Source organism: Danio rerio, chromosome 16 (genome assembly GCF_049306965.1).
Source record: "Danio rerio strain Tuebingen ecotype United States chromosome 16, GRCz12tu, whole genome shotgun sequence".
Taxonomy (NCBI): Eukaryota; Metazoa; Chordata; class Actinopteri; order Cypriniformes; family Danionidae; genus Danio; species Danio rerio.
The window spans coordinates 50,331,176-50,453,071 of record NC_133191.1 but is presented as its reverse complement, the minus strand read 5'-3'; the positions used below and the strand labels follow the sequence as shown (position 1 = coordinate 50,453,071).

At 35.5% G+C, this 121,896-nt stretch overlaps 4 protein-coding genes across 11 annotated transcripts; 2 read left to right on the top strand and 2 right to left on the bottom strand.

The window, feature by feature from the left end:
* Nucleotides 1-515: 515 nt before the first annotated feature.
* otud7b (OTU deubiquitinase 7B) lies at nt 516-53,103 on the bottom strand. Of its 8 annotated transcripts, none has more exons than XM_005158386.6 (12): nt 52,893-53,103; nt 22,529-22,709; nt 18,025-18,195; nt 15,116-15,343; nt 14,608-14,709; nt 12,852-12,979; nt 12,281-12,387; nt 12,048-12,175; nt 10,338-10,487; nt 9,942-10,056; nt 6,173-6,257; nt 516-3,535 (listed from the first exon to the last, which is right to left on the bottom strand). In XM_005158386.6, the coding sequence occupies exons 2-12, from the start codon at nt 22,611-22,613 to the stop codon at nt 2,072-2,074; spliced, it is 2,763 nt and encodes a 920-aa protein (XP_005158443.1). In that variant the 5' UTR covers nt 22,614-22,709; nt 52,893-53,103; the 3' UTR covers nt 516-2,071.
* An 862-nt stretch (nt 53,104-53,965) lies between these two features.
* On the bottom strand, nt 53,966-61,811 carry rbm8a (RNA binding motif protein 8A). The gene is given in 6 exon segments (NM_001013345.1): nt 53,966-54,353; nt 54,509-54,645; nt 57,863-57,999; nt 60,911-60,988; nt 61,214-61,273; nt 61,724-61,811. Coding segments are annotated over 6 exon segments (525 nt in total). The 5' UTR covers nt 61,791-61,811; the 3' UTR covers nt 53,966-54,307.
* Nucleotides 61,812-66,765: 4,954 nt separating this feature from the next.
* Nucleotides 66,766-69,555, top strand: afp4 (antifreeze protein type IV). The gene is made up of 4 exons (NM_001045488.2): nt 66,766-66,796; nt 66,927-66,996; nt 69,001-69,127; nt 69,234-69,555. The coding sequence occupies exons 2-4, from the start codon at nt 66,951-66,953 to the stop codon at nt 69,451-69,453; spliced, it is 393 nt and encodes a 130-aa protein (NP_001038953.1). The 5' UTR covers nt 66,766-66,796; nt 66,927-66,950; the 3' UTR covers nt 69,454-69,555.
* A 4,516-nt stretch (nt 69,556-74,071) lies between these two features.
* On the top strand, nt 74,072-79,973 carry LOC568656 (type-4 ice-structuring protein LS-12). The gene is made up of 4 exons (NM_001386349.1): nt 74,072-74,147; nt 76,709-76,778; nt 76,999-77,125; nt 79,387-79,973. Exons 2-4 carry the CDS (start codon nt 76,733-76,735, stop codon nt 79,601-79,603), a joined length of 390 nt encoding a protein of 129 aa, NP_001373278.1. The 5' UTR covers nt 74,072-74,147; nt 76,709-76,732; the 3' UTR covers nt 79,604-79,973.
* Nucleotides 79,974-121,896: the final 41,923 nt, after the last annotated feature.

Below are 121,896 nucleotides of genomic sequence, written 5' to 3'. Positions count from 1 at the left end.
TTGTTCTTTTCTATATAATAAAAAAATGAACAGGAGTCAAAATGCTGCAACTAAACAATTTAGTTAAACCAGGGGGTGAAATCTGTAACATAAGAGGTTTAGCAGAATGTCCATGCTGCTCTTTTCTATATAATGAAAATAAATGACAGTCAAAATGCTGCAACTAAACATTCAGATAAAATCAGTGGGTAAAATTTCATAAAACAAACGAATTTGGCTTAAATAAAGTCAGAATACATGTCAAAGTGAGCTCTCAAAATCTTATTTGCATGCCTAAAAGGGTTATTTTTCTCAATTACGAGACATACAAGAACCAAATGTACTTTGTCAAGACGTCAAATTCACTTTTTTTTTTTAATCCACTGTCTTAATACTCAAGATGAGGGCAAGCTTTTCTGTGCATAATCACTTCTATTCTCACTTTTATCTACCGCATAGTGGATTTAAATGTACCATATATATTTTATGGTCCGCATTTACCTTCATTATATAGAAACCAATGACCTATTTTCTCATTTTCTTATTAAACAAGTTTGAAACGACATGCAGGAGTGAGTAAACAACAGCGTTTTTTTTTTTTTCATTTCTGCCTGACTTGAACCTCTAGCTGGCTTTATTGTCTGTTAACAGTAAAAGGATTTTAAAAGCACAAGTTTGTCATAAAATCTCGACGCGGAGTGCATCGTATAATAATTCAGATATTGAGAGATCTGCTAGCATCCCTCTACGTCCGTAAATGTCAACAACACCACTATAATCAGCACTATCAATCAAAAAAACCAAACAAAATGGAAATTCAGTTCAACAGTCCCCCGGGGGAGGACTGAACTAAGACTGAAAAGGCAACTAGGAAACAAGTGAGCTTGCGCACAACACAGTGGCATCTACAGCCGAACCCTGACCTCCGCAGTCCATTGAAGTGGAACTGCAAGCTCTGCCTCTAAAACGGAGCAAAGTGGCAGAATAGAAGCACAGCAACATAACAGTCCATTTCATTTCAAAAAAATCCACACGCGCAACCTCTGAACAATAGAAAAGTGCTTGATTAGGTGCAGCGACTGTTCTGGGGGAGAAAATGCATCTAGGGATATTACTATGTCCAGTGAACTTGAGGGATGCTGAGGTATTAACCCCAATATCATAAAGGAACACCACTGAAACTGGTGCAGCAGTAACATTTGAATCGGTTTTCAGCATCATCCCCCTTTGACCTGCGAGTACCTACTACTAATTTATTAACCAACATAACACTTCAGCATGATGTACCATTTCCCAAATAAAATTGACATCAGATTTGATCTTCCTAAACCGGGGACATGCACTTGGCTGAATTTAAAGGTTTTGCACTTTTTTTTAGATGTTCTAGAAACACTTAATAGAACATAAACAACTGGGACTTTTAATAAGGACATGTGAAGACCTCAAGCGAAACCTTTGACTGTCAAGGTTTAGCTCCGTCAGTTGAACAAGCAATAAAAAGCACCATATTAGCTCATTTAAGCCAACCAGGTATGGCTTTCCAAAGGGTGCAAGTTAAAGTACTGTAGCGTTGGGCTAATGTGAATAACACTCACTTGAAGTTAACAGTGTGTCGTTGCCTTACACTCGCAATATGGCAAGTCTTACATGGATTGCAGCTAAAATCCTACATGAAATGTCTTATTTTGTATACAAATGCAGCTGATATAAATACGCGTTTTCTGGTTGTGCTTAATGTGTATTTTAGGGTATGCGGCGTGTTTGTGTGACGCACGTTACACTCAAATGTTTATTGCCTGTACTCTACATTCTCACCACAAGGAGGAGACAAAGAGACAGGTAAGAGGATGACCACATCAAGCTAATGTGGGAGGAGCTTAAAGCTCCTGCCTATGAGCCACAGCAAATGTAACACAACAGCAGTCCCATATCCACAATGGCCATAATTTGTGGACACAGAGTCCTAATAACCTGGTTCAGAAAGGCCGATCTATTGTTTTAAAGCAAGATCCACACAAATAGGATATGATGTGGCTCACACTGTAGGCTCCAATGAGTCCATTATGAGAGGAACAGGCCAACGGTTGTCTGTTCAAAACCTGTGGATGGCTGGCTCTGTTTCCCGTCTCTTCAGTTCCTCTCTGTAGCAGTACGAGCAGTAGTTGCCTGTCTCCGGGTGGCCGTAGTAATTGCACGTAGGCGTTCGGCATTTGCTGGACTGCAGGTTGGCCAGGCCACCCGCACTTCCTAAGGAGTAATGCCTCACGGGCATCGGCCCGTTTCGACTGTCCAAAGTAGAGCGCAAGTCCCGCAATCCGTTTGTGTAGGCTCCGCTGGGTTCGCTTGGATAATCAGTTGGGTCATGCTCTTGAGGAAAAGACGTCAAGCAGGGGGTGATGATACGGGATGGGCTTCCCAAGCTGGCGGAGGGCGGGTGGTACTGAGCATGAGGCGGGCCCTGTGCTAGAGGGCAATGTCTGGGGAGAGTAGCATAAGATGGCAGGCCTGGGTAAGATGACGGTGATCCTCCTGCCAGTTGCCGTCGTGTATCCATATAACCATGATGCATATGGAGATGCTGTGTCATTGGGGAAGGAGAATGGTCAATAAAGGTGTGCCTCGGGATTGGGACCACACCAGAGTACATCACAGGACTGAAAGAGGATGATTTCAACGCATTAAAATTCGGAGGCGAGCTATCGGTAACTTCCTCTTTGCTTTCAAAACCTCTGTAGCTCAGCTCAGGTCCGTCCTTCTTCATCTGGGGTCCAGTAGTCGAGGCAAGACCTCCTGCTGCTTTCCGTTCCGCTTCCCTTCTCTGTTCCTGTTCTGCATGAAAGCGTTCCTCTGCATCGACCAGGTAGCGCTGAATCATTTCTTCTTGGAACGGCTGCCGGTTGCTGGTGGTAAGGAGCGCAGAGAAGATATACTTCCTTTCACCTTGCATAGCAGATCGAAGGATGCTAAGACTAACTTTCACATCCGAGCTGTATTTGAAAGGGTCACTTTCCGAAGAGTAGCCTCCATTTTGCCGCTCACTGGTTGAGGAGGGTGAGCCTTTCCCAGAGTCCTCGGAGCCAGTTTGAATGGAAGGAGAGCTGTCCTTACTGCCCTTACGGCCTCTCAGAGAGCCTTTCTTCTTCTCCTGACCCTCTTGTTTGCCTCCAGTTCCACTTGCATTCTTCCCTGGCATTAGGCCTCCCACATTCTTCTTCAGCTTACTGCCCAGACTCTTGCCAAAGCTTCCCAGTTTGTTGGCAACAGAGTCTGCACGCTTCTTGTCTTTGTCCTTATCCTTTTCTTTATCTTTCTTCCCCTTCTCCTTTCCTATTGTGCCGGTGGTTCCTCCTGAACTGTTGCTGGATGAGCTTGAGGAACTGGAAGATCCACCACTGGTTTTGCCTGTTGTCCCACTGGTTCCAGTAGTACTGCTGTCACCGTTGCCATTGGAACTGCTACTAACGGACTCCTTATCAGACTCTCCAGAGTCTGGTGGGGTGCGGGCATCCTCTCCTGCAGATGCTGTTGGTGACTCTGGCTGTGCCAGTGGAGCCTGCTGTGAATTTAAACAACAAAAAAGACCTGTCAGACAAGTTCTAGATCAAGAGTGTCCAAACTCGGTCCTGGAGGGCCGGTGTCCTGCATAGTTTAGCTCCAAGATCCTTCAACACACCTGCTTGGAAGTTTCTAGTATACCTAGAAAGATCTTTATTATCTGGTTCGGGTGTGTTTAATTGGGATTGAAACTAAAATATGCAGGACATTGGCCCTTCTAGACCGAAGTAGTGTTCCAAATCGCATATTTATGCACTATTCTACGCCCATGGTGCAAGTAGTGCGTTCACATTTACATTTTACATTTAGTCATTTAGCAGACGCTTTTATCCAAAGCGACTTACAAATGAGGACAAGGAAGCAATTTACACAATTAAGAGCAACAATGAATAAGTGCTATAGGCAAGTTTCAGGTCTGTAAAGTCTAAGAAGGGAAGTATTGGTAATATTAGTAATTTTTTTTTTTTTTTGGGTACAGTTAGTGTGCTATTCAGAGAGGCAATTGCAGATTAGGAAGTGAAGTGGAGACTAAATAGTTGAGTTTTTAGTCGTTTCTTGAAAGTAGCGAGTGACTCTGCTGTTCTGATGCAGTTAGGGAGTTCATTCCACCAACTGGGCAGATTGAGCGTGAGCGTGAGCGAAAGTGATTTCTTCCCTCTTTGGGATGGAACCACGAGGCGACGTTCATTCACAGATGAACACTGAAAACTCTAAAAAGAACAAGTGCACTTTAAATACCCGGATGATGGACTTATTCAACCAGTAAAATGTGTGGAATGTTGGACACTTCACGCACTCAACAACCGCAACTTTGCTCACGTAGTGGAAGGGGCAGAGCTTTCAGGCTCTTATATGGGATTTCATTATTTATTTTGGATTGTGAAATCAAAATTCCCCTATGAGAGTGATCATTCATTTCACTTTTCAAATTTGGCGACCGTAAAAACATCATCAGGGAAACGGTTTTAATTTCTGCTTAGTAAAAAAAACAAAAAAAACATTAGAGTTCCATTTGTGACGACACTACATTCAAATAAAATACTGTTGAGTGTGTAAGTGCATAAGTACCAGGCCCGTGCACAGACCTTTACAGGGGCAGGTGCTCAACACAATCGCATAGTGAAGAGCGGGAAGGGGCACCTCAGCCAATGAGGGCAGAGGGGCAGTGGCTCTAGCCACCGGGCCACCCCCCTGTGCACAGCTCTGATAAGTACATAGTGCATAGTGTGCCATTTAGGACAATGCACAGCTCTGATAAGTACATAGTGCATAAGTGCATAGTGTGCCATTTGGGACAATGCTCGAGTTTGGTCATGCCCGTTATAGATGATACTGCGATAATACAATATAAAAATGACTTAAGATTGAGATAAATTTGTATCATTTTTCAAGGAGACAAGATGATTCTTCTAAAACATAAATTAAATAAATTAATTTTAAAAAGATTTGACGCATACTCATATTTTTTTTTTTTTTTCGGCTTAGTCTGTTTAATAATCTGGGTTAGCCACAGCGGAATGAACCGCCAACTTATCCAGCACGTTTTATGCAGCGGATGCCCTTCCAGCCGCAACCCATCACAGGGAAACATCCATACTCACTCATTCACACACATACACTATGGACAATTTAGTCTACTCAATTCACTTGTACAACATGTCTTTGGACTTGTGGGGGAAACCGGAGCACCCAGAGAAAACCCACACGTACACAAGGAGAACATGCAAACTCCGATTTGATGCATACAATTGCTCAAATGTATCATTTTTTTCTGAAATAATATTATTTGCATTTTGATATTTGATTACTATTTAAAACAAATCATTTAAAAGTGAATAATTCTAGTTCAGGATCATAATAATAGTCAGTTATAATATTGGTACAATATAGTACAATAGTTTCATAGTATAATAAAAAAAAAAATACATACACACCAATATCTGAGAGTACTCATGTACAATGCACAAGTTATAAAAATTCTTATTTTTTTTAATTATAACAAACTTATTAAAAATAAAAAACATGAAAAATCACATGTGCATAAGTATTCACAGCCTTTGCTCAATACTTTGTTGATGCACCTTTGGCAGCAAGTACAGCATCAAGTCTTTTTGAATATGAGGCCACAAGCTTGGCACACCTGTCTTTGGGAATTTTTGCTCATTCCTCTTTGCAGTACCTCTCAAGCTCTATCAGGTTGAATGGGAAGCGACGGTGCACAGCCATTTTCAGATCTCTCCAGAGATGTTCAATGGGATTTAGATCTGGGCTCTGGCTGTGCCACTCAAAGACATTCCCCGAGTTGCTGTAAAGCCACCCCATTGATATTTTGACCAACAATTTTTAAAAACTTTTTCACATTGTCATAATAGGTATTAGAATGTTGAGGAAATAAAATGAATTTAATCAACAAAAACTAACATTGTAACAAAAAAAGAAAAAAAATGTGGAAAAAGTGAAGCGCTATGAATACTTTCCGGATGCACTATATATTTATAGTATCCATAGGGCACGCAGTGTACTTTTTAAACTGTCAGAGTAAATTGTTTACAAAAGATTTCACGTTGACATTTCACAATAATTTCACAATAAACCAGTTCAATTCTTGTTAGCATGTCAAACAAAGCAAGAAGCTCACCTGTACCTCACAGGGCAGAGGAAGCCAGGTGACAGTCATGTAGCAATGCAGCAGATGGAGCTTGGCCTCCAGAGATAAGGTTACACTGAAACCAAACAACAGGCAGATCAGAGCAATTCAACTCACTGCAAATGCAGAACCTAAAATGACTCACAACAGCAAAGAATTCAGGAACATTTATGAAAAGTACATAACATTGGCAAAAGACAAGATTTGAGATGAGATATTTAGGTCAAATCTACAACAGGATAACAAATGTGAAAACTGAATGAGAGGGAACTACAACCCTCAACTGTAAGAGCTTTTCTGTGTTCCATTCATAGCAAGCATTTAGGATAATCTGCATTAAAGAACGAAAGTTGCTAATCTTGAGTGTTGGCCAACAGGGCACAGTCCCAGCGGGCTCCACAGGGCTAATGCCGTCATTATGCTCAGACATTACTTAACTCTGCTCTAAATAAGTCAGAGCTGAGTCATTTGGCGCTTCATGGTCAAAATAATCAGAATACTTTGAAAACATTTTTTTTCTGAGCACAGCTACAAGCACAACACAGCAATTACAGGAATGTTCTTGGTTTAAAACAAGTGAAAATCTATGGATGGCATCTTTGACGTCTACTAAATACCAGAGAAAATAATTTAATCTCATCCCAAGTTTATATTACCGTGCAAAAAATAGCAAAACATTCTAGCGCATGTGCTACAGTAAAAATGAAAGCTACCAATTTGTGCTTTAAAACCCTCCAGGACATTTCACTTCACACTTAAAGGGATGGTTCACCCCAAACTGAAAATTCTGTCATCATTTGCTCACTTGCTTCAAATCTGTTTAAGTTTTTTTCTTCTGATGAACACAATAAAAACCTGTGACCATTGACTTCCATAGTATTTGTTTTTCCTTCTATGGAAGTCAGGTTTTCAGCATTCTTTAAAATATCTTCCTTTGAATCAACAGAGGAAAGAAACTCAAATAAGTCGGTAACAACTGAAGGGTGAAACAATGGAGTAAATGCTTGTTAATACAAATTTCTAATCAGCCAATCATATGGCAGAAACTCAATAGAACTCAATGCATTTAGGCATGTAGACATGGTCAAGACGATCTGCTGCAGTTCAAACAGAGCATCAGAATGGGGAAAAAAGGTGATTTAAGTGACTTTGAATGTAGGATGGTTGTTGGTGGCAGACGGGCTGGTCTAAGTATTTAAGAAACTGCTGATCTACTGGGATTTTCACGCACAATAATCTCTAGTGTTTACAGATAATGGTTTGAAAAAGAGAAAATATCTAGTGAGCGGCAGTTCTGTGGGCTCAAATGCCTTATTGATGCCAGAAGTCAGAGGAGAATGGCCAGACTGGTTCCAGCTGATAGAAATTCAACAGTAACTCAAATAACCACCCGATACAAATGAGGTATGCAGAAAAGCATCTCTGAATGTACAACACATTCAACCTTAAGGTGGATGGGCTACAGCAGCAGAAGACCACACCGGGTGCCACTCCTGTCAGCTAATTCGACTACAATTCACTCAGGTCACCAAAATTGGACAATAGAAGATTGGAAGTTTGGAAAAAAGTTGCCTGGTCTGATGAGTCTCGATTTCTGCTGCGACATACGGATGGTAGGGTCAGAATTTAGCATCAAGAACATAAAAGTATGAATTCAACCTGCCTTCTATCAATGGTTCAGGCTGCTGGTGGTGGTGTAATGGTGTGGAGGATATTCTCTTGGCACACTTTGGGCCCATTAGTACCAATTGAGCATCGTGTCAACGCCACAGCCTACCGGAGTATTGTTGCTGACCATGTCCATCGCTTTATGACCACAGTGTACCCATCTTTTGAGGGCTACTTCCAGCAGAATAACGCGCCATGTCATAAAGCGTGAATTATCTCAGACTGGTTTCTTAAAGCATGACAATGAGTTCACTGTACTTAAATGGCCTCCACAGTCACCAGAACTCAATCCAATAGAGCAATTTTGAAATGAGGTGGAACGTGAGATTCGCATCATGGATGTGCAGGCGACAAATCAGCAGCAACTATGTGATGCCATCATGTCAATAAGGACCAAAATCTCCAGTACCTTGTTGAATTTATGCCATGAAGGATTAAAGCAGATCTTAAGGCAAACGGGGGTCCAACCAGGTACTACTAAGGTGTACCTAATAAAGTGGCCGGTGAGTGCACATATTCTTGCTTATTCAAAAAATGCAAGTTAAAACTGTTGTCTGTTGACATCTGTTAGTATCTCACTAATGCTGTCTATTTTATGCATGAGCAGAGGCTTTCAAACTAATTAATTTCCAATTGATCAGTTAATTAAACAAGGAGAGAAGAAAGGCGCAACAGTAACTGGAGCACAGAAAGCGACAAGCACAAAAACAACAACACAAAAAAGCTGTGAAATGTTGATGTTTGTGCAACTAAAACATTACAGATCTCTTGAACCATATTGTTAGGCATACTTCAGAAGGCAAACTCATGCTACAAACCATTTTGGGTCACACATTACCAATGAAACCTTATTATAAAGAATTTGCTAACATGAACTAATAATGAACTAATAACTAATTTATTAATCAAAGATCAACTTTTAATAAAGCATTATAAACATCCAAAGTCATGCTTTTTAACATTAGTTAATGCACCGTGAGTTAACATGAACTAACAATCAACAACTGTATTTATATTAATTAACATTAACCAACAAGAACAAATACTGTAATAAATGCATTGTTCATTGTTTGTTCCTGTTAATAAAAGCATTAACTAACATTAACTAATACAACCTTATTGTAAAGTGTTGAAATTACACTACCTGACAAAAGTCTTGTCTTCAATTCAAGTTGTAAGAGCAACAAATGATAACTTGACTTCTAGTTGATCATTTGAAAAGTGGCAGAAGGTTTTTCTGATGAATCATGTTGAACTGCATTACAATCATCACAAATACAGCAGAGGACCTATTGAAAGGGGCATGGACCCAATATTCTCTAAGAAATCAGTCAAGTTTGGTGAAGGAAAAACTATGGTTTGGGGTTACATTCAATATGAGGCGTGCGAGAGATATGCAGTGGATGGCAACATCAACAGCCTGAGATATCAAGACATCTGTGCTGCCCTTTACATTACAAACCACAGGAGAAGGAAAATTCTTCAGCAGGATAGCGCTGCTCCTCATGCTTCAGCCTCCACATCAAAATTTCTGAAAGCAAAGTAGGTCAAGGTGCTCCAGGATTGGCCAGCCCAGTCACCAGACATGAACATTATTGAGCATGTCTGAGGCAAGATGAAGGAGGAGACATTGAAGATGAAACCAAAGAATCTTGATGAACTCTGGGAGTCCTGCAAGAACACTTTCTTTGCCATTACAGATGACTTTATTAATAAGTTATTTGAGTCTTGCAGAGATGTATGGATGCAGTCCTCCAGGCTCATGGGAGTCATAAACAATATTCATTCTGTTTCCACTGCTCCATGATTTTATATTCTATACTGGACATTATTTTTGTTAAGTGACAAGACTTTTGATTAAGCAAAGTCAGATCTTACTGTCCTGATTAAATCATTAATAATCAAGGCATGATCATATTTTATTTTGGTAAAATAAGTGTAATCTAGAGGCCTTTCCCTTTCATATTAGCCATCTCTAATACCAAATAATCAACTAAAAGTCAAGTTATTATTTGCTTTTCCTAAAACTTGGATAGGCGACAAGACTGGCGTAGTGTCAGGTAGTGAACAATAAAACAAATGAAATGTTTACCTTGCTAGCATCACATTGTCATTGTCATCTTTGCCCCATTCCCAGTCTGCCCCAGGATCCACAGCAAAGTGCAAAGGCAGCATCTTATGATCTGAATCTGTCAGAGGGATCACCACTGTGGAGGTTTTTAGCAAACAAAAGGTTACAAACGGTCAGTGCAATCTGAAAGAGGCTACTTTGCAGTTTATTTGGCTTATATACACACACAATGCAGTATTAAACTAAGCTGCAAATTTAGTCTTAAATGGATCATCATAAATGCTTTCTGGCAATCCTAAATTGCTGTTTTTTTTTTGTTTTGTCTTGTTTTACAAAGCTGGTTTATCAGGCAAAAATAGCACACTGCATGCACCATAAAAATGCAAGCAGATTTGTTACCTATAAAGCACCCCTCACCTTGTTCTTTGGAACTGTCTTTCTGCTCCATTGAGACCAGGGCAGAGAAATGGGCCTGGTCATATGCCAAAACCAAAGGGGAGCGGTGACACTTGTTGGCTGGTACTTCCAAAGGCAGATAAATCCCTCCGAAAGGAATTGGTGCAAAAGCTAAACAACAGACACAAAGAAAAACACTAAGACATGGATTTGTTTATGCAGCATGAAAGAAAATATTTTCCTTCGGCTTAGTCCCTTATTTATCAGGGGTCGTCACAGCGGAAGGAACTGCCAACTATTCCTGCATATGTTTTACATAGCGGATGCCCTTCTAGCTGCAATCCAGTACTGGGAAACACCCATATACTCTCACATTCACACACTCGTACACTACGGCCAATTTAGCTGATTCAATTCACCTATAGCACAGGTGTTTGGACTGTGGGGGAAAACTGGACACCCACACCAACACAGGGAGAACATACAAACTCCACACAGAAATGCCAACTGCCCAGCCGGGACTAAAACCAGTGGTCTTCTTAAAGTGAGGCGACAGTGCTAACCATTGAGCCACAGTGCCAAAAGACAATATATATGTCAAATGTAGTATTTCATGTGAACACTGAACAGTCAACTTGTATTGTTCAGTTTCGTTTCTCAGACATTTTTTATATTGTCATAATTACATATTCCTCCACATATATGTTATATTTTCTGGTGTTATATAATGATATAGAGTTTAACATGTTAAATGTACAACTTTTTGGTAATACTTTATATTAAGTCACAATTCATGTTGTTAATAAACAGTAATGAAGACTATGACTTCAAACTACTAATTAGCAGGCCTGCACGCTCATGAATATGCAGATTTCAGCAGATTTTTGACCCATCATCGAGTCTATTTATCTACTTGTATAAATGTGCGTACATTTATATTTATTACACCTTTAAAACAATTTCAGTAATGTTATTGACTAAAATGAAAATGTTCATATGATTTATTTACAATACTTTGTAAAGTTATATTTTGTCTTTTAGTAGATATATTATATGCAGGGTTCATACACATTTTTACAACTAAAATTACAGGACTTTTCCACAAATTTTCCAAAACTTTCAGGTAATTAGTCATGACAATGTTTCCAAACTACGTGAAAAAAATGCACGTTCACATTTATTACAGCATTTTAAAAACCATGTGACAATATGTGTATTTTTTATTTTATTTTATTTTTAAAAATATTTATTTATTGAGTTTTTGCATTTACAGTTTAAAGCATTACATTACCCCTACCCTACCAAAACCACGGCGTTGAGACAGACACGTCGCGCGCACCCTGTCAAACACCAAAAAACCACCACCTCGCCTGACAGCTGAGCGGGAGTCAGCAAAATAAACCGTGAAACTTTGACCAATGTGAGGAGAGTTTATTCACACGTGACTTGTTTTAGCTATTTTGGGCTGTTTCGAAACTTTGCTGTGTGAAAGCGAACCGCACCAAGAACAAAGAGCAGTGTAACAATTTTAATCCCCGTTTTGGAACAAATGAATCGATTCACAGGTGTGAAAGCACCGTAAGACTTTAAGAGCTCATGGCCTTCCTGTTAACAACAGTAAGGAAATATGCATTAGGAAGTATATATTGTTTTCATTGTTAAAAGATGAAAACAATATATAAAAGTCATGTACGAAGTAGCTCAAAATATAAATATTCAGCCATCATTTACCTTCTCCTCCAGAGTCCCGTAGCATGGTGTCAGCAACCACGACTATGGGCCTGCGGAGCACGTGAGCAAGAACGAACACATGAAACTCCTCCAGGCTCTCATACACTGGCTCCTCCTGCGATTCGGCACTGCGGGACGCAACACACATTCACAGCTTGAGCAGGACACTCCAGAGATCCTCTGTTTACATCTTCACATTAAGAGGAAAAAATAAATAAAAAAGAAACACACACCCGCTGCTGCCATTGGTGCTGTAGTGTATCCTTGGTTCGCTAGATGCCAGTTTTAACAACTCGTTCCACTCTTTCTGCCACTCTTCCTCTGTGTAAACCAGTCCCGACTGCAAAAAAAAAAAAATAAATAAATAAAAAATTTAATTAGGCTGAAAATGACATTTATATTCATAATTGGGGTCATTAAAATGTTATGTGCTTCTTTAATACCTTTAAAAATGTTATATTTTAATCATTTTACTTTGCTAATTTGATGCTCAAGAAACAGATCTTTTTACATATGATACAATGCTGACATCATTTGCTTTACTTAATACTTTCATGCAGTATTTTTGTGTTTTCAGGATTCTTCAATGAATAAAAAGAAAATTTATTTAAAACATAAACCTTTTGTAGTAGTATTAAACATTATTTTGTCGCCTTACATTTACTTAATGTGTCCTTGTTAAAAATTTTTTTCAAATATCCTGCAGTAGCGTATATTTTATGGAAGCACAATACCAAATAATACTATTATCTACTGCCTTGGGTTTTGTACAAAATAATGAATTAACAGATAAACTGATCCAACCTCTTTGTTCTGCATGGTTTGCTGCCATCTCCACCTTCGCTTTAAAGCCTCCCTTTCCTGCCCATGATCCATCAGTGCATAGAGAGACTTCCGCAGCATCAGGTCTCGATCATGGAAGCCCCACATTCCTGCATTATAGTGTTCAATATTTTCAATATAATTCCTGAATCTTAAGATTAAATCTGACATAACATCTGGTAGTGGTTTCTAGATGATCATGCATTCGTTTTGCTGTTGTTTAGGAAATAGATAGCATCTACACTAGAAAATTATGAACAGAACTCGACTGACAGAGAATCTGTTTGTGACAACATATTAGTCAGGATTCCCTCTATTTCATAAACACCAGATTCAAGGACTTTTTAAAGCACCAGTAATTTCAAAACAAGTAATTGAGTTGTAATTCACACTGCCAGCATATGTAGCGCTACAAAAGTACGTTTCAGTTAAATTTAGATTAAAATGTCAGAGTATGTTTTGAAGATGTCATTTAGTTGAGTTCAATACTGGTAATAATTTAATGCAGTTTCTGAAATATGAATAAAATGTGCATTATTCGTCATTGTTCATTTTTGGAAACACTTCACAATAAGGTTCATTAGTTAATGCATTTACTAACATGAACAACACATGTACAGCCTTTATTAATCATAATTGAACATTTACTAATGCATTATTAACATCCAAGTCCATGCTTGTGTAACGGAGGCCAGCTAGTAAGTGCTAGTCACTCCTCTGACCTCTAAAGGTGCTCTAGCGACAGACACTAGAGGCCATGGTCTTTAGCCTCCTTGGTAGAGCACCCGACTCCCATACGGAAGGTCGCCGGTTCAAAACCAGCTCTGAGCGGGTTGGGTGGTGTAGGACCGGCGGGGTTACATTGGTGCCGTGACCCGGATGGGAGTGAGGTTTAGGGGGGTGAGTGTAACGGAGGCCAGCTTGTAAGTGCTGCTCAGGTAAAACCCTCACTCCTCTGACCTCTAAAGGTGCTCTAGCGACAGTCGCTAGAAGCCATGGTCTTTAGCCTCCTTGGTAGAGCACCCGACTCCTATGCGGAAGGTCGCTGGTTCGATACCAGCTCGGAGCTGGTTGGGTGGCGTAGGATCGGCGGGGTTACATTTGTTAACATTAGTTAATGCACCATGAGTTAACATGAACTACAATCTTAACATGAACATGACATGAACTACAAACTACAATCTTGAAAGTACTTGAATTTCAGACAGGGATTCAAAGCCTGGAATATACCTACAAACAAACATAGATTCTTAAAAGTGTTTCAATTAAATTAGAAAATCATTTTGATTATGGTGTTATATAAAAAAAGAGGTCACACTTTACAATAAGGTTCATTAGTTAATGTTAACTAATACATTTACTAACATGAACAAACAATGAACAATACATCTACTACTGTATTTGTTCATGTTAGTTAATGTTAGTTAATGAAAATACAGTAGTTTACTGTATTTTCATTAACTAACATGAACAAATTTAATTCAAACACTTTTAAGAATCTATGTTTGTTCGTAGGTATATTCCAGGCCTTAAATCCATGTCTGAAATTCAAGTACTTTCAAGAAGAGTGGGAACCCCAGTTAGTCCACAGGAATAATAAATCATCTTTAGCCTGTAAGCTTTGATTTAAAATGGAACACCAACAAACTCTTAGGAAGCAGGAATGGAAGCATATAAAACACAAATCTAATCTGTTCTGTGCTGATTACTTGCAGATCAGAAGCTTTTGTTCACTTACCCAGAGAGGCTGCGTGTAACAGGCAATTCCCATCACCACTTGTGGCTAGAGGTAATAAACTTTGACAGCCTGTCCCCAAACGAGTCCACCAGTTCAACCGACCTATTAGGAGGAAAGAAATAAAAATCTTAGAACAGATGTCTAGCGTTACCGCAACAAAATCAAACTCTTTATTAATGATGAATTCAACAGCCAAAGCTAAAAACACAAATAAATAAATATTATTAGTGTCTCATAAAAAAAAAGACTTTTACTCATTATGTGTGTGAACTGTATACAGTTCTAGACTATGACAAACTCCTGCGTAGGTCACATGAAGAAGTATTTGGCACGTTGCTCCATGTAGGGCGTTTTAAATCAGTCACTTATAAGGTAATATTTTAGTCAGTATGCTAATGTAGGCAGCTAACAGAAACGCTATGTTGGAAAAATCCAGCTATAAAACTCAGAATATCAAAATATTTGGTTTATCTGTCAGAGCGGAGACCGTTGAAATGCAATGACTAACCAGCTTGCTCCAGAGCCACCATCATAGACTGCTCAATGAGATCTCTCTCGATGAAGCCGCGGAAGTCGTCTCTGTAAACGGTGAGGTCCGGCAACTGGAATGTGCAGAGCGGGGTATCCAGAAGCTGCTCGTTGGTTCCTCCTGTACTGGACACGTGCGAGCGGGCCAAGGAGACGATGGTGGAGCTGGCGTGAGAGATTCCTCTCGACAGTCTCTTCTCTGTGGCTGCTGCCATGATACATGTTCAGATTACTGAGCAGAACTAGACATTGGTGACTTATTATCTAGTCAACTTCTCTTATCATTACTCCACTCCTTTTAATTTGAAAGTCAGGTGAGTGTGGGCAAGGCTTTAAAGGTGACATCATATACAATAGTGTCATGATGAGAGTAAATTATTAACAGAAATGATGAAAAACAAGGATTGACAATTGAGGTCAAGCAGAGAGGTGTTTCAGTGCCGTTCATACTAGAGCTAAACAATATATTGTTTGAGCATCAATATCGCAATGTGTGTATCCGCAATAGGAACACTGCAAGATTAATTTTCAATTCACGGATAAATCTTTATATTTGAATACTGATTCCACAGAAAACCATAAAGCACAGTTTAACTTTTATTTGTAATTTATTATATTTTATGCAGATACACTGCAGTCTAATCTTTAATCTAAATGATTGAAATCTTCCCAAATAGAACTGTTTAAATGGTCTGATAAAAATTATATTCATATCGCAGCAAAACAAAATACAGAAATGTCAGATTTCTTCAATATCGTGCAGCCCTAGTTCATACCTTACATGATATTGGAAAAATCGCACATTGCGACAATACAATTTCACCAGAAGACAAATGCTTACGAAGTATTTTGTAATTCCGCTGTTGCTAAATCCAACTCAAAATCAACAAAAAGTCGAAAAATTTTGCAACCTTGCAAAATTCTTAACTAAATGCAAAATAATCACAAAAAACATAAATAATCTCAAAAAACATTCAGTTCCAAACCATTGAATCAAATATAAAAAATGTAAATATTTATTTCAGTTTGAAATTTATTGTTATACGTGACTTAGACATTGCATACGCAGCACACATAATGTGTTTAAGTGTCTCTCAAAAAATGAAGTCTCACCTGTGCCCTCACAATCATTACATTTCATGCAAGTGGGCAGAACTGTTTTTCAGTAAGCAGACGCGGCTGAAGCGTGATTGATTTACATGTGAAGTCAATGCAGAGACTGAATTAGACCTCCTGTGATGTGAATTGGCTTGAATTGTGCTTCAGAGTGCAAACGAAAATTTTCCAGCAAGAAGCTGGAAATTTGGTTTAAGGATGATGGCCGCTGGACGTGACCGAATTGAAGGACATTATTTGTACTTTGCACCTATAGCTGGTATTATGGTGTGTGTGATATTGATAAATATTTTTTATTGATAAACTCTTTTCCTGCAGTTAACGAGAAAAAACACTTCCCTGCCATTGATGAGTTTTACGGCAATCCATGTTTTAGGTGTATTAGGGTAGGGAGTGCAGCCCTAATGCATGCCCTGAGTGAGGTACACTCACAGATTCTCCGGTGAGAGAGATCTGAGAGAAAGTAAGATCATGGATAAAAACAAGAGTTATCCCTTTGGTTTAAATTTCGACTGTTTTAGATCTTGTCTTGACAAGAGGCCAAAATAAAGAAGCTTTATTTTTATAATTTGTGTCACTGTTTCAGGCTGCACACCTATAATAGTAGGCTACCTAATGTGGTGAATATATATATACATACATACATACATACATACATACATACGCATCTATTTCCCACAAACTTCTGGGAAATACCATCACAAAAATCTAAAAACTAGGGGGTCTTTGAATAGTTCTATTTAGAAAGGATCTGTTAATTTAATTAACTGGTCTAAATAAAATGTTATAAATAACAAACATATGTAAATTCAACAGAGTAAAGATAAAAGTCAAGTAAAAAGTGCTTTAGTTTTTTTTATGAATTCTAATGCTGAGTTCACACCAGATGCAGCACTTGCGAATAAATCACACTTTTTGATGATAAATAGACACATAAGTATTGAGTTTAATTGTTTCATTCGCACATCAAATTCGCTTCACAATAGATGCAGATTTGCATCATGGGCAGGGCTGTCTGCCTGGTGACTCTAGCTTCGATGCTAAATGGCTAACTTGGATTTTGTTGAAATACTAGCTTTGCTTTAGGAAGGCTGAAAAACAATGTAGATCCATTCGGTGCCTTGTCTGAGTCCACTAGATCCTTTCAGAGGTGCACCCAGCTCTGTGGGTTCATAAACTCCTCCAGAAATTGTACCTGGATGATGGAGCTTTCAGCTGTGCTTCAGACTGAGCCGAGCCCAGTTTAATGAACTGTTGTCCGGTGTTGCCAAGAGGATTTCCCTTCGGGACACCAACAACAGGCACTACTTCATAGTCTACAAGAGCAAGCTCATGATTGGTTAACACTGCGCGAATGTCTGCAGAAGTTTAACTCCTGCTATATCATTTGAACGAATTGAGCTGCAGGATGTCTATTTGCGTCTTTGCATTAACTTAACATGTAAATCAACACGCTTTAACTGCATTTGGTGTGAACACAGCATAACAGTGTTCAGGTACAGAAACATCATCAACAACAAAAAACTGACTATAAAATGACATGGTGTTCAATGTATAAAATCAAAAATTGAAATTGTTATTGCGAAAAAATATAATGAAAAACTTTTACTCTATTAAGGCTAAACTCAAAGTGCAATGACTTGACAAACCTCATGTATTCTAAATTGTGTGTCTGATCAAGTATTCCAACTCAACATTGCACATCCTTGGACGTGACTATTACAGATGTGCACACAGCAATATCAATGCCGAAACAATATTTTACAGTCTTACCTTGAACAGCCTCATCTTGTCGATGTAAGAGGGGCCGTCCTGTCCGTGCCATCTCCTTCTCAATGGAGGGGTACTCACTCTCCTCAACAAAGCTGCATGAGAGGCTCCCAGCATGCACTTGTCTCAGCTGCTCAAAGTCACTCAGTGCAGCTGAGAGGTCCCAATTCTTTCCTGAGAAAGGAGAGCCGTATTTAGTGTTATTACGATCAAATTTAAGCACTTTCTAGATGCATTTTCAAACTTTTTTTTAGCACTTCACAAGTTTAGCAAATTACATATTTACATATACTAGGAGTTGAATGACTTTAGATTTTTGGAAGTCGACTTATTTTACCAAAAAAAAGTTGAGTCGCCTAGTCGCTTATGACATTATTAATAAAACACAAGATGCAAATGTTTTGCAACATCCCACAACTTGCGATTCATTTGCAGTGCCTAACACGTTGCAAAAACAATGCAACATTAGCAATAACTAATTTAGTGCAAAACAAATGCATTGTCGACATTTTCATTTAGTTAATAACGCAAGATTAGCACCCGGGCTAATTTACTGCTAAATAAATGCAGTCAGCACATTGATCACTGCAGGTTCTAGGAAGAATGTAACTATAAAAGATATTTTAGTGCAGAAGTAATGCACAAGTCCTCACCACACAAATTCATCTGAAGTTACTCATAACATAGCACACGAAAGACAAAGGCTATAACGTTAAGTTATAATACACTGTCAGAGACTTGCTCAGATGCATATTTTACAGGTATGATAGTGCGTGCTAGAAAGCTGCTCAAAATCCTGCTCAAGTCAGGCATTTTTCATAGTTACTGGCACATCTTGGTTATCAGACGTCTCCTCGATGCACATCTTCACCGCATTCAACAGGGAGGATGTTTACACACACTGTGAAGTTAGTTACACGTCCGCGGCTGCGCACTTCAAGGTCATTCACAAAATATGTCCACGTTTACACTCCACAAAGGGCAACAGCCAGTAACATAACTTTTCCAGGGTTGCATAAACGAGAATGGCTAGAATATGCTCTAGGGTATTTACATGTTTGAAAATCTTTGATGTTGACAAAAGAAAAAATAATATTTAAAAAATTACTTTAAATAATCCGAGAGCAGTTTCATTTAGTGAACCACCTTAGTGTGGTAAAGCTGCCATAAAGTTCAGGTCAAAAAACACATGACCTGCGCAGAGAAACTAGTCAACATGAATTAAAAAAAGCTTCACGACGGATTAGTCAGTGCAACCACTAACATATACAGTACTGTGCAAAAGTCCTAGGCCACTAGTTTTTTCACACATACAAAAAAAAAATTTATTTCTATATTTTGCTGTAGCATTCCAGGTTAGGCTTGGGCAGTAATACGGTAATATGGTATACCGTGGGATCTAAAAATAGCAACTGTGTCAGTTACAATACCGTTATACCGTCATAAAAAACAGTGCACTTAAATAGGAGACAAGTATTGAATAATAATTATTTTTTTAAAGCCTAAAAATGTGTACGCGTGATTGTCATCACGGGACAGTGTGGAGGAGAGAGAGAGGGAGAGGGGAGGTGAGGTGGCGAGTCGCGCACCAAGTGACCTGCAGTTTGGCAGTATTTTAGGTTTTGACCGAACGAGAAGGGAGACGCAAATACGAACTAGTGGTCTGTATTTCCACTGCTGTACTGCGGGAGCAGACCAGATTTTTTTGCGGTGCAGGAATGAATTTCCAAATAAAGCACAGGAGCGGTCGGTAACTGGTGTAATTTGAAAGGGAGCAGGCGCGCAGTCTAACAATATCGCTCCCGAGCGAGCGAGCACACGTGGATGCTGTTTGTCTGTGTGTGTGTGTGAGAATGAGTGAGAGAGAGAGAGAAAGAGAGAGAGAGAGAGAAAGCGTAGTGCTGTGCGTCTCTCTCTCTCTCTTTCTGTGTGTGTGCGTGTGAATGACAGAGAGCGTCCTGCGCAGATCTCTAATACGAACAAGACAAACAGGTGACCGCGAACCTAAGGTCACATATACGGTATTCAGTTTCTAAATGGTTGATGACGCTGTCTGGGCCTTACTTCATATTTTTATATTATACACGGTAATACCAGGGTAAAATAGGGAGGAGGTTTGACGGTATCAAAATTTGGGTACCGCCCAAGCCTATGCCAGGTTAAAATATTGATTTACATTCCGAAACATTATTTTTGTCATTAATTTTAATTCTACAGTGAGAATATTGTCTGCCAACAACCAGTGCTCCATACAGAGATCTGATCCGATCATCATCCACAAACTAAATCCAGAAATCAACATCTTAAAGATGCTTCAAAAAACCTTCCTACAAATCTACAGTGCTGTTCAGTTTTAGGCACTTGTGTAAAAATGCTGTTAAATGAGGATGCTTTAGAAAATAATGCATAAATACAGTTTACTTATCAATAAACTTATGTTATCTAAATCAAATCAACATTTGGTATGACCACACTTCGCTTTTAAAACACTTTGTTCACTTGCCCATAGTTTTCAGGTCACTTTTCTAAGACTTTTGCACATCACTTTACAAACCTAATCACAATTTATCAGATACTATTTATTACCATATTCTGTTATCGTATCTCTTTCAATCCCATCTTAATTGTGTCATCTTTCATCTTAAATGTATATCATTTCAAATCACTTGCATTGTTCAGTCATAAGCCCATGCATTTTGTATTTTAAACACTCGATTAAAATTCAAGCAATTTCATAGACTTAGAGTCCATACAAACCCTTAATATTCATAAAGCGTCCAAGAAAGTGAGGCATTTTCCACAGCTGCTATTAAGAAGCATTTTTGTCAATACCCTCAAAAGTGGACAATGCTAAAAACAGGTCTAAACATTTGGAGCTCAGCTACTTTTGAGCACGTCCAGAGAAAGTGAAGGCATATCTGACTCCTACTGATACTTATTAATCATTACAACTTCTTGAAGGACACTATACAGACTTTTCCTTCTGAAATCATGTTTGGTTTGAAAGTAAAACAAAAAAAGAGCCCCCATAGTTTCTTATTAGTCTCGTTTCAAACACAAACCTACAGTATTCAGTGCACTTTTGATACTTGCTGCAATACATTTTTCACCATGTTCCAATTTTTGGTCTAAAATATTGCCTTGCAAAAGCAAATAGAACAAAAGAATTGCAACATTGTAACACTCTTAATCAGTTCCAGAAAAATGCAAATGACCTAAAAGTGTGAAAATATCCTAAGAGTTCATAGTTCCACTGCACCTCTGCTTAGGAGTGTAAATATTAACCTGTGCTGCTGCAGCGCTCGATGGCACATTCTGCTACAGGTGTTTCTGTCAATACTACTCTGCATCAACTTTCAAGCAAGCATACTGCAGAACTATATATATTTTAAAGCATTTTCTTATCTTCACTGTTGCTAGGCAACATGTACTGAAATTGTCAAGGCTTAACCTTACTGTACAAATTCATATGGAAGCTAAAGCCACAGTATTTGTTTTGCTTTTTAGCGCTCCTTGCAGTCAATCATGAAAACCTAAGCCAGGGTAGATGCAATACTGAACATGACTTAAACAAAAATTAGCAAAGTCATAACTGTCTTTTGTAATTATCCTCTATGCAAAGCTGCTTTAACACAATCTACATTGTAAAAGTGCTAAAGAAAAATAAAGATAAATTGAATTAATATTTTAGGGTATTTTGTACATTGTGACTATACTTTTGTAATTTGTACGTATACACACACACACACACACACACACACACACACACACACACACACACACACACACACACACACACACACACACACACACACACACACACACACACACACACACACACACACACACAATGTTGACAATTCTGGCAACATTTTAGCTGATTGTGCATCGTCTCTATTGAAGGTGTCAGTGTAAGCATTGTTTAAAAAAACACTACAGTATTTACTATAAATTACTATAGTATGTTGTCATGTAAGGTTTGACAACTGAAAATAGATCTGATAGCAGATAACGCAGCCTCTGTTACTTTTTACCTTTAGGATATAAACAAATAAATATCACATTCTGACTCCAATGGCTAATTAATAAATTGTTAAAATTACTATAATTAAATAATATTATCATAAGAATAATATTATTAAGAATAAAATCTGCGTTCTTTGGAAGAGTTTTGCATTTTGATGCTACTACATTAGTTATTGTCATTCTAGCATTATATAATAAGTGCCAACAACATTTTTATTGCAATATATTTTGGTGCAATATATTGTAAAACAAAAAAAATCGATTTCAGGACAGGCCTAAACCTACTATCATCATAAATATAAATAGCAACATTGTTAATAATCTCATTAATAATGGGAAATGTTCTTTAAAATAAAGTGTGACCAGTTTTGTCTATGTAACCCTTATTCATCATTCCTAAAACGCTGATGCTTCTTTCGAGTTGAAGAAAAATATATAACGTTCAGAGAGGGTAATGGGAAACGGGACGGTTTTGGCTCACCCTCCAGCAGGTCTCTGGCCAGTCCGGGTTCAGCTCCAGTAGAACGGACAAAGTCGGACAGGACTGCGTCCATATCCAAAGTCATGTGATCATGAATTTACAGTGCAGAAGGGGGCATCAGGAGAGAGAAAAAACAGGAGAGCAATTCTCCCTCACAGCAACAGCACAGTTTGGGCCACACCTGAAGGGAAACAGAGGAAAACAGAGAGAAGAGAACCTTAGTGAGGCCATGCTCAAGCACTGGCTCGGTGCATCATTACCAGAGATCTGTTGACTCCAGCAGTCACATGTCTTTCCTGTGACCTCTGCTGTGGAGCTCAGCTGAACACTTCAGTTTGCATTACAGAGTCTGCAATTCATTAGAAAGGAGGCTAGTGTGATACAATGTGTTTTAGGCACCTTTTAAAGACCAAGATTATGCTATTTCACTAACTGGAAAACAAAAAGTTCAAAAACTTATTTGGAGGAAAAAACACATACACCAAATGTGTCCAAACTCGGTCCTGGAGGGACAGTGTCCTGGAGAGTTTAGCTCCAACACTAATCAAACACACCTGAGCCAGCTAATCAAGCTCTGAAGCTGTAGTCACACTTTAGATTACTTTTCTATCTATCTATCTATCTATCTATCTATCTATCTATCTATCTATCTATCTATCTATCTATCTATCTGTCTATCTGTCTATCTGTCTATCTGTCTATCTGTCTGTCTGTCTGTCTGTCTGTCTGTCTGTCTGTCTGTCTGTCTGTCTGTCTGTCTGTCCGTCTGTCTGTCTGTCTTCGGTCCACACCTGACAGGACCGAAGACGCATGTGCGCTCCTGCACCTGTCTCATCCAATCTTATGATCTCTCCCGAAAGCTCTGTGAGTGTTCCACAAATTTATACCGGCTCCGGGATCCCCAAAACCGGGTTAAAATACCAGGAAATCATGGCAAGGCAAGTGAATGAGTAAGAGAAGAGATCGCGAGAAGCACAGTAATAATCTAAACATTTAATTTCTTAGATTAAATGAATAGAGCAGTAAAGATATCGCGAGTGCAACTCCTTCTCTCTCTCACTCTTTCTCTCATTGAGGGATCTGCTGTCAATAGTTGGAGACAAGCAATATCTGAATAGTCTTGCATATATTTAGGTCTTTTTCACAACTGATAGTTCTGTTTTTGACAATATTGCAAAGTTAGTAAAAGCGATCTGGAATTATTAGATAAATAAAACTTTATTTTTTAACATGAACATTTAAAAATATAACTTCTTGTAATATACTTATTGCAATAAACAGTGTATAGGACTATTTCCTTTTAAGGCAAGATCTTCTTTTAAGGTTCATATTTAGAGGGGAAATGTGCTTAATGCATTATAAAGCTTGAAGAATTAACATCGGTACTATCAGTCGATCACCATGACAAGAAATCGGTATTCGGTATCAGCTGCAATTCTTTCTTTCTTTCTTTCTTTCTGTCTATCCAACCATCCATCAATCCGTCTGTTTATCCAAGCATCGATCCGTATGTCCATCCATAAATCAGTCTGTCTATTTATATATCTATCCATCCATGTGGCAGTTAAAAAAAAAACTTGAAAACTTTTGTCATTATAAAGTAATTAACAGACAATGGCCAGACTGCTTAAAGCTGCGGTCACACTGCACTTTTTCCCCCCATAGACTTCCATTCATGTGCACGCGAATGCGTCAGACTGGAAACGCAAGGTCATGGGTCGAGTTTCGCAGATCACTGCATTGGAAAGTTCAAGCTTGGTGAACTCTGACCTGCGAAATCACATCACTTGACTGCCCGAGACCAATCGGGGATCAAAACATGACCTCTATGCACAGATATTTAAAACATGGACCAATCGCTCGCTTTTTTTCGCAAACTGAAACTCCAGTGTGACCGCAGCTTAAGTCAGGGGTGTCCAAACTTGGTCCTGGAATCCCAGTGTCCTGCAATTTTTTTGTTGCAACCCCAATTAAAAACACCTGAACCAGCTAATCAGGCTCTTTCTAGATGTATTAAAAACCTCTAGGCAGGTGTGGTAAGTGACGTTGGAGCTAAACTGTGCAGGACACCGGCACTCCAGGACCGAGTTTGGACACTGGCTTAAGTTATGGCAGAGCTTTTAGAAGACAGTACAAAAGTACAAATTTAAAAATAAAATCAAAAACGAATGTTAAAACAGTGTTAGTCTACAAAACTTTCTGGATGACCAATACAATTACAATCACACAGAGGTGTTAAAGGGCAATTCTTTGGATATATTAAACACTGATTCCTTGCTCCTGATCACACCTAATCACATATAAATGACAACATTCTGCATTAAAAAGTCACAGAGTTAAAAATCACCCCTCCCTGATGAAATGGTACATCCTGTCAGCGCTGCCATCACCTCCCTTAAAGCTCTGACTCAAACTTTTCAACATAATGCCCATGACTCATGATTCCTTACTGAGCCCTTCCCACCTCTACACCCAACAAAAAGCCATGCAGTTCGTGGAGCCACTGAGGACATAAAGAGACTATTCAGCGAGGGAGCTCTGGGCCTTTGACTCAATCTGGCAGCTACAGCAGAGCCACAACAGATAGACTTACAACAAAAATAGGAGAATCGGCCGAATCGGGAATATGATTAAGCATTTCTATCAGATGATTTCTAGACATGTAAAGAACTCCAGCCCAGAGCAGCTAATCAGATTAATCCAATGGGTGATGGTGAGATTACTGACTCAAAACAGTTCCTGTCAAAGTTCAAAGGAAATATAAAGTGCTAAATAAAACCCTGAATGACTCAAAAGTGTATTGCTGGTTTCACACTAACCTGACATCTTTCATAACGTTTGTTAGAGTGATTCACAGCCTGATCTAACACAACAGAGGTCTGCTGTCCCAGGACAAGGTCATAAGAGCATCTTTCAAAACACACAAATAGGGATGCAACGATTAACTGATTTCAATAGCTACGTTTTCATCCACCTATTTTTGTATTTACATTTTTGGATGGAAACAGCTGTTAACCGTGCTTTAATTTGCCACAGTTAATTAATTGTAAATTAAGATGGTTAATTAAGCGTCTCAACACCACGTTTCTGCACAAAACAAACTGCTGCAACTAAACAAAGTTACGCCAACTCTGCGCCAGTTTAAAGTTTTAAGCTTATATACCCCAAGGCTAATACCCATGCACGTACACTAGATTAACTACGGCTGAGGCGATTAACTGGCAGTTCACGTCACATCTTTTGCGCACAAGTTTGTTATTTCTTTTAGAAAGCGCAAGCGGTACAACGCGCTTACACTTTCTAAGCGCCTGGTTGAAAGAATGGCGTGAGCGCACCGCGTCACATCACAATAACTGACTGATATAAAAACAGTTTTTTTACTTATTATTTTTATTTATTTATTTATTTATTTATTTATTTATTTATTTATTCATTCATTGTTCGGTCATTTATTTGTAAAATTATTACTTATGTTTAAATGCCAAAAACATTTTACATTTATTTTTAAGTCCAAAGAGAAATGGATAATTGTTTGTTTTTATTATTATTATTATTATTATGTTCTGTATAATTTGGTTACTGAGAAGCAATAAATAACACTTTAGAAAATCACATAAAAACTCGCTTTAAAATATTTTAAACTAGTATTGCTTTAGGATTAATAAAGGCATATAAATATTGTGATAACCGTGAAACCGTGATTATTTCTCAGACTGTAATTGTACAACCAAAATATACAGATTTAAAACAGGTTTAACATCAGGACACGGGAATTTTACATTCTGTTATCTCCAACTGTAGGGCTTCCTTAGCTGCTTTATCTGCACGTTTTCAATAAATCCCATTTGACCTGAAATCCAGCAGAAAATAATATCAAAGTCTTTAGTCCAAGTAATGTCTACTTTTTCTATTATGCTAAAAATCATAAGATGATCAGTTTTCATAGATTCATGCGCTTGTAAGCAGGACATAGAATCTGTGCAAATGAAAAAACTGGCATTGTTGTTCTTTTTCTATCAGTTCCAGATCTAAAAACAGTGCACAAGCCTGTGAATAGAGCTTTGTCGGGGAATACTCTTTCTAAAATGCTCTGAACCAATCACTGCTGCAGCAGATACTCATCCATCTGATTTTGAACCATCTGTTTCCACTAGTATATTAAGTTAGTAGATTGCATCGTAAATTAATAGATTCTTTCAGATAAACATTTAGGTGGATTTACACGCTCTATGGATATCAGAGACTTATTTTACATCTTGTGAAAAGGGGAATAATAGGGGTATATACTACACATGTAATCATATTCCTTACTTTATTTAGATTTTCAGGGCAAATTTTTTATTTAAAAAAATGAAGAAAAAAAATATTCATAAAATGTAAAACCCCCTTTTTTTTTTTTTACAAAAAAAAAACAAATAAATAAATGATTACAGCTTCAACGCCAATTAAAAAATAATAATAAAAAAATGGGCGGCACAATGAATCTGTGTGGAGTTTGCATGTTCTCCCCATGTTGGGGTCAGTTTCCTCCAGCTGCTCCGGTTTCCCCCACAGTCCGAAGACATGCACTACAGGTGAATTAAACTAAATTGGTCATAGTGTATGAGTGTAAATGAAGGTGTAAGGATGTTTCCCAGTACTGGGTTGGAGCTGGAAGGGTATCCTCTGTGTAAAAAATATGCTGGATAAGTTAAGAGGTTCCTTCCGCTGTGGCAACCCCTGATGAATAAAGGGACTAAGGCGAAGGAAAATGAATGCACAGAAAGAAGCTCAGCATGGCATTTTGAAAATCCTCCCGGCATGTTTACAGTGTGTTTATTAGCAATACATCAATGTCAAATGTGTAGCATCAGTATGCAATTCAGTTCTGCCAGACACACAAAGGTGATGGATTGTAAACAAAGAACACTCAAAAGATTTTTCTACATTGGCTAGCCGGGCTTCTCTCTGTTACATAATGTGCGCTGCTGCCAACACGTGGTGCTTTAAGATAGCAGGATCATTGAAACAGAGACACACACATACACACATGCAGAGGTCAGCAGGGTTGTGTTTGCTCTGTGCAATGTACTAACTCTAGCCTTCTAACCTATATGACAGCAACTGTGTACAGGTTAAACTAAAAACAAAGATTTGCATCAGTTTATGGAAATAACACAAACGCTCGCAACCTTTGCCCCCCTATAAACAAGCATCATGGCTCAACAATAAGGTTGACTTCAGGTCAGCAAGAGAGTGTTCTGGGTCAGTTGACAGAACAGTCACTTGGCCAGTGTGGTGTTGTTTCGCATGTTCAGTGATCATGTGCTTTGGGTTTGGGATGTGTTGGGATTTCTTTGACAAACTGTGCTGCAGTAAATTGTACTGGTTTATGTACATCATTTACTAAGGCTGTGCAATTAATCCAAAATTCAATTTTGATTTTGGCTTCTTACGATTATGAAAAAGCATTAATTGAGATAAAATGATATCAAATTTGTTAAAACGTGGTGTTTAGTGATTATTCATATTAACCCTCATTTGAGTAGTAAACAAATGTGTACATGTGAAACGTGAAAGTGAAACCATTAATCAGAACCGCACTATTCTTAAAGTGACAGCACAACATTCCTGCTGCCGACTGTTTTTATTATTAATCAAACAACAAAAGGAGAAAATCACTCACAGCTCTTGACTTAAGGGCTTTTGTAGCTGTAATTATTATTATTTTTTTTTTACAGTTATGACAGTCTGTTTCATAATTTTATTCAATTGTATTTATTTCCCTTTTCTTATTTACAGGAAGCAAAATAACTGCATATATGGCTGAAGTCAAAATGAATAGCCCTCCTGAATTATTAGTGACCCTTTTACCCCAATTTCTTTTTAACGGAAAGATTTTTCTTCAACTCATTTCTAAATATAATAGTTTTAATAACGGATTTCTAATAACTGATTTCTTTTATGTTTGCTATGATGACAGTACAGATTATTTTACTGGATATTTTTCGAGATACTAGTATTCAGCTTAAAGTGACATTCAAAGGCTTGACTAGGGTAATTAGGCAAGTCATTCTATAATAGCAGTTTCTTCTACAGACATTTTAAAAAATATGTTGCTTAAGTGGGCTAATAATATTTACCTTTAAATAGGTTTCAAAATATTTAAAACAAAATAAAACAAATTATAAGAAATAGTATTATAGGAAATTCCTTGCTCTGTTAAACATAATTTGAAAAAATATTTATATATATATAGATGTATATTTTATATATAATTATCATTATTATATATAAACATCATTATATATATATTTTATATATATAATATAAAAAATTCACAAGAGGGCGAATTATTGACTTCAACTGATCGTTTTTAATAATCGTGATTGCAATTATGACCAAAATAATTGGTCATAATAATAAATAATTGATTATGATTTTTCCCATAATCGAGCATCCCTATCATCTACCTGCTGAAAACATATGAAGCTGTTCTGAAAACACACACACACACACACGCAAGCTATATTTTGGGTGGTATAATTCAGAATGGAAAAAAATAGATAAATTAAATGATTAAATAGATATATTATCTATGCATCTAATCTGAGCGAGAATGCAGCTGCTAAAATATCACTAACAATAGTTTATATAACAAAATCTTGTCAGGTATATTAAGAAGAAGAATCATTTGATGACCAACTAAAAGACTTCATTAAAAGATCACTGAATTACTAACTAATTGTCGTTTTAAATTGTTAACAAATCACATGGTTGCACTCATTTGTCGGCAAGAAGTTTTTTGTAAGAAAGCGATATTGATTACAAATATGACAATTCTTGAATATTTAAACAATTACATGTTGGAAAAAGTATGCGTTTTAATCTTTACATAATTATATCTGATATGCTGAATGACGTGTTGGTTATTGCAATGTTGTTTTTGCATTTTACTTTAAAATAATTTGTTTGTTTGCTTATTTATTGTCACATTAGCAACTTATAGCTATTTTATGACAATATTAAAATAAATAAAACATATAACATTAAAATAAAAACAACTTCATTATTCGTTAAGCCTTTAAGGTGACATGCTGACTGACTGACAAGGCTGCGCGATGCCAGCAAACACGACATAGAGATTCGCACGCTCATATTACAGAAATACGATCTCGACTCTCACAACATTTGTCATTGAAATAATGCCATAGATAGATCTGTGTAAAAGGCCTGCCACCACAGCTGGGAAAAAATCCTAAAAAAAACACTGCAATGCATATCTAATTCTTGGTCTTTCAATGGAAAAGCTACGTTCAATTTTTTTAATGAGACTGTTTTATTAAATTTTAAGTTATAATATTTTGTAAAAATGTATACAATATTTTTATTAAATTAAGCCAAATATATTTAGTTATCTAAATCTCGAGTAGGTTTAGTTGACTAAAATCTTATGAAATTTAGTCAACTAAACCTAGACTAAAACTAAAATGAGTCAGAAGACTAAAATGTGACAAATGGACCATTAGTCAAAAGACTAAGACTAAAACTAAATCAAAATTTGATGTTAAAATTAACACTGCCTGCACCGCTTGCTTTGTTTGTTAGGTTTTTTTATTTTTTTTGGTTGAACATATGATTGCTTGCAGCTATTTACTGTTTATTTACATTCTCAAAATGAGTTGTACTTCAGGTGAAATACTCTCAATTACTTCTCATAACTTTTATGAATGATTTAGAAACTTGCTTGTCATGTCATGGAGCTGGTTAAAGTCTGAAACACTGACCAGGAGAGAAGAGAGGAAAAAAAAAATCCCTACTTTTGAGCCCTGATGCATGTAACAAGACTTGACATGCCTCTCTTGATTAGCCTGTCACATCTCCTCTATATACTTTCCCATGACATGCGTGGTAATGCATGGCTACATTGGTTAAACCGAACAAGCTCATTTTCCATAATATTTACTTAGCCCACAGAAACGTATAATTCACTGACCCATTGATAACATTTAGAACAGTAAAAAACAAAAAACTAATGCTACTACAGGGTTCAACGCTAAGGATTTTTTCTACTGGTCCGATCGGGCAAGTGGTTTAGATTTTTACTTGCCCTGCCAAAATTTTCACTGGCCCCAACAAAAAAAAGGGATTTTAATAGCTATTTTTAACCACATATTTTAAACAATGTGTCAAAAATAAAGTCTGTAAATCTAGAATTTCAATACTTAAAAAACAATTGTAAATATAAGTGTTATGCAAACAAAAAGAGCAGTATGGAAAATGTGGAGGCATTTTATTGCAGTTTGAAATTATTTAATAAAAGGTGGCTGACTTGTCAAACTGACGGCAAACTATGCATAACATCACTTCATTATTATTTTGTCGTGTTGTTTCCATGTAAATGTCTACTTCCAACACGTTAGAGACAGACATTTTCGCTTAGCTTTTTAATTTGATGATGCCGCCATGTTGCTGTTTCTACGCTGTACTGGTTGTTACCAGGTTACAAAAAAAAAAAAAAATAGCACGGTCAAATCAATCAGATAAGACGAATCAGAAAGCAATATGTTGTTAACGACATTACAGAGAAGGTAGCATTTAAAGATTTAAAAGCACAAACTTAAAATGCATGCAATTGACAAATAGTCACAGACAAATTAAATGTTAGTGACAAGGCAGCACTGTCCCAATCGGGCCAGTAATGATCCGGTCTACTGTCCCAAGTGTCTCTCACGCTGGCCCTGGGCCACCGGGCAGTCCTTATTGTTGAGCCCTGTACTACTTATAAGTTACCATGCATTTGTTTTGATAGAGAATGTGTCAATACACCATAGGAGGCAAATAAATACCATTATACAATTTAAATGTGCAGTTTTGGGCTAGCCGACATGGTTAATTACACCAGAATTAGAAACTCTACAGATTTGTTTAAATGGAAGTAATAAATTCTTGCAGCAAGAAAGAACAGGGACTCTTCAGGTGGTGTTTGCCCATGCAGGGCTAATGAACTCACTATAGTGCACAACACCAGTGCAAATGAACAAGATAAAACACTAACCAGCCATCTGCTGCTTATAATCCAAATTAGTAATGTCAGACTTAACACACAAAACCTAAACTGAGAAGGCCTGAGAACCATGATATGAATACAAATGAAATACAGGCAGGGAAAAAAAATCTCCAAAGCTAAAAGGCTTCTGGGTTTCAGAGCAGATCGTCTTGACAGATGTAGAAGGAATCACTGGTGAAAAGTAAAGGAATGAACGATCCCAATGGTTTTAGAGCTGCATTAATAAGCCCAAATGACATTAAGCAACCAGCACTGTTGACAAGAAGCCTCTTGTCAATCGTAGAACTTGACTCATGGTTGTCATTCACACAACATGTCCCGACCAGGTGTGGCACGATTATTTGAGTGTCAAGTAATTTCTCCCGTTCTCACTGAATGCTGAGAAAAGCACCAATAATCACAGCCATTTGGGATATATTTCGATATTTAACACCAAGTCCTAACTACACGCGGCAAGATTCTAGCAACAAGCAATTTGCCTGTCCACACCAAACGCAACACAACAGAAACATTTAAATACCAGAGCCATCCAGAAACTCAATAAAATGGTACTGTAGAAAATATAATAATTAATACATATTAACCCTCTTTAACATTATTAAAAGTGCATGCTGAGTAACTGATGTTGTTGGTTTGTTTTAACAGTTCTAAGGGTGATTTCACACCTAGATGTTTGTTTCGAAACCTGCCGCGCTTGCCTCCTTAGCTCGGTTTGTTTGGGAATATATGAACACCGCAAAATGTGCCTGAATTTGCACCAAAACAATAAGTCCGAGGCACACATTTCCGCGTATAATGTCTTTTTCCTCATCATTATAAATTAAAATGAAGGTGTTTGAAAGCTGAATAGAATCCTGGAAAATAAAAGCAAACTCTGACCAGTGTGTGGGAAGTTTACTCACACGTGACTTGTTTTAATGATTTTGGTCCATTTAGAAACGCTGTGTAAAAGCGAACCGCACCATGAACAAAAAGCAACATTGTTACAATTTTTTATTCATATTTTGGAACAAAACAATTGATCTATAGGTGTGAAAGCATCGTTACATTAATTTTCAAACTACATGTTTGTTAGTTTTATTTTTAAGATCTGAGGTAAACGATCTGCTTCCGCTTTCAGTCTGACGATACAAGTCATGCAAAATTGTATTCAAACTATTGTTGTCACGATACTGAAATTCGATACCAATCGGTACTGAAATTTTTGAAAATGTCCCGCTAACATTTAAACGCTGTTGAGCACATTTGCATTTGTGTTCATGTGCTCAACAGAAATGACTGTGATTGGCTATGAAGGTCCTCAGTTCAGCAAATTCACCGCTGAGTGTAATCGCAGATACAGGGACACTGGAGTATTTTAAAGCTGCGATTCATCAGCGGATCTCTCGTATGTCAGCTTATAGACAAACCAGCAGATCAACATGACTCTAAAACGATCCAGTGTCCCTTTATCTGTGATTACACTGAGCGGTGAGTTTGCTGAACTGAAGACCTTCACAGTAGGGTTGGGTCAATAGATGATGCCATTGTCGATGGCCAATAGACAACACGATGCTGAGCCAGCATCGCCAATCCTTCGCCCCATCCCCATCACAAACTCTCTCGCGAAAAATACACCCTTAGGCCACATTTACACTAATACGTCTTAGCGTTAAAATGGCATTTAAGAACGAAAATGATCCACATCCACACGGTGTTTTGCCCAGCATTTAAGAACAGCCCCCTGTCCGCTGAAATGCATATCACCTGACCACACACACACAGCGCTCATCCGAGCAAGAGCAGTGCATGTCGGACAGTTTATCAAGGATGTACCGCTGGATCACGTCTCACTATAGTTGTTAAACGTGATATTCAATAAATCTCGTCTCAATCTAAAAACTCTTCTGTCTTTTGAATCTATCAGGTAACGCGTCACAGCATCAATCTTTCACTTTCACACTTGTACTTGGTAAACAAGGTGTACAACCAACAATATCAGAGATTTTCACTAAAATTACTGAACAACCTCCTGCGGAAAAGGTGATGCAACTAATCTTTATTTATTTATGATTTGTTTATGGGTAAAACAAAGACCATGCGGGTCAGGTAGTTGAAAAGGTAGGCTACAAATAATTAATTTGTCTCTGCCTATGTGGACGATGTTATTGTCCATCGTGTTGTTTCACATCAGACACCGTACAATGCCAAATTGGTCGACATTGCCCAACCCTACTTCGCAGCCAATCACAGTCATTTCTGTTGAGCACGTGAACACAAAGGTAAATCAGCACTGTTTTAGAACATGCTCAATATTGCTCAAATGTTAGTGGGGAATAGACGCTTTTAAAATGTCAGTATCGATTGCTACCAAATTCCAGTATCGTGACAACCCTAATTCAAACTCACATTAGCAGCATTTAACAGAATAAAGACACAAAAATATAAATTTGGTGTCACGGTCCTTGCTGGTTAAGACAAAAACTCCTTTTATCATAGTAAAATATACTATTTTATATTGCATTACACATTGTGTGTAGTTAGGACATGGTGTGAAGATTCTACCTTACCAATAAAACTTAAATAGCAAAAACAATTTCACTTTTCCCTCCAAAAATTCATACTCAAAAACATAACTTTTTTTTTTTATTTATTACTGTACAGCTGCAATATTGAATCTGCAAAGCTATCAAATTCTGGAGATAAAAACATTTATTTTAATATCACTTACATTTATTTAACCCCATATTAGAAACAAAAATGAATAATTCCCAAATGCATGAATCAAATAAATTTCCAAATCAATCGTATTATTTAATGAGATAGCCTAGCAAACTTAACTGCTTGGTGCGGGAGTAATCCTTTTAGTCGCTGGATGCATAGTATTGTTATGTAACATCACTGCTAGGGCTCGGAGATGCGGCAAAGAGGAGATAGAACCGGTTTGCTCTCAAAACCCAGTTTGCAACCTCTCGCTACTGCACCAATATATGCCATGAAAAGATGATGACACTAAGGCCTGGAAGTCTTTGGGGGTTTTGTAGGGATGTTTAAGGGACTGCAACACAGATATATGCTCTTCAGCTTCCTGTCCAGCTCTCATTAAAAAGTCATTCATTCAAAGCAAACCAATTGTTTAGCAGCAGCCTGGTCACTGTTCTTTGTCTAATTGCAGTTAGGAAAATGTGCTAAAGACCCAAACGCTGTCCCCTGTGACTGCTAATCAATACGTTCAAATGCATCTGCCATTTCCGGGTCATAAAGAGGAACAAAAAAAACTCAAAAGTTACTTTCCAAATATGTTTAGCCATCTCCCTTCTCTGGTCTTTATGGTGATTTGTCTTTTACTCATTAGGAAGTTTTATAATGCTAAGAGTAGGGCTGGGTGATGAAAATCTGTGTCAATATTTATTGAAGAACACGATTTTCAACAACGGTTGATAGGGATGCATTGATTATAGTTTTTGGCTGTACGATTATAGTCTATAGATAATACTATAGATTATAGTATAGTATATTATTATATGAGGAATAATCAAGGTTTCAGGGTTATCTCGATTATTATGCATTCATTTATTTATGGCTGCTCAGTAACCAAATAATACAGCACATAATAATATTAAAAAACAAACCAGTCAATTTCTCTCTTTGTGATTAAAATAAGTATTTTTTATATTTAAACAAATTTTTTTTTTTTTTTAATTACAAAAAATATATATAATTTATTTGTCTATTGCAGGGCTTGAAATGCATTTTTTTTTTACTTTGTTGAACCGGTGCTCCCAAATTCAAAAATTTAGGAACACCATAAAAAATGTAGGAGCACTACCAAAAATGAATGAGCGCGACTGAAAATTGTATATTAACGGATTTACATATTGTATTTGAAAACAATATCAACCAGGACTAACAAAAGCCAGAAACAACTAACTAATGCTTTGATGACTTATTAATATTCGTGCAATAATTGATACATGAATGTGCCCCATGCAGGTTTTTGCATCTCGTTTATATACACTTTGAACAGCAGCTACGCTAATTATTCTCTATATTCTCTATTTCCACCTGGAGATACACATCTTGATACCCTCAGAGACTAATCAGCACCACTGATGGGATCCAAGTCCACCGACGAGACGATCCCAAGGTTTCTATAATCTATGCCCGATCGTATCCTAAGCAGCTGCTGTGGTGGTCAAAGGAAGGGAGAGCATGAAACTGATTCCTGCGATGCTCTGGGGACAGACAAGTCTCGCGGATGTCCAGCTTCTCCAGAGACTGCAGCTCTGCACAAGACGTTTGGCCATAGGAGAAATGGTCGTGCCCAACTGAGCCTGGTTTCTCTACAGATTTTTTCATTCTTTACTTTTGCCAATTGGGGAAGTTTTTTCCTCGCTGCTGCCCCCAGTGGCTTGCAAGGTTCGGGATCTGTAAAGCTGTGAACCGATGGATTTGCTCTTCAGTGTTTGTACTTTTAGTAGTAATTATTAAACCACAATGAACTGAGCTAAACTGAACTTAAACACTGAAAACTGGACTGATACGGTTTCAATTTACTATGATTTTCTATGTGAAGCTGCTTTGACACAATCTACGTTGTAAAATCGCTATACAAATAAAGGTGAACTGAATTTTAACACTTATGTTTATTTTATTACAAAGAGATGTGAAATTTTGTTTAAATATTTTTGTTTTTGACTATTAAAACTATTTGCCTAAGTAATGTTGGTAAATTAAAATAAAGTAGTTAAATTACAAAAAAAAAAATCCTAATATGCCTAAATGTATTCTTAAAACATATTCAATAATTATCGATTTCGAATGATGTGAAACATGATGGAAGACAATTTTTTGCAATCTCGCTCAGTCCTAGCTGAGATGTCAAGTTTTAGCCAAGGATCATATTTTTCCCTGAAAACAAAAATTTAAAGCAATTAAGAAAAAAAGTTTTAAATACGTAAATGGTCTGCAAACTAAAGCTCTGTCAGGTATGAACTGAACTTTTCTCTAAAATCAAACATTATGGAAGTAGGTCAAACATCTGACATTACAGACATCTAGCCTGTATGAAAACATATGTAAACATCTTGGAACGCTCTGTGACTGGAGCTTCCAATGCACGTTTGAGCCCTTATCAGCAAAGCGCCGAGTTTAGAAAAGCCTGCTCTTGACTACTAAAAATAGCCACATATAATCATAGTCCAAAAAAAGCAACACAAAGTACAAAGTAAAGTCTGCAAAACAGACAGCATGAAAGGAGAAACATGAGGGCAAGAAATCTGGCAACCCCCTACACTATGATTACCACAGAACACGATGCACATTTCAGATGTGACAGAGGAATTTCACAATGAGCCCGGCTTGCACAGCAGCCAATCGCATAATGCTTCAATTCAGCAAGTCTAAGTATCAAGTACTGCAAATGAGCCCAAAATGTACATCAGTTTTTAAACGCATATAAAAACACATCATGCATGCGCTCGACAAATCAATCCATACTAAAAACATTCATCCTCCAGAAGCATCTGTGCTGTCCATCCTTCATGTACAATGTTGGTAATAAAACACACATATGCGTAAAATGTGAAGTACACTTTAGGTCAGGGTTTCTCAATCTCCAGTCCAGTATCCTGCAGATTTTAACTCTAACCCCAATCAGTCACACCTGGGCTAGCTAATCAAGCTCCTTTTCGGTCACACTGCACTTTTCTCCCCAAAGACGTATATTCACCAGCACACAAATGCATCAGACCGGAAAAAAGTTGGCAGTTCAATATGTTGGAAAAAGTTAAATCTTGGTGAACTCTGACCTGCGAAATCGCATCATATGATTGAGTGAGACCAATCGAGGATCAAATCATGACCTCTCTGGACAGAAATGTAAAACATAAACCAATCGCTCGCTCTTTTAATGTCTAATCATCTTGTTTAATCCCGCCCCTTTTCGCAGCACTGCACAACAGAATTTCGCATGCTCAAACTCTAGTGTGACTGCAGCATTACTAGGCATTTTTCCAAATGATGTTTAACAGAGCAAGGAATTTTTGCAGTATTTCCTATAATATTTTTTTATTCTTATTTGTTTAATTTGGCTAGAACAAAAGCAGGTTTGAATATTTTGAAACCTATTTTAAGGTAAATATTATTAGCCCACTTAAGTAACATATTTTTTTAAATGTCTGTAGAAGAAACTGCTGTTATAGAATGACTTGCCTAATTACCCTAGTCAAGCCTTTGAATGTCACTTTAAGATGAATACAAGTATCTCGAAAAATATCCAGTAAAATATTATGTACTGTCATCATTGCAAAGATAAAATAAATCAGTTATTAGAAATGAATTATTAAATCTATTATGTTCAGACATGGGTTGAAAAAAATCTTTCCGTTAAACAGAAATTAGGGAAAGGGTCACTAATAATTCAGGTGGGCTAATAATTCTGACTTGAACTGTATATATCAGGGGTGTCAAACTCAATTCCTGGAGGGCCGAAGCCCTGCTAAGTTTAGTTCCAACCCTGCTCCAACACACTTACCTGTAGGTTTCAAACAAGCCTGAAGGACAGAATTAGTTTGATCAGGTGTGTTTAATTAGGGTTGGAACTAAACTTTGCAGAGCTGCGGCCTCTTTGGAACTGAGTTTGACACCTGTGGTATACATGCAGTTATTTTCCTCCATTTAAGTAAGAAAAGAGAAATAAATACAATAGAATAAAAATAAGAAACAAACTGCTTTAAAGCATCTTCACTGTTAGAAAAAAATATATAATTACAGCTACAAAAGTCCTTTAGTCAATAGCAGTGAGGGATTTTCTCCTTTTGTTGTTTGATTGATGATAAAAACAGTCGGCAGCAGGAATATTGAGCGTTGTCACTTTAAGAGCAGTACCGTACTGATTAATGGTTTCATTTTTAGATGCGTTTTACTTTTCTACTAGTTTGTTTATTACACAAATGAGGGTTAATATGAATAATCACTAAACACAGCATTTTAACAAATTTGCATGTATTTCACCATTAAAGTGTTCACATGAAGATGACTTTAGATGTGTGTGCTCTGCTGTCTCTGAGGCCGAGCGTGCTCACACACAACTGCATGCAATCTCTTCTGCGCTTTTAAAAACAACGATTCAAATGTACATCAATGAATGATGCGCATCCCATCCTGCAAACGTTACATTACAGTACATGCTTTAAGTAGTTTTTACGTGAAATTGAGCTTTGCAGAGCAACAAATGTGTACAACTGGAAAGGGGGCGGTTTATGATGCAATAATCATTTTATCTCAATTAATTCTTTTTCATAATCGTTAGAAGCCAAAATCAAAATTGAATTTTCGATTAAATGCACAGCCCTAGTACGATACTTTAAATGTTGCTAAGTGGCAGTGCTTTTTAACACGTTTTAAAGAAAGTAAAATCTACCTTTATCATACAAAATAAATACCAAGAGATAAGCCTATCAGCAAACCTACACAGCATCTGCTTCAACAGTTCTTTTGGGCTAAAAATAAGAGCGCAGAACTCCATTTAAGGGTTTATAATAAAATCCATTCTGCAAAGGTCTACAGATCTTCACGCAAAAGGAAAGACGGAAATTCTGAAAAAGTCTATCTGGGCCGACCATCTCACTAGCACAATGGCAACTCAACTTCGTGGATAAGACTACTGCTGTGCTGCAAAAAAATATTATAGGATAAAAACAAAAGATAGCGACGTTTATATTTTCACTGACCCTGGCAAACAATCCACTAAAGTTTTTACAGGGCAGGGAAGTTTGCCAACCTAAATTTAACAATGTTTGGATGAAGAGTCATACTGTACTCTGTACATGATTCGGGTTTCCCCTATTCCAGACTGTTCCACATTTATGTGAATTTCACAGACACACCGAAGAAAACTAGCCGTCTGAGCATGTATAATATAAAGTGCACAATCACGTCAAGCAGCTTCTGTCATTTGAAAAACATGCCATGGGAAACTAGCAAGGACTCGTACAAAGGATGCAATTGTTACTTGATCGCTGAATTCAAGTGACTTTGTTGTTGTATTTTCTTGGTTATGCAATCTACGTTAAGTTGGCATGGTGTGGTTTGCGTTTTGAGTCGTACACATCTTTCCTGAAAGCTACATGTAATTAATGAGACATTACATAGTGTCAAGCAAAAGAAGTCTACTATGATCAGTACAAAACATTGAAGCAAGTCGAGCTTAAGTGCTTTGCGTTCAAATAAAACACTTCAAACAAACCAAGAAGTGACCTTTAATCAGAGTAAATAATATTTCTTCAGTAAACCAACGTATAACCAATGGCAACCATCCGACGAGTCTAAAGTGTGCATAACTGCAGCTCAACAAGAATTATCCACAGCCTAAGGCATCTGCTGCTCATGTGAATCTCCACGTGCTGTAAGCTCCACGGCCAGGCATCTTTACGTCAATCCTGTGATGTCACTCAAGGCAAAAGACTCCTCTTCAGCTACTCGGAGATAGGATTACGGCTGCTCTGGATCAAGACTGATGTTCAGGGCATGAGGAATGAGACATGTGATCAACACACTTTCACACCAGGCACAGGGCCCAGTGACAGCCTCAGCCCTTGTGGTTTGGGTAAACTGACGGTTGCAAGGGCAATCTTGTTTATTTGACTTTCTGGCCGATGTCTGAAACTAGCGGTTCTGCTTTTGTTGCACTGTATAATCTGTGGTGCTCTTAAGAACAGCGGTTTCTTAAAGAACACTGTGAAGTTGACGCATAGGTCTGGGCCAGCAAGGTATGCTGCTAGAGGGACTCTCCAGAGTAATGAATCAAACCGTGGGCACTGGCTGTCATCACATGGCCCTTTGGAGAAACAGAACGGTTAGTTCCAGGAAGCTCAGTGCTGCGGAAACAAAGAAGCTGAATTTTAAAGCTCCAGCTTAACGTGAAGAAATCAAACACAAGTGAGAGACTGTCTGACTAGACATGATGTGAGCAGCCAGTCACTTTTATCTAGGGTCGATACCCTTGGAGCAACCTGCTCAACCGAGTGCTTGGCACAAGGGCACAACCGTGCTACTCTGACTGACTTACCATCCAATTAAAACAGTCTATACATTTAAGAATATAAAAGTTTATAGCTATAGAACTTGAATGAATTTAACGAGCCCCTATTATGCATTATAAAAGGTCATATTTTGATTTTGGAGTTTCCAACAAAAGGCTGATATGCATGCAAGGTCAAAAAAACACTCTTATTGTCTTATAATATGCATTGATTTTTACCTAATTATCAAAACGACTCCTATTAGGATTCGTTCTGCGATTCATTTGTTTCCAAACCCCTCCTTTGTGTTAGGCTATCCTGCTGTGATTGGTCCGATGACCCAGTCTGTTGTGATTGGTCGACTGGGTTGAGAGAAACGCCCAACACTGCTATGAAGTAGCATAGTATGCGAGAGCCCAATGCAGGAAAGCAATAAAGCAATGCAGTTGAACACCAGCATATTACTCTACTCTTAACGCTAACCCTAAGTATTAAAAACGACACACATCCAGTATTACAGTTTATCGTAGTTGCTTTAGTGGAAACTGCAAAACCTAGCTGATAACCTGCAAAAGCGCGTCACTTGCTCAAAATGGATCGCACATTCCTAAAAAGCAAGCATTTATGTCCCTGAAAGTGTCATCAAGATAAAAAGTCCTGACACCATTGTTTATGATCAAGATAGTCAAATGGCTTTGTCGTGTTTTCATTATGAGTTTACTCGGGGAAATTTTTTCCAATGCAAAAAAAGTCAGATTTTGCTGACACTTCCTGAAAATGCTCAAGACAGTACTATATACTATTTGCACAGCATTTAAAAACTACAGTAAAGTTAGACATCACTGCATTTAGTGAGGTTTCCGAGCACAAGACACTGAATATGTATTTTTCACGTTTACTGCATTTGCTCTTTGAAAAAAATAATAATTTATTCACTGCATTGTGCAACAGAATAAACACACACAACAAACATAAACCTCCTTTGGGTAGAGCTGTGCACAACTGTAAACAATACTGCAGTACATGTTGGAGCTAAACCTACAACATACACAGGTCTGTAAATCATTCATCAAATTTTTTAATTTAGAAGACATTTTCAGAAAAAAAAAGATTTAAAATTATTTTATAAAATTAGCTTGACAGATTTTGACAACTAGTTCAACATTTTTGTATGTAATGACTTGATTAATGAAATGAGGACTGTCAGTTTTACATGGAATGATTATTCAGCATTCACAAGTTTAGTTCATTTTGACTGACGTGACATAAGCAAATAATAATGCTATAAAACAGTAGAGAGCTGTACGAAAGCAATAGATGCATGTCCACAAGCATTTGCAATTTGCTGGAAGGAATGAGAAACCGCTACTATGATGTACACAAATGACTAATTGTTCTGAAAAATGCATGAACTGTTGTGCAAATGTAAATAGTGTTGCGAGAAATGCACCAATGCGACTGAGAAAAAACTGTAATCCACACAGTCACAAAGTTGAACTATTTTGAAAATTGATCGTGCTGCATGTGTGTAGGACAGGCTGATGGTGGCCATAGCAAAAACAAACGGCAGGGGATCACGAGCTCACAAACACATTAAAATTGGTAAAGGAAGAAGTAAGCGTCACATTTTCAACGTTTTTTGGATGCAATATGTGCACAGCCCTTTGAAGGTTTAACCTGAGAGATACAGTACAAGCACTGATCTATAATAGATATGTGATTACAAGTCATGCGAAGCGATTACAAGTTACAACACACAATTAAATACATGTTTTGCAAACTACAGAAAGCGAGGCAACAATTTTAATCACACTTACATGTTATGATCTGGAGGAATCAGGCCAAAAGCGTTCAGGCCAAAGATCAGAACCCAATACGATTCATTTATTCTACTCTGAGTCGACCATTTCGTTAAAGAATCAATCGTTTTAAACACAGTGCACTTTCAGGTGACCCCTCAGCTGGATGTTTTCATTCACTTAGTAATGTGCTACACACTGCGTGAAAGGTCATTTACAAAAACCCATAATAGGGGCTCTTTTATAAAGTGTCCATGTTTGTTGAGGCAGATGATTGTTGTGTGAGCATTTGGGCTCAGTGGATAACACTGAAAGTGATACAGAGTCACTGCCCCACCTGCTCTCATTCACCAGCTGCTCACAGGCCCACTGGTGAGGGGACACCACTTAAATTTTCATAATTAACAACCGACACCTGCAGGTTCTTGCCTAACAACCAGCTCACAGTTTGTTCTAAATTAAAGCATAAACAAACAAAATAGGCAATTACACCTTACTTATGAAGGCTGGCTCAGTGGGTAGTACTGTCATCTCACAGCAAGAAGGTCGCTGGTTCGAGTCTCTGTGTTATCTGGCTTTCCCCACAGTGCAAACTGCAAAGACATGCGCTATAAGTGAATTGGATAAACTAAATTAGCCGTAGTGTGTGTGTGTGCGTGTGTGTGTGTGTGTGTGTGTAAATGAATGTAAGGGTGTTTCCCCGTACTGGGTTGTGGCTGAAAGGGCATCCGCTGCATAAAGCATATGATGGAATATTTGGTGGTTCATTCCGCTGTGACAACCCAAATAAGGAACTAAGCCAAATGAAAATGAATGAATGAACGAATATTAGTTATGCCAGGAACTCAATACAAGCATCAGGTAGGAATATTAACACTAGAACTACCAATGCACTGTCTTTTTTTATTTAATAACTTTGATCGAATAAAAACACATAACGGCTAACAAGTATCTTAAATGTGTGTATATTTAATTCTAACATTGTTATTTGATTAAAACTACAAAACCCAAAAGAGTTCTAGATATTTCGACTTTGGATGGCCATAATGGTCAAACTAACTGCATGGATTTTATTGTACACTACTTTTTCAAAGTGCCTTTGAATATGCGTGCCTCTGTTGCCTAGCTTATTTCTGCTAACAAAATCTTTCTGCTAGCAAAAACATAATTTTACATCAGACATATGTTCAAAAACATCACACAAACAACTTTGCTTTCCTTGAGCTACACACCTTTGAGGGCAGTCAAGGAAATTGTATACAGTTAAAGGCTTTAAAGCAAAAAAAAAAGAGATCTTATTTTTAGGATAATTACTTCAAATATGACAACGAAAAATCTCAGTAGAAGCTTTAAATGTTAATATGACATGACATAAAAACTCTTATAGTCTTATTGAACTGTCAGAGTAACAGCTATGGCTATTTTAGTAGTTATAGTATTCTGGTAGTCATTTATTCATTCATTTGGCTTAGTCCCTGATTCGTCAGGGGTCGCCACAGCGGACTGCCAACAATTCCAGCATATGTTTTATGCAGTGGATGCTCTTCCAGCCACAACCCAGTACTGGGAAACACCCATACGCACTCGCATTTACACACCACTCAGACACTACAACCAATTTGGTTAATCCAATTCACTTATAGCGCATGTCTTTGGACTGTGCACCTGAAAGAAACCCACACCAACATGAGGAGAACATGCAAACTCCACACTGAAATGCCAACTGGGACTTGAACCAGCAACCTTCTTGCAGTGAGGCGATAGTGCTAACCCCTGAGCCACTGTGCCGCCCCCAGAATTCTGGTAATTCCAGTGTTAAATGGTCACACATAAATAACAAGCATGCACAGTGTTGCAAACTGACCCAACCCATAAAACGATTATTGAACAATTCCTGACTCCACTCATGAACTATGCTAGCATGCTTATAGGCATGTTTTCATCATTAACACTCTCTAAACTGTTAAAACAAGCCAGGATCAACAAGTAATGGAGCACAGAACTCCAGAGCACAGTCCACCTCTGTTCTTCAGTTTCAGGTGTGCTGTAAATAGAGTATGACTCAGAGGAAAAAGCACTAAGATCATGTAACTTTCAACCGGTTTACTGCAAATCATACATAAAACAACACACTTTTCTAGGTATTCCATGTGGCCTTTGCGTTTCTGAGTAAAGCGTAAATCAGAGTGAAAGACGTGCGTTTCAGGCTTTTTATTTACACAATAGCAGCGTTGTGGTGGTTTTGAAAATGCTAACTTTCTGAAATGGGTTCTGAAAAGTTATTTTCTCAACGTAAATGACATACTTTTGTAAATATTTGTGTTTCTTTCGAATACTCATTTGTGTTTGGTTTAAAGACAAACAAGCATTAACAACCAAAATAACAATGCCAGATTACACAACTGTATATTTGCAGTGTTTCTTCACAAAGTGACAATTACTGACCTGTATTGCATAACACAGTATTTTTAGCTTTCATATAGATGCATGTAAACAGAGTCCGTTTTGACACAGTTTACATCTATATGAGAATCTTTTGAAAAATGCAAGAAAACGTGTGTGTGTGTGTCCGCACGAGTTGCTACACAATATTTCGTTTCGGCATCAATATTGCATTGTGCGAATCTGCAAGAGTCACATCGCAGGATATGCAATGTTAAATTGTGATTATAATGAACCATAAAACAGTTCATTACACAAGTTGTGGAGTCATGTTTAACGATAATCTAATAGTGTGCAAGATTTTTTATTTAGATGCGCTTTAAGGCCTCTGTGTGGTTTCAAGCCAATTTAAACCGTTTGGACTATGGCTGTGCGATGAATCGAAATCGAATCGCAATTTTAAATGTTGCAATTAGTTAAAATCGCAAGAGGCTGCAATATAAAATGTGTGTACAAAAATAACGAATAACATCAGTTGTACGAAAATGTATGATTTTAAAAAGGAGACGTGGCACCCAACCCCACCCTTAACCCCAACCGTCATTGGGTGATAAACAAATAAACATACTACATTGTACGAATTGGATTGTACGAATTCATACAAATTAGCCACTAAATCAAAAAGTTACAAATTGCAATAAGATTGCGTTGGGCACGCAGACATGGTATCGGTTGGCGTAAACTATGCCACAATACACGAAAAAAAACGATTGAAACTTGTGTCACGACGTCCAAAATTGTTGACACGGCTTACAGATTATTGAGCTTGAATTAAATCGTAGATCAAAATCACAATTGCCGTCCAAAAAAAAAATAATAATAATAATTAAATATTTTCCCCAAATTGCACAGCCTAAATTTGGACACAAGAAAGTTTGCAGCTTTAACAAACATTAATTGCGCTTATTTGTACAGTGAAGATTTTGCAGTGTTGCTTTGCATTTGATTATTGAATCTTTGTATCCTAATACTGCACGTCTCCAGTGAAAACCATTTATTTCATCATTATCCGTTCTATTGTTTTATTCTATGTGTTAATTCAGTTTGTTTTGTATATTTTTTTTATGGTTTTTTATTTTATGCACCTACAAAATGATCTAATAAATGTTACATCATGAATTAATAGTCATCTTGTGAGATTATACTGCAGAAAAAACAAATAATGCAATGTTAGTTTTTTCCAATATTATTAAGCATACCTAGTACTAGTCTGTTTAGTACATAGACACATGGTTTCTGCTACATTCATTCTTCCATGGCAAGGCGCCACAGCAAAATTGATCCCGCCACGGCTACATTATAACTTCTCATTCAAACATTCAGTCGTGTTTTTTTTAATAGCAGGTGATTATCACACCAAAACGTATTAAAAGGTAAATGAATTATATCAGCGCGAACTTTTCTGTAACCGTAGTAGTGCTGTGCCTTACTTGTTTAACCCTTTAAGATTACGTGCTGACGAATTTACTGACAGGTGCGTGATGCGTGAGGCCAGCAAACAAGACGTATAACTGTTTCACTTCACTTCAGGACGCATTAATATCGCTCTGTAGTTTTATTGGAGACATTCATAAATATTCCTAGCAAATCTTATAAATGTTTAAGACATACTTGTTACACAAACACACTAAATCGCACTTCAGCAGCATTTATTTGAGACCGCACAAGAAGATCTGCGCTTGAGGGGGCGTGCAAGAAGTTTTGTGCACGAGCAGAGGAAATCTGCGCGCAAGCAAAGAGATTCGCATGCTGTAGGCATTACATAAATGCGATTTCGACTTGTAATACTGTGCTCATGACATTTGTCATTAAAATAACACCACGGGAAGTTGGTCTGCCACCACAGCTGGAAAAAATCCTAGAGGAAACACTAATAGACATATTCATGCATAGTTGATCGCATTCGTGATCAACCCCCCCCGGCACACACACAAACATCCAATAATTAGTCTAAAGCACTATGAATTAAAATAACAGCCTATTAAATGTATTACATCACAATGACTAATAAATGATTTCAAGGTTAGCAGGACTACATGACAATTAAAGTATTATAAGATCTTGCTTTAAACAAACCATGAAGTTCTGGACAATGAAAAGCAGCTATAGATACACCGTTTAAACTGTAATGGGGTGTGACAGGTTTAACTCCAACTAAACTGCATTTTTCTAATCATATGATAATTGTTCATGCAGCTTTTAAGACTTCATACTAATCTAGAAAGTGCATGGCATATCATTTTTTGTTCAGTGAACATGAACTTCCAAGAAGTTAAAAGAAACTGAAGTAGAAAAGTACAACATATTACCCCTCAACAAAGGCTTAATTAACGCTAAAGAGAACAAGAAATTTAATCTAGGCAAATGCAATTATCAAACATAATGTTGCTGATGTGTGGGTCTGTGTTAAAACTATGATGACTTATAGCTACTAAGATTCTCAAGGTCTACACAGAAGAAGAAAAAAAAACAAGCCAGAACAGTCTAAATCCCCAAGACTTTGTTTGCATGTCCTACTTTCATGTTTAGGGGTGGCTGCCTTTACTGAACAACAAGCTGACAAAAGAGCTTGTAAATACAGAGCTGAATAATTCAGGGCTGAGAGTAACCGTACCCACACATTGTAAGGATTCAAACCATGGCAGCAAGTGCCCACAGCTTTCATTTTAAGCGGGGTTTGGTAATGAGCGCCCCACACTCTGATATCTGTCAAATTCCTACAGAAAGAGCGAAGAAGAAAAAAAAAAAAGTAGGACAGTTAAATTCCATACAATTTCATGTACATGTTAAAAAAACTCTGCAGCTGAGCTGAGGCGGGTACAATACCACTGCAGAACATTTCAGCTGTCATTGACTGGTTGCAGCAATGTACATATAAACTATACAAGGAATACTTTTCTTATTCATGGAGTGGCCTGTTGTTTTCCAGAATAGTAGTTTTATACTTTACATTGACTCAAGAGGTGTAATGGTACAACAAAAAATGTTAATACAAATCTCAATAAAACATATACAGCTCTGTTTTAAACTCTGAATGGGTCCACTTTAATTAGAGACTTTTCAGTTTTGTGTACAGTGGTCCCTTGCTATAACGCTGTGCACCTTTAGTGGCCTTGGGATTTTTTAGTGCAATTTGACATGCTTATTTTTTTTTTACAGCGCATTGTTTTATTCCCTGATTGGCAGTAGACCATTGTCAATCAATCTACTCTATGTCTCCTGTACAGTACAGAATGCTTTAAGCTTGCCAAATTAACATAAATTGTCAATCGGTAGGAGTGCAAGTTACAACAAGGATACAAAAGGGGTTGTAACTGTCCGCAGCTAGATCATCGAAAAGGGGGTGACAATCCAAATGTGCAGCATCACTCATTTTAGAATTGTAATTATAAGTTTATATCAGGGTCACGCACACCACTGTCTGCGATGCTCAGCTACAACTCTGTTCATATTTCTGCCAAGCCACAGAGCGCCATTTTTAATAATTTCATTTTAAATAACATGCGATGTGCGCGCCCAGTGTGTGTCCAACTGTCATGTGCGAGGCGCATCCGATGTGTGCCCCCCTTAAGGATGGAGTCTGCTTCAGCTTTGTGGATCAGTGACTACAGGAAAAAGAATAGGATGCTGGACAAGGCATGAATCAGTTTAAGTTTCTGACAGTATGATAACCTTAGATAAAAAATATCAGTTTCACAATTTTACAGTACCGTGATTACTGCTGTAAAATAAGTTTTTTATGAAAACAACAAATTTCCCCCCATTGAAAACAATATACTTTATTTTAGGAAACATTGACTGCTGTCTTCATTAGTTTAAATAACACCGATTTCTTTACAATAAATAAAAACACATCAAAAACCCTTACACATACCTCAGGAACGGTATAACAGAACATTTTGGCGGTTTTAAAACCTTGACTTTTCCAAACCACGGTAAACCTTGAAACCGGTTATCGTCCCATGCCTATGCTGGACACCAACATCATCCGCACAAAAGCTAAAAAGCTTTATGAACCTTTTGCTGACAGCGATAAATATTTGTGCCTGACAACAGGTGACACGCTGTGTGCAAAATTGCCGCAACAGATTGTTTACGTTTGCTGTGAGGAATCATTTCAGAACGTGGGATAGTGAAAGTGTCACAGGTGGATGACGTCAAACTCCGGGTGCGTTTTCTTTTGTGTTTGCACGTCTTCATTGTCGTTCAGTCTGACTTTATGACCGCTGAGATCTTACAGCAGGGGTCACCAATCTCGGTCCTGGAGGGCCGGTGTGCCTGCAGGGTTTAACTCCAACTTGCCTCAACACACCTGCCTGGAGGTTTCAAGTATATTTATTAAGACCTTGATTAGCTTGTTCAGGTGTGTTTGATTAGGGTTGGAGCTAAAATCTGCAGGACACTGGCCCTCCAGGAACAAGATTGGTGACCCCTGTCTTACAGTGTGACATGGGAGCCATGTTTCTTCCAGTCCAACATGCTACAATCATTTAAGATCATAAAAAATCTCAGTGTAAGCCAGCCATTACTTTGAGCCAAGGATTTCTAATATGTATTGTTTTAGAGTCTACAACTAGGAGTTATTAGCACTAATATTAGCGTTATGGGCTCTATAGCACCACTTATGGGCTGTTTAGCTGATTTTTGGTGAGGATGTAGTGTGCCGGAGCACTACCATCTGAACAAATTTCAGTTCTCTAGGCCTTACGGTTTGGTCTGACGATAAAACTCTGCCAAAAAAAAAATAAATAAATAATAATAATCTTAACAAAAACAACAGAATTTCAGCTCTTCGCGCTTGAACCCCTAATAATTCTTAAATTACATAGACAATAATTTTGTCTGATTTATGAGTTTAGGTGTGACTACTAAGCATAATACTGTGCCCCTCCTGTCCAATAATTGGTAGAAAAAGACATGTATAGTTACTTTGGATAATAAACAAAGTCTCGCCCTTCATATTCTGTCCATTAAAAATATGTCCATAATTGAAACAATACATAATGCTATTTTGATCGCTTATCGCTATCAAATACTACCTTAAAACATGCACTAAATTTCATTTATGTAAACTACAGTTAAAAAAGTCAATTTTACTGCTAGTCCAAACTATTTGTTTCACAAATCTCAAGTTTTTTTGGGGAACAACTTTTATGTTCAATACACTTAAGTTTGTAAAAAACAATTAAGTTAATCGATTTTACATTTTACAAAATGACACCCATTAATGTATATAATTGTGACTTTTGTGTTTTTTTCTTTACTCTCATTTGATGCCCAGGCCCTGTGGTTCATCAACTGTTGGTTTAAACACTCTAACAAAGAAAGGCATGCTTATTTGAATATTTTATCAGTCAACTGCACGACATGTGATGTAACAACCCAACCCCTTCTATGTCAATTAAAACTAAAGTTGCTAGATGGCTGATGATGCAAATTTCTTAACAGTGCTGTTCCTTTATATTTGTTTACAAATAATTTATCTTAATACACTTGTATAGAACTTTTTAATGTGGCATTGTCACTGGCCTATGAACATTTCCTTCTTGTTGTTTAACTATTTTGTAACTGTAACAAGAGGCACATTAATCATATTTTTATATTAAAAGAGCTATTATAACATTATTTATCAATATGAGGATATTTTTGGATTCTTAGAAGATTTGGAAGTTAAAAATGTAATAGAGCAAATAGGTTAGGACCACTGTTATTGTTTACATCCCTCAAAATGGTCTATATCTTTAAACAATAGTAATATCATAGAGCAAATATGGTAATTAGTAAATATTACTGTGTATAAACACCTTCAACATAATATATTATCATTTGTCCAGCTAAAACTGCACAACAAATCTAATTATGATACAGAGAGATAGATTCTTCTTCTTCCTAATGAATATATATGTTTTATATTTTGGAATTGTATGATATTCAGCTTAATAATAGCAGGCATAAACAATACACTTACACATAGAGGAAAAGTTGGATTTATATTCAGATATTCAGACATTCTCTTTAATATAATTTCAGAAAAGCATTCTTAGCAAATTCTAAATACTGAAATCATATTATTACTACCATTAATCTTAAAATCATATTATTACTAGTATCATATTATTAAACTATTCCGTAACTGTAACAAGAGGCAATTTAATCAAATCTTAATATTAAAAGAGCTATCATAACATCATCAATTTGTGGATTTTTTTGTTTTATTTTTGGAAGCTTTGGAAATTAAAAATGTAATACAGGAAATAGTCTAGGACCATTGTTATCGTTTACATCCCTGAAAATGGTCTATATAATCAAATAATAGTAATATCATAAAGCAAATCTGTTTAATTAATAAATATTACTGTGCAAGTACACCTTCAACATAGAATATATTCATTCATCGAGCTAAAACTACACAACAAATCTAATTATAGTACAAAGAGACAGATTATTCTTCCTAATAAATATATTTGTAATATATGTTGAAAGTGTATGATATTAACCTCAACAATAACAGGCAGATAAACAATACACTTACACATAGAGGCAAAGTTGGATTTATATTCAGATATTCAGGCATTCTCCTTAATATAATTTCAGAAAAGCTTAGCAAATTAGCAAATTCTACATACTGAAATCATATTATTACTACCATTAATCTTAAAATCATATTATTACTACTATCATATTATTAAACTATTCTATAACTGTAACAAGAGGCAATTTAATCAAACCTTAATATTAAAGCAGCTATCACAGCATTATCAATATGTGGATATTTTTGGATTCTTGGAAGCTTTGGAAGTTAAAAATGTAATACAGGTATTAGGTCAGTTACTGTTTACATTCCTCAAAATGTTCTTGATCTTCAAATAATAGTAATATCATAGATCAAATTGTTTAATTAGTAAATATTACAGTGTATAAACATATATTTTCATTCGTCCAGCTAAAACTGCCCAACATATTCAATTACGGTACAGAGAGATAGATGCTTTTTCCTAATCAATACATTTTGGAAGTGTATGATATTTAGCTCAATGATGACAGGCAGATAAATAATACACTTACAAATACAGCAAAAGTTGGATTTATATTCGGATATTCAGACATTCTCCTTAAGAATATCATTTCAAAAATGTATTCTTTGTAAATTCTAAATACTGAAATCATATTAGCAGCTGATGACCATCAAAGTAAAACATTGTTTGGTCAATTAGAAAGTGATAATGTTGATTTGAAATTATACTTCCATGCTAATTCTGCATGAATATTCAAATTAGCGTGGTAAACAATACAGAGACAGTTAAATGAGCTAATGTGTGAATATAAAACCAACTTTACCTCAGTCACTTACACACAGTGGAAACGTATGGAACACACGCTGTATTCAATATAACGTTACAAACTATAAAACAGATGCTAATCAAATATGATTGACTGGTCCGCGTACAATACAGAACACACAGACATGACAACAAAATACCAGTGAGGCATGAAGGGTCAAGTGGAAGAAAGGAGAGACATGCTAGCATTTGATAGCCATTTAAACACAATTAAGTTCTTATTCTCTCAACATTTAAAACTGCACACTTCGTCCATCTCGAAAACTGTCATTGCTTGACCAGTTAGTTAGCAGCTCGGCTAGCAGACAGTATGAGTGTCTCCCAAAGTTGCTGAGGTACAAATACTGCGTTAGCTCAATTACTGTTACCAAATGTTCTCGTGCACAATTTAGAGCGACTGATGAGACTTGTAACAAACTTTTATGGTCTGTACACAGCTAGTTTATCTAGTTTCATCAGTTAAAGAAGGGTCAGTCGTGGTCCCCTCGGAGTGTCCAGCCTAAAACATGACCTAACGGCCAACTTTCCTTTATTAACGCTCTACTTTCACACAGTTTTTCAAAACATAACGTATAAACCGGAGCCAAACTATTGATGTAGAGGAAATAACAGACACTTTGCTTTCATCACAGACACTCAGGGGCTGGAGAAAATCGACCCGGTTCCGTTACAAAACGCTCGTGAGGGTTTTTCGGGCTCGCGGAGCTAAAGCTAATGCAGTTGCGCGCTTACCTCGAGCGGCCTCGCGGAATTTCTCTCTCATTTCCTCCCACTCTTGGCTGTTCGCTCGCAGAAAATACTTCCTCTTGGGTTGTGTGCTATTGTTGTGTTATGTAAATATCAAAGAAACGTCTTGCTTTTTGTCTTATAAAGACTTGACGACTAAGTACATTCTTACTCCCACAACAACAACGTCAAGGCGATACAAATCCGCCCATCTAAGGAAACTCAACTAGCCGTGTCGGCCAATCATCGAGCGAGTTGAGGTTGACAGGCATAGACGTGAGCCAATGACAGTTGGAGTTTCCTCATTAGCTCCGCCTTCAGGCTGTAAATGGCAAATGTGAGGAGAGAGTGGGATCTCAGTATTCCACGCTGGTTGGTTAGCCACATTGCACATGATGGGCATCGGTTAGAGGAGCCTATGAAAGAAAATCGGACCCGAGTGACAGTGACAAAGCAATAAGCACCAATTTTATTTAAGGGGACCGGCTTAGTCACGATGTGATTTGCTGATGCTGGAAAAACGTCATCATTATATTGTCTGGTTAATTCCACATGCTCCCCCAGCATGACCTCATGGGTTATTTTTGCTATGAGATAAGCAATCATTTCTGTGGAAAACAAGTGGTCTAAAAATTTCCTAACAGAGATGTGGCATTGTTTACTGAATAAAAGTTCTAGTAATAAATAATTTCATCAATTTTTAAACAATACAACACTCAATTTTAAGTAATGAACACATAATCAGCTACCAACATTAATAATTATATAAAAATTCCTAATCTGTTAAATCATACTTTGGAACGATAAGATTATTTAATATTTAGTTCAGAAAAGGCAAAGAGCATATGATGATAGACAACATTTTGAACTCAAGAAAAAAATATATTTTTAATTTCCTGCTAAAAATTGGACCAAAGTAGAAAACACCTCAGAAGAAACTTCATTTTACACATACAGTTTGTCGATTCAAGCTATTCATTCTTATACTAGTTAATTACTGCATATATTTGAGTAAACTGTAAGTATAACCTATTTTAAAAAGGTGCTAAAATGAAAAGCAGGACAGCAACAGATTTTAATCCAAATTAATTTATTGGAAATATACAGATCACTACTCACAACAACGAGTTTCAATGAGTGAATACATGTCAATCCACATACATTTTAAAGTGAACTTCCACTTTGTACAAAAAAAAAGTAAATAAAATGGTGTTGAAAATACCAACAGGTTTAACATGTACGTGTCAGCAACTTCATTAACAAAATGCCACCAGGCAGATGCTGAAAAACTAACAATTACGAGGAAAAAACCCACTAAAACCTTTATTTAAAGAGATACACTTCAATCTGACTCCAAACTGTGTTGAAAAATGATCCCACAGCGGCTGGGAAACAGACACCGGAGGCAAACAGGGGTAAAATCAGCGTCGCCGTCTGTCAGGACTCCTGCTGCGCCTCCTTCCACCCCTAGAGGAAAACACAACAGTCCATCAGTCATGTTGTATTACGGCCTGTATCATTACCAAATCCAATAGAAGACAAATCTCCAGTACAAATGAAGTTTGCGAGTGAAAAGGCCTGAGTATATAAATCCAGTTTAACAAGATAAGAAACTGACTCACCTCCTCTTGCTCTTCGGGGGTCCCCTTACAAAGCACCAGTCAACACTGATTGGTTGTCCCATAAGTTCTTGACCATTCAGACCCTCCATTGCAGCCTGTGCTTCTTTGTAGGTCTCGTACTCCACCAATGCATAGCCCTATGGGGAAAAAAATAAAAATAAATTAAGTTTCATTAAGTTAACTTTATTGAATGTATGTTTAACACTGACAGCTTCAAATAAAATACCACAACTGTAATAAATGTACAGATAAACAACATACAAAAATCATGAAAATAAAGTGAATGTTTTAAACTATGTATGAAAAGGGTTGCCTGGTTTTAGAACGGTCTCATGAGTCTTAAAACAGCCAAACTAAACATTTTATGCTTGAAAAAAACCTAGAAATACAACTTCAATAGTTATGAGTCACAGCAAATGATGAGAAACATCATAAGAAAACAAAATAAATAAGTTTGTTGTAGTGACAATCTGCAATATCAGCTTGCTTATTATTAAAGACAACAATTAGGATAATATCATAGACAAAATACTTCTAATGTACAACATTTAAACTCTCCAATTTATACAGTATGCCCAAGATATTATCATAATGCAAATTAACCAGTTCAAGAGTATATTTTTAATGGAACATGATTAGATTTCTTAGATATGAAAGTTTTGAATAATCAATACTTAATATGACATGTAAACAATGCAGACAGAATGAGCTTTAAAATTTATTATAAAAGCAAAATTCTAAAATGGACATCTCTGGACAAACAAAGCCGTTGCAACTAATGATCCGATGAGAAATTTCAGTAGGCTCCATAAGAAACAGCAATATAATCAAATGAAACACACAGTCAAGTCAAACTGTGTGTTCTGTATAAAACACCACCATCTGCTGGACAACATCGAGAACATGCACGATTTCTGATTCATCAATTCCTCTACATAAGAAAAATTATTTTTCCAGTAAGGGAAATCTACAACCACTTAGAGTTACTGCAAAAGTTTCCACCGGTCATATGAAAGAACTTTTTTCCCTCCTAAAGCAAATATATATTTTTTATACACAAACACATATACAAGTCTTTTTACTAAGGGTGTCACGATCCTCCAAATCCTCGATTTGATTACATTTTCGATTCTAAAGGCACGATTCGATTTTCTAATTTTTATGAATAATTAATTAATTAATGACCAATTAATTATTTGTAGCCTACCGTTTAAACTACCTGACCTGCATAGTCTTTGTTTTACCGATAAACAAATCATACAGTAAATGAATAAAGGCAAGATACACACATAATTACCACCTGTCAATCACTTTTTCTGCGGGACTCGTGAATAGGCAGTGATTGTGTCGTTATAATGGCATCTGTAAAAAAAGACGCACATCCAACAGGAACTAGCCAACAGTATCTGAGGTGTTCGCTAAAATGACTAAGTACAAGTGAGTGAAAGATTGAAGCAGTCCTCTGACTGCCTGGACCTGCTGTCTCGAGCGCATGGCTGTGTATGCGTCTGTGTCTGTGTGGTCACCTGATGTGCATTGTCAGAGGTAGAGAGGAAGGAGGGCTGCTCAGAAATGCTACACGCCACTGTGGATGTCAAATCGTTGTCATTCTAAAATGCCATTTAAAAACAAAGACAGTGTAAACAGGGCCTGAGTGTGTACTTTTCGCAAGCGGATTTGCAACGGGGGCGGGCGGAGGATCGCGATGCCGGTGTTGTCTATCGGACGAAACGTACGCAATACGTACATAGCAGAGCTTGCAAAACTGTGTTTTTTTTTGACAACACGAACGTTGTCAACATAACTCACTGGAAATCCTAAATGCTTACACACCGGCGACTTCATTGAAAGAGGAGAGGGTTTAAGTTCTGTCGACGGGTCTGCTGCTTCTGCAGTTTAACAAGCACTTCAACAAGCCTGTTTTTTCCCGCTTGGCAAGCCAAGCTGATGTGACATGGGGGCGTGGCAGCCTCAACGATTCTATTTTTTGATTCGATAATCGAAATTGAGCATAAATTTCGATCGATTTCGATTAAAAATCGAAATCGTGACACCCCTACTTTTTACCCAGACTATCATTACATACACTGACTTTATTATTTTATTTATTTATTCACTTTTATTATTAACTTTATTAGGTAGACCTGTCTAACTGCTCATTAACACATATTTCTAATTAGCCAATCACACGGCAGCAACTCTCTGCATTTAGACATGTTCAAAACGATCTGCTGGAGTTCAAACCGAGCATCAGAATGAGGAAGAAAGGTGATTTAAGTGACTTTGAACATGGTTGTTGGTGTCAGACGGGCTGGTCTGAATTTTTCAGAAACTGCTGATCTACTGGAATTTTCACGCACAACCATCTCTAGGCTTTACAGAGAATGGTCTGAAAAAGATCAAATATCCAATGAGAGGCTGTTCTGTGGGCACAAATGCCTTGTTGGTGCCAGAGGAGAATGGCCATACTGGTTCCAGCTAACAGTAACTCAAATACTGTTCAATTCTCTAACACACTTTACAACCGAGGTCTGCAGAAGAGCATCTCTGAACACACAACATGTCCAACCTTGAGGTAGATGGGCTACAGCAGCAGAAGACCACACTAGGTGCCACTACTGTCAGCTAAGAACAGGAAACTGAGGCTACAATTCACAAAGACACACCAAAATTGGACGATAAAAGATTGGAAAAACGTTGCCTGGTCAGACAAGTCTCGATTTCTGCTGTGACATTCGGATAGGTAGGTCAGAATTTGGCGTCAACAACATGAAAGCATGGATCCATCCTGCATTATATCAACGAATAAGGCTGGTGGTGGTGTAATGGCGTACAGGAGATTTTCTTGGCATACTTTGGGCCCATTAGTACCAATTGAGCATCGTGTCAACGCCACAGGCTATTGTTGCTGACCATGTCCATCTTTTTATAACCACAGTATACTCATCTTCTGGGAGATACTTCTAGCAGGATAACACTTTATGTCATAAAGCGTGAATCATCTCAGACTGGTTTCTTGAACATGACAATGAGTTCATTGTACTTAAATGGCTTCCCCAGTCACCAGATCCTCAATCCAATAGAGCAACTTTGGGATGTGGTAGAACGGGAGATTTGCATCGTGTATGTGCAGCCGACATATCTGCAGCAACTGTGTGAGGCTGTCATGTAAATATGGAGCAAAATCTAAGGAATATTTATATATAAAGTACCTTGTTGAATCTATGATATGAAGGATTAAGGCAGTTCAGAAGGCAAAATGTGGTCCAACCCAGTACTAGTAAGGTGTACCTAATAAAGTGGACTGTGAGTGTATATGCTACTGAACCAAAAAAGTAAAAAAGAAAATCTTACCTTAAGGTAACCGGTTCTCCTGTCCAAATTTAAATGCAAGTTCTTGATTTCTCCAAACTCTGCAAACTTGTCGTGGACATCCTCCTCTGTTGCCTCCTCGTGAACACCGGTCACAAACAGAATCCATCCTTCAACAGCTGAAATCACATCAAAACAAGTTACAATTGTTCAAATGCTTTACAATATCTTTTCCAGTAAACTAACAAATTTTCTTCTATCACTAAGGCAAGACAGAATCTGACAGAATATTTTTTTTAAGCTAAGGGCTGAAAACAAAAATAATTGTTTTTGTACAAAAGCGCAACAATGCAGATCAAATCCACAGTGGGTCTCTCTTACAGCACATCAACTGAAAGTTATAAAGACCTTATCTAAAATGTGCACAACATATTGATGGAACCATTACTAATGTTTTGGCAGTCTATAGTAAACTACTTACTAAAGTTATTTTTTCCCATGCCCGACTAATTAATACAGTATGAAAAATATGCAGGTCTCATCTGGTTCTGTGGCATTGTTTACATTCTGCTCTCCAACATGGCCGACTAATGACATGTTGTATGTATGCTCATATATAGTATGAGCATATGCAATACTAGATCCTTCTTGTTGAAGCCATGTCATGTTGTATACTTCCAATCAATGACAATCATACTGCAAATAAAAATGCCAACGCAGGGTTCAGAATGCTACAGTGTGAAATGTAAAGCAAGGCGTATGAGAACCCAGGATTATTTGTAAACCCAAAGTATATTCAATGTAATGTGAAGGGATAACATTCATTTATAAACAGTAGATTCAAAGACACTTTAAAGTACTATTATTTTAAAATCAAGCACATTTGTAATTTACACTGCCAGCATATGTAGCACCACAAAAGTCCTTACTGTACTAATTCACTTACACTTAATGCTTACATTAAAATAACAGTGTGATGACAAAGTTTTAATTGTGTCATTTAAAAAAAAAAAGTACTTGTTAAATTAAAAACAGCTGTTGATATGTAACTGTGTTTTCTGAAATATGGATGTTCATTTCAGTTAATTTTGCCATCCGCCGCTTGTTAACTGAATAGTAACGGTTAACTGGTCAGATTAATATTAAACTATGTAATCAAAAAAATGATGTGTCTATTTTGTGTCCGACACATTAAATATAGCATTTTAAAATACTAATTTATTTTAACATGTGAACAACAGCATACAGAACATCAGCACATCTTCAAGCACCTGCAGCATTTCCAACGGCTAGGAAAAACAGAATAAACTAAATAAAAAGAATCAAAAAATATTCCTGCCCTAGATATCTTTCACTTAAATGACAAGTTTAGAATACAAAATGAAAACACTGACTGAATCCTTTTTAAGAACCGGCAGATGTTGTTTGTCCAATCACGTTTTTTCTTCCGTTAAATAAAAATAGCAGGCTACCTAAAATAGATCGCTCCACAGAAAATATGCATCGGAACTCGACAACTGAAACTCTGCTTTTATTTGATTGGGAAAAAAAAAAAAAAACACGAAACTGACATAACATGCCTTTTCTGCTCAGAGTTGACCTTTTTCAACAGCGAGTACACAGCACACAACAGCTAAAATGTGAGGCGTGCAAGGCTCCGCAAAACGCTCAAGGCCCATTAGAAAACCATTCAAAAGATGCCGCTCTTAACACAAAAAGCGTGTTTGCTGTGATTGACTCCTTATGCAGCCAAACTTTTTAAATACATGCAATATTGTTTATCAGTTAAAAACACACCCTTTCGGTTAACGATTAATAAGAGTATCCCTATTCTGAAATGCTTATCTCTTAAATATTTAGCAAATTCTCATTGCTTTTTCATTCTATATTTGACAGCAGCACAACTGCTGAAATGACCCCATAGACTAATTTAATTCAAGCACTTCCAAGGATTAGTGTTAGTTTTGAAGAATTTTCCAGTCCTTGAATTTGTATGTCTGAAATTCAAGAAGAGTGGGAACCCTGAATATAAAGCATGAGGCAAGACAATAAAGTATTTATTTTGACATCATTTTAACTAATAACAAGCCCAAGTAGATTATACATATGCTGTGTGTCATTTGGATGCAGACTTCAAAGGTGAGTCCTCACAGGCCAAACAGAGCATTCTGAACTGAGATGATCTAGCCTACAAAGGACAGATCTCATCACCTAGAATTTATAATAAAATTTGAAATGACTTTTTTTTTATTGATTTAAAAACATATTTTAAGCAATCTGAAGGCAAAGCAAGGTTTACAAAAGCTGGGAGTCTAATTCCTTAAATCCAAACATGTAGACTTAAAAATGTAAACTGTCTATAACAGGGGTCACCAATCTCAGTCCTGGAGGGCCGGTGTCCCTGCAGGGTTTAGCTCCAACTTGCCTCAACACATCTGCCTGGATGATTCAAGTATACCAAGTAAGACCTTGATTAGCTTGTTCAGGTGTTTGATTAGGGTTGGAGCTAAAATCAACAGGACACCGGCCCTCCAGAAACAAGTTTGGTGACCACTGGTCTATAAAATCACTTTTTAGTAAGACGCAGCACCCTTTGAATACATCCTTCAGAGGATGCAGCCCATGAGTTCAAAATGTTACTTTTTATTGGAATTCCTTTGTTTCTGACATTGACTTGAAAAAATATGACTCATTCTAAATAGCTACTTGAAAAATAAGATAAAGGAAGTTTCATCTAGAATTATTCATTGTACATATCCAGTGAATACTCTCTTAGTAAGATTCCTTACTATGGGAAAATGTTTGGTTTGGCTAATTATAAAAAAAAGAAACTTTACATGGAAAAAAAAATCTTAATCTTTTTATCTTATTATGAAAATTTTATTTATATAAATGTAAATTTTCAAAACCAATACCTTTTTAAAAATATTTTGCTTAGTGCAGTATTACTTGAAACTAGTCAAAGGCTTTTTTTTTTGTATTTTTTTCTTCTCGATTCTCTTTATAATTTACTCTGATTGTATATTCTCAATTTAATAATAATAATAATAAAATATGCAACCTCTGAAATGAAATTAGAGTTACACTTACATCTCTGTGGTCCAGGCTCATCTCCATCCTGTTCTACTGTGTCATAGTCCTCTCTGACTCTAGATCTGGCTCCTTCCTCTGAGAAATAAAGCAGCAAACATAAGCACATGATGCATTAAGACGATCATTTAAACGCGCGCGCACGCACACACACACACACACACGCACGCACACACGCACGCACACACACACACACACACACACACACACACACACACACACACACACACACACACACACACACACACACACACACACACACACACACACACACACACACACACACACACACACAAAACTTACCAGATCCAAATCCACGACCTTTCCTCTTCTTGGCTTTCTCTTTTAACTTATGAATGCTCTCTGAAAGACAAAGAAAAACAATCATTCATAAGGGTCATGCTAACCTGTTAACAAACACACTGTATGTAACGTTACATTTTAAAAAAGAAAACTTTTACAGAAATGATAAATGACTGAATAAAAAGTGAAGAGAACATTCTTTAAACGCGACTACAACATAGTACTAATTTTCCATAAGTTTTGAATCTAAATCTGTATTATTAGTAGTCTTAAAACGAAGATTGGCCGTCAAATACATTATTCTAAGGCCAGAAAACAAAAACAAAGCTGAATCACTACAACGCGCGACTGGTTTGAATCAGCTAACTATTAGCATGCGCGCTAAGAAGACAAGGCCGTCAGAAGAAAACACGAGTATTGCACACATTCACCACTAGTAATATTCTGATAAAACATATAATCACATAAATAAAGATCTATGCAACAAGTAAGTGTACATAAAAACTGTACCATCGCCATCCTCGTCCATAGGAAAGTCTTCGCCTCCCGCTTCATGAAGATCCAGTACGTCCGCCATGATGCTTGCTTGTGAGTGAGAAGCGAGTGAGCGGCTGTGAGCATGCGCAGAACACTCTATACGACACTGCGTCACATTCAAATGCTGGTCGAAAACCTCGCCGTCTGCTGTTTTGGAGGTGTAAAAGGAGAATACTGTTTTTTGTTTACTTAAAAAAATACATTTATTGTTAACGATATATGCAGAACAATTCTAGACTGTAAAACAGAATAGTTTGTTGCAATCGGTTTCCTCAAATAGTTTGAGTTACATTAACTTTTTGGGTTTGGCAGTGTAGAGGTGTACATAAAAAGATGCAGAGCATAACAGAGGTTTATATAACTACATAGACTCAATTGGTAAAACAAAGTAAAAAAAAATCAAATAATTAAATATACACATGTTCAAGGTTCAAATAAACTAGAAATTTCAATAGTTCAGACAAAGCAGGGTGAATCAGCTTTTTCAGCTACTATGCCCCCCGCTTCTGGAATCAAATCAAATCACATCAAATCAAATCAAATCAAATCACTTTTATAGTCAAATCATCAGCACCACGTGTGCTATGATGAGTGAAAAGCTTAGGTGCTGGCTCCAGACAGTACAAAATACAGATAGTGCAAAATACAACGAAAGTGCAAAATACAGACAGTACAAATACAACTGTGCAAAATACAACAGCATACTCCCCATACTTCCCCTCTGTGGGATGTGTTAAGTGTTCATCAGCCTGAAGAAACTTTCCTTAAGCCGGCTAGTGCGTGACTGGATGCTGCGGAACCGTCTGCCTGAGGGTAGCAGAGAGAAAAGTCCATGGCTTGGGTGGCTGGAGTCGCTGATGATTCTCTTTGCTTTCTTCATGCATCGCCTGGTGTAGATGTCCATGGAGGGAGGAAAGCTCACCTCCTACTATGCATCCAGCAGTTCGCACAATCCTATGTAGGCCTTTGCGATTGCTGCTGGTCCTATTTCCATACCGGAATCAGCTTCCAGAAATGATCAGATGTGCTCCACCATTAGGCACACTTAAATCAAGACTGAAAACACATCTGTTTAGCTGTGCCCCTACTGAATGAGCACTGTGCTCCGTCCGACAGATCGTACTATTGTTGTTCTCTTCTTTTTCATTCTTTTATAACCTTTTTTAAAATCATTTTTATTTTTGTTTTTATTTTTCTTATGCTTGTCTCTTTTATTTCTGTTTATGTAAATCACTTTGAATAGTGACTGTATATGAAATGTGCTATACAAATAAACTTGCACTGTCTTGCCTTTCTTACTGTGAGGCGACAGTGCTAACCACTGAGCCACCGTGCCGCCCCACTATTGTTCATAGTCAAATAAATAATGCTAATTTTGTTTTGAAGTCATACTTGCATGTAAATTCAGACCAAACATTCAAGGAATTTGAATTTAGCCACCGTCACAAGCTGTCTCTGTTCAAAAATCAACGAATATAAAACAAACTTTATAATTTAATATTTAATATTTTCTATTTAACAAATTTAATAGAAGATATTTTAGTATATACTGTAATGCTGGAAACCACAGCAACTTTTGACTATCTTATTGATGTCAGTGACTGCCAGTTTCCAACATTCTTCAAAATATAGTTTTTTTTTATTTAGAAAAGGCCTCATAAAAGTTTGTCATCACATGAGGCTCAGTAAATAGAGAGTAAATGTAAAATTTGCATCAGCTGTCCATCAAAGTGCAAAGTTCAGTACGTCTTTTAAGCTCTGAACTCTAATAATCCTTTAATTAGTCAAACTGGTACAAGATAACCAAGAATCCCTGACTGTATAGATGTTCCTCGATCCACAGATAAAGCCAATCAGTTTGTGATAGAAAAGCTGAGCTGGTCAGAGCTGACGTGCAAACTAAAGCATATATGAGAGAAAAGGACTTCAGCAGGTCAAAAAACAAGGGTTTTGGGTTAAAAATAAGAAAAGAAAGAAAGACAATTATGCTTTTTGATTGTCATTATATTTCTTCATTCATAAACCTATATTGTCAAACAAATAGGCTACAGATATCTTTATTATTTATTTCGTTTGGCCAGACTCCATTTACATGCCAAAACATAATTATTCCCCTTAAAAGGATTTCTCATTTACAGATAAACAGGAATCAGAGAGTGAAATTCAATACCTTTAAGACCTTTTTAAAAAAACTTTCTATACATTTTAAGACCCATAACCATTTTTCAGTGGTGAGATAACTTACAGAATGTTTATTAAATATTAATGTAAGAAATTAATCCAAAACTAAAACATTTTTAATATACTGAATAAAAATCTATGAAATGTAGCTAATTTAGCAGGTTTTCATTAATTTCATAAACTACTCATTTTCATAAATATCCTTATATTCGCACATTTAATTCAGGCAAACTTTAGCATACAACCATACACTGTGTAATCAAAAAGATATAAAATTGACCTTTTTAGGGCCTTAAATTTCTTTACATTGATTTATCAACTTTTATTAAGTTTTAAGACCCCGCAGACACCCTGATTTAAATGAAAGATATATCTTTATGTTTAAAGATCCAGATAATATAGCGACAAACAAAATTATAAACGTGTAAAACACATATCTGAATAATAGGTGATTTTCTCTACATTTTATTTCCCAGCAATGTGTTATGGCTGGAAGGGCATCCGCTGCGTAAAACACAACACAGGCTCATTCTGAAAAAGTACCTTTACATACATTTCTGGAGAGCGCCAAATACATCCCAGGAGCTATGTTTTTTCCGCAGTTTTTGTTGTCGCAAATCTACCAGAGGCCGCTGTGTACGCCTTTTGAGATCTCAGATTTCTCTCGCCATTCGTGCCTGCTGTTCTCTCCTAAATCCACCTGAAGCCGCTGTCGACTGACTGTTTGACTGACTGAATGACTGACCGATCGACTGATTCACCTTCCCCCTTCCCTAAACCCAACTAATAGTATTTTAAAAAGCACAGATTGACCAACGCCCACCCACTTTCCTAAACCCAACTGAAAAATTTAAAAAGCAAATCAGAAGAAAAGCCCTCGCCTGATTTTTATCACATTACCACATTCTCACCCATTTATTTACTTGTTTATTTTATTTTTTGGCTTCTGTTTTTCTTATCTGCTTTTTGGAACCGTTCTTCACCAGACTCGAACCCCATCGTCGTGGTCATCTCCTCTCTGTGTCTGAAGTCATACATGGTGAGCTAACTAGACAAACTGGTAACAGCGGAAAAGCCGTCCACACGGAGATAAGCGGTCAGCTGGTAAGTGCAAAAAGGCACGGCATCATACCACCAAGTAGCGTTCGTTTTAAAGACGAAATGCAGCCATATGTACTTTTGGCTACATAATTTGCGATCTCTAGAAACGTATATAGGGCTACGTTTTCAGAATGAGCCAATATTGTTATAATTTGTGCTGGAATAGTTGGCGGTTCTTTCCGCTGTGGCGACCCCTGATAAATAAGAGACTATGCCAATCAAAAACATATAAAGGAAATATCAAATTAAATATTTTTAATGTCCTTACATTTGTAGTATTTTCAATTTTTTTTTGCTCAATTCAGTACTGTATTGTAAGATGTAAAATTTAATTAAAAAAATAAATGTAGTTTAATCAAATATATATATAAATTCATATAATTTCATGTCATTTTCTATAAATTAATTACATAACTTAGTTTTCTCTAACTAAATCCCAACCCCCCCAAAAATCCTGATAAATCAAATAAATCTTATATTAAATATTATATAAATTATTTTAATTTATATTTATAATTCATTCATTCATTCATTTTCTTTTTGCTTAGTCCCTTTATTAATCTGGGGTCGACACAGGGGGATGAACAGCCAACTTATTCAGCACGTTTTTACGCAGTGGATGCCCGCTGCTTTGGACTGCGGGGAACACCGGAGCACCCGGAGGAAACTTACGCGAACGCAGGGAGAACATGCAAACTCCATGCCAACTGACCCAGCCGAGGCTCAAACCAGCCACCTTCTTGCTGAGAGGTGACAGCACTACCTACTGCGCCACCCTTATATTTATAATAATAAATATAATTATATAAATATTACTTATTTGTTCAACTCTCATTGTATTAATACACTAATTTCACCTTCGTTACTAGATGCTGCAGCACAGTAAGTATAAAATAGATCATACCAAAACTCAACAGTAAATCCTAACATGCTTTAACCATCAAGTTTAGATAAGTACGCCCTGTACACATACATACTTTCTAAATTTACAGTATAAATTAAATGATTCCCTATGAAAACAATGGTTTGTAATATTAATATTATTATTATTATTATTATTATTATTGTTATTATTAATTTAATCCTATTGTATTAACACACAAAATTCACCTTCATCATTAGATGCTTTAGCACAGTAAATAAGAATAAAAATATATAAATCATACCAATACATGGTGGTAAATACTAATACATGCTGAAACTGTCAATATTTGATAAGTATTCACTATACACATAAAAACTTACTGAATATAGTCTAAAATAAAAGATTCCTCATGAAACATGGGTTGTATTATTATTATTTTATTTATTTGACGCTGCAGCACAGTAAATAAGTATAAAAATATATAAATCATACCAACACTTAACAGTAAATCCTAATACATGCTGAAACCATCAAGATTACACAAGTACACACACTACACATACATACTTACCTCATTTACAGAATAAAACAAATGATTCCCCATGAAAACAATGCTTTGGATTATTATTATTTGATTTATTTGATGCTGAATAAGTATCCTCATATAAAACTGATGTCATAAGGTTTATTGTAACAGCCCAATGCATCGTTTGAGCTCAAAGACTAAAAGAGATTACTGCTGAACTTTGATTGAATCACTTCAGCGTCAGCCTATAGAGGTTCAGTGTGTGTAGATGATTTCATCAGGCCAGATCACCCTTTGAACTTCTGCTGGGACTATAAAAACTCAGGACTCTTTGGAAAAAGCACCATCAGGTCTAACAATCTCTGGACGCAAGGTAAGATTACAGCTATGTTAAACCTTTATGGTCATGTTAAGCTCTGCTATTGATTCTAATTGAAAATAGAGGCTTACAAGAGGAAATTTTGACCAGAAACTGATAGAAATGATTGTTTTTGTGTTTTCAGGCAACTCTTGCTCAACCCGCAATCATGAAATTCTCCCTCATCGCCGTCATTGTTGTTGCTCTGGCCATCGGTGAGTCTTTAAACCACATTTTGTCTCTCTAGATGATGTACATTGTGGGTTAAAGAAATGTAAACTAGAGAGAAGCATAGTGGGTATTTTGTTTTTTATGGTTTTGTCTGTCTAGATCAGTGTTTCTCAACCACGTTCCTGGAGGATCACCAACACTGCGAATGTTTTAGATGTCGCTTTTATCTGTCACACTCATTACAGGTCCTTTGGGCTCTGCTAATGAGCTGATGACCTGAATTAGGTGTGTTTGGTTAAGGAGACATGAAAAATGTGCAGTGCTGGTGGTCCTCCAGGAACGTGGTTGAGAAACACTGCTCTAAATGATGCAATTTGTGGGTTAAAGAGAATTTCTAAGTGAAAGCTTCTTCTAAAATGAGTATTTTTCTCAGGCTCTTGCATGTAGGTTTAGCAATTTTACCAATATAACAAAGAATATGTTATTTTCACTGCATTTAAAAGTAAATAAACTAAACATAAACTGAGAAAATTGCTAATTTTAGAAGAAATTTTAAAATAGAGGACTTAGAGGATTTGCATCTGAACTCTTCAGATATAAACTAGAGATTAGCACACACTCAAAAATGGCTTATGTAAACTACTTATTTTAAATGAGCTGAAACAACACAATTCTGCAGGTTTTGTGGGGGATAACTTAATTGTTTTAGGTTCAATTCACTTAAAATTGTAAACACTAATAAGTGAACTTAACTCCTTCATGTTCAGGGTATATGCAGGAATCCTAAAGGTAATTTTAATACCCTTTTAAGACTTTTTAAAGACCTTCTCAGAATATTTTAACCTCATCGCCACTTCACGTTCTAATCAGTAACAAACCTTCAAGTTAATAAACAGTAGTTGTTAAATACATCAATGGAGCACAACCATGCAACAGTTCTCTGATAAGTTCGGCAGAAACAAAGCTTTAAAATAATAAATAACGTTGTTGTTTTCAGTGACAGGCTTCAGCCACTGTTTAAGCTAGTCTTTTTCCAACCAGGAGTACGCAAACTTAAATTTTCTCATTTTGCTTTCTGTTTAGCTTTCGTTTCGTGAAAATAATTATACTTATGCCTTTTTGGAGTCCAACACTTTAGACAACGCTTATACAAAATTTTAGACCTTGTAAACATGCAATTAAGACTTTTTAATAACTTTTAAGGGCCTTAATTTTCTCACAATGGATTCATCAACTGTTTATACTTTTTAAGACCCCGCAGACACCCTGATGTTGTCTCAACACAAATCCATTGTGTGTATTTTTAGTGTACAATGTAGAAAATTGCAGGGTTCCACACAATTCATACATTTTATCCCAACACAAAATGATTAAGTTAACTTAACAAATTTAAATTGGTTAAACAGAAAACAATTAAGCTGTCCCAAATAAATCTCAAGAATTGTGTTGTTTAGCTCGTTTTAGAAGTATTTTGAACACGCAGCAAATAATAAATACACTACATAAGAATTATAATTTACACTACACTGTAAAAGATTAGTTACTTAAAACAAGTAAACCAACTGCCTTAAAAGCAACAAGTTGACTTTACAAAATTAAAGTAAACTCATTGTAACTTGGAACTGTTAGGTTGACTTAATTTTTATAACTCTGCCAACTGTACTCACTTTTTAAAATAAAAGTAAACTAATACTTTTTTTCAATACACCTTTATTATATTTGTTTTCCCCCAACTTTTCTGTATTAGCAAAATAACACAGTAAAATACTTTTAAAAAGTAAGGATAATTAGCATAATTATTAAAATGAAGTCAACTTAACAGTTCCAAGTTACAATGGGTTTACTTTTGAAAAGTCAATTTGTTTTAAGGCAGTTGGTTTATTCGCTTTAAGTAACTAATCACTTTTTAGAGGGAGTATTTTATCTATACTCTGTAAAGTACTTAACATAACAAAGTTGCCTGTGTAAAGTCCAGTAAAAGCCAGAGAGTCTCTCACCTGATTTGGCTTGATGTACTGTATTGATCAAACATTTCTGTTCATGTTCAGGCTCTGAGTCAGCATCTCTGGTCAAGAGAGACGCTCCTGCTGAGCTGGACAAGATCGCCAAGTACTTCCAGGATTTAGTGGACAATCTGAAGAACGTTGAGGGTGCTGAGCTGGCCAACAAGGCCAAGTAAGTCCATCATCTCAACTTTGAAACTAAATGATCGACATAGTTATGATTCATTTCAATTGATTTGATTCATTAATTCTCTTGTTTTTGTTTGTTCATGGCACAGTGCTTACCTGGAGCAGAGCAGAGCTCAGTTTCAGCCCATGGTTGAGAAGCTCCAGGAGCAGCTGAAGCCCTTCTCCGGCAACATTGAAGAGCAGATCAAGCCTCTGGCTGCCTCCGTCCAGTCTCAGGTTGCGCCGCTGGCCGGTATGGTCCAGACCCACGTTGAGGACATGATCAAATTTGTTGCTGACCAGGCCAAAGCCATGCTGCCACCTCAGTAAACCCACAGGAATCTCCAATACACAGTTCTCTTGCATTTTGTCACAGTATTTTTATTTGTATGCTGATGGTTTTGTTTAAATAAAAAAATGATTAAAAAGTGATAACTTTGCAATGCTTTTTAAAAATGTATTACGCTCTGTTACAAAAAGGATATATATTTCTGGCAACTACCTCATTACCATTCACTTTGCAAATATATTTTATATTTATTTATATAAAAATACACTGCCTGACAAAAGTCTTGTCCACTCTCAAAGTTTTAGGAACAACAAATGATAACTTGACTTCTAGTTGATCAGTTCATTTTAAAAGTGGCTTATATGAAAGGCAAAGGACTCTAGATTACGCTTATTTCACCAAAATAATATATGATCATGCCTTGATTTTTAATGACTTCATTATGACAGTAAGATCTGACTTTGCTTAGACAAAAGTCTTGTCACGTAACAGAAATAATGTACATTATAGAATATAAAGTGATGCTGCAGTGGAAAAAGAATGAATATTGTGTATGACTCCCATGAGCTTGGAGGACTGAATCCATACATCTCTGCAAGACTCAAATAACTAATTAATAAAGTCATCTGGAATGGCAAAGAAAGCGTTCTTGCAGGACTCCCAGAGTTCATCAACATTCTTTGGATTCACCTTCAATGCCTCCTCCATCTTGCCCCAGACATGCTCAATAATGTTCATGTCTGGTGACAGGGCTGGTCAATCCTGGAGCACCCTGACCTTCTTTGCTTTCAGGATCTTTGATGTGGAGGCTGAAGTATGAGAAGGAGCGCTATCCTGCTGAAGAATTTGCCTTCTCCTGTGGTTTGTAATGTAACGGGCAGCACAAATGTCTTGATATCTCAGGCTGTTGATGTTGCCATCCACTCTGCAGATCTCCCACACACCCCCATACTGAATGTTACCCCAAACCATGATTTTTCCTTCACCAAACTTCATTGGTTTCTGTGAGAATCTTGGGTCCATGTTGGTTCCAATACGTATTCTGCAGTATGTGTGATGATTGGGATGCAGTTCAACAAATGATTTGTCAGAAAAATCTACTTTCTGCCACTTTACCAAATGATCAACTAGAAGTCAAGTTATTATGTTGCTCTTACAACTGGAATCGACAATAATTTTGTCAGGTTGTGTATACAGTATAAGCTTATAAATGAAGAAATGTTGAGTAATGACAAAGAGTTTTAGAAATACTAAACACAATGTTGTAGTTATATGGGAATTGATATTAAAAGTACAACGTGTACGTTTTTTTTTTTTTTTTTAATGTTCACATGCTAAGCTGCTTTCTGCAATTGTTTAAGGATTTACTAATCATTTATTTATGGGGGAAATGACTAGTATTAATAAACGAAAATGAAAGGTTTTTAGATTTTTAGACAACTACCCCCTTTTTGCCATTCACTACGTAAAAAAGAGAGTTTTATAAATGCTAAATACTTAATATTTAATGTACGTCAGTTTTATGATAATCTATACTACTAAAAGTGCTGATCTTATTTTAGACCTATCTACTACTGTAATAACTATTAATATGCAGCTAGTTTGTAGTTTATTGAGCTAAAAGTCCTAGGTAATGGCTTGTTAGTGACATGAACTGTACATTAAAATAAAGTGGGACCAAATAATATACTAAAAAACAGCACAACAAAATTTAGGGTGAATAGAATTTATTGTAAATGTGTGTTTTCATGTAAGAAAAATACAAATTATTACACTGTAAAACCCAATAGGTTAATGTTACTCAAACCATTTGAGGAAACTGATTGCAACAAACCATTTAAGTTCAAAAACTAATCCTAATGAGTACTGTGAACTTTATTAATTCAAGTAAACTAACAATTTGACCACAGTAAAACTGAGTACTGTAAAACCCAATAAGTTAAGGTAACTCAAACCATTTGAGTTAAAAAACGAATCTATATGAATACTGTGAACTTACGCCATTTAAGCTGAAGTAATGAACTATTTAATTAACTCATTAGCTTCAACACTGAGTTCAAAACTCTTTTCAAATTAGTCGAAAATTTTTTAGTCAATTTTGAGTTAACTACTCTCATTTCATTTGATCAAGATGACTGTTGGATTTTACATTGTATGGTTAGGTAAATAGCTGCAGCAAAATAACAAAATGGCATGAAAACATGCAAACAGTAAAAATATTTTCAGTAAAACCAGTGTGTTTATGATGTATTGCAATGATTTGATATAAAAAACATCCCATTTATCAAGCAGCATGTATGCTAGCCTGAGATCAGCCAATTGGCTCTTAAGTTATAACAACAACATGGACTTTAGTCAGGATGTCGTATTTACATTTTGACAAGAATGGAAATGAGTAAAGGATAAAAGTACAGTGTGTTCAGTGGATTTAGACTGTAGATTAACAACCTTCGGAAGATAAAACTCTATAAACAATTGATATCTGTTTAAGAAAATGACATGGTCTGCAATTTGCATTATACTTTTAAATGTTGTTCAAACTCAAAGCTTAAACCAATATGGACAAACCCAACCATTGGGTTAAAAAGTTTAATTTAAATTTAATTGAAAAATATTTAAACAAAGAAATAACTTAACATTGGATTTGTCCATATTTGATAAAACATTGGGTTAGCAGAACCCAGCATTTGTTTCTGCGCTAATCAACAAGTGCAATATTTTCTGGTTAATGAAACATTCTAAAGATGAGCTTCTCCTCTCTGAAGTCCTTGAAAATTTAATTCATTCATTCATTACATCAAACCACTTCATCCAATACAAAAACACTGGCACCATTCCAGCCCCGATTGTGCTACAGACACATAAAATGGTTAGAGAGAGAGAGAGAGAGAGAGAGTTTATTCAACCCAGGCTCATTCTGAAAATGTACCTCTACATACATTTCTGGAGAGTGCTAAATACATCCCAGGAGCTGTTTTTTTGCAGTTTTTATTTTCGTGAATCCAGCAGAGGCCGCTGTCTATGCTTTTATAGATCTCAAATCTCTCTTGCAAGTGCCATTCATGCCTGCTGTTCTCTTGTAAATCCACCAGAGGCCGCTGTCGACCAACTGACTGACTGACCAACCAATCGACTGACCCACCCTCCTCTTTTCAAAAACCCAACCAATAGTGTTTTCAAATGCACCAATGGACCCAGCCACCCACTTCCCTAAACCCAACCGACAGTTTTAAAAAAGAATCCAGAAAAAGAAAAGCCCTTGCCTGATTTTTACAGATTTTCCCGTCATCTCTGCATCTCAAGTCCATTAACGTACATGGCGAGCTAACTGGACAAACTAGTAACAGCGGGATAGCCGTCCATACGGAGGTAAGCAGTCAGCAGGTAAGCGCGACAAGAAATGGTGTCATAAATATAAATATTATATATATATATATATATATATATATATATATATATATATATATATATATATATATATATATATATATATATAATATATATATATATATATATATATATATATATAATATATATATATTATATATATATATATATATAATGCTCATAAATCACTTTTCACAAAGCACAGTCAAATTTTGTACAATTAAATTGCATTTGAACTGCTACAATTCTTCTGTTTATGCACAATTTATGTTGCTGTTTGTTCAAATTGCTTATTTAAAGTGAGGTGAAAATCCACAGATCTTGTTTTTGTTTCTGACAACTTAATTGTTGTTTTCAATCCACCTACATTTGGAAAAAATGAATAAGCTAACATAATAACCCTTCATGTTGTCCCAACACAAATCGATTGTGTGTTTTCCAGCATTTTTTACAGGACTGGTCTAAATTCAAAATAATTGTTGTAATTGCGATACACTAATCGAAACTAGTTTCATTGTAAACTAATGTGCTTAGATTTTCTTTGACAGAGCAACCCAGCATCTAATCATTCTTATATTCTAATGACAAATAGTAAAACTCAAGAACCAAGCAGTGCCAGTATCACTTTACTTAAAAGTACTGGATTAAAACATTATGTACAAGAGCAGTTTAAAAAATCCCATAGGAAAAGCTAAAATACTAACTTAACTAAACTAGGAAAGTAAACACACCTAAAATCTCCATCAAATCAATACAGAATTCAACAGGCAAAGATGCATTGATTATTCATTCATTTTCCTTCGGCTTAGTCTCTATTTCAGAGGTCACCACAGCGGAATGAACCCTAACTATTCCAGCCTTTTTATTACGCAGCAGATGCCCTTCCAGTACTGGGAAACACCCATACACACTCACATTCACTCACACACACTCATGCACTAAAGCCAATTTAATTTTATTCAACTCACCTATATATAGTTCAAGTGTTTGAACTAGGGGGAACCCACGTCAACACGGGGTGAACATGCAAACTCCACACAGAAAAGCCAAATGGCAAAAGTGTGATATATTCAGTAGTGTCGTCATTCCAATTGATGACATCATCTGGTGACTGAAGCATCCTTAAAAAAAATGCACTAATTATGCACAAAGACGTGATAACTCCTGACCTTTGATTCAATCGTTTCAGTGTCAGGTAAAGCATAAAGGTTGAGCGTGGATGATTTCATCAGCACTGGTCACCCTTTGAGCGGGGGCAATCTCAGAGTCCCGGGATTATAAAAGCAGAGGGTCTTTGGAGGACACACCATCACATCACATCACGCCTATATCGTCACATTGACACAAGGTAAGGACACAGCTAATATTATGTGCCTTTGCACCTACAAATGCCTAAGATTATTATGGCTTTTTTTTTTTTTTTTGGATTAGGCTTTATTTTGATGCCATTTTTAAATACTTGTGAAATTTAGTTCAGTTTTAGATAGTGTTGTTAACACAATTCTATTTTCGTTTTTAGTTTCAGTTTTAGTAATTCTACACTGTAAAAATATCCATAAATTAGCAGTTTTCCATATTTTGTGATTCATGTTTTTATTTTTCCATTTATTTGTGCTTGTGAATTGCATTATGGGATCTTGATCATTCTTCCAACAACTTTTAACCATGAAAAGTTGGAAAAATTGACTTTTTTATTAATAGTCTAAAGCAGTGGTTCACAAACTGTGGTTCGTGTATCACTAGTGGAACGGGGGCTTACATTTAGTGGTACATGGAGGAATCGCTGAGCAATGAAAGAAAAAATTATTCCTATTTTAATCATTTGATGTATACGATAATGATAGTGGCTGTTCACATATCGTGTCATTTCCACGGGTGAGTTTGGTATTTATAATGAAGGCGCAAGCAGCAAGATGCACTTTCTTATTCCAGGTGTACCCAGTTGAAAAAATCTTAACTTTTCAGAATGCCACACTTAACAAGAACTGACCGATCAGCTTCATATCTTCATATAATTTCGTTGGACTAATTATTACAGACAAACACAGAACACCCAAACACTGCAGTGCTTTTAAATTTTCTCCATAAATAAAACTTGTATCAGAGTGCAGCAATCTTTTGTCAGCTTGACAACCTCTGAGAAAAACAGGTTTCCTAAATAGCAAATGCATTCATTAAGAGAATAAGCACAACCCCGTTAGACCATGCGTCAGGATGCAAACCGTATTTTTCCATCCTAAAAATAGCTAAAGTGGATTCTGACACACCCTTAATTCTTTTGCGCCATGCGCTTTATACTTTGCACATAGATTGTTAAAATAGAGCCCTAAATGCCAATAAGTGACTTTGTTAAACAGTAGAGTTTCAACATTAAACATCGACACAGCAGAAATCAACATCCCATAATGCAATTCACAAACGTAAATAAAACAGAAAATACTTGTGAATCACAAACAATGATGAAACTGTTAATTAACAGCTATATTTTTTACATAGCAGTTTAGCAGAGTTTATTATTGAATTATTTTTTTTTTAAAAAGTGTGAATAGTATTCAATTTTCCCACAACATACACATTGAACAACATATTAACACAGTACATAGCTACAAACATACATGCCATGAAGAAAGAAATAATAATATAATAAAATAATAATAAAATAAATTCAAGTGAGCAGTTAATGTAGGTTAGAAAAGGCTGCCAAACCTCATAAATTTTTTTGTAGAGCCTCGGATGGTGTATTTAAGGTGCTTGAGTTCAAGATGCGAGTTAACACATCCAGTGTCAACCAAAGTTTAGTGTAAGCACAGCTTACATTAATTCTTGTTCAAACCTCTTAGTAATGCAAAATAAACTAATTGCAATAAACAAAAATTATGGAAAATTCAGACAATTGTCTTCATATTAAAGAGATAATGCTGTGTATGCAAATGCCTATAGCTTACTTTTTTTGGCAAATCAAAAAATGTGTGTAAAAGCGCATCTACAGGAACTTTCCCTAACAGTCGCAGGCTCGATTTTCTCCTGCAGAATGAGTGATTTTTAACACTGAAAATGATAAATATCAGTTTTTGCTAATATTATTTATTTATTTATTTTTTTTAATAACTGTTGCTAGTTTAATTTAGTTTTAAAAGTTTATAGTGAACATTTGATTTTATTCGGTTCATTTTGGCTACAATAATATATACATTTTTAAGTGGTTTTGAGTTCAATATATACATATATATATATATACATATATATATATATATATATATATATATATATATATATATATATATATATATATATATATATTGACTGCATACAGAACAAACCACTGTTATACAGTGACTTGCCTAATTACCCTAAATTGACTAGTTAACCCAATTAACCTAGTGAAGCCTTTAAACAGGATAACGCTCCTTGTCATACTTCAGTTTCCACATCAAAGTTCCTGAAAGCAAAGGACAAGGTGCTTCAGGATTGGCCAGCCCAGTCACCAGACATGAACATTGTTGAGATGTTGAGATGCAGAGATGTATAGATGCAGTCCTCCAAGCTCATGGGAGTCATACACAATATAAATTATTTTTCCACTGCTCCATGACTTTATATTCTATACTGTACACTGTACTGCAAAGTCAGAGATTGCTGTCCTAATCTAAAAATCAAGGCATGATCATATTTTATTTTGGTGAAATAAGCGTAATCTAGAGTCCTTTGCCTTTCAAATACTGTAAGCCATTTCAGATACCAAATGATAAACTAGAAGTAAAGTTGTGATTTGTTGTTCCTAAAATTTGGATACACAGCAAGACTTTTGTCAGGAAGTGTATGTCAAACTCTGCTGTTGTTTGGTAATGGAAAACTATGAGTAAAAGTCTGACCAGAAACTGATATTAATGATTGTCTTTGTGTTTTCAGGCAACCCTGGCTCATCCCACAATCATGAAACTCTCCCTCATCACCATCCTTGTTGTTGCTCTGGCCATCCGTGAGTCTTTAAACCATGTTTTGTCTGTCTAGATGATGTATTTTGCGGGTTAAAGAGATATAATCTAGAGATTAGCACAGTGGGTATTTTATTTTTACTCTGTAAAGTACTTAACATAACAAAGTGCCCTGTGGAAAAGTCCAGTAAAAGCCGGAGAGTCTCTCACCTGATTTAGCTTGATGTAATACTGTATTGATCAAACATTTCTGTTCATGTTCAGGCTCTGAGTCAGCATCTCTGGTCAAGAGAGACGCTTCTGCTGAGCTGGACAAGATCGCCAAGTACTTCCAGGATTTTGTGGACAATCTGAAGAACGTTGAGGGTCCAGAGCTGGCCAACAAAGCCAAGTAAGTCCATCATCATTCATCATCATTGTCGTCGTCTTCGCGCAATAAATCTGCAATCTAAACAGATATGAAGAAGACATTTATGCAACGCAAAAACAAAGTTTTCATCAGTATTTTGTCTTGTTTTCCAGTATGAAAATCTAAACAATCATAAAGGGATAGTTCACATCTAAATAACTGCAGATCAACTTGTTTATAAATAATTTTAACTGTTGAAAGCAATTAGTCTCTAGTTCATTAGTTAAAGTTAGTAGTAACTAACAATGTAATGGTAACTAATAACATTAACTCTTCTGAATTTGATTGTAATGGAACAATGTGCACCTTATATAAAGCTGCTTTCAGACTATAATTACTGTGAAAAGTGCTAGACAAATAAACATTGGGTGAAATATAGACAAACACAACAATTGCAATAAAAAGTGTCTTTTAAATTTAAGTGAAAACAAAATTAACCCAATGGTTGGATTTGCCCATATTTGACCCAATATACTTGACCTAACCTCTGATGTGGAAAGATGGAAAAATCACTATGAAAGTTAATAGATGCCATTATTTGGTGATTACCAGCCTACTTTTAAAAAAAATGCAGTAGACAGAGTAATATACTGAGTTGTCATAACTCAAAGTTGGGTCAAATATGGGCAAACCTAACAATTGCTTTAAAAGTCTGATACAAATTTAATAAAAAGAATTACCCCAAATGCTAGGTTTTTCCATATTTGACCCAACATTTTTAGAGTGTAACCTCTGATGTCTAAAGTAGGTAAAATTAAATAAATAAATGACTATGAAAGTAAACGGATGCCATCAACTCACGGATTCCCACTCACAGATTTTACTTCAGAAAAGCATACAGTTGACAGTATAATATGCTGGGTTTGAACAAACCCAACAATTGGGTTAAAAAGTGTCATTTAATTAATTTAACTGTTGGGTTTATCCATTTTTGACCCAAAGCAATTTTAAGAGTGTAACCTCTTATGTAAAAAGATAGAGAAAATCACGATGAAAGTAAACGGATGCCATCAAATCGCTGATTATCAGCATACTTCAGAAAAGTATACAGCTGGCAGTATATGCTGGGTTGTCATAACTCAATAATTAAAAGTGTCATTTAAATTTAAGTAAAAAAAAATTAAGTTGGGTTAGTACAACCCAACAGTTTTAGAGTCAAACCTCTGATGTTTTAAGTAAGGAAAAAAAAAACACTATGATTGTCATGGATGCCATCAATTGACAGAAAAAAAGAAACAACCAGGTTTGAAATGAGTAAAGGATGAGTAAATGCTGACAGAGTTCTCAATTTTGGTTATTAAGTTATTAAAACAAGAAAAAAATATTTCATGTGTTATAAACAGACTCAAATTTGATTACTTTTTATTCAAATAAAATGTCATTTAGTGTATTGAGTAACTGCATCTTGATTTAAAATGGCCTTATGAGGCTTTTTAAGAAATTATCCTCCACCTAATGCATAATACAGGTTTTTGAGAATGTAAAAAGGTCTGAAAGGTTTCAACGATTGAATTGTTTTAAAGTGGCTACCTGCGAAAAAAATGTCTACTTTTGACATTCCAACATCATTAAAGATGAGATTAGATGAATTTTGTTTTTCATTAAAAAAAACAAGACTTTTATTATGAAATTCAGAAACATTTCTAGGTGTTTGGACAGTTTTCTGTAAGCATTCAATCCCTACAGACTGACTCACCTGACTAATCAGAACAGAGCAGGCTCTAAGGAAGGCGGGGTTTAGAGAGACTTTATCCTTGAATCAACCATTTCAGACAGTGAAAGAAAAGACTCGAGGTTTCAGTAAATATTATGAAAAAATAATATTTACCTTAAATGAATGTTTATCATTAGGAAGACTCTCATAAAACAAAATGAGCGACTTCACAATATAGCATAATATGGGCACTTTAAAACCTATATATTTATCCTTTTTTGGGGGGAGTGTACTCAATAAATATCATTACCATCTTCTTTAAAGTTCTTTATAGCTCACATACAGTTGAAATCAGAATTATTAGCCCCATATTGACCTTAAAATTATTATACAAAAAAAAATCAATAAATAAAAAGCTTTTATTTCAGCCGAAATAAAATAGCCAAAAAATATTATAGGAAATACTGTGAAAAATTCCTGGCTCTGTTAAACATCATTTGGGAAATATTTGAAAAAGAAAACAAGATTCACAGGAGGGCTAATCATTTTGACCTTAACTGTAACTCTGCGTATTGTCTTTGTGATGCAGTGCTTACCTGGAGGAGAGCAGAGCCCAGTTTCAGCCCATGGTTGAGAAGCTCCAGGAGCAGCTGAAGCCCTTTTCCAACATTGAGGACCAGATTAAACCTATTGCCGCCTCCGTCCAGGCTCAGGTCGCCCCGCTGGCTGACATTGTCCAGACCCACATCGAGGACGTCCTCAAATTTGTGGCTGACAAAACTAAAACCATCCTGCCTCCCCAGTAAACCCAAAGCAATCACCATTCCTTAGTTCACATGCATTGCTTTTGTGTCATTATGTATATTTAAGAGAAGTAAATAATAATTTAAAGGTCACAGCACAATCTTGCCTTCCTTTTTTACAAAATATGATTGTTTTTTTTTATCTCACTAGTATTAAATAAAGAAGCCATTTTGTTTTTCTTGTGCTACTGCTGAAATAAGGGAAACATCTAAGAAAAAAAATCCTGATATTTTGGAGTTGATTGTGAAAAATACAAATACAAATATTTAAAATTATTAATACATAACCTAAAACACTGCATAACAGATAAAATATGAATATTGTTTTTAATTCTCTAGATATGAGTATCCAATAAAATGTTTATAACAGGAATGTTTATGTAAATAAATCTACATCAAAAAGGTATTTATTGATTTACCTAGTCCTAATATGCTACTGTATGAAATAAAGAAACAACATTAAATTGAAGGTACAATGTGTTAAGAATAATTTATAGAGATAAACTATTATAATTTCAAAAGTATAAATGTAGAAACTTTAACTTATAATAGTGTAAAATTGTGGGACGTTTAAGTTTTGTGCCATATCTAAAAAATTAGACATTAAAAAGACACAACAACAGATATTTAGACACACAAATGTAAAAAAAATTAACAGAACCATTGAAAAACACATTATAAAAGATCAGTTTTTATACAGAAAAATATATTTCAGTTCACAAATGTGATGATTTTAAAAGGAAATATTGAAAAGCGCATTATACATGACCAATTTTTATGCAAAAAATCTATTTAAACTAACAAATCTGATGATTTTTAACATAATTATTAAAACCTTATAAAAATTATTAACCTTATAAAAGAACAGTTTTTATATAAACAAGCTATTTAAACACAAAAATTTGATTATTATAAATAGAAATATTGAAAAACACATTATGAAAGATCAGTTTTTACAGTTAGAAAAGCTATTTAAACACAAATCTTATGATTTTTAATAGAAACATTGAAAAACACATTATAAATGAACAGTTTATATACAGAAAAAGCTATTTAAACACACAAATTTAATGATTATTGACAGAAACATTGAAAAAAAACATTATAAATTAACAGTTTTCAAATAAAGAAAAGCTATTTAAACACACACAATTGATTATTTTAAGTAAAAATATTGAAAAACACCTTTAAAAAGATCAGTTTTTATACAAAAAAGCTATTTAAACACACAAATTCAACAATTTTTAGCAGAACTATAAAAAACAAAAGATAAAAATTCAGTTTTTATATAGAAAAAGCTACACACACAAATTTGATTATTTAAAATAGAAATATTGAAAAAAACATTATAAAAAATCTTTTTTATACAAAAAAACTATTTTAACACAAACATTTAATGATTTTCTATTAGAACTATTGAAAACACATTATAAAAGATCAGTGTTTGTACAAATAAAGCTATTTGAGCATCCAAATCTAATAATTGTTAACTATTAAAAAACACATTAGAAATGAACAGTTTTATACAGAAAAAGCTATTTAAACACACAAATTTAAAGATTTTTCAAAATAAAACTATTGAAAAAGCACAGAATACCATAGTTAGAGATTTATTGTCATTTTAATCCTCTGTCTGAATCTCACATTCACATCTAAAACCAAGACATGACAAATGACGAACACACTTAACATTTTTAAACATATTTCACAGAATTAGCCAGTTTCTATCATGTTAAAGTGTTCAAACCGAGCCAGCTGCTTCACAATAAAACAACAAAAAGTGTTCGTTCAGCAATCCTCAGTACAACCCACACACACACACACACACACACACACACACACACACACACACACACACCTGAAGGACCACGCCAGTGCGTTTCCTCCCAAATGAAGCTCCTCAGCTCATGTCAGTCATTTAGTTTAGCAGCAGAGGGCAGTGCAAATAAATAAACTCTGTTTAATTTTCTGCCTGCGCTGAAGACGTTCATCTCAGAGCCGTGAGGCAGACTATGACTTGTTGTCTCCTTCCATCATAAAAAAACAACAAAATCACTAGTCTTCCACACCGCAGTGGACTACACCCCAAAAAAACTTCAAAAAAGCTGGTTTAATCACTAAAATATGAAAAACAGAATATATATTAATTAAATAAAGCATTCATGAGCATATTAGATAAATATAGATTATAAAATGTATTATTTAGAGTGCATCAATGCAAGTCTTGGCCTGCAGATTGCAGTCAGTGTCCCATCTCACCACATATCAGTGTTTTATATGCATCTCTCCAGAGTTATAACTCATTATAAAGCAATGATTTGCTCGCTGTCGGCTGGGATCAGTGTAATATCTGGTCTGAAGGTCACACAGACGTGAGGGACATGCTGTTAGTCTGTAATGACCTTCTCCTTGTACATTGAGATAAATAAACTACAGGCAGCTTTTCATGCGCATTTCAGCCTTCGCATATACACATTGTGATATGTAACTCAATGCCATTTCCAGGAGAATATATCTAAAATATTGAAGCATTTTAAAAGGAAAATGGTCAATGTTGACTTTAAGAATATATTAGCCTATAATGAATAGAGTTTTTCAAAAATAAAATAAGATCTTCATCAGTATTTCATACTTAAATATGGATGAAAAACTCACCTCACTTCAAATCCTTATGCCTTGAATTAACAGCAGGACATCAGGGTTGATTTTTAAAACAAGTGAACGATTCTGTCCTCCCTTTTTCCAGTTAAAATGTTCAGAAACGCACAATTTACGAGCTGCTGACCTATGAAAACAGAAGAATTAAAGCGAAGTAACAAAGCAGGTATGTTCTTCAACATCACAATTTGTAGAAATCAAAATAAAACATATGGTACTCACCAAAAACAGCCATTGTGCGTCAAGATTTTAGTCGAAAGGCTTTCTTTTGGATGGAAAAAAGAAGAAAAGCAGGACAAAATAAGGCTCCCGCTGATAATTGGAGTCTCGGCTGCACTTGAGAAATAAAACAGAGGCCAGATGAATGGAGTATTGATACCAACTCCAAGGTGAAAATGAGCAAAGCTACAGGTCTGTTTAGTGGAGAGCTTCTTGAAAGAAAAGAAAAGCGCTGATCCCGAAGGGCCCCGGGCGCAAAGGAAAGATCTGCGTCTCTCTGGTCAGTGGTGGAGATACTAATGGGTAGGTTTTGCAGACATGGGTTATGTTTTTTACTCAAAGCTGACAGACAGACAACCCCCCCCAACACTTGCACACAGGTGCTATTCAAGGATATTGTGTAAAAATGACGTCAACGAAATTTTACTTCAGCGTAAAAGTCCCGCCCTCTGCTTCCACTATATATACACACAAGTTCATCCATCGCCTATAGCCCAACATTGAGCATTTGGGAACAATTGTTCATAGTCTGAACATGCCTGAAGATCAAATGATGAGAAATGCGAGAGTGTTGTGCGGATGAATGTGAAGACAGACGCTGCAGTGAACGCGCCGCTTCGCCTCAGCAACAATAAAGCGCTGGCCTTGGTGATGGTTGCTAGGCGATGGAGGAAATACAATGGCCTCCTTAGAAACCAAAGGCCATTTTTTGGGGGGGCTAAAAGGAGCAGCGTGGAGCAAATTCAACTTGATGTACTGAACTAAACAGTGATCGTCGTTTTAGCAATGGCGTGTTGAAAGATCGAACAATGAAGCTGTAATCGCTGTTTACTTCATGTCAGAATGTTTCATTTCTACTTTCCACACACACACACACACACACACACACACACACGCGCGCACACACACACACACACACACACACCGTCATGTCGTATTCACATCCTGCTTCTTACTTTAGTGTTCCCCATCAAAATTGACCTGTTTTAACTGCTCTTATGTAAGCACAATTTTCCACCACCAAATTTTTATTCAACATTCTTTAGCTGAACGCTGTCTTAAAGTAGTGTTTAACATGAATTTATAGAATTAGACATCAAAAAACTGCAGTGAAAATACAAATAGGCACTGAGAATGTATAAAAAATTGAATAAAGAACGACAAAAATCAAAATACTTTGTTTCGTTACTATTAGACAAATTGCTAAAATAACTATCACAGGGTCTGACCAAAGGAATCGAAATTTTAATCCATCTAGGGTGCGTTTCTCAAACAACAATGTAACTCATGGCTGAACTTGAATAGTACGATGCATCGTTCGAGAAAAAAATGGGTGTAGTGCTGAGTGTTTCCCAAAACCCATAGTTTCTCTGTCGCAGATCCATCATTTAAACCACGTTAGTTGTAACGTAAAACGCCCATAATGATGCTCTAAACAGGGTGGAGTAACAACTTCTTTAGAGATGAACTCCATCATTTCTTTGTGCAAATTATATTGTTTTGCACGCACACGCATTTAAAATAAAATCCAATATTCATTCATTCATTTTCTTGTCGGCTTAGTCCCTTTATTAATCCAGGGTCGCCACAGCGGAATGAACCACCAACTTATCCAGCAAGTTTTTACGCAGCAGATGCCCTTCTAGCCCTCTACACACACACACACTCATACACTACGGACAATTTAGCCTACCCAATTCACCTCTACCGCATGTCTTTGGACTGTGGAGGAAACCGGAGCACCTGGAGGAAACCCACGCGAATGCAGGGAGAACATGCAAACTCCACACAGAAATGCCAACTGAGCCGAGGTTCGAACCAGCGACCCAGCAACCTTCTTGTTGTGAGGCGATAGCACTACCTACTGCGCCACTGCTTCGCCCCTAAATCCAATAATAGTTTTGGTAAAGACATGCACTCGCTTTCCATATTAATTGAAATATATGTAAATAGCACATATAGTGCCAATGTTTCCTTTAATAATATTATTGAGAATATTCCCTATTCTATTCAAAATTAACATAAAATCACTTACAAAAGCTAACATATATTCTAATATCATTTATAAATCATATAAATGAATAAACAAATAATAAGGCCATTTATAAAGAAATGATTTTTTTTACTTTAATAATATTATTAATTATACTAATGATGATTATGATTATTATTATTATTAAGATATTGTTTATTTTTATTATTATTTTTTAAATGTCTACTTTTACAATTTGACACATGCAAACCACTGCAGAAATGTTCTAACCACCAGGCCCATGTCATTTACAGTACAGACACTTAATAAACAACCTACAGTACTATAAATGACAAGCATTAACGAGACGTAACGTAAATTCTGCTTTTAAATAATCGGTCACCTATAGCTTTCATCATGAGCCGTATCTGTGTTCCAAATGGCATCAATGTTTTCAAAGTGCACTGCGAAGGAAGGGCTATTGTCAATATTAAGCTAAACCTGAACTTTAAAAATAATTTGTAAGTAAATTACACCTAAGAGTGATGACTTCAATGCTTTTTAAAAAAAATCATTCCAAGTGTACATGTTAGAATGTTCTAAATGAATAGGGCATAGGGGGGATAACTGGGAATAGAACACAGCCAGGAACTGTTTTTAACTACAGCTCCAGAGGTGTAGTTGCAAGCATAGAAGTTTGTGATGCAGTTTGCGAATGTTTGTTGGAACGATCGGTTAGGGAAACATCAGAAAAAAAAATCTTGAGGTCTCAGGCACGGATTAAGAATTCAGAGGCCCCTGGGCACAATGTCTTGTAGGCCCCCTACCTAGCCGCACTCCCATAGTTGAATTAAAAAGTATCATCCCTAGTACATATAGTTCTAGTCTACAAAGATTTAACTTATTTTTAAAGCATTTAAAGCACACTTTGATAAAAATACTAATACAACGAGTGAAAATTAATGGATTTTAATTTAAGTTCACTGAATCAGTACTAAAAATGTATATTTAAGGGTATTTTTATGTATTACTTCTACAAGCTTATAATGCATACTATTTAGATATAACACCTCTCCAATCCAGTACTGAATCTGAGTCCTCCATAATGCACACTTATTAATGATTCCTATTTGCCTTCCTCGTGATGAAGAGTAGGCAAAATCTGATATGTAGTGGGGAAAAAGAAAAACTTGTTCATTAGATGCTCGATTCGAAACCGTGTTCATGATCGATCGATCGATGTTGTCATGTGCTTTATGAGGTACGCCACTCACAATGTTATCTATTGCGCTCTTTAGTTATGTTGTCTCTGTCAATCAATGGGAGTTGATCGCTTAACTGGCTTATTCCAACGAGGTGCAATATTTGCACCTAGCCTAAATAGACACTGCAAAATCCCCCTTGCAGGGGCCCCAAGTACGTACAGGCCCCTGGACCTGTGCCCATAATGCCCATTTGTTAATACGGCTCTGGGAGCTCTTGAAAGTAGTAGGACTGTGCATGCATGAGCACTGCTTTTTTTCCAGTCTATTTTAAAGAGAAATCATCACACCAGTTGCGTTTCAAGGCACAGTTGCTTTGCGCAAGAAAACTGGACTTGCGCACACCACATCAGCTATGTGTGCAACCCTGTCATCAGTGAGCGAGGATTGCCTGTGTCACCATGCTTCTGATCATTTATTCTGAGCACTTATCAGTCTCGCTACTTCTCGATTCTAAGATCACATTTGAGCGCATATTGACAAACGGTCTAATGTTTAGTGACGAGCCAGCTCTGGCAATTTAAAAATAATTTTTAACCAGCCAAAGTGGAGAGTGAGGGTGTCTGTCTAACCCATCACATGTGAAATCTACCCGCATTTGGCGAGTGTTAATGTCAAGCCCTGTGTAAGTGGAGTGAGTAATTAACAACAACAACAAAAAAAAAAACAGCTCATTAAAATGTAAGAAACATAATTATTATGAAATAAAATAAGGTATCATGTATTATTAAGGTGGTTCATTCCGCTGTGGCGACCCCTGATAAATAAGAAACTAAGCTAAAGGACAATGAAGGAATGCATTATTAAAGGTAATTTGGCATTTTAGTGTATGATTTACATGAAAGTTTAAATTTGATATATTCAAATAATCTTAATTATGAAGCAACATACCTTATAGTTTGACAAAAAATAATATATATGCCACTTTCAGAGGTAGCAAATCAGTGAAAATATTGATCAAATGTAAGCGGTCATGCAGGGACTTTCTTTGAAAAATTATACAGTTTATAGCTACTTAAATATAACTTTTCCATATAATTATGAAGTCATTTAGCCTTGAAAAGAAAATGATACGGTAGTTTAACTTCAGTTTATCAAATTAGCGAGACTTATGGATTTTTATAGCCCACAGTGCAGATGCATGAAGCAAAATTAGACATTTCAGAATCAGAAAATGTATATTCAAGTCTGTAATCCACAGTGCCTGCATGACAGGATTGTTTATTATTATTATTATTATTAATAATATATCAGACTACGGAGCTTTTGGTAATCCACTGTTCCTGCAAGACAAGATTATTATTGTTTATTATTATTATTATTATATCAGTCTACAGAGATTTTGGATGCAGGTAGACTAAAATATATTTTTGAATAAGTTGCCAAATTACAGTCAGACTTGACAAATGGACAGTCACAAATACTTTAAAATTATAAAGCAAATGGATTTGTTTTACATTGTACAACATTCTAAGGTATTAAATTGAATTAATTAACATAAATAGCTTATAGGTTTACAGTACATATAGGACAAATACATATTAAATCTGGTCTTTCTACATAAATTACAGGACAACTAATATACTTAAACACACATATTCCTCATAATTGTAAAGCAATTCCTTCTTCAACACTGAATTTGCTCTTCAGTGTTTGGACTCTCAGTAATGATTTCAAACCACACTAAACTGAGCTAAACTGAACTGAACTTAAACACTAAAAACTGAACTACCCTGATCCAGTTACTATGACCATTTATGTGAAGCTGCTTTGACAATCTACATTCTAAAAGCGTTATACAAATAAAGCTGAATTAAATTGAACACTGACAAACTAATAAAACAGTTTAGCATAACTCATAGCTTATCAATCAAGACACCATTTTGTGCTTTCAGATGCACACAGCAACCGAGACGCGGGTTAGAATCTGATCACAGATACTTGCTTTAAAAAATTAGGTTACATAAGTACAGCCAAATAACAGTCTGACTCAAATGTAAAATTGTAAAAAATTACAAATACTTTACACTGTAATTATAAAGCAAATGGATTTATTTTTTTACATTTTACAATACTCTAAGGTATTAAATTGAATTAATTACTATAAATACCTTATAAGTTGCTTTTTATATATTTTTCCGATAGTCTACAGAACAAACCATCATTATACAATAACTTGCCTAATTACCCTAACCTGCCTAGTTAACCTAATTAACCTAGTAAAGCATTTAAATGTCAGTTTAAGCTGTATAGAAGTGTCTTGAGAAATATCTAGTCAAATATTATTTACAGTCACCATGGCAAAGATAAAATAAATCAGTTACTAATGAGTTACTATAACGTTTATAAATGTGTTGAATAAATCTTCGCTCCATTAAACAGAAATTGGGGGGAAAATAAACAGGGGGGCTGATAATTCTGACTTTAAATGTAGGTCAAAATAATATTAAATTTAAATAAAATCAGCAGAGCTTTTTTACATAAATTCCAGGAAAACTAATACACTTAAACACGCATTTTCCTAAAGCAATTCATTTTTCAACACTGACAAACTAGTATTATAGTAAGAGATAACTCATAGCTTATCCATTACGACTTTTGTACTTTTAGATACACGCAGCAAACGAGATATGGGTTAGAATCTGATCACAAGACCTGCTTTTTTTTTTTAAATAAGTTAAATAAGTACAGCCAAATTACAGTCTGACTTTACAAATGTACAATTACAAATACTTTACACTATAATTATAAAGCAGATGCATTTGTTTTTACATTGAACACCATTCTAAGGTATTTAATTGAATTAATTAGCATAAATATCTTATAAGTTTACAGTATATATAGGTTAAAATAATATTAAATTTTAATTAATTATGCAGGGCTTTTCTATATAAATTATAGAACAACTAATACACTTAATCACACATTTTCTTCATAACCATAAAGCAATTCATTCTTCCACACTGACAAACTGATAACACAGTGTATTGTAACACATCGTTCATCAATTAAGACTAAGCTTTGTGCTTTCAGATGCATGTAGCAAATGAGATGCAGGTTAGAATCTGATCACAGAGACCTGCTTTTTTTAAATAAGTTAAATAAGTACAGCCAAGTTGCAGTCTGACTCTACAAATGTAAAATTACAAATACTTTACACTATAATTATAAAGCAAATGGATTTGTTTTCACATTGAACACAATTCTAAGGTATTTAATTGAATTAATTAGCATAAATACATTATAAACTTACAGCATGTCATATAGGTCAAAATAATATTAAATCTAATAAAATCTGCAGGGCTTTTCTACATAAATTCCAGGACAACTAATACACTTAAACACGCATTTTCCTAAAGCAATTCATTCTTCAACACTGACAAACTAGTATTATAGTAAGAGATAACTCATAGCTTATCCATTAAGACACAGTTTTGTGCTTTTAGATACACGCAGCAAACAAGAATACGGGTTAGAATCTGATCACAAGACCTGCTTTTTTTTTTTTAAATAAGTTAAATAAGTGCAGCCAAATTACAGTCTGACTTTACAAATGTACAATTACAAATACTTTACACTATAATTATAAAGCAGATGCATTTGTTTTTACATTGAACACTATTCTAATTTTTTAAATTGAATTAATTAACATAAATAACTTATAAGTTTACAGTATATATAGGTTAAAATAATATTAAATCTAAATAAAATATGCAGGGCTTTTCTATATAAATTATAGAACAACTAATACACTTAATCACACATTTTCTTCATAACCATGAAGCAATTTATTCTTCCACACTGACAAACTGATAACACAGTATATTGTGACTCATCGTTTATCAATTAAGACACAGTTTTGTGCTTTCAGATAAACTTACAGCATATCATATAGGTCAAAATAATATTAAATCTAAATAAAATCTGCAGAGCTTTCCTACATAAATTCCAGGAAAACTAATACACTTAGCATTTTCCTAAAGCAATTCATTCTTCAACACTGACAAACTAGTATTATAGTATGAGGTAACTCAGCTTATCCATTAAGACACAGTTTTGTGCTTTTAGATACATGCAGCAAACGAGATACGGGCAAGAATCTGATCACAAGACCTGCTGTTTTAAAAATAAGTTAAATTAAGTGCAAGTACAGCCAAATTACAGTCTGACTTTACAAATGTATAATTGCAAATACTTTACACCATAATTATAAAGCAGATGCATTTGTTTTTACATTGAACACCATTCTAAAGTTTTTAATTGAATTAATTAACATAAATAACTTATAAGTTTATAATATAAATAGGTTAAGATAATATTAAATCTAAATAAAATCTGCAGGACTTTTCCACATTAATTATAGAACAATTAATACACTTAAACATGCATTTTCCTAAAGCAATGCATTCTTCAACACTGACAAACTAGTAATATTAATATAGTATGAGGTAACTCATCGTTAATCTATTAAGACATAGTTTTGTGCTTTCAGATACACACAGCAAATGAGATAAGGGTTAGAATCTGATCACAGAGACCTGCTTTTTAAAAAATAAGTAAAATAAGTACAGCCAAATTACAGTCTGACTCTACAAATGTACAATTACAAATACTTTACACCAGACTTTTTTCTCTCCAAGTACCACCATGATGACCAGTTTTGACATAAGGTAGTGTAGTAGGCCCAGTAAAGCAGCTACAGCTTTGCACGGTTTAAAAACGTGTCAGATTCACTACTATATTAAGAAAATTATTATTATCGGCCACTTTAAACATTATAAATAGTTTGAACATTAACACTGTATTGTGTCTATATGTAAAATAAATAAATAAATAAAATGTCAGCATTTAAATTAAAATGTGCTTTTAAAAGTTATTTAAAAGTGGTAGGCTACTGTTCTTAAAAACTAAAAAAAAAATACTCCTGTACTTAAATGAAAAGTGTTAACCTATAGTATCCTAACCGTAAAAACCTGGAAATGTTGCTTGGACCTCATAAATATAGGCTATATATCATCATATTCATATATGAATAATTTCTGATACATTTTGAAATATATGTTGCATGTACATATGACAAACTGGATTCCTCTGGGTACCAGTAGAAGAAAAACAGCGTACCTCTAGTGGTACATGTCCCACCGTTTGAGAACCACTGCTTTACACTATAATTATTAAGCAGATGCATTTGTTTTTACATTGAACAGCATTCTAAGATATTTAATTGAATTAATTAACATAAATATTGTGTAAGTTTACAGTAAATATAGGTTAAAATAATAATAAATCTAAATAAAATCTGCAGGGCTTTTCTACACAAATTACAGCATAACTGATACACTTAAACACGCATTTTCCTAAAGCGATTTATTCTTCAACACTGACAAACTAATAATACAGTATAGCGCAACTCATCGTTAATCAATTAAGACACAGTTTTGCGCTTTTAGATGCACGCAGCAAACGAGAACCGAGGTTAGAATCTGATCATTTCCTCTCGATGCTTTTTTTCCTTCTCATTTTTAGACCCAAAGTTATTCAACTTAACTTACGAGCTAAAGACGTGCAATTTTCCGAGGCAAGCGCGTGGCAATTAGACGGCCATTCTTTCATTAAGTTGAGGTCAGCCCATTAACGGCGGCAGAAAAAAGAAACGCATAAGGCAAGTTTGACGCACCCCAGTGAGTTTTAGACAGGTCTTCACAATGGGACCTGCAGCAAAATGTAAATTGCACTAAATTGCTCTAATACACATCCAGTGGTCCTGAGAGGCGCAGTGGGTCTTTTATGGCCGTGACTGATGGGTTCAGCTACAAAGTGGAGGTGAATTAGAGTACAGGGGCGAGTCAGCGGTGGAGCGCCACTGAAGGATTGTTCTTTTGTACTGACAGAGGAGGCAGGTGCACTTCTCCAGACGCTGGGAAAGACAACGGCTGCCTCGCCACGACGCACGCTTTCCCAGATTAAAAAGCACAATTCAATTAATTGTATTTTTCTGGAAGGCCTCTCTCCCCCCCTGCCACTACATTTCCTTCTTAATTAGGAAATTAAAATTAGACTGTAGGCCACACCTCTTTTCATTACAATGTTTTTCCCATACAGCTTTCTAAAATTACACATCCATCATAAAGCAGCATTGTGCTTTTTTTTTTTTTTTTTTTGCATGTGGAAGCATGTCGTGTGCCTTTATTTCATGATATCATAAGAGTCATGCAAAATTCTGAACTGAATGACATGAAATGCTTTGGAAAGCTACAAATGGCATGATGGAAAGAGACACTTTTAATCCATATTAAAGTTATTCTGGGAAATACCATGTTTAACTTAAGGAAGAAAAGAAAATCCAGCGGCTTCAACTGCACTCTTCAAACTACTTACGTAAAATGAGTTGGAACAAAACAATTCAAAACAAAGTTATTTGTTTCATGTTCAGTCTCTTAAATTTGTAAAAACTATTAAGCTAACTTAATCAATTTGTGTTGGTACAACATGAAGGAATTATGTGGAGCCCTGCATTTCTTACAGTGTAATTACTATTTATTACACTGTTAAAATTCATTGAAACTACTACAATTTTTTAAGGTAAGTGGTTGCAAACTATTTATATAAGTTAAATTTAAACAAACAAATTAAGTTGAACATGAATTTAATTTGTTTGATTAAATTTAGCCCATTTAAATTGTTTGCAACCCTGTACCCCCACCAAAAAAGTACTTCCACAGGGTTCAGTTTTTATGGTCACTCAGTATCTGTTTTCAAAACATTGTCCAACATTGACTCATTCTGAAAACGTAGCCCTATTTACATTTTCTGGAGATAGTTAATTATGTAGCCAGAAGAACGTATGGCTGCATTTCGTCTTTAAAACGTACGTTACAGCACACTATGATACCATTCCTTTTCTCACTTACCAGCTGACAGCTTACCTACATATGGACGACTTTCTCGCTGTTACCAGTTTGTCCAGTGGTTCGCCATGTACGTTGGCAGACTTGAGATGTAGAGAGGAGTTGATCATGACGATGGGGTTCAAGTCCAGTGAAGAATAGTTCCAGAATGCTGGTAAGAGAAAAAAGAAGCCACAAATTTAAATAAACAAGTAAATAACGGTGAGAAAGTGGTAAAACTCGAGGGCTTTTCTTTTTCTGAATTGGTTTTTAAATTTGTCGGCTGAGTTTAGGGCAGTGGGTGGGCAGGTCATTATGTGCTTTTTAAAATACTATTAGATGGGTTTAGGGAAGGAGGAGGGTGGGTCAGTTGATCAATCAGTCAGTTAGTCAGTCAGTTGACAGCCTCTGGTGGATTTACGACAGAACAGCAGGTGCGATTGGTACTCCCGAGAGAAATTTGAGAGCTGAAAAAGCGTATACAGCGGTCTCTTGTGGATTCGCAAAAAAAAAAAAAAAATAAAAAAATAAAAAAATAAAAAAAAAACTGCAAAAAAACTAAGCTCCTGGGTCATTTTTGATTGTGATTTGTTGGATTTACAACATTTTTATATGAGCTGAATTTAAATAAACGAAGCTGAACATTACTAAATTTAATTTGTGTTATTAAATTCAGCCCATATAATCATTTTTTTGCAACCAGTTACCTTAAAAAAAATCTGTAAATCCAATGAATAATTTTTTTCAGCATAGTTCCAAGGGCTCTGTTTTTTTAATGGTCACTCAGTTTCTGTCTTCAAAAAATTGTCCAACATAGGCTCATTCTGAAAACATAGCCCTATATACATTTCTGGAGATCATAAATTATGTAGCCAGAAGTAGGTATGGCTACATTTCTTCTTTAAAATGAACGCTATGGGGCGCTATGCTGCTGTTCCTTTTCACGCTTACCAGCTGATCGATTACCTCCGTATGGATGGCTTTCCTGCTGTTATCAGTTTGTCCAGTAACTCGCCATGTACGTTGAAATGCAGAGAGGAGTTGACCATGACAATGGGGTTCGTGTCTGGTGAAGAACGGTTGAAGAATGCTGGTAAAACAAAAACAGAAGCCATAAAAATAAACAAGTAAATAACAGAGTGAGAATGTGGTAAAACGTGGTAAAGCGAGGGCTTTTCTTTTTCTGAATCGCTTTTTAAATGTGTTGGTTGGGTTTAGGGAAGTGGGTGGGCTGGTCAATCTGTGCTTTTGAAAACACTATTGGTTGGGTTTAGGGAAGAGGGAGGGTGGGTCAGTCGGTTAGTCAGTCAGTCAGTCGACAGCAGCCTCTGCTGGATTTACAATAGAACAGCTGGCGCGATTGGAACTCACAAGATAAATTTGAAAGCTAAAAAAAGCATACACAGCTGTCTCTTGTGGATTCGCGAAAACAAAAACTGCAAAAAAAAAAAAAAAAAAAAAAACGTAGCTCCTGGGACATATTTGATGGTCTCCAGCAATGTATATAGAGGTACGTTTTCAGAATGAGCCTGGGTTGGATAAAATGATTAATTGGATTTACTAAATTTTTATATGGGCTGAATTTAAACAAACGAAGTTGAACATTACTAAATTGAGCTTGTGTGATTAAATTCAGCCCATATAATCACTGTTTGCAACCACTTACATTAAAAAAAAAAATCAGTAAATCCAATGAATACATTTTTTCAGAAAAGTTCCAGAGATTCAGTTTTTTTATGGCCACTCAGTTTCTGTCTTCAAAACATTGACCAACATTGGCTCATTTTGAAAACATAGCCCTATATCCCTTTCAGGAGACCACAAATTATGTAGCCAGAAGTACATATGGATGCATTTTGTCTTTAAAATGAACGCTACGGGGCGCTATGATGCTGTTCCTTTTTGCGCTTACCAGGACTCCCAGAGTTTATCAAGCTCTTTGGACTAATCTTCCAGCTTACCCCAGACATGCTCAATAATGTTAATTTCTGGTGACTGGGCTGGCCAATCCTAGATGTGATGTGAAGGCTGAAGTACGTATGAGAAGAAACGCTATCCTGATGACGAATTTGCCTTCTCCTGTGGTTTGTAATGTTATGGGCAGCACAAATGTCTTGATACCTCAGACTGTTGATGTTGCCATCTACTCTGCAGATCTCTTGCATGCCCCCATACTAAATGTAACCCCACACCATGATTTTTCCTTTACCAAACTTGACTGAATTCTCTGAGAATCGTAGCTCCATATGTGTTCCAATAGGTCTTCTGGAGTATTTGTGATGATTGGGATGCAGTTCAACAGATGATTCATCAGAAAAATCTACCTTCTGACACTTTTCCAAATGATCAACTGGAAGTCAAGTTATTATTTGTTGACCTTACAACTGGAAACGACGACAAGACTTTTTTCAGGTAGTGTAATCTTCTACCCATCTTGCACAAATGTGCACATGCGCAAATGAACGCACACTTTCTAAGAGGACTCGTCATTCTTGAGTCACATAAAAGATTCATTCAACATGAACATGAAGCCACAAGAATGGCCCATTACTATTGGAAACTCAAGCATGATCAAAGGTGGCCAGTCCCGAACTCTAGTGTACTCATAGACTGTAAAAGATATGTATGTAGTATTCGTGATGTCACCCATAGGTTTCTGAGGAGTGCAAATAAAGCAACAAGTAGGTGTGGCCAACCGTCATTATTTTGTTAGTACGTCATCGCATCCAGCGGGGGTGACCAAATAAGGGCAAAGAGGCGGAGCATGAGCAGAGCTACAGACATGTGCTAGCATTTTGCTTAGACAGGTTTTTCTTTAGGAGAAACACTTAATACTTCATTACCTGCAACACGTTTGTGTTCTGAGCACATGTGCTTGGTTGTATATATCAAGTGTTTTGTCTTTTAAAAACACTGTTGAAATAAAGTAAGCCACTAAGCATTGCTCTTATGACGTTTTTCTACAGGAGGAAAACACTTCAAATATAGTCTGTATTAGAAAATGAAAGGCTATTGATGAAATCCAGGCATAACACTGTGTGACAACGTTTCAGATGACTGTTCTAGAGCCTACACTGTAAAAAAAAAATCATAAAAAAAGGTCAAATGACTGGCAGCTACGGCTGCCAAACAAAAACCATAAAATTACGGTAAAATTTCTTTGTTTAAATAAAGTGCAAAAAATAATAAATCTACAGATATTTTCATTAAAATATTTACAGAAAAACACTGTTATTTTAAAGACTTTTCCTAGATTATTACGATTGAATCCATTTAATAAAGTAACACAATAATAGTTTTACAGAGAAACACTGTTATTTTACAGACTTTTCCTAGATTATTATGATCGAACACCATCAATAAAGTGACTGCACTAAAAGTTCAAGAACAAACAATGTTATTAAATTGTTTTTTACAATTAAACCCCTTTAATAAAATGCCAAGACATGCTCTTGGTCGTAATTTAACAGTTTTATTTTGGATCAAAAAAGTTTGGAAAAAACATCAAACGAGATACAACTGATTAAAATTCTCACAACTATAACATTACATTTTATTGAATAATATTACTTTAAAACATAGAGAGGTTTAAGATGTATGAAATGATTCAGTTACAAATCTTAAATGAAATGGAACTGTAACGTGGAGGGGACGCTGACAACGAAGTGCAGATTCAAATGCAGGTTTATTACACAGAGATGGTCAGGCAAGAAAGTCAACACGGGGGCAAACTGCATACAGATGTATGCAGTGAATCCAGAGTCATGGTCAATTAACAAGCAAATGATCAGTCCTGGCAGCAAACAACGTAAACAATTAACAAACGCAAGGCAAAAGAAGAGAAACGCGTCATAATGTTCACAGTAGCAGTATAACAAGACTAAGCACATGGTGCGTGCGTCTGTGCTGCTTTAAAAGTGCATGTAATCAGTTCATAACAGTCCTTCGACTGTGTGTGTGCAATCATCGGAATCTGGTACAGGTGTATGTGAGCACTCTTAGCGTGTTACTTTATTAAATGGATTTGATAGTAATAGTCTAGGAAAAGTCTTTAAAATAACAGTGTTTCTCTGTAAATATTTTAATGAAATTATCTGTAGATTTATTATTTTTTGCACTTTTTTTCAACAAAGAAATTTTACCTTAATTTTATGGTTTTTGTTTGGCAGCCGTAGCTGCCAGTCATTTGACCTTTTTTTATGATTTATTTTTATTTTTTTACAGAGCAAGTAATTACAATTTATTACTTTAATTTTACGTAATTTTAAATGTACTTAAAAAACAGGAAAAAACACTGTAAATAATACGTCAATTTTTTTGTAAAAAACAGACAAATTGCTGTAATTTGTCATTACTTATATAGTACATAAAATAACATTCAAGCCGTTAATTTACAGACATTGTTTGTAATTTTTACGAACTTTTGAATATAATTTAAAATAACAGAAAAAATACTGTATAAATAATACTGTAATTTCCCTGTATAAAAAACACAAATGTCAGTAATTTGTCTTTAATAATAAAGTACCTAAAATGAAAGTCAAACGGTTAATTTAGAGAGACTGGTTGTCATTTTACTAAGTTTCGAATATAATGTGAAATGACAAAAAATTACTGTAAAAAATTTAAGGATATTTTCTGTAAAATTAGGGGTTTTTTTACAGTGTACCTGGGAAATGGAGGCCACGTGAATTAATTAAGTGCACAGCATACCATATCATCTGATAATTGAAGGAAGCAATTCCAAAAGGCAATTGACTGTGTAAAGCCACATAAAACAAAACAAAAATATGATGTATTTGCAGAGTTCAGCAGGTAATCAGCCGGAATCAGCAAAGGTGACGAGACAGCGAGCAGACAGATCTAGCTGTCACTCAAGTGGTCATGCCCTTAATTAGCAGACTTAATATAACTTGATGAGTTATAAAAAAATTTACCCTCACACAGTTGTCATAAAAGGGTAATATTAGCTATATGCATCTTTTGTACCAAGTTGTGAACATGTTTTATCAGCTGTAAAGTTTAAACATTTAGCATTGCAGTCAGAAAACATCTGCATTTCCTGGAGCCAGCCCCCAAAGGCGAGTCAGTGAATTGCAGTTTTAGTTACTTCCCTATTGGCTTTAAGAGGGAGAGCGGGAGGTTGCCGCTTAGCTGTACTGCACTGTACTTAAAAGAAAACAATAAATAAATCACATATATCTTGGATATACTGAGGGTCTGCACAAATCTGGCAGCCGCGCTGCTGGTTATCTATCAAAGTAACATGATATTGCTATAATATTTTTGCATTAGGCATGTTTCAGTCCAGGAAAAACACTTTAGGGCCTAATATGCAACGATAGTTATATTACATGAATAATTCAATAAGAGGCTTGAAAGCATGTGGAGATTGTGCGTGAAGCTACACAAACCAGAATCAACAAAGCCAATATTTCATCAAATACCATCTCTGATTAGGAAATATGTTCTATTAATAAATACGGCTGCACAAATGGAAAAAAAAAAAAACAGATGGTTGTTTGGAAAAGACATATCTTACGGCTTGTCCATTAATGTACCTGCTGTTCCAATGCTGCAATTTCATTTTGATTTTGCCCAGCAGCGGCGGCTTGAGGAAATGGTGAAGCTCTCTGCATCCCGTCAGAGCCAAACCAGAAGTGTTCCACTCTGTTAGGGCTCTTAATGTAAATTCCATTTCAGCAGCTATTATCTTTGCTTATTTTCCAGAGCTTTCTCCCATAGCCCTGCATGCATCTGGCCCCCGTGGCCCTCACAGAAAGCGCCCCCTCGTTCCATCCCAGGGGGACCCCTGCAAACTGCTTATTCAACAACTGCTCGCCATAAACATGCGTAATGACATTTTAGAGGCAAAAAGGCCTGTGTGGTTTTTAATTCATATTTAATGACCGTCAGGCTAAATAGGTCCAGTGCTCTAAATGAGGAGGACTGAGCCACTTAGGGCTGATGCTGACAAAACGGGAAAACTTTTTTCAGATTTTAATCCAGTTGCTCTGGGGTTTTATAAAACGAAGAATATTTCAGTGTGTTTTATAATAAAATAGCTTGGTCAATTTAATTAATTAAATGTCATGTTTAATGAATTATGTTATTTGCTGTTTCTTTGTAATTACTGTAGGTGCTAAGTTCATAAACAACTGTTAATCCTAAAACATAGTTGTAATAAACGGCTGTTGTTTTGAATTTCCTGTTCATCTGAATATCCTGAAGACATAAAAAGCAGCAGTAATAAAAAAGTAACAGGACATTATCAACAGTAACAGGGTATTTGTAAGCCTGATATTAGTGGCTGAAGTGACAATGGAGAAATTCAGCTTTAGATCAAGGGAACATGATAGATTTTATAATATATTACATTAAATAACTGTTATAAACTAAATTACCACTTCTACTAATAATAAAAATAATAATTGCACTGCTGCTACTAATAATCATAAATATTGTACTACAAATAATATCAATTATACTACTACTATTACTACCACTACTACTACTAACACTGATAATAGTAATAACAATTGTACTAATATTACTATTAATAACAACAAAAACAAATGTACCACTACTACTAGTTTTTTTTAATAATAATTATAAGTATTGTACTAATATTACTACTAATACTACTACTTATTATATTAATAATAATAATAATAATAATAATTGTATTATTACTACTACTATTACTTTTAATAATAATAATAATAAACATTATCAACATAAAATTGTACTAGTACTACTACTAATGATAATAATAAGTTTACTAATACTAGTACTACTACTTTTAATAATAATAATAATCATATTAATAATAATAACAATCATAATCATCATCATTAGAAATATTGTACTACTACTACTAATATCAATTGTACTATTACTACTACTACCATACTACTACTACTACTAATAATAATAATAATCATAATAATAATAACATTTGTACTAATATTACTATTAATACTTTAAATATATAATAATAATAATAAAAACAACATCAACAAAAAATGTACTACTACTATTACATTTAATACTAATTTGAAGTATTATACTAATATTACTATTAATACTACAACAACTTAATAATAAAAATAACAACAACAACATTAATAATAATATTAATAACAATAATACTAACAACAACAACAACAATACTACCACCACTACTACTACTACTAATAATAATAATCATCATCATCATTATCTACATCATCATAAATAATGTACTACTACTACTACTACTACTACTACTACTAATAATAATAATAGTAATAGTAACAACAATTGTACTAATACTTAATTAACAATATTATTATTTGTATAATATTACTAGTAATAACAACAACAACAAATGTACTACTACTACTACTTTCAATAATAATTATAAGTATTGTACTAATATTAACACGACTAATAAAAATATCCATTGCACTAATATTACTGCTACTATTACCACCACCACCACTACTACTACTACTACTAATAATAATATTAATAGTAATAACAATTGTAATCATATTACTATTAATAATAGTAATGGTGACGCGGTGGCGCAGTAGGTAGTGCTGTCACCTCACAACAAGAAGGTTGCTTGTTCAAGCCTCGGCTGGGTCAGTTGGTGTTTCTGCGTGAAGTTTGCATGCTCTCCCTGTGTTCACTAGATGTTTCCCAGAGATGGGTTGCAGCTGGAAGGGCATGGATAAGTTGGCGGTTCATTCCGCTGTGGCGACCCCAGATTAATAAAGGGACTAAGCCGAAAAGAAAATGAATGAATGAATAATAAAACCAATAATAATAATACCAATTAAACACCAAAATAAACACAACAAATATGGCCATAAAAATGCAGGTTACATATTGAATTAGAATGCATATCAAATAAAAATAAAAACAATTAAGAAATGTTAAGTTAACTATAATAACTAAAATATGACAACAATATTGACTGTTTTGTTTAAATCTATGTTTACATAAATAAAAAAGGTAAAAAAAAAATTACAAAAACTAAAATACATTTAAATAAATAGAATCTATATAAAACTTTAACTTTGCATGAAAACAATACAGAATCAGACCGAATCTACAAGTAATTAGTGCAAAAAACAAAGATATTCAATCAAAACATGATCTTCTCTTTCTCTCTCTCTCTCTTCCCCTCTCTCTCCCTCCAGACAGGACTGAGGCCCTGAATGTAAATAAATCTATCAGGGCAAGGAGCTTGAATATCAAGTTACCACTTCTTACAATCAAGAGCCTTTTCATGCCACCCATGAGGGCCATTCTTGTAATGCTAGCACACAAGAGAGGCGCACAAATCATCTCTCTCTCACACACACACTCACATACACAAACACCTGATCATTTTTCCTCATAAATTCCCTCTCAACATCTCCTGGTTTTATCTAATGGTCAGTATGTGTTTTGGCGGTGAGTCTTTGCACTGTGATTGTTATCCGTCTATCGGTCTACTCCGGGCTCATGTAGCCACGACACAAACATGTTGCGAGTACATCTGAACGATGAGACACTCTCTAGCCGTGATCAATGTCAGGCTCGGCCGCCATCGATCTGTCCCTGTTGGCAGAGCTGCGTTTGGGCCGGCAGTGGGAAAAAAAAAACTGCGCTCAAGGGTCAGCGGTGTGTTTGGACAGACGATTGAAGAGGTCAGGAGATACTGGTAAACAATGTCCAAGCAATGAGCTGGAAGTGTGCGGTGTCATAGAGAACAATAGCTGGTTAATGTGATGAACTAATAACAATAAATTTCTATAATAATTATATATGATTACTCATTCATTTTCTTTTAGGCTTAGTCCCTTTATTAATCAGGGGTCGCCACAGTGGAATGAACCACCAACTTATCCAGCATATGTTTTACGCAGCGAATCCCTTCCAGCAGCAACCCATCACTGGAAAACATCCCACCTCTATATACAATTACTCCTATAATATTTTATCTTCAGGAGAAAGCCTTATTGGTTTTATTTCGGCTAGAATAAAAGCAGTCATTTACTTTTTAAAAACCATTTTAAGGTCAATATTATTATTAGCAATATATATTTTTAGATTGTTTTTTAGATTTTTTAGGCTGTTATACAATGACTTGCTTAATTACTCTAACTTTCCTAATTAATCTAGTTAAGCCTTTTAATTGCACTTTAAGCTCAATACTACTATCTTGAAAAACATACTATAGAAATGTGTTGAAAAATCTTCTTTCCCTTAAACAGAAATTGAAAAAAACATATATACAGGGGGCTAATAATTCTGACTTCAACTGTATATAACTGTTTACATTATTTTCAATATATTATATATTAATTCTGATTGTTTTGTTCTTTTTGTTTGGCTGGAATTATTATACATTTATATATCATTTTTCTTTTTTGATTGGCTACTAAACAAACCACTGCCAGCCAGCGACTTTCCTAGAAAACCCAATTAAGCTAGTTAAGCCTTAATATTGTATATTGTCTTGTTGTCTTTTGTGTATATTTGTCTTTGCCATGTTTTGCATAATATTTGACTAGTTATTATGCAAGATACTAGTATAAACTTAACTAGCTTGATTGGGTTAACTAGGAAAGTCGCTAGTTGGCTACAGAACAAACCACAAACCACGTTTATTAAGCTAAAATTGTCTGTAGTGTATGAGTGTGTATGAGTGTGTATGGATGTTTCCCAGTGAAGGGTTGCAGCTGGAAGGGAATCTGCTGCTTAAAACATGTGCTGGATAAGTTGGCGGTTCATTCTGCTGTGGCGATCCCTGATTAATAAAGGGACTAAGCCGAAAAGAAAATGAATGAATGAACGTATGAATGAATAATAATAGTAAGAATAATAATAACGAATACAATTATGACCATAAATATCTGTTATATAATAAGAAGGCATTTAAAATAAAAAAATAAGATATTTATATATATAACATATTTAAAAAAGAAATAAATATGTATAAATAAATAAATAAATAAATGAAAACATATTATCTCTAAATTACTCCTACATTACTCCTGGTCTTCAGGGTCATCACCCATTCATTCCATTTTCCTTCATTCATTTTCCCTTTATCAACAGGGATCCCTACAGCGGAATGAACCACCAACTATTTCAGCATATGTTTTACACAGCGAATGCCTTTTTAGCTGCAACCCAGCAATGGAAAACATCCATACACAATCATTTACTCACACACTCGTACACTACGGTCAGTTTTAGTTAATTCAAACACCTATACCACAGGTCTTTGGACTGTGGGGGAAACCGGAGAACCAGGAGAAAACCCACACCAACATGGGGAGAACATGCAAATGTCAATGAGTGTCAAAAATGAGTTGAAAAAAGTATAATTTTAATAACATTTTAAACAGTTGATATTGATGAAGTTTATAATAATCCGACTGACTGTAGGAATTAATTAAACTGATTCATTTGGCATACAATAATAAATTCATTACATCAAGATAAAAAAATTTGAGTTTATTGACAATTTAATTGTATTATCTTGATAAAAATAGCATAACTTACATACTTAATCTGCAATTTTTCCAATATTTTTTTATGAAAGATGTTATGAAGTCATAATAAAATACCATGAAGTCATACATTTCTTCAAATCCTGGTAAGGGATGTCATTTTTTAGATAATTCAGAATAATAATGTTGTTTAATCAAACTCATCTTATAAAACCACATGTATAGATTTGTTACTCTTTTGAAACACTGCTATAAAGGAGTAAATCTGATCTCAACAAGTACAGGGTGCTTTTAAGGATGAAGAAGAGTAGCATGATGCTCTCCATCTGTGTTAAAATCCCAGAGGAGACCACATGCGGCATCAGTTTACACTTCACAAACTTACACAAGGTGGTGACTTTTATGTGCATCTCAAGTAAAGCATAAAGAAAATAGAACCATAAAAACATACCATAGGAATCTCCTGAAAAAAAAATGCTAGAGCAACACAATTTTTGCAACAACTTAATATCATAAAAATAAAACGATACATTAAAGTAAAAGTAACTAAAGTTTTTATAGGTTCACTGCACCAAAGCTTTAGCAATTACAAAAAAATAAATTAATTAATTAATAAAAATTGCAAGATGAGGAATAAATATTATTGACAGCCAATCAGAATCCAGAATTAAAAATAGTGGGTTATTTCATTGTATTTTGATGGTTATAAGATTTTTATTTTGGCTTATTTTTGTTATGTGTTTTCATAATTGTAAAAATAGTGCTGTTTTTAAAATAGTATTCATTCATTCATTTTCCTTTGTATTAGTCATTTTTTAATCAGTGGTCATCACAGTGGAATGAACCAACTATTCAAGCATATTTTATGCAGCGGATGCCCTTCCAGCTACAACCCCGTACTGGGAAACACCCATACACTCTTGCATTCACACACACACTTGCACAATACGGCCAATTTACTTAACCCAATTCACTTATAGTGCATGTGTTTGGACTGTGGGGGAAACAGGAGCACCCGGAAAAAACCTACGCCAACACGGGGAGAACATACAAACTCCACACTGAAACGCCAAACGGCCCAGCCAGGATTTGAACCAGCGACCTTCTTGCTGTGAGGCGACAGTGCTAACCACTAAGCCACCACGCTGCCAAAATAGTGTTTTTATTTATTATTTTTATGTATTTTCTATTATTCACATGAGTTTATTAATATTTATTACACTAATATTTATTAATGTATAAATATAATTTGTAATTATTATATGGTGCATATATGTAATGTTTTATAATTGCCTTTATGGTTATTATTGATGGTCTAAATTTTAGCTATAGAACGTTTAACTTAAAGAAGACCTATTTTGCTCATTTTTTACAAGATTTAAAACAAGTCTCTGATGTTCTTAGAGTGTGTTTGTGAAGTTTCAACTCAAAATACTCAACAAATAATGTTTTATAACTCTTTGAAACTGATCCTTTTAATCTTTGATCCAAACTGTGCCATTTTGGTGACTGGCTTTAAATTCAAATGAGATTGTGCTTCCAGCCCCTATTTTTAAAAGAGGGCAGCATAGTGGCAGATTTCAGACATGGGAATAAACAATGAAGTACAAATACTTTGTTACTTTACTTCAGTAGATTTTTCTGGTATTTGCACTTTGCTCCACTATTTATTCATAACTTTATTTTAATTCTTACTTTTACTTCTTACATTTTTACACAAATATATGTACTTTCTACTCCTTACATTTTTAAACTGGGTAGTTATTTTGGCTTTAATGTGTATTGTGGCACAATCTATTTAATTTCTTGTCATTGTGCAATTTGTACGCCTTATTGATTCAGTCAATCTGTTCTTTATTATTGCGCGCTGCATTGTGCGGCTTTTTCAACCTCTGATCGCACACAGTAAATAGACTGTAGTAGTAGTTTGTTAAGCTTACCATGTCATGCTTAATATTTAATGTTTATTAAGCTTGTCTTGTTTATACCGGGTAACAAGATGCGCTTTGGTCGATCGGATCACAGGTAAAATAAGAGATACATTTCTGTTCAAATCTTGCATTTAAATTGGGTTTAAGTCCTTTGTCCACTTCCGGCCATGTTACACTGTACTTCTCTGATCTCTCAATCTAGTACCGCGGGGAAAAAAACATCAATTGTGCTTTTTTTGTCAGCGTTTTTACAGTTAGTAATAAAGCAATTTAATACTCTACCTATGAATACATTATGCAATGAGGTTTATTTCCTTTGTTTCCAAAAGTTAATATTTCCTAGAACAGAATTTATACTGTTTTATAGTTTCAATATGTAGAGTTGAATTAAGAATTATTAGCCACCCTGAATTATTAGCCCTTGTTTATTTTTTCCCCCCAATTTCTGCTTAACGGAGAGAAGTTTTTTTCAACACATTTTTAATCATAATAGTTTTAATAACTCATTTCTAATAACTGATTTATTTTATTTTTGTCATGATGACAGTAAATAATATTTGACTAGATATTTTTCAAGACACTTCTATACAGCTTATTTAAAGGCTTAACTGGGTTATTAGCTGAACTAGGCAGGTTAAGTTTGTTCTGTAGACTGATGATTTTACTCTAGCCTAAATAAAACAAATAAGACTTTCTCCAGAAAAAAAAAATATCAGACTGTGAAAAATTTCTTGCTCTGTAGAACAGAATTTGTGAAATAAATTAAAAAAGAAAAAAAAAAGTCGAAGGTGGGCGAATAATTCTGACTTATTAGCTCACCTTTGCATTTTTTACTCTTTATTAAATATTTCACAAATGATGTTTAACAGAGCAAGGACATTTTCACAGTATGTCTGATAATATTTTTTTCTTTTGGAGAAAGTCTTATTTGTTTTATTTCTAACTAGAATAAAAGCAGTTTTTAATTTTTAAACACCATTTTAAGGACAAAATATTAGCCCCTTTAAGCTAACTTTTTTTCTTGATAGTCTACAGAACAAACCATCATCATACAATAACTTGCCTAATTACCCTAACCTGCCTAGTTAAACTAATAACCTAGTTAAGCCTTTAAATGTCACTTTAAGCTGTATAGAAGTGTCCTGAAAAATATATATAGTAAAATAATATGTACTGTTATTATGGCAAAGATAAATTAAATCAGTTATTAGAAATGAGATATTAAAACTGTTATGTTTAGAAATGTGCTGAAAAAGTCTGCTCTCCGTTAAACAGAAAACGGGGAAAAAAATAAACAGGGGAGCTAATAATTTAGGAGGGCTAATAATTCTGACTCCAACTATATATATATATATATATATATATGTAATTTATATATATATATATATATATATATATATATATATATATATATATATATATATATATATATATATATATATATATATGTGTGTGTAATTTATATATATAAATTTGTTAGATAGATTGTTAGGTAAATATTTTAGAACATCAAAACTATTTATACTGGGTCATTTATGAATAAAAATATAATGCAAAGGATCAGGAATTTATTATGTGAAAAAAAATTATTTGTAGTCAAATACATTCAGTTTTTATTTTATTAAAAGAAAAAACTAAAATATGTTTTGGACCAAATTAACTGTTAAATTTAAGACATTTATTAGTAATACATACAGTATATGGGCAGAAGAATTACATTTTAGAATATACGAATGAGAATGGCAGCCGTAAAGTTAAGTTTTGTGTCCAGGTGATGATACATCTGCTGAAAATTGGCAACAATTTTTTTTTTACAAAAAAAAAAAAAAATCAGAAATGCAAGTTATTTTGTATAGATGGTGTAGTTACTGTTAAACTAAAACAGGTATAGTAATGAATCCTTTTTACTTAAGTACTTATTTCAGGCCGTACTTCTTTACTTTTACTTGAGTAAAAAAGGGCAGTCAGTACTTCAACTTTTACCAGAGTGGTTTTAAACAGTATCTGTACTTCTACTTGAGTAATGGATGTGTGTACTTTTGCCATCTCTGGATGATTTAAAAACAAGCCTAGCTCCCTATGCTAATGAGAGAGAGATCATCACTAATGGACAGGCTTCCCCCCTCTGGTGAGCCACACAAAGGAAGAATGTCAATCAAAGTGTTTCTGCGGACTGTTTTTATCATGTGCAATCATGAAAAATAGAATTAATAAATAGTTACCATTACATGCTGGTTATATTCACACACTGTTGCCACACAGCTGTGCTTAAACCCCTTATAAAAGTGATTTTTGCATAATAGGTCACCTTTAATATGTTAAGTTAGTTTGATTGTTGTAAGTTGAGATGTCTTCAAAAAGATTAAGTTGATTCAACTAAATAATAAGGCAGCAAGTTTTTTTTTACAGTGTGTGTTCTATAGAAAGGAAGTCTGCAGTTTCATCTGCAGCCAACAGCATTAGTTTAAAGATCAATTTAATGCATCAGTCAGTTTTCTTTTACTCCGCCTCGGAACAAACATCCCCAGTAAGTTTCCAATAATATCAGAAAAGGCAATGTTCCTCTGTTGTGTTTAGGAATAGCTCCCATTTACTGCAAAATCATTGTGGACTTATGAATAAATCATTATGCATAAGATAATATAATGCATCGAGCCATATTGCCCATAGACCTTTAACCCGTGCTAGGTTATGAGCTTAATCAAAGAAAATGCGCTCGCCCAGATATCTGGTTAATGTTCAGCTTTGAATGCCAAACCACCACAGCCACTGATCTCCATCAAACCCTCTGTAATATAAAAATGGCTTGTTTTTAATCTTATTAGCCCATTTACAAAATAGTGTCTAATGTTATCTATGGATATGAATTATGATAACTGTAGCATGTCACTCTACATATAAAGCAGATTGTCATATCATGATATTTACATGTAAGGGTAAACCAATCAATGAAAAAATCAATAACAATATAATAAAATAAAATCATCGTTTAAATATTTATCGCACAAATATAATGACTTTAATGACTGCATATATATTTGTTGTACTACTATACAGGGAATGACTTGATTTAGGGACCCTAAGCAATTGAAGGTATAGGAGCCGATTATTGAAACTCAAAACATTCCCTTTCTCTATAGACATTTGTAAATAAACTGCACGTTAAACTATATTTTAAGTGCAACCTTTGTCTTCTTAATGTAAAATTAAATGCATTAAATTCACAAATAAAAACAAGTTGAGCAGTTATTTAAGATTATTTGTGATTAGGTTTCAATATTTGCATGTGCAGTACGGAAGGAACTTTCCACTTTTGAGAAAAAGTAGGCTAATAACATTAAAATCTTAATACTTATAGACAGATTTGACAACATGTGATAGAAAATTTATAAGCTGATGATTAAGAAAGGCTTCTTAGCATTGGTCCAACTTAGGGTCATTCTGAATATGTAGCCCAATGTACATTTCTGGAGAGTGCCAAATACGTCCCAGGAGCTTTTTTTATTTATATAAAATACAGTGCAGAAGGCTGAATATATGTTGTTTAATTATTATTACATAAATAAATCTCTTATGCTGAATGACAATGGAATTTCACCCATATTTTGTACATGTAAATTGATGTGGAGACCAATATGGGACATCTCGTATTCACGCACAAAAAAAGACAAAAAAAATCCTCACATTTCAGTCACTAAAAAACATGCTCGCAAAGAACTGAATAACAGCATGGACTGAATGTTTCAAGTTGAAAAACTTTCTGAAAAAATAAAAATGCTATGAGTAAAAGAAAATGCTTCACTAACCAGCAGAAATGAACAAGTGAAAAGACCTGTTTGTTATTTGCAGTTCCTTCAAGGATCAGAGATGCTGGACATTGTCTTCTTGTGAATAGCAATCGACCCTGAAGCTGCGTTCAGATCCACGAAACAGCCTTGGGCTTTTTGGGACCTTTCATTTAAAGAAATTAAATACTATTTTTGCATTGAGGTCAGTCACGTAATTGGGCTTTTTCATAATGATGCATTATAATAATTGAATGGACCCAGATCGAGACCAAACCTAGGATCTGTCGATACAGAACGTACCATTTCTGATTCCACTCTCGGCTCTGCACTTTTTTTGCTACCACTTATATTACAATATTTACAAGGAAGCTGCTGATGACAGTGCCTTCTTGAAAATAAAAAGGCCCATAATGAAATCATTATGCTTTAATTTCAGTTAAGAGGGGCAGTGGAAATTAGATGGTAAGAGTGAACTAATACGTACCAAAGAGGTCGAAATGGAGACAACAACTGTAAGAGAGAGCCAGAATGGAGAAAGGAGAGCATGAGAGGAGATGCTGCATGTTCATTAGTCTTTGGCGAACTGCTCCTCGAGTTTCGGCTCATCTGCATGAAGACGGGCTTCTTGTGTCCCTAATGAGAGAACCTAGATACAGTTACATTACCAAAACCCCCAGCAGCACGAGCCAATCGATCACAGGTTTACCCCAGCGAGTCTCACTAACACTGCTGCTCTGAACACTAGGATTTGGGTGTTGATGGGGTTTTGGTTCCTGGTAGAGGGATGATGAGGCACAGACTGCTGGAGATGAGATGGCCACACCCTGCACTGCTGCTCAGAAAAACATAGCAGAGCATCTGTTGTTTTACTTACATTTAAACAAAACTGTGTGTCATGTTAACTAAAAACACACTTGTAAATGTTGGGTTTGATTTATCATCCGGAAGCAAAAACAAATATTCCAGAAGCCATCCAGAACATCCAAGAAACCGTAGAAATTAAAGACCATGAACAACCATAGCAAATGTATAACCTAAAAAACACTGCAACACAACAGAGTCTGGCAGAACTTAGCAATGGCACATGAATACCCTAAAACACAAGAGAACCTGCTACAATCTTCTCAGATCATATAGGAACTGATTATCAACACATCACACCCAGATAGCATACAAATGTGGGCCACTCTAGGCAGGTGTGCTGCACTGGTGGTCTTCCTTAGGCCCAGACAAAATTAATGTGAGCCTGAAGTGGCCCACCTCTACAATGGCAAAGGGGGGCCAAATATTCAAATTCATATATGGGTCATTTAAGGCAAAGATTACGCACTTATGGCAAAACGTAATCATGGCAAAATGAGCATTGTACAAATGTGGCAGCACTACTGACGCATGCTCCACAACATCCTGTGGACTACAAACCTCCAGCTGTTGCCACGATTTCAAAATGCAGAAATGGTGTAAACATCACTTTAATATCATTCAGTTAAGTTTAATACAATTAAAAGCATATTAGGCATCAAACTAAATCACAATCTCTTAAAGAGTGTCCTCCTAGGCTTCAGTTCATGACACCAGGTAAACACTGTGGGGCTTCCCTGCATCAGCCTATGTAACCCGGTGAGTGATTAAACACTGCAGTCATCTGTAGCACAGCCTCATGTTGTCTGTAATAGTGTTGTCCGGGTACTGATGTTTTAACAACAGAAGTCCATGATTCATTGACATGTTTAGTGCTCCAAAATATTTTAAAGTTTCTTAAAATAAAATATATTGTGTTCAAAAGAGAAAAAAGTTTTAGTTTTTTACGCAGACACTTTAAAAGAACTTATTTTAGAGCAGTAATCACAAAACGGTGAAACTGTAATATTTTTATCCAAGGTTATCATATCGTCAGCATCTTATTGTTGATTGTTTGTGAAGGTCATCAATTCACCACTCTTCACCGAATGTAAACACAAATACACGGACACTATAGCGTTTAAAGCTGCAAAGATCAAAGATGTGTTTGCATTCGCTAAACAGTGATGAAGCGAGCTGAACTGATGACCTTTATGACCAATCACAGTCATGTCTGTTGAGCACTGGAGAACACTGTGACAAATCGGCGGTGTTGTCTTAACGGCACTTAAAGGGCCATGACACCCCCCAATTTCGGTTAAAGTCTACTTCAGAATTTTTTCAAAAGAGGCATGATTAATGGGCGTGGAGCTCCGTGAGCATCGGGCAGGAGTGGGCGTAGCCAGCAGGGGAGAACGTGAGCGAACAACTGTTGATATCAGTTAGCTCACAAAATGAGACAAACCGCAAGGAGTTGCATGAGTTTATAGTTTACAAAGTTAAAATGCAAAGAAATGAACAGTGATTTAATGCCCTGCTACATTTGTTATTCGTAATTTCATATACACATAACCACAATTTATATCATTATAAAGATGAGTGTGTTCATGTAAACATTATAAATGAGGACTTCTCCTTCAATCCCTGTATCCAGCAGACTCAGTGCAGCAGGTCTCCTGACCTGTCTATTTTAACCGTTAGCCCTGCTGGTAATTTGGAGAATTTAGGCAAACACAGCAGCACGGCGATGTGTCTGAATGTGAACGAACTCCTGATAAAAGACAGCGTCCGCCATTCTCTAATTCGTGTGCTGCTCTCCCGACAAAAATGCTAGCAGCACACACACAGCTTTGCTGTATGATCGGCCCTGACAAGATCGCGGGGGAAAACATGCAACAAACCCCGTGGATCATGGAAACAAACGCATAGGAGCCTTCAGCTTCAGGCTTGACACTGGCAGGTCTCATGAATAATTAAGCAGCCGGCTCTTCTCATAGGATAAGACAACTCCGCTATGAATAATAATGAGAAACCGACGTGTCATCATTGCACTTGCAGTACTGCGCTACGTCGCCGATTTTGATCCCGCCCCAAAAATCATTTTAAACCCGGAAGCTGAAATTAGCTGACAAAAGCTCAAAATTATCCAGTTTTCCCCACAATTAAAGCTGACAGGTGCTAACATTGTCTTAACTGATGCTCAACACACACAAATCTGTTAAAATAAAAAAAAAAGTTCTCCAGGGTGCCGTGAACCTTTAAATGTTAGCAAGAAAATGAATGTTTTTAAAAAAATTAATTTCAGTTCCGAAATTCAGTAGCCTGAGAGGTCTAATATAGTGAAAGAATCAGTTTATTAATTTGAGTTTGATAAATGGCATCTAAAATGTGTGTTTGGTAAAGATAACGTTAGCTAACTAGCTAACTTCCCTTAACTTAGCTACAAATGAGGTCTGATATTCCTTTTTATTTTCACTATCCATTCTGAACAAACCTTCGGGTCACCCGGAAGGCGGTGAAATTATAATTTGTGTCACTTTCTCTTCGCTGATAAGATATACAGTCAGGTACACAACATTCCTATGTGACTCAGGTGACATTTCCGGGTTTCTTCCCAGTGCAGCCTCGATTTTTAAAGGTTGGCCACTTGAAATCAGTCTATAGAGACATCCCTAAGTGAAGTTTATTTATAAACTAATTTCGAGAGAAGCACGCGCTTTTGATTGATAGCACCTGGTCCACATTAGCTGACACTGATTTACCAATTAGACGATTCCTTAACCACAATAAATAACCAGAGTACCTTACCTCAGCCATCTTCATCTTGAAGAATCCCCCCTTCCACCCCTAATGGTTAGCACCACGGCCACACAGCAAGAATGTCACCAGCTCAGACACTACCTGTCCAAGTCGGCATTTCTGTGCGGAGTTTGCGTGTTCTCCCCGTGCTTGCATAGGTTTTCACCAGTCTCACTGGTTTCCTCCCACAGACCAAAAACATGTAACATAAGTAAATTGACTAATCTAAATTGACAGCATAGACACTTCATAGCACTATAATCTACTTCCAACATTATCAAGCAGGAAAGTTCTCGAGACCTACCTGAACTCGGACTCCCCTCTCGCCCTGCAACAGGGGGAAGCCCCGGGCTTAAAGATCTCACAAGCTAAGGGCTCTCTCCCGGGAAAGCATGCCAAACACGCTCCATAATCAATCATCAGCTAAGGGCGAACTCTTGAAAACACACGTAAAACTCAACACAACCGGCTTAAAAACTTTTCAGATCACCATAATAACTGCTTAGCAACCACTCAATATACAGCAACACGCAAAATGTGCACAGATAAAAATAGCTTTCGACTGGAAGGCTATACTTTTGTCGAGTCACAGAACAATCCTTTTAATACAGAAGTGGAAGCGCTGCGTTTTAGGCCTCACAATAAATCCACAAGGCTTTACAGTGTAATTTTCATTTGACATTACTCATAAGCGGATATGCAAATGCAGCGAACACTGGTCGATGCTTTGCTTTATTGTGTGGCGGTGGACAGCAGCAGTGTGGAGATCTATATATTAACCACTGCAGGTGTAAAAGCCTTTCCTTGTACCCATTCCAGGAGTGCTTTTACTCGGGATCTGTCTCTGCGGCAGGACATTAGTTTGATGTGGAGTGTGTAACCTGCAGACAGGTCACCACACTCCCCTTCTGTCACAACAGCTCTTTATTTCCATCCAGCTTCACGGATCACTACTGTCTGGAAGAAAAGAAAATAACAAAATATAGCTGCAAGCAGCAATTATTGGGGCCAAGCAGTCCAGCGGTCACTTCATAAACAAGCAAGGCAACAAGCTAAAGAGCAACTGGACAATTCTATAACTTCTTGGCAGCATGTTCTGAGCCAAATTTGGTGGAAATTGGGCTAATGATCAATGGAGGTTTCAAAACAAAAGATTTTCAAACTACATTAAGGTGGTGGACAGGAAGTCATGTCAATTAGGGAATTAATTATATGAATGTTATCTGTATGATATAAGGAATCTGCAAGACCAGTCTCATAGCAATAGACAAAACTAATCAAAAGGTCATTTGATAAATTTGGTATGATTTCTGTTGATAGAATTTAACTGTTTGTCAATCTTACCCAGAACGTGACCTTAACATTTGGTCTACAAGGTCTGAAGAAAATCCGAGTCAAATTTGGTAAAGATTGGACCAACGGCTTATGGCTTAATTGGTAAGTGTGTTGTCAGCATGACCCAAGGAATAATTCGAGATCAATTTCATCATAATAAGCATATGCATGCAAAAGTAATTACCAAATTTGCAAGTTTCATTAATAATGGCTAATAAATGACTTATAACTCTTGACCAATAGGTGGTGCTGTCACCAAATTCTTATGGTGTGGTCAGTGTAAAGACAATGACAGACCTACAATTTGGTGTCATTATCTTTAAATATCGCATAGACACAGCCTCAGATGTAGTATGGCTTCATGCCATCACATTTGTCGGTAATGTAAACAAAAAACATTACACCTATCAACACAAATTCCATAGTTTTTTTGTCAGCACGGTCTGAAGATGACCCGAGTCAAATTTGGTGCAAATCAGTCAAACGATATAGGAGTTCGAAAAAGTAGGTTTTTGACTTAAGGCTAGATGGCGGACAGGATGTTCAATAAATTAAGGCAAAACTGATATCGATATTCTCAGGGAAACCAAAGGAATGTAACAAGACATGTATTTTAACAATAGGCAAAATTTGTCTAAAGTTATTATCATTTTTACAATTATTGTCATAACGTTTGACCAACAGGTGGCGCTGTGACAATTTTTTTTGAGCACGGCACAGTCCTGAAGACACAGACTTTCATAACAATTCACCTATGTGTCCTTAAAATATAGCAATTTTTGACATAATTAAAAATGGCTGACCTGGGAAAATCCAATAGTATCTGGATGCAGCCTTTATGCTGCAAGCTGAGACTGCATCACTCAGCAATGCAAAGTCAGACATAATGCACTCAAATGGAGCTAGTGACGTCACTGTGATGGGTAGGGTTAGGTGTTGGGTTAGGTGAGCCCATTAAAAAGCATTGGATGCAGCCCAGATTGCACTGCACCAGGTCTGCAGCCAGACCCATCTCGGAAAATCAGACATCATTCAACTCAGCATGCTCTGCCGAATGTAAAGAGAACAATCTTATGAATTTTCTGACAAAGGGTTAAGAAGTTATAATAAAAAAAAATTTATGTTTCTCTAGACCACTAGGGGCAGTGTGCCAAAACGCTGCAGCTAACTTCAGACCATGGTTGAGATAACACACCAAGTTTGGTGTGAATATATCAATGCGTTATAGAGATAACCCCCTAATTTAATTTTTGCAAATTCTACATTAAATTTGTTCACAAGTTAATCAAAAACAGTTCGCTTAATCAACTTAAATTCCATAAATTGTGGTCAGCATAGTCTGTAGATCATGTGATGCTATTTTGGTAAAAATTGGACAAATGGCCTAGGACAAGTTTGTTCAAACTCAAGGTTTTACAAAAAATTCGAAATAGCAAAAAAAATGAATGACGAAAAATGATGGTGCATTTGAATCAGCTTGAAACAAGGAATCAGAGTGGTTGTAGTTCATTGTTGTGGTTGAAGGTCAGCCTGTCCTCTTTCAGTGTGCCAAAGTTTGCGCAAATGCTGCAAAAAGTAGGGCTGCCATTGACTCCCAGAGCTGAAGAAGAAAAAGAAGAAGAAGCTGGAGGAATAATAATAAGAACCGGATCAGATACAATAGGTGCCCACGCACATTAGGTGCTTGGCCCCTAATAAGGGAGAAAAAGTAATGTCAGGAAATTAATGCAGTGATTCACATATATTTAAATTGCAAATCAAATGCAGAATTTATTTAAACATTTTTACATTTTGGCATATTTTATCAAAATATGCTCATTATCAAAACGTAGCCGTATATACATTTCTAGAGTTCGCAAATTATGTAGCCAGAGGTACGTAGGGCTGGATTTCGTCTTTAAAACGAATGCTACGGGGCAGTATGAAGCTGTTCTTTTTCAGTCAATCGATCAGTCAGTCAGTTGACAGCAGCATCTGAGAGAACCGCGTGAACATTTGTCCATTTTTTTGTCCCGTATATGAGCTCTCTTGTTCTATTTTGACTGCTATGCCATCACAAAATGTGGAGAGATAAAGAAAACAGTACAAAGACTTTAGGACCAAGTGGAATCCTTTGATTTTCTCTAGGGATTCTATCTATAGGGATCTAACCATTCCTATAGGATAATTGGCTTCATCACTCTGTCTCCCCTCCACCAATCAGCTGGTGTGTGGTGTTCAATCTGGTGCAATTTCGCTGCCGCCGCATCATCCAGGTGGATGCTGCACACTGGTGGTGGATGAGCAGATTCCCCCAAAATGTGTAAAGCAAGTAAGTGTCAAGAAAAGTGCTATATAAATTTAATGAATTATCATTATTATATATTTTTTCATTAATTTTCCCCCCTCTCTCAATGCTGAATTAATGATGGTTGTCAAGTTGACCTTGTGTTTAACATGTTATTTTAGTATTGTTTATATATTCTAATGAGTCATGAGACCAAGCATCAAAAGAAACTCCAGATGCACCTGATCTCTCATGATGGAGGCAGTTCTTTGCCGAATGATTTTTAATATTTTTTCCACAGTTTTCGAGTGCCTTGGACAGATTTTTGCTGTTTATTCTGATGAATCCCTTACCCAAAGAGTACTGACACATTATTTAAGCGACCCCCTCAACACTTTTGTTTGATTTTGGACTTTTAATGTAACTAATCGCTTTTTACAGTGTAGATTAAATGCCACAAAAATGCAGTACTTAAGTCTCATAATTAAATACAAAATGATGGAAATAACTGCTAAAAGGTCCACTTTCAAAACTTTTGAAATGAGTATTATTCTGTATTACATGCTGCTCCAAATGTTGTTGTTTTTTTAAAACAGCATGCAGTACACACTGTGCAGTAAACAGTGAGCTAGTTTTCAGTTCTGAACGGAGCTCTTTTAGTTGAGGACCAGTGTTTCCTTCTTATTTGGAAGCTGCAGCCCATTAGCAGTAGTTTTGTTGTGTGGGAGTGCTGAATTTGGCTTGAAATTGAATTATTCTCTGCTCTCATTGGCTTGACAGACTTATTCGGCATATCCTGTTTAAAATCACTGATACTTCCTACGCCTATTGTTAATGGACTGGGAGGATACGCCGAAAAATAAATAATGACAGTAATTTTTTTCATACAATCAGCAAAAAAGCACTATATACTACAGCTTTTAACTCTTAACTACAACAACAATGCCTGATTCTTGAACAAACAGTTCCTCTGAATCAGATCTATTTAATGAAGCATTTATCTAGTGCACAACTTTAACCCTAAACCATCAAACACCTCTCCTATAATTACATGTTTTTGGTCTTATATTCTGTTCTCTTGATCTATGTTGAGTTGTGAATATACGGTTTGTGTTGGCTCTTTAAATGAATCATTGTTTAAGAAAATCGTCTAAATGATTTGATCATGTATCAAGTTGATCCAGTTCACTTTGCCTCACAAACACATTTACATTTAATCATTTGGCAGATGCTTTTATCCAAAGTGACTCACAAATGAGGAAGCAATGGAGAAGCATGGAAAGAACAACAATATGTAAATGCTAAGGCATTATCAAATTTAGTCTATTTCAAGCCTAATGCAATTTCAAATCTAATGCAGCACAAAGAACTCACACATGCACTGACCCCATACATGCACACACATAGACTGGACTGTATGCCAAAAACATCTAATTATATACATCTTGTAAATATGTCTCATTCAGCCTCAGAACGGTTTACTCCCCCCCCCCACCCCATCCCTAATTTTTGTGCACTACTATTTATTATCTTACATTTACATATTGTACATGTCTCCTGTTGTACCTGAGAATTGTTTATTCCCCCTCACCCTACCCCCCTCTCATCCCCTATTTGCCTAAACTATTTATTTAGCATCTTATTTACATATTACATCTTGTATATATATATATATCTTTCATTCTACCTCAGAACTGTTTAATTCACTTCACCCTACCCCCTTTCATCCCCTATTTTGCACTACTTTTTTTCGTCTACAGTTATTTCTACTGCTATATATATATATATATATATATATATATATATATATATATATATATATATATATATATATATTAGTGCTGTCAAAATTTGTGTGTTAACTAATATAATTAATTTGAAATAATTAACACGTTAAAAAAATTAATGCAATTAACGCAGTTGCAGTTTATTTTCCCCTTGGATAAGACCAAGGAAGCACTTCTTAAAGGCACGTTTCAGTATAAAACAATTAATGTCGCATTACCAGGCTCTCCAGCGCTTTCTCCAGTTTCATGAAATTTCGGGTGTTTCATTTTTAACTTTTGACTTCTGTTTTAATGGAATTTGATACTGCATGGCGAACGAAAAGAAAAACCTCTGCATTTCGTGACTCTGTTTTCCTTTAAGGTAATCAAAAATCGCTGCTTACATGGTAGACTCTTAATAAGAGTATTATCTTAATCATAATAAAATCAGAGTATTGGTGTTCATGTAAATGAAGTGCCAGAAGAAGTTACGAGCTGTCAACAGACAGCCCATTCCTCTGCCTTTCAGCATGCGCCCTCCAATGTTTTAAGTAAGTTTGACCTGTTTCCTCCTTAAACACAACTTTTGTAAAACAGCTGCTTAGCATTGTTGTGTCAGAATCCTTGTGAAGTACAGCCATACTGTAGAACGCTTAGTTTAAGCAAATTTGATGAACGCAATCATGCGTGTTGAATCTGAAGGGAGTCACTCCAGCTGCGATGTCCTGCGCACATTATATATTATTTATTTTCTTTATTGGCATTGGTTGTTTTGAAATTCAAATGGCATTAACATGCCTGTGGTTTAATTTCTGTAATATTGTGGGTGTGTTGTTTACATTAAGAAATCTGTGTTACAAGTTAAACAAAAATTCTGATAAACAATTTTATTTTGAATTTAAATAGTTTTTGTTTTGCATTTACATTAATTTTACATTTGAATAGCCAAAATAACAAGTTTCAGTCTTTTAAATGTGATTAACTGCAAAACAAATTCAAAAAAGTGTGATTAATTCGTTTTTTTTATAGATTGACAGCACTATATATATATATATATATATATATATATATATATATATATATATATATATATATATATATATACATACACACACACGCACACATATATATACACATAAATACATATATATATATATATATATATATATATATATATATATATATATATATATATATATTTATTTATTTATTTATGTATATGTATTTATGTATTTATGTATTTGTATGAATATAGCTGGTTTTGACGCAAAAGAAAATCTACTTTGTTAAAAACCACAGAATTGTCTAAAGTGATATTTCTTGAAAAAAAAAAAGTTAATTTATTTACTGGCTAATAACTTTATCATTACATATAAAATGGAACTTCTGAACCTAATCAGAGGAGCCCAACAGAAAATGCAAGAAAAAAGGTCTGACGGATTTAGAGGGTTTTGCATCTGAACTCTTCATATATATAGTTGAAGTCAGAATTATTAGACTTGTTAACTAACTAGGCCTAACTAGGTTAAGTAGGTTAACTAGGCAGGTTAAGGTAATTAGGCAAGTTATTGTATAATGATGTTTATTTTCTGTAGACAATTTGAAAAAAAAAGGGGCTAATAATTTTGACCTAGAATTTTTTTTTTTTTTTTTTATTAAAAACTGCTTTTATTCTAGCTAAAAAATAAAACAACTATGACTTTCTCCTAATTATTAAATTAAGACTTGCCCAATTAACCTTCTTAACCTACCACGATCATTAATCTCTATTTTTACATTTCCTACAAACTAATAATATGGTTAATATACAAAAGTATTAAAAAGTTTCCCACTTAAATGAAAACCCTCCAATTTTCCATTAGAGTTACACGTTTGAAGTGTTTTTTGTAACATAGAACCAAGAAAAAAGTTTTTGGTTGAACAATTCCCCTAAATTGACAGGAGCCGTGAGTTGTATAACGGTCAGCATGCATGTTTCTGCCGGTTGTTTCTTTTAAAGCACACCGAGGGAGTATTAACAGCCAGCCTCTCCTCATGCTGACGGTTTTCGCTCTTTCTAAAAGAGTGAGAACGCACTGAAAGAAATCAATGGATTGTGGAAGCACACAGGTACACGGCTAGATGTAAAGAGGTAAACAACTGAGGCAATAATAGAGTCCGGAATCTACGAAATGGTCTTAAAAGCCTCTTCACAAGCCGAGCTTTTAAAGAGCACGAGAGAAGCGTCCAAACTCTCGAGTTGCCATTTTAGGGCCACGGGATAGAAAACCACCATAGATGGATTTTTCGCTCGCCCCCTCATTCCCTCCCTCTCTCTCTCCAGCTATATTTCTGTCTTTGCTGATCATGATGGAGAGGAAAGAGAGGAGGAAGTCTGGAGCCATCACTATGTCCTTATTGCAGCAGAAAGCGGGTCTGCACGGGTCCTGCCAGTAATTGTGGTCAGGGCACTATGACCTTACCGTTGCGTGTATGGAGACTCTTGAGAGGGAGGCGGGGCACAATATTTATCCCTTATGGGAGGACGAGACTCTGCAATCACAACCATCGGCCAACAACATCCATCCTCCTCTAGTACCCTTTCAGGAGCAGAAAGCCTCAAGTGTCTCCAAGCTGGAGGTAGAAACCAGCAGGAAAATTACTACAGGCCCAGCTGGATCTGTAATGCACCACAGGAAAGAAAAATAAATAAATAAACAATATGGCATCTCTGATAAAAATAAGAACAAAATGAGATTCTACCTAGATATAGCCTAAAAAGCAAAATAATTCTCATTTCCTACTGCACCCCTAAGAAAATACTGTTCAGTGTGAGAGGATTATTAATGACCTTTGGAAAAATTTGCATAGTTTCACTGTTTATAAATTAAGTAATATAAATATTTATTTATTTAATTTATTCATTCATTTAATTTATTCATTCAATTATTTATTTAATTTTATTTATTTAGTTAATTAAGTACATAAAATATCTATCTATTTAATTGTATTCATTTAGTTGTATTTATTTATTCAATAAATCAGATATTAACTAATTAATAAATTTAATTAATTTATTTATTAAATAAAATATTTATTCATTTAATTATTCAATTTAATTTATCTATTTTGTTAATTAATTTAATAAATAAAATATTTATTTATTCATTTTATTTAATTTTTAATAATTAATTTTATTTATTTATTTATTAAATAAGATTTATTTATTCATTTATTTATTTAATTTTATTTATTTATTTGAATTAATTCATTAAATAAATTATTTATTTATAATTTTTTATTTTATTTATTTATTCATTAAATAAAATATTTTTTCATTGATTTCATTAATTAATTTTTTTTATTAAATAAAATATTTATTTATTCATTTATTTATTTTTTTTCGTTAAATTTTTTTATTAAATGAACTATTATTTATTTATTCATTTATTTAATCTATTTATTTAATTAATTTATTTATTCATTTAATTTTATTTATTTAATTTTAATTAATTAATTTAATTATTAAATAAACCATTTATTAATTTATTCAATTATATTTATTTATTTTTATTTAGTAAAATAATTTTATTTGTTTATTTATTTATTTTTTATCTCTCTGACATTGAGCTTTTTTTCTTTGTTTGCTTTGGTTAAGTAAAAGAAAATATCTGTTAATATTTGTACAATATGATTTGTTTTTCATATATTTAAAAATAAAACTGACAAAATATATAATAATTTTATTTATATATGTAAAACGACTTTCAGTAAAAATGTGTTACACCGTGGTTGAAATTGTCTGCAGCCCTCACAGTATGACACAATCATTTTTGTCAAATAATACATTAACACTTGATCACTACTAATTATTGGAGTGATGACAACCACATTTTATGGTCAAATTAACTGCCCCAAAAAATCAGGAATTCACTACAGATTTATAAATATGTTATACATTGTGTACAGACCAAGCACTGTATTATGCAAAAATCATGTTTAAACAGTTGTGTGGCAACTGTCTGTAAATATAGCCAGACTCTAATGGTGTTGTCACAGTACTACAATTTGGTTCCATCCATACTGAAAATTTAAAAACAT

Coding starts and splice junctions, on each gene's coding strand:
- otud7b (XM_005158386.6), bottom strand. CDS start 22,613: ATGACTTTGGATATGGACGCAGTCCTGTCCGACTTTGTCCGTTCTACT. Junction 6,258..9,941: donor GACAATGTGATGCTAGCAAG/GTAAACATTTCA, acceptor GTTTGGTTTCAG/TGTAACCTTATCTCTGGAGG. Junction 3,536..6,172: donor CTCTGCCCTGTGAGGTACAG/GTGAGCTTCTTG, acceptor TTAAATTCACAG/CAGGCTCCACTGGCACAGCC.
- LOC568656 (NM_001386349.1), top strand. CDS start 76,733: ATGAAACTCTCCCTCATCACCATCCTTGTTGTTGCTCTGGCCATCC. Junction 76,779..76,998: donor TGTTGTTGCTCTGGCCATCC/GTGAGTCTTTAA, acceptor GTTCATGTTCAG/GCTCTGAGTCAGCATCTCTG. Junction 77,126..79,386: donor GAGCTGGCCAACAAAGCCAA/GTAAGTCCATCA, acceptor TTTGTGATGCAG/TGCTTACCTGGAGGAGAGCA.
- afp4 (NM_001045488.2), top strand. CDS start 66,951: ATGAAATTCTCCCTCATCGCCGTCATTGTTGTTGCTCTGGCCATCG. Junction 66,997..69,000: donor TGTTGTTGCTCTGGCCATCG/GTGAGTCTTTAA, acceptor GTTCATGTTCAG/GCTCTGAGTCAGCATCTCTG. Junction 69,128..69,233: donor GAGCTGGCCAACAAGGCCAA/GTAAGTCCATCA, acceptor TTCATGGCACAG/TGCTTACCTGGAGCAGAGCA.